Below are 144,179 nucleotides of genomic sequence, written 5' to 3' on the forward strand. Positions count from 1 at the left end.
CAGAGGTGGTGGAACTGAGTTCCACCAAGTTCCCCCTGAAAAAAAAGCCCTGGTTTGAACCACTGCTGCCTGTGTCCTCATGGGCAGATTTGCTTTATATATTTGCCCTTTTGCCCGGGTGACTACAGTCAGAAAGTGATGAGAAAATACAAAATGTAAGTTGTCATCAGAACAGAAGTAGAGAGGATTCTTCAAACTCATCCAGGTAATGATTGTCTAAACCCCTGATGTTTAACATGTGACCTGAGGGTTCCATTTCGCCCTTAGGCTGCATTCACACCTGAGCGTTTTGTATCCTGAAGCTATAAAACGATAGAGGGGAAAAAATACATTATTCTCACGCGAATCGGGCTGATTTTGGCGTTTTTGAACGTTTGTATTCCCATAGAAAATAATGGAAACGTTCGATTCAAGCATCTAGCGCGACAACAAAGGTTTCAACGGGCGTTTTGTCGCTTTAATCTGTTCTGCGAAATAGAACATTCACCCAGGAAGAAGATAAAAAAATCTACAAACATAGCAACAAATGATGAAATAGATGATCATTTTTCCTATTGGCTAAAATAAAAAACGACGAAGTTCAAAAACGTCGGACAACGCTGTATGCAAACGTGTGCGAATACGCGCAACACAACGTGCGACAAAATGACCGAAAACACTACGCTCAGGTGTGAATGCGGCCTTAGGCAGGTATTGTGTGGTAGACATGTGCACAGCAAAAATTTTCGTTTATTTCTGTTTCGTTTCTGTTCGTTTATCGTGATTCGTAACGAGTCGTAATTTCGTAAGACGTTAGTTATCGTATTCGTACTCTTTAGTATTTTCGTAACACTCTTTTTTCCGTTTCCGTTTTTTTCTATTAGTTTATTTTTCGTTGAATCGAGATTCGTATTTTCGTTATATTTTGTATTCTGCCGCGTTCGTATTTTTAAAATGATTTTATTCGTTCCTTCGTTTTTACGTTAGTTTAATTTTTGTTGTTTTGTTATTCGTATTTACATTATATTTTCCATCATGCCGCATTCGTATTTTCGTAACTAAATATATTTTCGTTGCTTTATGATCATTCGTATTTTAGTGTCTAATTTCCTTTGATTGTAAAAACTTACTTTTGTAGATTTTATTGCATTCGTAATTCTGTTAGAATACATTTTACATTTATTCGACACACTACTCGTTGTAATTTTGTAATTCGTACTTTACTGTGATTGACTTGACTGTCTTAGTTAGCACACACACCCTGTCTAGAATGAAGTCTGACGTAGAAGAAAACTAAAATATGTCAGATATTACAAATACAAATATGTCAGATATTACAAATACAAATCTAGAAATTAGATGCACTGCAGTCTAACACAGAAAAAGACACAAGGAGCCAGGAGGTAATGAGAAAGAAGCTCATTGGGGGAAGGAACAAACCTCTTCAGAGGAAAGGGACAGCGCTCAGTGGCTATTGGTCAATGTCCAGAAATATTTCAGTACTAACGAAAGCTAATTTACATTATTTTGTATTTTCGTTGTTTTCATTTCAGTTTTCCGAAGATTCGTAATTTATTTTTCGTTAGTTTTGATTTTCGTTTTTTAGTCTTTGTTCGGCATTTCGTTTTCTTTTCGGTCTTCGAATATTAGTAAGTTTGCATTTTCGTTCATTTTGTTTTTCGTAATTTTTTTTTTTTTTGGGTTCGGTATTTTCGTTGTTTCTATGTTTTCGTTTCTTTCTTCTTTCGTATCTTCGTTGTTTTCCATATTCGTTATTTTGAAAATATCGTTATTCGTTATTAATTGCGCTAAACCATTCGTTCATTCGTATGTTAACGAATCAACTAAAATAACGAAAAATGACGGAAAACGTATTCGTAACTTAAAAAATTGCACATGCCTATTGTGTGGCTCTCAGGGCCCCAGCAGACAGTATCCTGTGTTTTCCTTACCTACTGTAAGTGCCTACTCAAGCCAATAAAGTTTCTTTCACACTGTCTTATATTGTTTCTGTGCCCTACTTCTCTGTTTTTTTATGTATTTTTTTTTTCTTTACACGATCATTTTTCGGCATGAAAAAAAAACGATGTTTTTCAGCATGTCCAAAAAACTAAGTTTTTCCAACCTCATCATTAAAAACGACGTTGCCCACACACCATCGTTTAAAAAAAAATGATGAACAAAGCGCGGTGACGTACAACACGTACGACGTCACTCTAAAGGGGAAGTTCTATTCGCCTTTGGGGCTGCTTTAGCTGATTCCGTGTTAGTGAAAGACGATTCGCGCTTTTCTGTCTGTTACAGCGTGATGAACGTGCTTACTCCATTATGAACGGTAGTTTTACCAGAACGAGCGCTCCCATCTCATAACTTGCTTCTGAGCATGCGCGGGTTTAAAACGTCATTTTAGCCCACACACGATCATTTTTTACAACCTAAAAAAACGACGTTTTTCAGAAGCAGAAAAATGATGTGAAACCCACACACCATCATTTTAAATTTCATGCCGAAAAATGATCGTGTTTACGCGGCATAAGGCTGGCTTCACACTGAAGCGTCAGCCGCGGTGACGGTATAGCCGCGCTATTTGTAGCACGGCTATACCATCGTGTTTACCGCGATATTCGGGCGCTAGCGGTGAGGTTTTAACCCCCGCTAGCGGCCGAAAAAGGGTTAATACCGCCCGCGTTGCGGGGGTATTACCGCGGTATTACAGCGGTATTACCGCGCTTTCCCATTGATTTCAATGGGAAGGCGCGGTATAGGAGCGGTGAACACACCGCTCCTATACCGCGGTAAAGATGCGGCTAGCAGGACTTTTGGAGCGTTCCTGCTAGCGCATCGCTTCAATGTGAAAGCCTTCGGGCTTTCACATTGAAGAGTACAGGGCATGATTTTTCATGCGGTATAGCAGCGCTATTTTTAGCGCTGTACCGCATGAAAAACGTCCCAATGTGAAAGGGGCCTAAGGGTTCTTTTTAAATCGAAGTTCCAGCCTGGGTGAAAAAAATCAAAGTCAGCAGCTACAAATCCTGTAGCTGCTGACTTTTAATATAGGGACACTTACCTGTCCAGGGAGCCCGTGATGTCGGCACCCGAAGCTGAACCCGTCCCTCGGCTCCGGGGTGTAGGTGCCGGAATCCTTTACGAAGGGAAAAAAGGAAGTGAAGCCTTGCGTTTCACAGCCTGTTTCCCTACTGCACATGCTCGAGTCGCAGGTCCCTTTCTGAGGCTCCATTCACACCTAGGCGTTTTGTCGCCTGTAGCGCGACGCTATTGCAGCCTGCAATACGCTGGAGGGGTGATTTAACATTGTCGGCTATGGAGATGGTTCACATCTCCACGCCGAACGCCGAAACGCCGTACGCCTGAAGCTCAAAACAAGCCCCGGACCTTTTTTTCAGGCGGCGTTCGGCATAGCCGAAAATGTTGATCAACCCCCCGGCGTATGTTCGGCTTAAAAAACGCCGCATTATGTCACGGCAAATCGTGGGACAAAACGCCACAATTTGTCGCTGCAAATCGCGGTAAAATACGCCGCGTTCAGGTGTGAATGCAGCCTGAATGGTCCTGTCAACTTCTGTAACACACACAGGTCCTAGAAGGCAACAGGGTGAAGGAGGAGGGCAAAAAAAACCCCAAAAAAACAGCGAATGTGACGTATGTTGCCACAGCGCCGTGGCATGGAAGTCCTGAAGAAAATATAAGATAAAGGTATGAAAAAAAAAACAAAATAAATAAATATCCAAAACGAAGGGGGGTGGGGGGGTCGGTCTGCTTATGTTTTGTAAGGAGATAAATTTTGCCTGGAACTCGACTCTAAGCACTTGCCTACTGCCTAACACACTTATACGTCGGCAGAATGGCACGGGCAGGCAAAGCAACGTACGTTGCTTTGGATCTTCCGCGTAGCGGATATGCGCGCCCGCCGTGGGCTCTGTGACCGTGACCGCGGACTCGATGTCCGCCGGTGTTCCGCGATCGTGTCACGGAGAGGCAGAACAGGGGGATGCCAGTGTAAACAAGGCATTTCCCTGTTCTGCCTAGTGACAGGACACTGATCATCTGCTCCCTCTCATCGGGAGCTGTAATCAATGTTGTGTCACTGGCAGGGCCGTCTTTACCACAGGGCAAATGGGGCAGCTGCCCAGGGCCCTGTCACTGTTGGGGGCCCAAAGCAACCCCCTTTTTTTTTTTTAGGGGTCAATTTTTTTTAGGGGTCAATTTTAAAGGGACAATCTTTTTAGGGGTCCCCAGGGGCCCGGAGGGCCCCAGATGGCAACCCCCTTTTTTTATTTATTTTTAAATAAAAAATTTTTTTTTGTAATATATTTTTATTTTATTTTTTATTAAAGGGCAAATTTTTTTTTTTTAGAGGTCTGGGGGTCCCCAGGGGCCCGTAGTTCCCCAGGGCCCCGGATGACAATCCCCCTTTTTTATATAAAAAAAATATTTTTTTATAAATTTCTTTATATCTTTTATTATATATATATATATATATATATATATATATATATATATATATATATATATATATATATATATATATTATTATTATTATTATTATTATTATTATTATTATTATTAAAGGACCCAGGGCCCCGGATGGCAACCCCCCTTTTTTATAAAAAATTTTTTCATATTATTTTATTTCTTTTTATTTCTTTTTTTTTAATATATATATATATATATATATATATATATATATATATATTTTTTTTTTATTATTATTATTAAAGGGCTCAGAGGTCCCCAGGGCCCCATGTGGCAAACACCCTTTTTTATTTTTTTTATAAATGTTTTATTTTTTATTTTTGTTTATATATATTTTTTTATTATTAAAGGGCCCAGAGGTCTCCAGGGCCCTGGATGGCAACCCCCCCTTTTCTTTTTATAAATGTTTCTTTTTTATATATTTATTTTTTATTAAAGGGCCCAGAGGTCCCGGATGGCAACCCCCCTTTTTTTTGTAATTTATTTTTATAAAAAAAATTGTTAAAGGGCACAGAGGTCCCCAGGGCCCCAGATGGCAACCCCCTTTTTAAAAAAAAATATATATATATTTTTTATTTCTTTTTTTCTTTTTATTAAAGGGCCCAGAGGTCCCCAGATGGCTACACCCCTTTTTTTATATTTTTCTTTATTCCTTTCTTTATTTCTTTTTTTGTAAAGGGCCCCCCGCCCGTTAAGCCCCTGTGCTGCCCACAAATCAGGCTGAAAATCATCAGCGGCACGCAGCCAGTGACAGTACTGCTTCCCTTCCCAGTGCTTTAAAATGTACAGCACCCCTGGCTTCCCTTTAGACGTGCACTTGTATATAAAAGTGAATTAGAATGTGATTTTATAACATCCCCAGTTTGCTCTTCCCGAGGCTGACTTCTTCATGTCCTGCTCCTCAAGGCATGTCACTGTTTGCTAATCTATATTGGAAATAGAAGTTTTCTGTAGAGTGTGCCCAAAGTCTTTATAATATTTGATGATTCACTGCAGGTCTGGTCAGTGTTTTAAAAAGTTCCTCTATTTTACACATGGCATGGCATGGGGTCACAGCACTGTCTGTCCATTCTGCTTTAGCACCATGGGACCCCATGCCATGCCATGTGTAAAATAGAGGAACTCTTTAAATCACAGACCAGACCTGCAGTCCAGGCTGAGTAAGGCCTCAGAGCACATGGCATTACTGTCTGTATCTAACTGCTTGATGGGCTTATTTTGGGCCTGGCTGGTTCACATGTATGTGTTTTGGCGGCCCACATTTGCGCAGGCACAGCAGCCCATTCGTTTGAATGGGCCGCCATGCCTGCGTTTCCTGCAAAGAAAAGCGCATGCCTCATGTAATAGGCTGCGCACACGGCACGTCTATGCCCATCAAGCACTGAAATACAGCACTGTCTGTCCATTCTGCTGTCTGCTGTGACTTATCTGCAGTTCCCGCACTGTCAAACTTGCTGCATTTTTAGACGTTTAGGTCACGCTTTTAAAAACACAGTGCGTTTGTGTGTGCAAGAACTGCAGGTAAGTAGCATGGTGCAAAAGCAGAATGGATTTCAAGGCAACTGTATTTTTAAAATGCTGAATGCACCTTTTTTCTGCAGGAAACAAAGGCATGGCAGCCCATTCAAATCAATGGACTGCTGTACCTGCACAAATGAGGACCGCCCAAAACATACATGTGAACCAGCCAGGCCCAAAATAAGCTGGAGGGGGGCCCAAAAAAAATGTTTGCCCAGGGCCCAAACCATATTAAAGACGGCCCTGGTCACTGGTAGCCCAGCCCCCCCCCCCCACACAGTTAAAAAGATGCAAAGTAACATTGTTTATAAACATTGATCCAATGGGAGATAAAGAGATACGAGGTAAATTTATTACTTTTGTGTCCATTTTGTTTCATCCAACTGCAGATCAAAGATATGAGCTTCCATCTGCAGATGGAAATTAAAGCAAGTTAACCGCTTGTCGACTGCCTCATGCACATATACGTCGGCAGAACCACCCGCCGCAGTCTCCGTGACAGTGCCCATGGGTCCTGCGGACTCGATTTCCGCCGGTGTCCCGCGATCGTGTCACGGAATGGCAGAATGGGGAGATGACTGTGTAAACAAGGCATTTTCCTGTTCTGCCTTGTGACAGGACACTGATCTACTGCTCCTTCTCAACGGGAGCAGTAATCAATGTCGTGTCACTGGTAGCCCAGCCCCCACACAGTTAGAATCTTTCCCTAGGACACAGTTAATCCCTTGATCAACCCCTAGTGGTTAACCCCTTCCCTGCCAGTGTCATTTACACAGTAATCAGTGCATTTTTATAGCTCTGATCGCTGTATAAATGACAATGGTCCCAAAATAGTGTCAAAGGTGTCCGATGTGTCAGCCGCAATATCGCAGTCAATATTGCGCAAACCAATCAAACGCTTATTGCGATTTTTTTTTTTTTTACCAAAAGTATGTAGAAGAATACGTATCGGCCTAAACTGATGAAAACATTTTTTTTTATAGATTTTTGGGGATATTTATTATAGCAAAATGTTTTTGCAAAAGTTTCGCTCTTTTTTTGTTAATAGCGCAAAAAATAAAAACCGCAGAGGTGATCAAATACCACCAAAAGAAAGCTCTATTTGTGGGGAAAAAAGGGCGTCAGTTTTGTTTGGGAGACACGTCGCACGACTGTGCAATTTTCAGTTAAAGTGACGCAGTGCCGAATCGCAAAAAGTGGCCCGGTCTTTGACCAGCAAAATGGTCCGGGTCTTAAGTGGTTAACTGCAAGAAAATGAACATTAGCTATAGTATTAGCATTAGTATTAGCTAGTCCTCTGACACAGAGATGACAGCACTGATGCTAAAATAAGCATGTAAAATGGAAAGGTGTCATTAGAATGTTAAAAGGAGACGAGGGAGAAGGAAAAATATACTATAACCACTTCAGCACCCGGAAGAATTGGCTGCCCAATGACGAGGCCATTTTTCACGATACGGCACTGCGTCGCTTTAACTGACAATTGACTCCCAAACAAAACTAACGTCCTTTTTTCCCCTCAAAAATAGAGCTTTCTTTTTTATCACCTCTACAGTTTTTATTTTTGCGCTATAAACAAAAAAACAGCGACAATTTTGAAAAAAGCAATATTTTTTACTTTTTTCTATAATAAATATCCCCCATATATATATATATATATATATATATATATATATATATAAATCTTTTCCTCAGTTAGGCCGATACGTTTTCTTCTACATATTTTTGGTAAACAAAAATCGTAATAAGCGTTTATTGATTGGTTTGCGCAAAAGTTATAGGCCCAGATTCTCGTAGATGGGCGTAAAACTGCGGTGGCATAACGTATGTCATTTACGTTACGCCGCCGCACTGTATCCTGCCTCTCCACCAGCACTGTATCCTGTCCTCCCTGGTGTCTGGCTCCCTCACTGCTCGCAGAGCCTGCTCCGCGGGCTTCCGACCAGGCGGGGGTCTGAACTGAACGGTGCCCTCCCGCACGGCGCCAGCCCCAAATCCAGACCGCGGCTTCGGCCTAGTCCCAGGCTCCGGTGGCCATCTTTGTACTCCCGGCCTCTCCACCAGCACTGTATCCTGGACTCCCTGGTGTCTGGCTCCCTCACCGCTCACAGATCCTGCTCCACGGGCTTCCGACCAGGCGGGGGTCTGAACGGAATGGTGCCCTCCCGCACGGTGGCAGCCCCAAATCCAGACCGCGCTTCGGCCCAGTCCCGGGCTCTGGCGGCCATCTTGGTACTCCCGGCCTCTCCACCAGCACTGCATCCCTCCTTTCCTGGCTTCTGCACTCTTTCCTGGCTTCTGCCTATGGACACTTCCTGCCAGGGCCGATCCTAGGGTCACAGGCGCCTGGGTGCAGAAATATTTCTGGCGCCCCCACATGGGTGTGGGGTATTTTACTAACTCCTCCCCTTTACAAATGTTTCTATGGCAATGACTCAACCACAGAGATGCTCCCCCACAAAGTCTTCATTACCCCGGGATCCTTACATGATCTCTTAACAATAAACAAAATACAGGAAGAGAAGCAGAGTACTTTATTGGGACCTGGAGGGGGGGCCTCTCTGATGGACACAGAGAGGGATTCTGTTAGAGAGACCCCCAGACACACTACAGACATGATACAGGAGACGGTCAGAGACACACCTATGCTCATAACACTAGTTCTGGACGGACACAAACAAGGAGAGGAGGGAGGGGAGAACTCTGGCACTTCTGCGCCCCCACCTCTGCAGGCACCAGGGTGCAAAGCACCCTGCCTAGGATCGGCCCTGCTTCCTGCATCCTCCAGGTAAGTGGCACAGTGAGGTGGCAATGGGCACAGTAATGTTGCAATGGTCACAATAATGTTGGGCACAGTAATGTTGCAATGGGCACAGTGATGTTGCAATGAGCAAAGTGATGTTGGGTACAGTGATGTTGCAATGGGAACAGTGATGTTGGGCACAGTGATGTTGCAATGGGCACAGTGATGTTGGGCAGTGATGTTGCAATGGGCACAGTGATGTTGGGCACAGTGATATTGCAATGGGCAGTGATGTTGCAATGGGCACAGTGAGGTTGCAATGGGCACAGTGATGTTGCAATGGGCACAGTGATGCTGCAATGTGCACAGTGATGCTGCAATGGGCACAGTGATGTTGCAATGGGCACAGTGATGTTGGGCACAGTTAGGTTGCAATGGGCACAGTAATGTTGCAATGGGCACAGTAATGTTGGGCACAGTGATGTTGCAATGGGCATAGTGATGTTGGGCACAGTGATGCTGCAATGGGCACAGTGATGTTGGGCACAGTGATGTTGCAATGGGCACAGTGATGTTGCAATGGGCACAGTGATGCTGCAATGTACACAGTGATGTTGGGCACAGTAATGTTGCAATGGGCACAGTGATGTTGCAATGGGCACAGTGATGTTGGGCACAGTGAAGTTGCAATGGGCACAGTGATGTTGCAATGGGCACAGTGATGTTGGGCACAGTGATGTTGCAATGGGCACAGTGATGTTGCAATGGGCACAGTGATGTTGCAATGGGCACAGTGATGCTGCAATGGGCACAGTGAGGCGTGCAAATGGGCATTGTTGACCCTCTTTTCCACTTACAGTAGCTGCTGCATTCTCACCCTAGGCTTATACTCGAGTCAATACGTTTTCCCAGTTTTTGTGGTAAAATTAGGTGCCTCGGCTTATACTCGGGTATATACGGTAATTTTCTAGCAAAAAATACAAACTTTAACTTGTAAGTAACAAATGTCAGAGATAGACCTGGTCTACAAGTGGTTAAATGACACACCGTATTCTCCTAAACGTTCTGACACTGCTTGAGCGACCATGCCTATAGAGAGCAGAAATGTAATACATCTCTGGAAGGACAACTCTACAGAGAACACAACAGTTAGTAAAATAATAAACTTGTTTATTAATAAATAAGTAGAAGGCAAATCCTAAACACAGCGGACGGCACGCGACTTTGGATCCATCGCCATTGTCAGTCGCTGTAACAATTGTTTTGGAGGCGGATTTAACGTCTCCACGTCCAGCTTTTGAAAATCGTCATCGCCAATCAGCGCGGACAACACGTCTGCGATCTTCTCCAGGTCAAAGAGCGCGTGGCGCGGCCCCGGGACCATCCGGCCCTCGGCGGGGAGATCGACGGCGTTTGTTTCCAGGACTTTCAATCTGCGATGTGCGATCGTCTTCAGGAAGGTGTAGAATTCTGTATAATCGATCCCTGTGCAAGATTTCATGATGACCTGGGGGAAGGAATGCAAATAAAATCAGTGCTGTAGAAAAGAACCAGAAATATTGCAATTTATAACTTTTTTATATCAGTTTAATAATTTATTTACTTTAAAGGGGTTGTAAAGGATTTTTCCCCCCCCCTAAATATCTTCCTTTACCTTAGTGCAGTCCTCCTTCACTTACCTCATCCTTCCATTTTGCTTTTAAATGTCCTTATTTCTTCTGAGAAATCCTCACTTCCTGTTCTTCTGTCTGTAACTCCACACAGTAATGCGAGGCTTTCTCCCTGGTGTGGAGAAAGCCTCTTGATGGGGTGAGCAGGAGAGTCAGGACGCTCTCTACTTTGCAGATAGAGAAAGGAGCTGTGTGTTAGTGGGCGTCCTGACACTCCTGCTCGACCCCTCCCCCCTCAAGAGGCTTTCTCCACACCAGGGAGAAAGCCTTGCATTACTGTGTGGAGTTACAGACAGAAGAACAGGAAGTGAGGATTTCTCAGAAGAAATAAGGACATTTAACCACTTAAGCCCCGGACCAATATGCTGCTAAATGACCCAAGGGGTTTTTACAATTCGGCACTGCGTCGCTTTAACAGACAATTGCGCGCTCGTGCGACGCGGCTCCCAAACAAAATTGGCGTCCTTTTTTTCCCACACATAGAGCTTTCTTTTGGTGGTATTTGATCACCTCTGTGTTTTTTATTTTTTGCACTATAAACAAAAATAGAGCAACAATTTTGAAAAAAATTCAATATTTTTTACTTTTTGCTATAATAAATATCCCCAAAAACATATATAACATTTTCTTTCCCTCAGTTTAGGCCGATACGTATTCTTCTACCTATTTTTGGTTAAAAAAATCTCAATAAGCGTTTATCGATTGGTTTGCGCAAAATTTATAGCGTTTACAAAATAGGGGATAGTTTTATTATTATTTTTTTTTTACTACTAATGGCGGCGATCAGCGATTTTTTTCGTGACTGCGACATTATGGCGGACACTTCGGACAATTTTGACACATTTTTGGGACCATTGTCATTTTCACAGCAAAAAATGCATTTAAATTGCATTGTTTATTGTGAAAATGACAGTTGCAGTTTGGGAGTTAACCACAAGGGGGCGCTGAAGGAGTTAGGGTTCACCTAGTGTGTGTTTACAACTGTAGGGGGGTGTGGCTGTAGGTCTGATGTCATCGATCGAGTCTCCCTATAAAAGGGATCACTCGATCGATGCAGCTGCCACAGTGAAGCACGGGGAAGCCGTGTTTACATACGGCTCTCCCCATTCTTCAGCTCCGGGGAGCGATCGCGATGGGGCGTCTATAAACGAATAGCCGCGCCGTCGTCCCGGATCGTTCCCCGCGGGAATCCGACCGCCGCATGTAGCGGGGGGGGTCCCGATCGGACCCCCGTCTAGGCAGGGACGTACAGGTACGCCAATGTGCCTGTACGTGCCATTCTGCCGACGTATATCTACATGCGGCGGTCGGGAAGTGGTTAAAAGCGCCCCCAGTAGCCGCTTCGCGAGGTGACGTAGAGCTACGGGCTCTCGCGCAGGGGAGCCGACCTGCCGCCGTATAACTGCGGAGGCTGGTCGGCAAGTAGTTAAGTGGTTAAAGTCCTTGTAAAATCATGTAATCTACACTGTGGAAGGATTATATAATGTCCAGTGTGCGTCTTTATGTCACATTATTACCCCACTTTCGATCTGCCGCCCTGCGGGCTACGGATACCTGACAGTGCCGATCCCAGCCGTCCATGGTGTCCTTCCACTCCGCGATCTCCCGCTGCACCGCTGACAACTCTTTCTGTAGAAAGCGCCACATAACCGCCACATTGCAGCCATTCACCCAGTTGTGGTTGATGGAAATGGTGTCTATCTGGAAGATAGAAAATTTATTATTCTGTAGAAGGATTACAAAGTGCTTTTAACCCCCTTCAATATCGGGCACTTTTACCCCCCTTCCTGCCCAGACCAATTTTCAGCTTTTCAGCGCTGTCACACTTTGAATGACACAACAGTAATAAGTCTGCTGCCGGGGGGACTGGGCATGGATTTCACCACAGTTGTGCGGGGTCCTACGGGAGGCCAAAGAGCGTGGATGACCACCACACTTTGAATGACAAATACGCGGTCATGCTACACTGTACTCATATGACATTTTTATCATTTTTTTCTCACACACATAGAGCTTTCTTTTTGTGGTATTTAAAAGGGGTTGTAAAGGAAGAAATAAAAATGTCCTAAATATCTTCCTTTACCTTAGTGCAGTCCTCCTTCACTTACCTCATCCTTCCATTTTGCTTTTAAATGTCCTTATTTCTTCTGAGAAATCCTCACTTCCTGTTCTTCTGTCTGTAACTCCACACAGTAATGCGAGGCTTTCTCCCTGGTGTGGAGTGTCGTGCTCGCCCCCTCCCTTGGACTACAGGAGAGTCAGGATGCCCACTAACACACAACTCCTTTCTCTATCTGCAACGTAGAGAGCATCCTGACTCTCCTTCTTGGCCCCTCTCCACACCAGGGAGGAAGCGTTGCATTACTGTGTGGAGTTACAGACAGAAGAACAGGAAGTGAGGATTTCTCAGAAGAAATAAGGACATTTAAAATCAAAATGGAAGGATGAGGTAAGTGAAGGAGGACTGCACTAAGGGAAAGGAAGCTAATTAGGGGGAAAACATAAAAATTCTTTACAACCCCTTTAATCACTACTGGGGTTTTTATTTTTTGCTACACAAACAAAAAAAATACAGAAAAACAGTTTTCATAGTTTGTTATACAATTTTGTAAACAGGTACATTTTCTTCTTCACTGATGGGAACTGATGAGGCTGCACTGATGGGAACTGATGAGGCTGCACTGATGGGAACTGATGAGGCTGCGCTGATGAGAACTGATGAGCCTGCACTGATGGGAACTGATGAGCCTGCACTGATGGGAACTGATGAGGCTGCGCTGATGGGCACTGATGAGGCTGCTCTGACTGATGAGGCTGCGCTGATGGGCACTGATGAGGCTGCGCTGATGGGCACTGATGAGGCGGCACTGATGGGAACTGATAGGTGACGCTGATGATGAAGCACTGATGGGCACTAATTGGCAGCACTGGTGGGAACTGAAAGGTGGCACTGGTGGGCACTAATTGGCAGCACTGGTGGGAACTGATAGGTGGCACTGGTGGGCACCAATTGGCAGCACTGGTGGGCACTGATAAGGCGGCAGTGGCTCTCCGCGTATGGGACCGATGTCCTGTTTACACAAGCTGATTACATTTGTTTTTCCTCCTCGCGTGTCAGCGATTACGATCTTCCGTTTACATCACGTGGTAAGGGGTTGGAATCGGCCCCTGACTTCAATCTGTGATCAGCCGAGTCTCATTGAATCTGATTGCAGCGCCTGCTCGGAAGCACCTCCATGGACGCCCTCCCGGCAATGTAAGTCGGCGCTGTAGCTGTCTTTCGGCTATAGCGCAGGCACAAAGAGATTAAAGTGTCGCTGTTGCTATCCTAAAAGTAGTCAATGGCAGCCATCCTGTAAGGCCTTGTACTCACGAGCAGACATGTCCGATGAAACAGGTCCGCGGACCGTTTTCATCGGACATGTCTGCCCGGGGACTTCTGTTCGATGGCTGTACACACCATCGAACAGAAGTCCGCGCGTAAACAATACGCAGGGCGTGTCGCCGCGTCGATGACACGGTGTCGCCGCAACAATGACGCGGCGATGTGGGCGGGCCTGCCTTTTAAATGCTTCCACACATGCGTCGAAGTCATTCGACGCATGCGAGGGATGGCGGGCGGCCGGACATGTACGGTAGGTCTGTACTGACGACCGTACATGTCGGGGGGACAGGTTTCCAGCGGACTGTTTTAAAGCAAGTCCAGGAAACAGTTGTCCGCTGGAAACCTGTCCGATCCGCCCGAAAATGATGCGCTCGTGCCTACACACGGCCAAACATGTCTGCTGAAACTGGTCTGCGGAACCAGTTTCAGCAGACATGTTTGGTCGTGAGTACGGGGCCTAAAAGAACAGGCTGAATACTTACCCGCTGGGCACTGTGGTTCACCCTGCTGTTCCCTATGTCAATACAGAACACAGTAGCGACACGGGCGGTTGGGAGAAAGGAACTAGCGGGGTGGATTTACGTCCATATTTTGCTACCACTCGTTATTGACCCTTGGCTTGTTCCTCAACTGTGCTTCTGTTTGATCCTTACCTGCTTATGTGGCTTGCTCACCTCCTTGTCGGGTAATCCTGAGGACTGCAACCCGGTACCAACACGCGGCAAAATCCATCCCCACCATCAGGAGCTCTGGTGAACACCGGTTAGTACTTAGACTCCTCACCCCGGGAAATTCTGCATCATCCATTAGGGTGACTGGTCCAAATCCTTTGGTGGAGGGGGGATTATGGTGTGGGGTTGTCTTTCAGGGGTTGGGCTTGGCCCCTTAGTTCCAGTGAAGGGAACTCTTAAGGCGTCGGCATACCAAGACATTTTGGACAATATCAGGCTCCCAACTTTGTGGGAACAGTTTGGGGGACGGCCCCTTCCTGTTCCAACATGACTGCCCACCAGTGCACAAAGCAAGGTTCATAAAGACATGGATGAGCGAGTTTGCGGTGGAGGAACTTGACTGGCCTGCACAGAGTCCTGACCTCAGCCCCATAGAACACCTTTGGGATGAATTAGAATGGAGACTGCAAGCTTCTCATCCAACATCAGTGCCTGACCTCAAACATCCCCTAAACCTTGTGGACGGCCTTCCCAGAAGAGTTGAAGCTGTTATAGCTGCAAAGGGCGGGGCCAACTCAATATTGAACCCTACGGACTAAGACTGGGACGCCATTAACCACTTCTGGACCGCCGCATGTACATTTACGTCGGCAGAATGGCATGGACAGGCACATTGGCGTACCTGTACGTCCCTGCCTAGACGTGGGTCTGGGGTCCGATCGGGACCCCCCCGGTACATGCAGCGGTTCCCGTGGCTTCAGGAGCGATCCGGGACGAGGACGCGGCTGAAGAACGGGGAGAGCCGTATGTAAACACGGCTTCCCCGTGCTTCACTGTGGCGGCTGCATCGATCGAGTGATCCCTTTTATAGGGAGACACGATCGATGACGTCATTCCTACAGCCACACCCCCAAACAGTTGTAAACACATACTAGGTGCACCCTAACTCCTACAGCGCCCCCTGTGGTTAACTCCCAAACTGCAACTGTCATTTTCACAATAAACAATGCAATTTAAATGCATTTTTTGCTGTGAAAATGACAATGGTCCCAAAAATGTGTCAAAATTGTCCGAAGCGTCCGCCATAATGTCGCAGTCACGAAAAAAATCACTGATCGCCGCCAATAGTAGTAAAAAAAAATAATAATAATAAAACTATCCCCTATTTTGTAAACGCTATAAATTTTGCGCAAACCAATCGATAAACGCTTATTGCGATTTTTATTACCAAAAATAGGTAGAAGAATACGTATCGGCCTAAACTGAGGAAAAAAAAATGTTATATATGTTTTTGGGGGATATTTATTATAGCAAAAAGTTAAAAATATTGCATTTTTTTCAAAATTGTCGCTCTATTTTTGTTTATAGCGCAAAAAATAAAAACCGCAGAGGTGATCAAATACCACCAAAAGAAAGCTCTATTTGTGGGGAAAAAAGGACGCCAATTTTGTTTGGGAGCCACGTCGCACGACCGCGCAATTGTCAGTTAAAGTGACGCAGTGCAGAATCGCAAAAACTGGCGGGGTCCTTTACCTGCATTTTGGTCCGGGTCTTAAGTGGTTAAAGTTCATGTGCATGTAAAGGCAGGCGTCCCAATACTTTTGGCAATATAATGTCATGTATATGCGTGGGGTGTATGATCTCTATGTGATCCTCCTTCTCTCCGACTTACACAACAAAAAAACAAAAGCACACAGTGATGGTCAACAGCACACATGCCCCTTGCCTTACCACATTGTACACCTGATGATGCCACCCGCTGGGCACAAAGATGATCTCCCCGGCCTCCTGTGTGACCTCGATCGGCGGGCAGCACTTCTGATAATTCGGGAACAGTTTAGGGTCCTGAAGGGCAGGAGATGTCACGTCGTATGGGAGATTTCCATGGCAATCCCTGAGATTTCCCTCCGATCCCGGGGGAAAGAGCAACCACTTCTTCCTCCCGCAGATGTTGGCTGACCAGCTGTAGGAACGGAAGACGTCGGCGTGGAACGGAGTCCTGGAATCAAAGGAGCACATTGTAGCCAAGTCTATTGTTTTCTATCAGTCAGGTCTGATGGGCAGACGGGTAAGGGCCTCATTTATTTATCTTATAGACCCCACATCTCTCCATAAAGAGGACCTGTCACACGCTATTTCTATTACAGGGGATGTTTACATTCCTTGTAATAGGAATAAAAGTGATAGAAACTTTATTTTTTTTTAACCACCTCCATACCGGGCCTATTCTGGCACTTCTCTCCTACATGCAAAAATCACTTTTTTTTTTTGCTAGAAAATCACTCAGAACCTCCAAACACTATGGGCCAGATCCACGTACCTTGGCGCTTCTTTACGTCCGGCGTAGCGTATCTCAGATACATTACGCCGCCGTAACTTACAGCATATTTCCCGTATCCACAAAGAGTTTGCGCCGTAAGTTATGGCGGCGTAGTGTAACTGTGTCGGCGTAAGGGCGCACAATTCAAATGGATGAGATTGGGGCGTGTTTTATGTTAATACGTCTTGACCCGACGTAAATGACGTTTTTTCTGAACGGCGCATGCACCGTCCGTGGGGGTATCCCAGTGCGCATGCTCCTAATCACGTCGCAAATAGTCAATGCTTTCGACGTGAACGTAATTTACGCAAAGCCCTATTCGCGAACGACTTACGCAAACGACGCAAAATTCGACGCTGTCCCGACGTCCATACTTAACATTGGCTATGCCTCATATAGCAGGAGTAACGTTACGCCGGAAAAAGCCTTACGCAAAAAAATCCACCGGGCGCACGTACGTTTCTGAATCGGCGTATCTAGCTCATTTGCATATTCTACACTGAAATCTACGGAAGCGCCACCTAGCGGCCAGCGTAAATATGAATAGGGTAAACTCCTGCGCTGTCTGAAAAGTGAAGGGAAGGGGAACAAACTAAAAATACTGCTGCAAATATAAAAGTCTACCTCGATAGACTAAGGTGAAACAGAAAAAATTAAAATACAATACTTGCGCTGTAAAGTGTGGGACAAGGGGTGTATAATAGGCGGTAACGTTAATGGGTAACTAGTGAAAGTATTATTAGGTGAAAACAATATTATAAGACATATATAGCAATGAAACTAATACAAGGACAGTCCTTAGTAGAAAATCTGCACTCTGAAGAGATCCAAATCCAGTGCAGTCCTGCCGTGTATTGGTGTGCTCCAACCAGAGATAAATCCTAATCTCCAACGGTGCAGGTGTTGTGTAAAGATAAAAATCAAAATAAGAATGCAAAATGTACACTTTAGAAAAAGGAACACGGAGAAAAGTTCTGAAGAAAATGTATATAAGACCCTTGGATCCGTAATGTGGGATAGGATAGTAGAGCCAGCACCAAAGTTACATGCAAACACCTTTGGTGAGCCCAGCTGCTCACCTCAAATTGACCACAGTATGTCCAGGTCAAGCTGGTCTAGATGGTTACAGTCCACAAATAGCACACGTAAATCTCCATCCGATATTTAACATGCAAAAACAGAGTAAAAGGACAAAAAAAAGGCTGATGGTGAAATACCGTCACAAAAAAGATAGGCAATTGGGATCTTGGCGGGTGGGAGTGCACTCACATGTAGGTGAGAGATCTTAGGCTCATATCCACGAGTGCCGCACTCGTCAGTCCCTCTATCTTTCCTCTGCTTCTTTCTACTAGTTGCTGGCTGTTTTGGTCTCCCCAAGACTTCTCAGTATGTAAAGCTGTCTCAGCTGCTGTGGGCTTATGGTAACACCTATCCCTCTCTCATTGGCTCGGGTGGAGCGCTCCGGTGGCGTTGTGATGGGAAAGAAACATACCCATAGTATAGCCCAGTCAGCAATGTAAACAGGTTTTATTAAAAACAAAAAGTTAAAACTCACATGTAAATACAGGAACTCTGCAACAATCCTTACGAGTGGCGAACTCGTATGTCCGTTCGTCAGATGCTGTGGTGTGTCCTGCCTACCAATCCCGACGCGTATCGTCACGATCACGTGACTTCATCAGGGGATATTGTAGGGGACACATAGACAGACATTTATAGTCTGTATTAATGAGCACCCGGCGGCCATTTTGTCGGAGCTCATAGAGAATGACGACGCTGCCTGTGATCTGCTCGCGCTATGCTGTGTAGTGCAAGCCGCGCTTGTGGATAAATCAGAGAACAGGGTTTCAAAATATGTAAAACGTATAAAGAGGCGTCTTATCTAATCAAACCAACAAGGGAATGTCCAGATGGACAAACCAGTGTAGGAAACCTAATATAAGGGAAGATAAAAACCCAGGGGAGGGACTGAGGCTGTAAAAGCGACATATCCTGATACTGTGTGAGGCCATAATACAGATTGCGTATCTGGACAGTGAAAAGATATATAAACATCTATATGGCCCAAGTCTATATTCTATTGGTGTACATGAAGGGATATATAGAGGGATATTGGAGCCGATTGGAAGGGGAGGGGTAGTGGATGGGGCAGGAGAAGGGACGGAAGGGAAGAGATGAAACTGGCATAAAGATATAAGGAGTGGAGATATAAGGAATGTCTCCCTAAGTAAACCATATGTGCCAGATAGCCAGCTTAAGTGAAAGGGTGACCATGGCAATGTCAACTGCAAACATACCCAAGCATGAGGGCGCGTCAAGGGGTGTCAGGCATATCAGTACTATCCTTGTGTGATGTGAGATATATATTCATGTAGTACAAATGCTGCATGAATACGGGTGGTACGGTTACAGTGTGACCCAATCAAACTTATGATATTCTATTCTTTCTCAGACTTGAGAAGGTGACAAGTATAATATAAGAACTACATGTGTAGTCAGCGACTATAGCTCGCAGCGGGGGGCCTATCTAAGGGGGCCTGGTGTCGTGATGGGAAAGTAAAAGGGAGGAGGGCATGTGAAAAAAGGGAACTCATGTGTCAGTGAGTGAAATAGCAATACATATCAGGGATGGGGCAACATTCACTGGTTATGTGATAATGATGACTCAATTTCATGGGCCAGTGTTAAAACAGATTTTATGGTATGATTTTTGAAATAAATTAAAATTAGGTTTTAAAAACATGGAAACTGTAAGAGGAACAGTGTCAGGTACCAGGAGAAAAAGACCGTATCGAAAAATGGGGCATGATGTACCGCAACATATGACGTACAGCCAAATGCCATCTATAGCATATACATATACAGTAAGAGGGACCATCTGCAACGTGAAACTAAAAGTCACTAAGAAAACAGTTGAGGTCAAATTCTATGTTTAAACCCTTAGGTGTAAAAGTGTCCATGGAAAATATGTACTTTGACTCGATTTGGCTCAGTGTTCTGACTTTATGGCCGCCACGCCAAGGCCTGGAGTAGGGCACTATCCCCCAAAACTTTAAGTGTTTAGGATCTTTCTGATGTACTTCGGCGAAATGGCGGGATACACTGTGTTTTAGAAAACCGCTTTCAATATTTTTAACGTGCTCCTTAATGCGAATTTTCAAGAGCCTTTTGGTGCGCCCAATGTACTGGAGGCCGCAGCTGCACTCCAGACAGTAGACTGCACCTTCAGTATGGCACCCAATGAATTCTTTGACCTCATATTGAGTCCCATTACTGTTGGACTGGAACTTGGTTACTTTCAGATTGGGTGTACGGGTATGAGTGCATGAATAGCATCTTTTACAGGGGTAAAACCCTTTTCCCGTGAAGAAGGAGAATGCTTTTTTAGGGGGGTCAATCACATTTTTGACAAGTTGGTCGCGCAAAGTGGGCGCACGTGTGTATATAAACCTAGGTTTACTAGGCAGTATCTCCTTTAAACCCGGATCTGATTTTAGAATATGCCAGTGGCGTAGAATGATCTTCTCTATTTTTTTATGCTGTACATTGAACTCTAAGATAATAGGAACCTGGTCTTTCCTGCTAGCAGGCCTGCGGGTTTCGAGAAGTTGACTTCTTTGTAACTCAGTTACTTCTCTTATTTTGTCTTGGATGAATGTTCCTTCATATCCCTTCTCTATAAACCTATCGCCTATTTTGTTGGCCTGGGTCTGAAATTCTTCAGTGGTCGTGCAGTTCCGCCTTAACCGTACCAGCTGCCATGGTCACCCTTTCACTTAAGCTGGCTATCTGGCACATATGGTTTACTTAGGGAGACATTCCTTATATCTCCACTCCTTATATCTTTATGCCAGTTTCATCTCTTCCCTTCCGTCCCTTCTCCTGCCCCATCCACTACCCCTCCCCTTCCAATCGGCTCCAATATCCCTCTATATATCCCTTCATGTACACCAATAGAATATAGACTTGGGCCATATAGATGTTTATATATCTTTTCACTGTCCAGATACGCAATCTGTATTATGGCCTCACACAGTATCAGGATATGTCGCTTTTACAGCCTCAGTCCCTCCCCTGGGTTTTTATCTTCCCTTATATTAGGTTTCCTACACTGGTTTGTCCATCTGGACATTCCCTTGTTGGTTTGATTAGATAAGACGCCTCTTTATACGTTTTACATATTTTGAAACCCTGTTCTCTGATTTATCCACAAGCGCGGCTTGCACTACACAGCATAGCGCGAGCAGATCACAGGCAGCGTCGTCATTCTCTATGAGCTCCGACAAAATGGCCGCCGGGTGCTCATTAATACAGACTATAAATGTCTGTCTATGTGTCCCCTACAATATCCCCTGATGAAGTCACGTGATCGTGACGATACGCGTCGGGATTGGTAGGCAGGACACACCACAGCATCTGACGAACGGACATACGAGTTCGCCACTCGTAAGGATTGTTGCAGAGTTCCTGTATTTACATGTGAGTTTTAACTTTTTGTTTTTAATAAAACCTGTTTACATTGCTGACTGGGCTATACTATGGGTATGTTTCTTTCCCATCACAACGCCACCGGAGCGCTCCACCCGAGCCAATGAGAGAGGGATAGGTGTTACCATAAGCCCACAGCAGCTGAGACAGCTTTACATACTGAGAAGTCTTGGGGAGACCAAAACAGCCAGCAACTAGTAGAAAGAAGCAGAGGAAAGATAGAGGGACTGACGAGTGCGGCACTCGTGGATATGAGCCTAAGATCTCTCACCTACATGTGAGTGCACTCCCACCCGCCAAGATCCCAATTGCCTATCTTTTTTGTGACGGTATTTCACCATCAGCCTTTTTTTTGTCCTTTTACTCTGTTTTTGCATGTTAAATATCGGATGGAGATTTACGTGTGCTATTTGTGGACTGTAACCATCTAGACCAGCTTGACCTGGACATACTGTGGTCAATTTGAGGTGAGCAGCTGGGCTCACCAAAGGTGTTTGCATGTAACTTTGGTGCTGGCTCTACTATCCTATCCCACATTACGGATCCAAGGGTCTTATATACATTTTCTTCAGAACTTTTCTCCGTGTTCCTTTTTCTAAAGTGTACATTTTGCATTCTTATTTTGATTTTTATCTTTACACAACACCTGCACCGTTGGAGATTAGGATTTATCTCTGGTTGGAGCACACCAATACACGGCAGGACTGCACTGGATTTGGATCTCTTCAGAGTGCAGATTTTCTACTAAGGACTGTCCTTGTATTAGTTTCATTGCTATATATGTCTTATAATATTGTTTTCACCTAATAATACTTTCACTAGTTACCCATTAACGTTACCGCCTATTATACACCCCTTGTCCCACACTTTACAGCGCAAGTATTGTATTTTAATTTTTTCTGTTTCACCTTAGTCTATCGAGGTAGACTTTTATATTTGCAGCAGTATTTTTAGTTTGTTCCCCTTCCCTTCACTTTTCAGACAGCGCAGGAGTTTACCCTATTTATACTTTATTCACCTTGTTTTATCACTCCAGCAGCAGTCATGGATCTCTTCACTTTTGTTGAACAGCGAGAAGTCGATTTAGACCTTGTGTTCAACGATGAAGACCCCCCCCCCAAAGACGCTAGCAATGTCCAACACCTGATACGTAAATTAGGACATGGTCTGGAAAAGAAGATCAATACTTGGTGGGACATCACCACCTTTGACCGGTACATTAAAGCCAACATTGTGCCTAGACGTCTCAGGTGGGATGTACCCCCCAACGATGGTCTATGTGACCAGGAGTCAATTGACGAATGGTTTAGGTTCTTTAACCTTAAAGGGATGGAGCTTCTACATCTTTTATTGAAGAGGAAGCAAAAGAAGCTTCGCAAGATTGATGCTACACTAGCCACTTTGAAAACACAACTAGATACACATAAAGACACGGCAGAATTTACACGATTAACTACCCAATTAAACAAAGATCTAGTGATCAAGGATACGGAAGTCAAATTGAGAAAAAGTAAAAAATACACCAGAGATATTACTGATTACAAGAATGATGTAGTCTTTAAGTGGCAAAACAAGGCAAAACCACTGGAACCCGCGGATCCCAGTTCCACCTTTTCTACACCGGAAAGGGGAGCCCCACCTCAAATAAGGACACAGGCGAACCCTATTCCACCACTTTTGGGAATAGATCATAGAGATAGGAGAGAAGAAAGATCAAGGGATGACCACCCAAGAAACCAATATGGTGACGAAAGGAATGGATACCCAAGAAACATCTCCCCTCGCACCCCTTGGAGGCAACCACAACCGAATGGATATACACCACAACAAGGCTGGAAAAAACCCAAAAGGAAAAATAAAAACAAGAAACCATATAACAATTGGAACAAAACAAATCCAGGAGTAGGGGACGACAGAGAACCACCTTATGCACCCTACTACCAAACTAGAAGTCCTGCGCATCCTAGTGGATACTATAACAACAGAGAACACAGAGGGGACTATCAACATGGAGATCAGCCATATAGGAGAACTCCAAATACTGATTTGTATTATAGGCACGAACCACCACCTCAAATGAGGCCTAGGGAAAGAAGCCCGATATATACCAACAACTATTACGCCCCCTTAAGAGATTTGCGTGATACCCATAGAGATGGAAGACGAGATCTAGATCTTCGTCAAGAACAAGGATATAATTATCCGCCGTCTTTTTTAGATCGAGGAACAGTATATCACCCTCCAAGGAAACAGGAAGAATCGAAACAAAAAAGTCCCACAAGGAAAGAGGCTGCAGAGCAGGGAAGAGAAAACAGAAGAAGAGACTAATAGGGGAAGGGATCTTCAACCTCACTGACACACCACTTACAGCTGAAGAAATTGCAGTACTGGACAAAGGCTTGAAGTATGCACCAGTGAGGAATTTGGATAAATTCCAAACTTACATCGGCATACAAAAATATGTTCGTAAATTAAACATAAAAAAGTATATGCTAGAGAAACCCTTTGTGACCCAGACTTGCGATAATCAACAAGTGGTGCATAGTCATTTGAGGAATAGGTCTACCTTTAACCCCAAATTAAAAGATGGGAAACATATTGAGGTCTTTAAACAAATGGTAACTGAAGAAATTAAGAACCTGAATCTTAAAAAAGTGGAAGAACCTATCTCCATAAAAACTGGCATTAGCAGACTCACAAAAAGAAAAAATCTCGTAATAAGACCTTCGGATAAGGGAGGAGGGATCGTCATCCAAACAACTGAACAATATCATACTGGGATGATGAAATTATTAGAGGATTCCGATACATACAGTGTACTATCAAAAAATCCCATTTATAAATGGAAAAAGGAGCTAGAACAGGTAGTCCAACTAGGCACTAGGAAGAATATCCTAGACAAAAGGGAGGCGAAATATCTTGTCCCAGAAGCCTGTAGGACCCCTATTATTTACGCACTGCCCAAAATACACAAGGATCCACTAAACCCACCTTTCCGCCCGATAGTGAACGGGATTGAATCTATTACTGCCAGACTTGGCCAATATATTGATCGATACCTTCAATCGGCCGTGCAGAAAACTCGCGCGTATTTGAAAGATACAAAAGAGATGCTGAGACTCTTGGATAGTACAGATATTGATGGACCACTTCTGATGGCGACAGCAGACGTATCCTCTTTGTATACGATCATCCCCCACCATCTGGCATGTGATGCTACAAAGTGGGGCCTCCGTAAATATACTAAGCTCCCATGCCTCCAGAGGAAATATTTGATTAAGTGTCTGGACTTCTGTCTGAAACACAGTTACTTTTGGTACGGGAACAAGTATTACTCACAACGAACTGGGGTTGCTATGGGGGCTAAGTTCGCACCTAGTGTAGCAGGACTTTTCATGTCCAAATGGGAAGAAGAGGCCGTCTTTCATGACTCTCCACCAGATCTTCTATTGTACAAGAGGTACATAGACGATATTTTCGTTCTATGGAAAGGCGATTGCCAGTCGCTCATATCGTTTTTTGAGAAACTAAACGATAACTATGTTAATATTGTGTTGACTTGGCAAATCGAAGAGAAGACGATACCATTCTTAGACTTGGAAATCAGCCGGACGAATAATACGTTTAGCACAAGAACATTTTTCAAAAACGTAGACCGTAATAGCTACCTCCCCATCACCAGCTGCCACCACAAGAACTGGTTGTTTAACATACCCAAAGGGCAGCTGGTACGGTTAAGGCGGAACTGCACGACCACTGAAGAATTTCAGACCCAGGCCAACAAAATAGGCGATAGGTTTATAGAGAAGGGATATGAAGGAACATTCATCCAAGACAAAATAAGAGAAGTAACTGAGTTACAAAGAAGTCAACTTCTCGAAACCCGCAGGCCTGCTAGCAGGAAAGACCAGGTTCCTATTATCTTAGAGTTCAATGTACAGCATAAAAAAATAGAGAAGATCATTCTACGCCACTGGCATATTCTAAAATCAGATCCGGGTTTAAAGGAGATACTGCCTAGTAAACCTAGGTTTATATACACACGTGCGCCCACTTTGCGCGACCAACTTGTCAAAAATGTGATTGACCCCCCTAAAAAAGCATTCTCCTTCTTCACGGGAAAAGGGTTTTACCCCTGTAAAAGATGCTATTCATGCACTCATACCCGTACACCCAATCTGAAAGTAACCAAGTTCCAGTCCAACAGTAATGGGACTCAATATGAGGTCAAAGAATTCATTGGGTGCCATACTGAAGGTGCAGTCTACTGTCTGGAGTGCAGCTGCGGCCTCCAGTACATTGGGCGCACCAAAAGGCTCTTGAAAATTCGCATTAAGGAGCACGTTAAAAATATTGAAAGCGGTTTTCTAAAACACAGTGTATCCCGCCATTTCGCCGAAGTACATCAGAAAGATCCTAAACACTTAAAGTTTTGGGGGATAGTGCCCTACTCCAGGCCTTGGCGTGGCGGCCATAAAGTCAGAACACTGAGCCAAATCGAGTCAAAGTACATATTTTCCGGCATATACCGAGCGCAGTACACTCGTGTATAGTCGGGCAGTCTCGGCTCCTCTCGCACTCATGTCCTGGACGTACAGGACGTGAGCGCGAGAGTAGCCGAGCCTGCCCGACTATACACGAGTGTACTGCGCTCGGTATATGCCGGCGCAGTATTCAAACTCGGCGCGGGAAAGCGGGAAACGAGCAGGGAGGACGCCGCAGAAGGACGCCGGACCCGACGAAGAGGACACCCGAAGCCGCAGACGGACGCCGGACCCGACGAGGCCGCCGATGGACGCCGCGCAAGACACCAAAACTGTAAGTACAAAAAATCTTTTTTCCACAGGAATGCGGGTCCACTTTAGGGGTGCGCGCTATACGCCGGAGCGCGCAATACCCCGATAAATACGGTATATATAATTTGATCACTTTTATTTCTATTACAAGGAATGTAAACATCCCTTGTAATAGGAATATGGCATGACAGGTCCTCTTTACAGTGAGATATGGGGGGGGGGGGGGGCACATCTCACCACTAGGCTAGGAAGCCTGAAATAATAATAATAATAAAATAAAAAAAAAACGATCCTGGCTACCCAGCTGAACCAGCGCAGTTTTTCTGAATGCAGAGGCCGGGGCGTGACGTCATAACATCGCGCCCGGCCTCCGAACGATCATAGAGACTCCGGCGGTCCGCCGAAAATCTCTACGGTAGGTAGCCGGGGCTGGCGGATCCGTTCTCCGACTCACCGATCACACAGGTGAGTTGGTAGAAGCACCGGAGGGCGGCGGGAGGGGGAGGGGATGTCCCCTCTCGCCGCCCGTAAGATCAATCAAGCGGTGGAACGGAGAGATAAAGCGGTGAGATGCTAAGGTAAACAAGCATCTCCCCGCTCTGCCCAGTGACAGGACAGTGGCCACAGCTTCCTGTAATCGGAAGCGGTGATCACTGTCTTGTCACACGTAGCCCATCCCCCCTACAGTAAGAAACACTCACTAAGGCAAACTTAACCCCTACAGCGCCATCTAGTGTTTAACCCCTTCACTGCCAGTGTCATTTTCACAGTAATCAGTGCATTTTTATAGCACTGTTCGCTGTATAAATGACAATGGTCCTATAAATGTGTCAAAAGGGTCTGATGTGTCCGCCATAAAGTTGCATTCATGATGAAAATCGCAAATCGCCATTGCTAGTAAAAAAAAAAAAAGATGAATAAAAAGGCCATAAAACTATCCCCTATTTTGTAAACGCTATAACTTTTGCGCAAACCAATCAATAAACGCTTATTGCGATTTTTTTTTACCAAAAATATGTAGAAGAATACGTACCTAAACTGAGGAAAAAAAAACGTTTTTTTATATATTTTTGGGGGATATTTATTATAGCAAAAAGTAAAAAATATTGAATTTTTTCTTTAAATTGTCGCTCAATTTTTGTTTATAGCGCAAAAAAAAAACCGCAGAGGTGATCAAATACCACCAATTTTGACCCATTTTTGGGACCATTGTCATTTTCACAGCGAAAAATGCATTTAAATTGCATTGTTTATTGTGAAAATGACAGTTGCAGTTTGGGAGTTAACCACAGGGGGCGCTGAAGGAGTTATGTTTCACCTAGTGTGTGTTTACAACTGTAGGGGGGTGTGGCTGTAGGTCTGATGTCATCGATCGAGTCGTGTTTACATACCGCTCTCCCCGTTCTTCAGCTCCGGGGAGCGATCGCGAGGGGGCGGCTAGAAACGAATAGCCGCGCCCTCATCCCGGATCGCTCCCACGCGATTTCCGACCGCCGCATGTACCGGGGGGGTCCCGATCGGACCCCCGACCCACGGAAATGCAGGGACGTACATGTACGCCCATATGCCTGTACGTGCCATTCTGTGGACGTATATGTACATGCGACGGTCGTTAAGTGGTTAAAGCGACGCAGTGCCGTATCGCAAAAAAAATGGTCCGGTCATTTAGCAACAAAATGGTCCGGGGCTGAAGTGGTTAACACTGTGAGCCTCATTCCACTCATTTGATCCTTCTGCTGCTCGTATTTCATAAGACATCGCTCCTAGATCAAGGCAAAGTTGTAAAGATAAAATGTCGCTCGTCTTGCAAAACGCTCGTTCACCACGTTACCCTCAAAACCAGGGGATTGCTGCAGTCCCAAAACGATAAACGATATCCGTACCATGAACCAGCTGGACCCATATAGACAAAACGATAATCGTCCACAGCAATGGCGTCCCAGTATTCATTCAGCCAATCCGATGAGAAATATTCTGGTGTTTTATACGCATCGTAATCTGGATACTCTCTGGAAGAAGGAAGAAGTGATCTTTAATTATGAATCAGAATCTGGTGCAGCTGTGCATGGTAGCCAATCAGCTTCTAACTTCAGCCTATTCAATTAACCGCTTCAGCCCCGGAAGATTTTAACCCCCTTCCTGACCAGAGCACACATGTAGCCCCATTTCTCCTCTACAAGTGTGCAAAGTGTTTTAGACTGGAGGATTTATGGCTGTGGAGCACCGATTTTTCAAAGCCGGGCACCCCTTCTATAGACTCCCATATTAAACGTCAGTCTAGTCATGGGCACAGTGGGGCATGGGCACAGTGGGGCATGGACACAGTGGGGCATGGACACAGTGGGGCATGGGCACAGTGAGGCATGGGCACAGTGAGGCATGGGCACAGTGAGGCATGGGCACAGTGAGGCATGCAGATGGACACCCTAGGCTTATACTCGAGTCAATACGTTTTCCCATTTTTTTGTGGTAAAATTAGGTGCATCGGCTTATATTTGGGTCGGCTTACACTCGAGTATATACGGTTGGGTAGATTCACGTAGGGGCGCCTAAAATTAGGACGGCCTAGCCTACTCTTTTTAGGCTACACCGCCGTAAATTAGTTAGGCTAGTAGTGATTCTCAAACCACTTACCTTCAAATTTTCGGCGGCTTAGCCTAAAACGAGCGGGCGTAAGCGCGCCTAATTCAAATGACTGGGAGGGGGGCGTGAAGTATTGAAATGAGGCTTGACCTCACGTTTTTTGACGTTTTTTACACTGCGCATGCGCCGGGCGACTACATTTCCCAGTGCTAAGTAGGCCGTACAGGCCTATTGATTTCAATGCGTACGTAAACGACGTAAATCCCGATTCGCGGACGACTTGCGCAAATGACGTAAAAAATTCGAACCTCGCGGCGGGAACGGCGGCCATACTTAACATTGTTATTCCACCTCATAGGTGGACTAACTTTAGGCGGCCTATCGCTTACGGAAACGATGTAACTCGACAGTGTAGGCCCGGCGTACGCTCGTAAATCGTCGGGAATCGGCGTATCCCCTCATTTACATAATCTAGGCCGGCCGCAATGGAAGCGCCATCTAGCGGCCAAAAGAAACATTGCAACCTAAGATAGAATGGCGCAAGCCAGCCTATCTTAGCTTTGTTTAAGTGTATCTCTGTTAGAGAATACACTTAAACATAGGCCAGCTTAGATAAGCCGGCCTAACTCTTTGTGAATCTACCTAGGTATGCGTATTGCATTTTTTTTTTAACAAAAATATGTAGAAGAATACATATCGGCCTAAACTGAGGAAGAAAAGGGGGGATATTTATTATAGCAAAAAGTAAAAAATATTGTTTTTTTTTTTTTCAAAACTGTTGTTTTCAATTTAATTTGGGAGCCACGCCGCACAATTGTCAGTTAAAGTGACGCAAAAAATAGGATTTTTGTCCAAGGACGGACACAGCTCCTTAAATCTTGACATTCGGGTTATGTTCCTATTCATAGGAGAGGCTGCCTACAGTCAAGGTTATAAAGGAAGCTGTGTCCGTCTATGGACGAAAGAGAAAATGGCCCGGTCATTTAGGGGGAAAATCTTCCGGTCTGTAAGTGGTTAAGCTTTAACAAAAACAACAAACAAAAAAAAAACTGGAAGCTGATTGGCTACCATGCACAAGCTGCACCAGATTTTGCACTCTCCAGTTTTAGTAATCTCCCCCACGATATAGAATTAGTGCATTACCTCTGCATGTGCCAGTCTTTCAGGTACAGGCAGCCCTTGGTAGACTGGTAGGCATGGTCCCTGTGCTCCCTCCAGTATTCGATGTATTCCCGGAGAGGGATCTGCTCCTTGGGGTTGGCGTTGTACTCCTTTAAATCACATTTAGCAACAGGAACAGCGGCATCTCCTGAAACAGATTAAAACAGGACCAGTGAAGTAAAACGGGAGCATGACAAGCGGATCTTCTCCGCCACAACAATGTTGCCAAGTGACCAGTGGCGGCCCGTCCATAGGGGGCGCCGTCCCCCCTCCTGTAGTCACAAAAAAAACGGGCCCTTTAAGACTTTTTTTTTCTCGTTACAATATCGTTTTTACTAATACTAACTGCAGCGCAGCCCCCTCTGGCTCTCGCAAATAACATACATTCATTGCATGAATATATGTTATTGTTGCCAGCTGCCGCTGGTCTATTCAGATGGCCGGACCTTGGGCGCCGCCTACCTGAATAACGTCAGCTGGTTGGCTGTGCGGAAGTGCCTATCAGAGCCAGCGGCTCTAATAGGCTTTCAGAGTACAGCCCTCGTCTCCCGGATGTCTTATCCTCGGAACGTACGGGGGGTGCGTTCCTTGGATAAGACTGACGGCCGTCTCAGCCAATCAGGTTCACCGGTTCTGGTTATCGGTAACCTGATTGGCTAGAGCGTCATCGAGGGCGGGAGAAGACATCGAGGGACGTGGAAGCAGAAAGGTAAGTGCATTTTACAGGGCACAGCGGCGACAATGGGCACAGAGGCGACAAAGGGCACAGAGGCATCAATGGGTACAGTGGCGACAAAGGGCACAGAGGCATCAATGGGTACAGTGGCGACAAAGGGCACAGTGGCATGCACAGTGGCAACAATGGGCACAGTGGCAACAATTAAAGGGCACAGTGACATGCACAGTGGCATCAATGGGCACAGTGGTGACAAAGGGCACAGTGACATGCACAGTGGCAACAATTGAGGGGCACAGTGGCTGCGTTTGATGGCATGGAACAGTGGTGACAATTGATGGCACAGTGGCTGCGTTTGATGGCATGGCACAGTGACTGCATTTGATGGCATGGAACAGTGGTGACAATTGATTGCACAGTGGCTGCGTTTGATGGCATGGCAGTGACTGCATTTGATGGCATGGAACAGTGGTGACAATTGATGGCACAGTGACTGCGTTTGATGGCATGGCACAGTGACTGCGTTTTCTGGCATGGCACAGTGACTGCGTTTAATGGCATGGCACAGTGGCTGCGTTTGATGGGCACAGTGGTGACAATTGATGGCACAGTGGCTGCATTTGATGGGCACAGTGAGGCTGCAATTTCTTTTTTTCGTTTGCAAAACAATTTTGTTTGGGAGCCACGTCGCACGACCGCGCAATTGTCAGTTAAAGCGACGCAGTGCTGAATCGCAAAAAGGGGTCAGGTCCTTTACCTGCATAATGGTCCGGGGCTTAAGCGGTTAAAGTCAGCAGCTACTAATACTGTACCTGCTGACTTTTTAGGACATGCGATGTGTCCCAGGAAGCTCATGAGCAGGCAGGACAGGTGATGTGTCCCAGGAAGCTCATGGGCAGGCAGGACATGCAATGTGTCCCAGGAAGCTCATGGGCAGGCAGGACATGTGATGTGTCCCAGGAAGCTCATGGGCAGGCAGGACATGCGATGTGTCCCAGGAAGCTCATGGGCAGGCAGGACATGTGATGTGTCCCAGGAAGCTCATGGGCAGGCAGGACGTGCGATGTGTCCCAGGAAGCTCATGGGCAGGCAGGACGTGCGATGTGTCCCAGGAAGCTCATGGGCAGGCAGGACATGCGATGTGTCCCAGGAAGCTCATGGGCAGGCAGGACATGCGATGTGTCCCAGGAAGCTCATGGGCAGGCAGGACATGCGATGTGTCCCAGGAAGCTCATGGGCAGGCAGGACATGCGATGTGTCCCAGGAAGCTCATGGGCAGGCAGGACATGCGATGTGTCCCAGGAAGCTCATGGGCAGGCAGGACATGTGATGTGTCCCAAGAAGCCCATGGGCAGGCAGGACGTGCGATGTGTCCCAGGAAGCTCATGGGCAGGCAGGACGTGCAATGTGTCCCAGGAAGCTCATGGGCAGGCAGGACATGCGATGTGTCCCAGGAAGCTCATGGGCAGGCAGGACGTGCGATGTGTCCCAGGAAGCTCATGGGCAGGCAGGACGTGCGATGTGTCCCAGGAAGCTCATGGGCAGGCAGGACGTGCGATGTGTCCCAGGAAGCTCATGGGCAGGCAGGACATGCGATGTGTCCCAGGAAGCTCATGGGCAGGCAGGACATGCGATGTGTCCCAGGAAGCTCATGGGCAGGCAGGACATGTGATGTGTCCCAAGAAGCCCATGGGCAGGCAGGACATGCGATGTGTCCCAGGAAGCTCATGGGCAGGCAGGACATGTGATGTGTACCAGGAAGCTCATGGGCAGGCGGGACATGTGATGTGTCCCAGGAAGCTCATGGGCAGGCAGGACATGTGATGTGTCCCAGGAAGCTCATAGGCAGGCAGGACATGCGATGTGTCCCAGGAAGCTCATGGGCAGGCAGGACATGTGATGTGTCCCAGGAAGCTCATTGGCAGGCAGGACATGTGATGTGTCCCAGGAAGCTCATGGGCAGGCAGGACATGCGATATGTCCCAGGAAGCTCATGGGCAGGGAGAGGGAGGCAATTCTCGGTAGGGATTGGGGGAAGTGGGAGCAGACACTGACAAAAATCAATACTCGTTTCTTTCTACACCAAAATCTTTGGGTAAAATAAAATACCGAAATTCTGCAGCAGATGATCCCAGTTGGGCTGGTTGTCGGCGCTGACCCAGAATTTGCGGATTCCCCAGGATCTGGTGAACTTGGAGGAGAAGAGACACGGCACGTTCCCGATCATGTACTTATGGAAGAACTCGTGATAGCTGAAGGTTTCCGGGTCTTCGATGAAGTCGATGTGATTCCGGACTTCGTATAGAACATCTGATGGTTCCGGCGGCTTTTCATCCATGAGATCTCTAGATTTGGGGGTCACATCATCTCATCTGAGAACCTTCACTGGTCCTGTAAATACACATTACACAACAATCGGTCATAGAGCAGCAAATAGGAGGATGGAACCACCAAAATAAACAGGAACCTTCTCCAATCCATGCTCGGGGTCGTCATTATCAAAGCACATGAAATAAGAACTCTCTGTAGTGCGCGACAGCAAGAGTAAGTTCCTTGTCCCCCTAGTGATTCTGCAGCATGGCGGCAATTCACCACCCCAAAGGAAAAAAAAAACATTGCACTTCAAAAGAAAATTCAAATGTTAGTAACTTTATTTATCAGTTCAACAGGGAGGGTCATAGGACAAGCCCATGCTGGAGGTTGAGAGTTCTATCTTAGGTCAGCACCTGCTCTCTCATTGGTTGGACCAGCATGGTGTTACTCCACCTCTGCTCTCCAAGATGGGGTTCATGCTGTCACCCTACCTCTGCTCCCCTTGGTTGGACCAGCATGCTGTCACTCCACCTCTGATGCCATTGGTTGGACCAGCATGCTGTCACTCCCCCTCTGCTCCCATTGGTTGGACCAGCATGCTGTCACTCTACCTCTGCTTCCCTTGGTTGGACCAGCATGCTGTCTCTCCCCCTCTGCTCCCATTGGTTGGACCAGCATGCTGTCACTCCACCTCTGATCCCATTGGTTGGACCAGCATGCTGTCACTCCACCTCTGCTCCCATTGGTTAGACCAGCATGCTGTCACTCCACCTCTGCTCCCATTGGTTGGACCAGCATGCTGTCACTCCACCTCTGCTCCCATTGGTTAGACCAGCATGCTGTCACTCCACCTCTGCTCCCATTGGTTGGACCAGCATACCGTCACTCCACCTCTGATCCCATTGGTTGGACCAGCATGCTGTCACTCTACCTCTGCTCCTATTGGTTAGACCAGCATGCTGTCACTCCACCTCTGCTCCTATTGGTTGGACCAGTATGCTGTCACTCCACCTCTGCTCCCATTGGTTGGACCAGCATGCTGTCACTCCACCTCTGATCCCATTGGTTGGACCAGTATGCTGTCACTCCACCTCTGCTCCCATTGGTTGGACCAGCATGCTGTCACTCCACCTCTGATCCCATTGGTTGGACCAGTATGCTGTCACTCCACCTCTGCTCCCATTGGTTGGACCAGCATGCTGTCACTCCACCTCTGATCCCATTGGTTGGACCAGCATGCTGTCACTCCACCTCTGATCCCATTGGTTGGACCAGCATGCTGTCACTCCACCTCTGCTCCCATTGGTTGGACCAGCATGCTGCCACTCCACCTCTGCTATCGTTGGTTGGACCAGCATGCCGTCACTCCACCTCTGCTATCGTTGGTTGGACCAGCATGCCGTCACTCCACCTCTGCTATCGTTGGTTGGACCAGCATGCCGTCACTCCACCTCTGCTCCCATTGGTTGGACTAGCATGTGGTAACTTCACCTCCGCTATCATTGGTTGGACCAGCATGCTGCCACTCTACCTCTGCTCCCATTGGTTGGACCAGCATGCTGTCACTCCACCTCTTCTTCCATTAGTTGGACCAGCATGCTGTCACTCTACCTCTGCTCCCATTGGTTGGACCAGCATGCCGTCACTCCACCTCTGCTATCGTTGGTTGGACCAGCATGGTGTCACTCCACCTCTGCTCCCATTGGTTGGACTAGCATGCGGTAACTTCACCTCCGCTATCATGGGTTGGACCAGCATGCTGTCACTCTACCTCTGCTCCCATTGGTTGGACCAGCATGCCGTCACTCCACCTCTGCTATCGTTGGTTGGACCAGCATGGTGTCACTCCACCTCTGCTCCCATTGGTTGGACTAGCATGCGGTAACTTCACCTCCGCTATCATTGGTTGGACCAGCATGCTGTCACTCCCCCTCTGATGCCATTGGTTGGACCATCATGCTGTCACTCTACCTCTGATCCAATTGGTTGGACCAGCATGCTGTCACTCCACCTCTGCTCTCATTGGTTGGACTTGCATGCAGTAACTTCACCTCCACTATCATTGGTTGGACCAGCATCCTGTCACTCCGCCTCTGCTCCCATTGGTTGGACCAGCATGCTGTCACTCTACCTCTGATCCAATTGGTTGGACCAGCATGCTGTTACTCCACCTCTGCTTCCCTTGGTTGGACCAGCATGCTGTCACTCCCCCTCTGCTCCCATTGGTTGGACCAGCATGCCGCCAAAATCGTTGCGCAAACACCGTATGACATAAAAAGTTGCAATGGCCGCCATTTTATTCCCTAGGGTCTCTGCCAATATATATATAATGTTTTGGGTAATTTTCTAGAAAAAATAAAATAATGATTTTTTACATGTAGGAGAGAAGTGCCGAAATTGGACCGGGTGAGAAATAGTTGAAAAAAGTTGCGCCTGCCCTATATTTTTGTATGTTCCCTTTGTGTGTTTGTGGGTCCATTGAAATGAACGCGATGTCAGATACGCAATGTAAACCCAAAATCCCAACTCTGTGCTGGAATTAAAATTGAAAAAAATAAAAGTATTTTGTATAGTGTGGGGAAGATTTAGACCTCTGTCAGGTTTTTACCTCTGTCTATTCCCATAGAGAGCTCTGACATCACTTCCTGTCAGTACAGGAAGTGATGGAAATCACCCCAGAGGGGACAGAAACACCCATTTAGAACAACAGTTTTTGCATTGCTGTCCCGTCACGGCGACAACTGGTACGGGTGTCCCCAGGACAGGAAGCAAGGGGAAATCTATCCAACAGTGTCACAGGCAGAAAAAAAAATACTATTTTCCTCCCCCCATCCATAACTAAAGAGAAAACATTTCTAGTTTTGCAATAGCATGCAGAATGTACACTGATAACACTGGCAAGGCCGGGATATCCCCCTCCCCCTATAATACAGGCCTCTTTATGGAGAGGGATCTGTGATAGGAATCCCCCCCCACTCCCATCCTCTGTAAAGGTGGACCCCCCAAGAGCTCAAAATACCCCCCTTTTATGCTTACCCGGAACCAATGCGACCGTCTTATGTTTCAGGACGGACAGTGTTTCCGGGTGCACACGGCGCGGTCAGCTGACCCGCAAGATGACGTCAATGGGACTGTGCGACCTGTCAGAATTCGTAACGGAAGTGACGTTCGTCGCGGCCATCTTGGTACACCCTGACCCGGTCAAAACAATAACAAAAGCAACCGGGAGAAGCTGGTGAGTGGTGGGGGAAGCTCCGGTGATTGATGGAGAGGGGAGGGGGTTTGACAGCTACTCAGGGAACTACAAATACCAGCCAGGATGACAGGAAGCTGAGGATGGCTGCACCTGTGTGAGAAGCAACTGCTGGCAGCTGTGAGATCTATAGAGAGAACGCAGAGACCCCATTCACACCTAGAGATTCGATACGCGTGTTTTTTTTTTTTTATGTTTATCGCACTCGCCAGCGCTTACCGCGAACGAGCGCAGAAAATGTGTAAAAAAAAAAAAGGGAAGTCGCGTTGCCTTTAAGGCTGCGTTTGCACCTGTGCTTTTCCCAAACGCGCATCAAAAACACAGAAATGTGCGCTTTGGAATCACGCCGCAATCCCGGGGTGCGCTCGCAGGGCCCATTAACTGTTAATGGCCCCCCTTGCGCGGGTAGCAAACACGCTTTGCCGTGGTACAGGCGCACTAAAAATGTGCACGGAGGAAACGCCCGACGCTCTGCGACCAGAAAGGTTCTGGAGCGTAGAAACGCGTAAAAAAAACATGAATGGGAACGCGTGTTCCCGGTACGCTCAGGTGTGAGCGGGGCCTCGGGCCGCCTTCAGGAACAAGCGCTCCCCACTCGTGATTTTGGTTGAGCGATTTGCATGCGATTTTGCGCGTCGCATAGTAGCCAGTTCATTCACTTGCCCTGTGTGCGTTTTGTTGCCTGAACAGAACCTCCTCCCTTTTCAGGCGGCAAGTGTCAATGCGATATTTAACCACTTGCCGCCCGCCAATGACAGATTGACGTCGGCAAAGTGTTTGTAGAATCCTGAGTGGACGTCATATGACGTCCTCAGGATTCTGAGCCGCTGCGCGCCCCCGGGGGCGCGCGTCGCGGCGATCGTTGTTGCGGGGTGTCAGTCTGACACCCCGCAACACCGATCAAGGTAAAGAGTCTCTCACTGAGACTCTTTACCACGTGATCAGCCGCGTCCAATCACGGCTGATCACGATGTAAACAGGAAAAGCCGGTAATCGGCTTTTCCTCACTCGCGTCTGTCAGACGCGAGTAGAGGAGAGCCGATCGGCTGCTCCTGTGACAGGGGGGGGCTTGTGCTGATCGATTATCAGCACAGCCCCCCCGAGGATGCCCACTGGACCACCAGGGATGCCCACTGGACCACCAGGGATTATAAAAATAAAGATATGCCACCCTAGACCACCAGGGATGAGGACACAAAAATGAATGCCAATCAGTGCCTACAATGGGCATCACTGATTGGCAGGCATTGTTTGGCACTGATTGGCATCCATTAGTAAAACACATACAATAGTGCCTATCAGTGCCCATCCGTGCCGCCTATCAGTGCCCATCCGTGCCGCCTATCAGTGCCTATCCGTGCCCAGCCGTGCCGCCTATCTGTGCCCATCTGTGCCACCTATCCATGCCCATCCGTGCCGCCTATCCAAGCCCATCCATGCTGCATATTAGTGCCCATCAATGCCACCACATCAGTGCCACCTCATCGGTGCCCATCAGTGCCACCTTATCAGTGCCCGTCAGTGCAGTACCATCAGTGCTCATCAGTGAAGGAGAAAACGTACTTATTTACAATGTTTTATAATAGAAACAAAAAAAAAAGTTAATTTTTCTAAATTTTCAGTCATTTTTTTTTTTTTTTGCAAAAAATAAAAACCGCAGAGGTTATAAAATACCACCAAAAGAAAGCTCTATTTGTGGGTACAAAATGATAAAAATTTAGTTTGGGTACAGCGTAGCACGACCGCGCAATTGTCATTCAAAGTGCAACAGCGCTGAAAGCTAAAAATTGGTCTGGGCGGGAAGGTGTATAAGTGCCCCCCGGTATGGAAGTGGTTAAAGGCACGGCAATCACTGCAGAATCGCAGGGTGTACCAAGATGGCCGCGACAAAACGTCACTTCCGTGACGAAATCTGACGGGTCGCCTAATCTGACGGAACATCAGTTTTCTAAAAACAAACTTATGAAAAATCTTGACCGCGTCACTACCGGTTTGGCTGTTTGCGGGGGGCCTTATTGCGCCTGCGCGACCTCACCGCTGCTTTATCGCGCATGCGCCGATGGAATTTCAGGTCCAGAAAAAATGATAGACCCGAGCGGGTGGGCGGCGTGACGGTTTTGTTTTTAACTCGTCATCGGCAGCACCGCGTCCAGCTCCGGTCCCTAGGCTGTTCTATCTACTAACCCGTACTGAAGGAAAGTGGGAGGGGGAGATAGAGGGGGGCGGGGCTCCTCTCCAAGCGCCACTCTATCTCCCCCTCCCACTTTCCTTCAGTACGGGTTAGTAGAAAGAACAGCTTGGGGCGGGGCTGGACGCAGTGCTGCCGATGATGAGTTTAAACAAACCGTCGCGCCGCCCACCCGCTCGGGTCTGTAATTTTTCTGGACCCCGTAAATTGCGTCCGCGCATGCGCGATAAAGCAGCGCTGATGTCGCTCATGCGTGGTAAAGCCTGCTGTTTTGTGACTGGATGTTGGAGGAGAAGTCCTGGCTTGCAGTCTCCACTCTAATTCATTCCAAAGGTGTTCTATCGGGTGGAGGTCAGGACTCTGTGCGGGCCAGCTAAGTTCCTCCACCTTAAACTCGCTCATCCATGTCTTTATGGACCTTGCTTTGTGCTCTGGTGGGCAGTCATGTGGGAACAGGAAGGGGCCGTCCCCCAAACTCCTCCCACAAAGTTGGGAGCATGAAATTGTCCAAAATGTCTTGGTATGCTGAGGCCTTAAGAGTTCCCTTCACTGGAACTAAGGGGCCAAGCCAACCCCTGAAAAACAACCCCACATTGTGTTCATTTTTTTTTTTTTTTGCTCTATTGAGCACAGGGGGGCACTCCCTGGTGGTCCAGTGTTGACATCCGAGGGGGGGCTGTGCTGGTAAACAATCAGCGTAACCCCCCCCCCCCCCGTCAGAAGAGCCGCTGATCGGTTCTCCTCGTGTCTCTCAGACGCGAGTGAGGAAGAGCCATCAACGGCTCTTCCTGTTTACATCGCGATCAGCCGTGATTGGACATGGCTGATCACATGGTAAAGAGCCTCCGCCAGATGCAGGGTGTCAGACTGACACCCCGCACCACCGATCGCCGCGCTACGTGCCCCCACGGGCGCGCTCCGGCATGAAATCCTGCAGGACGTCAATAGACATCCAGTCAGGATTACACAACCACTTTCCGGACGCCTATTGACCGGGCGGGAAGTGGTTAAAGTTCATGTGCGTGTAAAGGCAGGCGTCCCAATACTATCAATCCTTCCCAGAGCCTGACCTAACATAACATGTCTCGGATTTCATGTCTCGGATTTCATGTCTCGGATTGCATGTCTCGGATTTCATGTCTCGGATTGTATGTCTCGGGTTTCATGTCTCGGATTGTATGTCTCGGATTGTATGTCTCGGATTGTATGTCTCGGATTGTATGTCTCGGATTTCATGTCTCGGATTGTATGTCTCGGGTTTCATGTCTCGGATTGTATGTCTCGGATTGTATGTCTCGGATTGTATGTCTCGGATTTCATGTCTCGGATTGTATGTCTCGTATTGTATGTCTCGTATTGTATGTCTCGGATTGCATGTCTCGTATTTCATGTCTCGGATTTAATGTCTCGGATTGTATGTCTCGGATTGTATGTCTCGGATTGTATGTCTCGGATTGTATGTCTCGGATTTCATGTCTCGGATTGTATGTCTCGTATTGTATGTCTCGGGTTTCATGTCTCGTATTGTATGCTCGGATTTCATGTCTCAGATTTAATGTCTCGGATTGTATGTCTCGGATTGTATGTCTCGGATTGTATGTCTCGGATTGTATGTCTCGGATTGTATGTCTCGGATTTCTTGTCTCGGATTGTATGTCTCGGATTGTATGTCTCGGATTGTATGTCTCGGATTGTATGTCTCGGATTGTATGTCTCGGATTTCATGTGTCGGATTTCATGTGTCGGATTGTATGTCTCGGATTTAATGTCTCGGATTTAATGTCTCGGATTTAATGTCTCGGATTGCATGTCTCGGATTGTATGTCTCGGATTGTATGTCTCGGATTTCATGTGTCGGATTTCATGTGTCGGATTGTATGTCTCGGATTGTATGTCTCGGATTTAATGTCTCGGATTTAATGTCTCGGATTGCATGTCTCGGATTGCATGTCTCGGATTGCATGTCTCGGATTGTATGTCTCGGGTTTCATGTCTCGGATTTCATGTCTCGGATTGTATGTCTCTGATTTCATGTGTCGGATTGTATGTCTCGGATTGTATGTCTCGGATTGTATGTCTCGGATTGCATGTCTCGGATTTAATGTCTCGGATTGCATGTCTCGGATTGCATGTCTCGGATTGTATGTCTCGGGTTTCATGTCTCGGGTTTCATGTCTCGGATTTCATGTCTCGGATTGTATGTCTCGGATTGTATGTCTCGGATTGCATGTCTCGGATTGCATGTCTCGGATTGCATGTCTCGGATTGCATGTCTCGGATTGCATGTCTCGGATTGCATGTCTCGGATTGCATGTCTCGGATTTCATGTCTCGGATTGTATGTCTCGGATTTCATGTCTCGGATTTCATGTCTCGGATTTCATGTCTCGGATTTCATGTCTCGGATTTCATGTCTTGGATTTCATGTCTCGGATTTCATGTCTCGGATTGTATGTCTCTGATTTCATGTGTCGGATTGTATGTGTCGGATTGTATGTCTCGGATTGTATGTCTCGGATTTCATGTCTCTGATTGCATGTCTCGGATTTCATGTCTCGGATTTCATGTCTCGGATTGTAATGTCTCGGATTTCATGTCTCGGATTTCATGTCTCGGATTGTATGTCTCGGATTGTATGTCTCGGATTGCATGTCTCGGATTTAATGTCTCGGATTGCATGTCTCGGATTGCATGTCTCGGATTGTATGTCTCGGGTTTCATGTCTCGGGTTTCATGTCTCGGATTTCATGTCTCGGATTGTATGTCTCGGATTGCATGTCTCGGATTGCATGTCTCGGATTGTATGTCTCGGATTTCATGTGTCGGATTTCATGTGTCGGATTTCATGTGTCGGATTGTATGTCTCGGATTGCATGTCTCGGATTGCATGTCTCGGATTGTATGTCTCGGATTTCATGTCTCGGATTTCATGTCTCGGATTATTAGAGCTCATCTGTGGGATTTCCTGGAAGGTCCCCTCCCCCGGGTCCCTCTACACCGATGAATAGAGAAGTCCCCGTCCAGTCCTGGCCTTGTTCGTACTACCTGAACATGGAGCGGCGATGGGTCCCTGGCCGCCTCTCGCTGACCCCCACCCACCTGCGGTTCAGGGAGGACGGCGCAGAGACCTCCTTAGTGGACTTCCACCTGTCCAGCGTGGGCGAGATGAAGAAAGAGTCCTCCAGTTACATCTTCAGCTCCATCACCGTGCTGGAGAAGGACAACGCCAAGCACTGGTTCAGCTCCCTGCAGCCAAACCGCAGCGCCGTCTTCAACGTCCTGGAACATTTCTGGAGGGAGCAGCTGTTGTCCCCGCGGGGGGAACGGGGCGAGGCCAAAACCTCCAAAGGGAAGGAACTCATTAACATTGTCACCGGGTCCCAGAAGAGGCTGGAGGACACCACCAGGGTGCTTCACCACCAGGGGGAGCAGTTTGACAACGTCGTGAAGGACTTGAATAAAATAGAAGCAGACATGGCCACTGCCAACAGGTGAGCGGGAAATATTCAACTATGAAGCAATGCTGGCTTTCTTCTGTGATTGGACACAAGTGGGGGGTTTGTGAGCAGGTCCCGGCCAATCAACACAGGGGGGGAAAATCTCTCTGTTTCGTATCCCTGCTGTGCATAGACATAGGCCCAGATTCAAGAAGCAATTGCGCCTGTGTAACCATAGGTTACACGGCGCAATTGCTTACTTGCTCCGGCGTTACGAATGCTCCTGATTCAGGAACATCGCAACGCCGACTGCGGCCTAAAATCTGCGCGGCATAAGGCTCTTATGCCACGCAAATCTTAGGCTGCATTCTAGCGATGCCCGCTAGGGGGCGCTCCCATTGTGATCTGCGTATAGTATGCAAATTTCATACTAACACCGATTCACAACGTTGCGCGAGCCCTGCGTACGCAAATTACGTAGTTTGCGTACGTCGGGTTTCGCGTAACGTTACACATCCTAATAGCAGGGCGCAGCCAATGCTATAGGATACCCGTCGTTCCCGCGTCGCGACGTTCGAATTTTACGTCGTTTGCGTAAGTGAATCGTGAATGGCGCTGGACGCCGTTCACTTTGGAGCAAATGACGTCCTTGCGACGTCGTTTGCCGCAATGCACGTCGGGAAAGTTTCCCGACGGAGCATGCGCTGTACGCTCGGCGCGGGAGCGCGCCTAATTAAAATGATTCCCACCCCCGGCGGGATCATTTACATCGCGCGCGCTCACGCCGGGCAATTTTGCCGGCGCGCCCTCGCAATTTACGGAGCTACTGCTCTGTGAATCGAGGGCAGCGCAAAATATTTGCGTGGGCGCAGGGCAAAATCGTTGCCCTGTGCCTGTGCAAATAAAGCGCAAATCTACTTGAATCTGGGCCATTGATTTTCAAAACAATGGGATAAAGCAGGGCTCGACAAATCCCGGGCGCCAGGTCGCCATGGCGACTAGAAATAGGGTCCTGGCGACTTGGCTTGGAAGGGGGGGGGGGCAAAAAAAAAATTTTTTTTGTGAGCTGGCGCCATCTGGTGGTGGCCGTTGGTATTACAAGTTAAGCATAACAAGTTAAACAGCAATTCTAATGTAATTTTTCACTATTTTCACTGCCATCTTCTTCCCTCTAATTAGAACCCCCAAACATTATATATATTTTTTATCCTAACACCCTAGAGAATAAAATGGCGATCGTTGCAATACTTTCTGTCACGCCGTATTTGCGCAGCGGTCTTACAAGCGCACTTTTTTGGGGGAAAAATTTACACTTTTTTTAATTAAAAAATAAGACAACAGTAAAGTTATCCCCATTTTTTTTAATATTATGAAAGATAATGTTACGCCGAGTAAATCGATACCCAACACGTCACGCTTCAAAATTGCGTCCGCTCGTGGAATGGCGACAAACTTTTACCCTTTAAAATCTCCATAGGTGACGTTTAAAAAAATTCTACAGGTTGCATGTTTTGAGTTACAGAGGAGATCTGGGGCTGGAATTATTGCTCTCGCTCTACCAATCGCGGCGATACCTCACATGTGTGGTTTGAACACCGTTTACATATGCGGGCGCTGCTCACGTATGTGTTCGCTTCTGCGCGCAAGCTCGACGGGGCGCGTTTTCTGGCTCCTAACTTTTTTAGCTGGCTCCTAGATTCCAAGCAAATTTGTCAACCCCTGGGATAAAGGAATATTCCTGAACTTTGTTTTATCTCATGAGTAGGGACAGGGGTTGACAAGTTTGCCTTGGAATCTAGGAGCCAGCTAAAAAAAGTTAGGAGCCAGAAAACGCGCCCCGTCCCGCCGAGCTCTCGCGCGCAGAAGCGAACACATACGTGAGCAGCGCCCGCATATGTAAACGGTGCTCAAACCACAAATGTGAGGTATCGCCGCGATCGTTAGAGTGAGAGCAATAATTCTATCCCTAGACCTCCTCTGTAACTCAAAACATGCAACCTGTAGAATTTTTTTAAACGTCGCCTATGGAGATTTCAAAGGGTAAAAGTTTGTCGGCATTCCACGAGCGGACGCAATTTTGAATCGTGACATGTTGGGTATCAATTTACTCGGTGTAACATTATCTTTCACAATATAAAAAAAAAATTGGGATAACTTTACTGTTGTCTTATTTTTTAATTAAAAAACGTGTATTTTTTCCCAAAAAAAAGTGCGCTTGTAAGACCGCTGCGCAAATACGGCGTGACAGAAAGTATTGCAACGATCGCCATTTTATTCTCTAGGGTGTTAGGATAAAAAAATGTATATAATGTGTGGGGGTTCTAATTAGAGGGAAGGAGATGGCAGTGAAAACAGTAAAAAAAAAACACACATTAGTTTTACTTGTAATGGCAACGGCCACCACCAGTTGGCGCCAGGTCACAGAAGGCAGCTTGGGCCTTCACAAGGCTGCAAAGCCGCGGCCTAAATTACCGGCCGTTGCGTGCCCGCCGCGATCCACGGTGGGGGCGCACGGAGACACAGCATCCTGTGCCTCCGTGCGCCCCCACCTCCCCGCAATCGTGGCAGGCCCGCGACCGCCGGCAATTGAGGCCGCGGCGGCCGCAAAGCCGCGGCCTCAATTACCGGCAGGCGCCAGGTCACAATTTCTTGTCGCAATTGCGACCTGGCGCCCGGATTTTGTCGAGGCCTGTATTTTTATATATATATATATATATATATATATATATATATATATAATATATAAGAGAGAGAGAGAGATACGGCGTTGCATGACCGCACAATTGTGCAGTTAAAGTAGGGTAGTGCTAAATAGCAAAAAATGGCCTGGTCATGAAGGGAGTAAAACCTTCTGGGGCTGAAGTGGTTAAAGTGGTTGTAACCCAGATATTTATAGATAGGGCACACCAGCAGCGATTTATTTTAAAGATCAAATGCTTAAAATATGACGCCATACATTTTTATTATTTCTTAGGTCATGTGATCATGGAGGGAACATTAGAGACCCCACTTAGATTCAGGAGGGTCCATCAGAGCTCCCCACCTCTTAGATCCAGTAGGCTCCACAAGAGTCCCCCATTAGATCCAGGAGAAGCTCTCCTTATATCCAGGGTCCCCAAGAGAGCCCTTTATATCCAGGAGGCCCCATAGGAGCCCACCCTTTATATGCAGTAGGCCCCAAGAGAGGCCGCCCTTTGAGCCAGGAGGCCCCTCCCGATGAGAGACCACCCTTAAATCCAGCAGGCTCCCTCCATAAGAGCCTGCCCCTATATCCAGGTGGCCCCCATGAGAGCCTGCCCTTAGATCCAGGAGGCCCCCCAAGAGAGCCCGCCATTATATACAGGAGGCCACATGAGAGCCTACCCTTATATGCAGGTTGCCCCCTATTATTTTTATTATTATTATACAGAATTTATATAGCGCAGTTTGCGCAGCACTTTACAACATGAGGGCAGACTGTACACTTACAATACAAATCAATACAGGAGGGATCAGAGAGCACTGCTCATTACAGCTTACAATTTAGAAGGGGGGGGGGGGGGTCAAGTGGAACAAAAGGTAATAACTGTGGGGGATGAGCTGATGGAGAAAATGAAAATACAGTTGTTAGGTGTGGGTGGGATAGGCTTCTCTGAAGAGAAGGGTTTTCAGAGAACGTCTAAAAGTTAATAGAGTAGGAGATAATCAGAAAAGTCCTGAAGGCGAGCAAAGGAGGAGGTGACAAGGGAGCTAAAGAGCAGGAGGTCTTGCTCTTATATTCAAGAGGCCCCCCCATGAGTGCCCAGGAAGACCCATGTGAACCCACCCTTATATTGAGGAAGACCCACGAGAGCCTGCCCTTGTGTTGAGGCAGACCCATTAGAGCCCACCATTATATCCAGGAAGACCCATGAGAGCCCGCCCGTATATTGAGGAAGACCCATGAGAGCCCGCCCTTATATTGAGGAAGACCTACGAGAGCCTGCCCTTATATTGAGAATGACCCATGAGAGCCTGCCCTTATATTGAGGAAGACCCATGAGAGCCTGCCCTTATATTGAGGAAGACCCACGAGAGCCCGTCCTTATTATTGAGGAAGACCCACGAGAGCCCGCCCTTCTTATTGAGGAAGACCCACGAGAGCCCGCCCTTCTTATTGAGGAAGACCCACGAGAGCCCGCCCTTCTTATTGAGGAAGACCCACGAGAGCCCACCCTTATTATTGAGGAAGACCCACGAGAGCCCGCCCTTATATTGAGAATGACCCATGAGAGCCCGCCCTTATATTGAGGAAGACCCATGAGAGCATGCCCTTATATTGAGGAAGACCCACGAGAGCCCGCCCCTTATTATTGAGGATGACCCATGAGAGCACGGCCTTATATTGAGACCCATGAGAGCCCGCCCCTTATTATTGAGGATGACCCATAAGAGCACGGCCTTATATTGAGGAAGACCCACGAGAACCCACCCTTATATTGAGGAAGACCCATGAGAGCCTGCCCTTGTGTTGAGGCAGACCCATTGGAGCCCACCATTATATCCAGGAAGACCCACGAGAACCCAACCTTATATTGAGGAAGACCCATGAGAGCCTGCCCTTGTGTTGAGGAAGACCCATGAGAGCCTGCCCTTGTGTTGAGGCAGACCCATTAGAGCCCACCATTATATCCAGGAAGACCCATGAGAGCCCGCCCTTATATTGAGGAAGACCCATGGGAGCCTGCCCTTATATTGAGGAAGACCCACGAGAGCCTGCCCTTATATTGAGAATGACCCATGAGAGCCTGCCCTTATATTGAGGAAGACCCATGAGAGCCTGCCCTTATATTGAGGAAGACCCACGAGAGCCCGCCCTTCTTATTGAGGAAGACCCACGAGAGCCCGCCCTTCTTATTGAGGAAGACCCACGAGAGCCCGCCCTTCTTATTGAGGAAGACCCACGAGAGCCCGCCCTTCTTATTGAGGAAGACCCACGAGAGCCCGCCCTTCTTATTGAGGAAGACCCACGAGAGCCCGCCCTTCTTATTGAGGAAGACCCACGAGAGCCCACCCTTATTATTGAGGAAGACCAACAAGAGCCCGCCCTTATATTGAGAATGACCCATGAGAGCCCGCCCTTATATTGAGGAAGACCCATGAGAGCCCGCCCTTATATTGAGGAAGACCCACGAGAGCCCGCCCCTTATTATTGAGGATGACCCATGAGAGCACGGCCTTATATTGAGACCCATGAGAGCCTGCCCCTTATTATTGAGGATGACCCATGAGAGCGCGGCCTTATATTGAGACCCATGAGAGAAAGCCCTTTTATCCAGTAGGCCCCGTGAGAGCCCGCCCTTAGATACCAGAGGTCCCGTGAGAGCCCCCTTTATATCCAGATTCCCCCCCTCTTTACATTCAAGAGAGCCTATAAGGGGGACTGTGGGAGGGTCATGGCTGGCTGACTGGCAGTGGAAGTGTCTCCATATTGCAAAACACAGACCACTGCCAGTGGTACCCAGACAGTTGTTGAGGGCCGGATAAAATTTTGTAGCGGGTCAGATGTAGCCTGGGGGCCATAATTTGGAGACCTCTGATTTAGGGGAACAAGACAAGCATTTCTAATTACCCAATCTTCCACCCCAGCTGCTCAGTCATGTAGTACTGTGAGCCCAACCTGCGTGATGATGCGCCCCCTAGGGGACGTGTAACCAACAGACTGGGCACCCAGGAAATGGGAATTTCCATTTCCAGGTCATTCTGCCCTGAAGAGTACCAATGGCACTTGGTGGAGGAGGAAGCCAGCGACTGCAATGGAGCATAAAGAGGGCAAGTAGAACTTTATTTGTTTTACCTATGGGGTGAAAGAGAGAGAAAAAATAAAAATAAACTTAGAGCTCCTCTTTAACTGATTTTTTTTCCCCCTTTTGAAGTCGTTTTTCTCTATCGGACAGAAAAAGAAAGGTCTGAATATTGCTGACACTGCAGGAATCTCGTTCAGAGAAATCCTGCTGTTCTAAAGGTGTCTGATGACTGCAGACACATCCATAGCTATTCAGTGTTAGAGGACATACATAATTCATTACCATCCTTTACCATTTCAGTGCCCGTGTGACTATATCCCCCGTCATTCCTCACATCTCCGCCACCATCTCTCACCACTCCGCCGCATCCCTCACCTCTCCGCCGCCATCCCTTACCACTCCGCCGCCATCCCTCACCTCTCCTCCGCCATCCCTCACCTCTCCACCCCCATCCCTCACCTCTCCGCCGCCATCCCTTACCACTCCGCCGCCATCCCTCACCTCTCCTCCGCCATCCCTCACCTCTCCACCCCCATCCCTCACCTCTCCGCCGCCATCCCTCACCTCTCCACCGCCATCCCTCACATCTCCGCCGCCATCCCTCACCTCTTCCCCGCCATCCCTCACCTCTCCGCCGCCATCCCTCACCTCTCCGCCGCCATCCCTCACCTCTCCGCCGCCATCCCTCACTTCTCCACCGCCATCCCTCACCTCTCCACCGCCATCCCTCACATCTCCGCCGCCATCCCTCACCTCTTCCCCGCCATCCCTCACCTCTCCGCCGCCATCCCTCACCTCTCCGCCGCCATCCCTCACCTCTCCGCCGCCATCCCTCACCTCTCCACCGCCATCCCTCACATCTCCGCCGCCATCCCTCACCTCTTCCCCGCCATCCCTCACCTCTCCGCCGCCATCCCTCACCTCTCCGCCGCCATCCCTCACCTCTCCGCCGCCATCCCTCACTTCTTCTCCGCCATCCCTCACCTCTTCGCCGCCATCCCTCACATCTCCGCTGCCATCCCTGACCTCTCTGCCGCCATCCCTCACCACTCCGCCTCCATCCCTCACCTCTCCTCTCCGCCACCCCTTACCTCTGCTCTCCGCCATCCCTCACCTCTGCTCTCCGCCATCCCTCACCTCTCCGCCGCCATCCCTCACATCTCCGCCGCCATCCCTCACCTCTTCCCCGCCATCCCTCACCTCTCCGCCGCCATCCCTCACCTCTCCGCCGCCATCCCTCACTTCTTCCCCGCCATCCCTCACCTCTTCGCCGCCATCCCTCACATCTCCGCCGCCATCCCTGACCTCTCTGCCGCCATCCCTCACCACTCCGCCTCCATCTCTCACCTCTCCTCTCCGCCATCCCTCACCTCTCCGCCGCCATCCCTCACCTCTCCTCTCCGCCATCCCTCACCTCTCCTCTCCGCCATCCCTCACCTCTCCGCCGCCATCCCTCACCACTCCGCCGCCATCCCTCACCTCTCCGCCGCCATCCCTCACCACTCCGCCGCCATCCCTGACCTCTCTGCCGCCATCCCTCACCACTCTGCCTCCATCTCTCACCTCTCCTCTCCGCCATCCCTCACCTCTCCGCCGCCATCCCTCACCTCTCCTCTCCGCCATCCCTCACCTCTCCTCTCCGCCATTCCCTCACCTCTCCGCCGCCATCCCTCACCTCTCCGCCGCCATCCCTCACCACTCCGCCGCCATCCCTCACCTCTCCGCCGCCATCCCTCACCTCTCCGCCGCCATCCCTCACCACTCTGCCGCCATCCCTCACCTCTCCGCCGCCATCCCTCACTTCTCCGCCGCCATCCCTCACCACTCCGCCGCCATCCCTCACCACTCCGCCGCCATCCCTCACCTCTCCGCCGCCATCCCTAACCACTCCGCCGCCATCCCTAACCACTCCGCCGCCATCACTCACATCACCGCCGCCATCCCTTACCTCTCCGCCGCCATCCCTCACCTCTCCTCTCCGCCATCCCTCACCTCTCCGCCGCCATCCCTCACCTCTCCTCTCCGCCATCCCTAACCTCTCCTCTCCGCCATCCCTAACCTCTCCGCACATCCGTCCAGGGCGACTGCGAGGTTAAATTTAGGAAGAAAAAAAAAGTTTGGACCAAACCCGCCTTTCATTAACACCGGCCAGCTGCTGCTTTACAAGTGAGGAAGGAATTAAAAGCTGGGTCAATATTTTCTCTGGAGACTCTCCAGTGGCATTAAAGGAGATCGCGGGGAGAGCGCGGGGAGAGCGGGCAAAGAACCTGAGCTGTGAAAGCAATTCAGTCCTGATTTCACTGGAGATATGTGGATGAGGCTGTCAGACGGGGTGTGCTGGGATCACGGGAAGATCGCCTCTTCTCTGTCTGTCTGTTATGATAATCGGAGCGCAAGAAAATCTCCCGACAATCAGGCCTGCTAGAGGCCAAGGGGACTTCAATTCAAACCTGTTTAATCAAAGCAGTCGCACACCTCAGTATTTTAATAAAAATGTATGGGTGTGTGTGTGTGTGTATATATATATATATATATATATATATATATATATATATATATATATATATATATATATACACACACACACACACACAATATCCCACAGAAGTGAGTACACCCCTTACATTTTTGTAAACATTTTCTTGTATCTTTTCATGTGACAACACTGAAGAAATCACACTTTGCTACAATGTTGTGTAGTGAGTGTACAGCTTGTATAACAGTGTGAAATTGCTGTCCCCTCAAAATAACTCAACACACAGCCATTAATGTCTAAACCGCTGGCAACAAAAGTGTGTACACCCCTAAGTGAAAATGTCCAAATTGGGCCCAATTAGCCATTTTCCCTCCCCCGGTGTCATGTGACTTGTTAGTGTTACAAGGTCTCAGGTGTGAATGGGGAGCAGGCGTGTTAAATTTGGTGTTATCGTTCTCACTCTCTCATACTGGTCACTGTCTCTCCTGAGATCCAGGAGGGCCTGTCACAGTCTCTACTTGGATCCAGGAGGGCCCTTTGGAGTTCCCCCTATATATTCAGGAGGGCCCATCACAGTTCCTCCTTAGATCCAGAAGTGCTCATCACAGTCCCTCCTTAGATCTAGGAATTCCCATCACAGTCCCTGCCTAGATCCAGGGGTGTCCATCACAGTGCCTCCTTAGATCTAAGAGTACCCATCACAGTCTCAACTTTGAGACAAGAAGGCCCATCAAAGTCTTCCCTTAGATTCAGGAGGGCCCATCAAAGTACCTCTTTATATCCAGGGGGCCCATCAGAGTCTCTCCTTAGGTCCAGGAGGGCCCATCACAGTCTATACTTAGATCCAGGAGGGCCCATCAGAGTCCCTGTTTAGATCTAAAAGGGCCCATCAGAGTGCCTCTTTTAGATCTAGAAGGGCCCATAAGAGTACCCCCTTAGATGCAGAAGGGTTTATCAGAGTCCCCCTTCTTAGGTCCAGGTGGGCCATCATAATCCTCCTTGATATCCAGGAGGGTTCATCAGGAGCCTCCGTTAGATCCAGGAAGACCCATCTGATTCCCCCCTTAGATCCTTCCTTACATCCAGTAGGGCCCATCAGAATCCTTTTTTAGATCCAGGAGGGTTTATCAGCCACCCCCCCTTAGATCCAGAAGGGTCGATCAGAAGCCTGCCTTAGACCCAGGAAGGCCCATCTGATTCCCCCCTTAGATCCAGAAGGGCCCATTAAGGGAGCTGTTGGAGGGTCATGGCTGGCTGGCAGTGGATGTTGCAGTCTCCATATTGGGAAACACAGATCACTTCCAGGGAGCCGGGCTGGATGTGGCCTGCAGACATAGGGCCAGATTCTCAAAAGAGATACGACGGCGTATCTCCAGATACGCCGTCGTATCTCTGAGTTATGCCGTCGTATCTATGCGCCTGATTCTTAGAATCAGTTACGCAAAGATTTCCCTTATATCCGACAGGCGTAAGTCTCTTACGCCGTCGGATCGTAACTGCATATTTACGCTGGCCGCTAGGGGCGTGTACGCTGATTTACGCATCGAAAATACGCTAGATATGCGAATTCACGAACGTACGCCTGGCCGACACAGTACAGTTACGCCGTTTACGTTAGGCTTTTCCCGGCGTAAAGTTACCCCTGCTATATGGTGGCGTAAGTGCGGCGTACCAATGTTAAGTATGGCCGTCGTTCCCGCGACGAATTTTTAATATTTTACATCGTTTGCGTAACTCGTCTGTGAATGGGGCTGGACATAATTTACGTTCACGTTGAAAGCAATACGTCCTTGCGGCGTATTAGGAGCAATGCACACTGGGAGATTTCCACGGACGGCGCATGCGCCGTTCGTGAAAAACGTCAATCACGTCGGGTCACAGAACATTAACATAAAACACGCCCCCCCTGTCCCACATTTGAATTAGGCGGGCTTACGCCGGCCGATTTACGCTACGCCGCCGCAACTTACGGAGCAAGTGCTTTGAGAATACAGCACTTGCCCGTCTAAGTTGCGGAGGCGTAACGTAAATCGAATACATTACGCCCGCACAAAGATACGCGGATGTACGAGAATCTGGCCCATAATTTGGAGACCCCTCTCTATTAAAATGCTCTTCAGGTATTGTATGAATGTTTTACACCCCCCACAAAGATAAAACAATAGAATGTAATTGAAACCTAAGGCCCCGTTCACACATAGGCGTATATACGCCTGTAGTGTGAACGCCGCTGCCGCCCCGACACGCCAGAGGGATGCTTTAGCATTGCCCTCTATGGAGATGGTTCACATCTCTACGCCGGACGCCTGACGCCTGCCGCCTGAAAAAAGGTCCCGGACCTTTTTTTCAGGCGTCTTTCGGCGTTCGGCTAGGAGATGTGAACCATCTCCATAGAGGGGGTCACAGGCTGCATTCACAATCGCAGCATTTTGTCGCCGCGAATCGCGGTACAAAACGCCGATATTTGCCGCCGCAATTCGCGGGACAAAACGCCGCGATTCAGTGCGCTATAGTGTGAATGCAGCCTAAGGTGAATATGTGATGCAGCTTTTTATAAATAAATATTATACAGTGATATTGTTTTTTATTATTCCTTTATATGGCAGAATGTTATCAGTCCTGGAAGCTCCAGTTTGGTGGCCATTTAGCGGCAATCCATTGAAGAGATTCACCAGCACCGCATCCAAGGAAACGTCTGCCAGCGACCGACCCCACGGGAAGGAGGGCGTCATCGTGATCATACCCATCGTTTTCTCCCATCATCCCGATCCCAGCCTGAAGCCAGGAAAACTGACCGTTCTCTTGTCTGCGCTGGAGATCGCCGACTGTCACTTCCGTCTCCTTCATAGATACGAGCGTCAGGATGTGGACGACATCAGAGCCATCACGGGACACGAGATTGCCATCCGCCAGAGGTTTATCGGCAAACCGGACATCACATACAGGGTTATATCTGCCAGACTACCGGACGTCTTGCCTCTGTTAGAACTGCAGTACGGGAAGAAGATGGAGTTCCTGGAGGAGGCCGCCATGTTCAGCGAAAAATGGAGGAGTTCTCCAAGCGACCAAGGCAGCCCGGGATGGCAGACAGGTAGGACACTTCATTCGCTTTGTTTTTCTTATTTAAATCTTGTAAAGCATCTTAAAGCGGAATCAAATCCATCGATGTAACAGTTAACCACTTAAGGACCGCCTCCTGCACATATACGTCAGCAGAATGGCACGGCTGGGCACATGCACGTACCTGTACGTCCTCTTTAAGTGCCCAGCCGTGGGTCGTGGGTGCGCAACCCGGTCCGAAGCTCAGTGACCGCGGGACCCGAACGCCGCTGGAGTCCCGCGATCGGTCCCCGGAGCTGAAGAACGAGGAGAGGTGTGTGTAAACACAGCTTCCCCGTTCTTCACTGTGGCGCTGTCATTGATCGTGCGTTCCCTGTTATAGGGAAACACGATCAATGATGTCACACCTACAGCCACAACCCCCTACAGTTAGAAACACATATGAGGTCACACATAACCCCTTCAGCGCCCCCTTGTGGTTAACTCCCAAATTGCAATTGTCATTTTCACAGTAATCAGTGCATTTTAAATGCATTTTTTGCTGTGAAAATGACAATGGTCCCAAAAATGTGTCAATAATGTCCGATGTGTCCGCCATAATGTCGCAAAACGAAAAAAATAGCTGATCGCCGCTATTAGTAGTATAACAAATTAGTTTTTTTTTATAAAAATGCAATAAAACTATCCCCTATTTTGTAAACGCTATAAATTTTGCGCAAACCAATCGATAAACGCTTATTGCGATTTTTTTTTTTCTACCAAAAATATGTAGAAGATTATGTATCGCTCTAAACTGAGAACATTTTTTTTTTATATATATATTTTTGGGGGATATTTATTATAGCAAAAAGTTAAAAATATTGAATTTTTTTCAAGATTGTCGCTCCTATTTTTGTTTATAGCGCAAAAAAATAAAAACAGCAGAGGTGATCAAATACCCCCAAAAGAAAGCTCTATTTGTGGGGGAAAAAAAGGACGCCAATTTTGTTTGGGAGCCACTTCGCACGACCGCGCAATTGTCGGTTAAAGCGACGCAGTGCCGAATCGCAAAAACTGTCCGGGTCCTTTTACCTGCCTAAAGGTCCGGGTCTTAAGTGGTTAAAAAATTACATTTCCGGCACGTTCCGGGAATGTAACTGCCACATTGGTTGTGCTCTCAACCAAACTGTCAAACTATCCAATGCCTGGTGTCATAACTGATCACATGTGCAGCACCCTGGCAGTTGCAGATCAAACAGATGCCAAGATGGCAGCTTCCTTGGCTGAAAACGATAGGAGGGTTTACTTCCACTTTAAAGGGAAACTAAAGTTTTTGAAGGAGATGTATGGCCAAAGCTATTTTGGCCCTACTTTTCCTGGGGATCACAGGAGTGCACTTCGTTCTACACTGCTGTCACCCGTATTCAGCTGACAGCAGGCCAAAGCTGACAGCTGATGTCACTCATGACTAAGCTCTGGGGGCGGAGCGAAACACCTTGGGGCGTGGCCTGGCAGGAGCCCAGGCAGAGATTGCCTCCCTCAATATCATTGGATTCCATGGACGTGCGGCATTAGGGGGTCTCTCCTTTCTTTCCCTTCAGCGATCACAGGAGCTGGGATGAGCTCTATCCCTCGCTGGCACTCCCGCAACAGATGCAGAGTTTCTTGTGCTATTCCCCATGATGACCGAGCCTAAGATTCACACCAATCTTTCGTGGTGTCACTCAGCAGGTTCAAGGCTCTGGAGCCATCCTGACTTTAATGTCGGGATCCACCCAGATGCCCGGACCGGCAGCTGGCTCAGCCTCTCAGCTATCTGCTGAGAGCTTGAACCAGCCCCTCCTCAGCCCAGGGCTCCAGTGAGTGCTTAGAGGGGCAGAGCAGAGAGCTGCTGACTGACAGTCACTGCTCTTGTAACGGTCACCATGGAAGACCTTAGAAGCAGACGTAATTAGCACAATGGACACAGAATGCAATCACAGCAAGCCCCAACTACAGCCAGGGGGACTTAATTAGCATCTCAACAGTCTATGTTAAGCATTGAAGGAGACGCTCTCTCGTACTGACCTGTTGTGGACAGAATTAACCAAACTGTAATATTCCAAGATCCTGCAATACATGAATTATCATTAATGTCCCATCTCATGTAATCCGAGATATCAGTTCTCAGTCAACCTATGTCCAAAAGGGACATAGGATGACCCTAGACCCAAGAGTCATTGGTGAAGCTGGCACAGGAGTACCCCGCACCCTTCAAAAGTTTCTGGGTGTCACGGGCCATTCCGTTACAGCTCTTTTCACCGGGAACTGAGCGATCAGCGGTGTTTGATTGCTCAGTTCTTGGTGTATAGGCGTCAGGGAACAGATGCAGCATCAGATCGATGATGGAGAGTATGATTTGTTACATTTTTTTTCCATACCCCACGCTTCTCTTTTAAAGTGACCCTGTCACCACCGGGTCTCTACTTCTTACAAGGCAGCCTGTGATAGAAAAGGTGGGCCGTCGATGGTCTATATACCTTTCTCGTGAATTGGAAAGTCACCACTTCACTGCTGCTACTCAACGCTTCTGGGAATATCTGCCGTGTGCATTAGAAGCTGCAGCAAGTCAGATAGAGCCCCGCCCCCTTCCCTGGCGCTAGGATGTCCAACATCATTGCATTTCAGTTCTTTCAATCGTGAAGGCTTGCCATCCCTTATTTAAATCATTTATTTTTCTGTTTATTTTTTTATAATTTATTATCTTTTTACACTTTTTTTTGTTGAAAATGTTGTTTTCAACTTTATTGCTAATACAAGGGGTTAACAAGCCCTCTATGTAATAGCATGGGCAGGTGACAGATGCATTATATGGAGACATCAAGGGTCTATTAGACCCCCTAGGGGTTGATTTACTAAAACTGGAGGGTACAAAATCTGGTGCAGTTCTGCATAGAAACCGATCAGCTTCCGGGTTTTATTGTCAAAGCTTTATTGAACAATCTGACGTTAGAAGCTGATCGGTTTCTATGCAGAGCTGCACCAGATTTTGTACCCTCCAGTTTTAGCAAATCAATAAAATAGAGTGATCCTTCTGGCCATGGTGGATGGGTGTGAGATCTGCGGTTTGTTTAACCCTTTCACGCCGAGCGTACGCATATATGCGTCCTCGGCTTTCAGGGGTTGTACCGGGATGATGCCTGCAGCCGCAGGCATCATCCCGGTACCGTTGTTTAGAGCCGGCGATCGGCTTTCCAAACATAACAACCGATGCGGCTAAAAGCCGCTCGGTTGTTATGCCGGAGGAGCGGGAGGGGACATCCCCCCCCTCCCGCCGCCTCTCGCCGCTCTGACCGGGCCTCCCGTCCCACCGGGAGACCCGATCCACGATCCGGCGCCTCCAGCGTCTCGGCGCGCTCTGAAACAAAGCCGTAAACGGCTTTGATTCAGTGTGCGCATTGAAACCACGGAAGCGGCGTCATGACGTCACTTCCGGGTTTCTCGGCTGCCAATGGCGCCGGATTTAAAAAAGTACACAGTATTCAGAATCGCCGTTTTCGGCGATCTGAATACTTTGAAGTGCAAAGGAGGGCTCGGGGGTCTTTTAGACCCCCGATCCCTCCATAAAGAGTACCTGTCACGACCTATTGCTGTCACAAGGGATGTTTACATTCCTTGTGACAGCAATAAAAGTGATCAAAATGTAAAAAAAAAAAAAAAAAAAATGTAATATTAGAAAAAATAAATAAATAAATAAGAAAACAAAAAAAAAAATTTTTAAAGCGCCCCCCTCCCCGCGAGCTTGCGCAGCAAAGAAAGCGCATACGGAAGTCGCGCCCGCATATGAAAACGGTGTTCAAATAACACATGTGAGGTATCGCCGCGATCGTAAGAGCGAGAGCAATAATTATAGCACTAGGCCTACTCTGTAACTCTAACCTGGTAACCGTAAAAAAAGTTTAAAGCGTCGCCTATGGAGATTTTTAGTTACCGTAGTTTGTCGCCATTCCACGAGTGCGTGCAATTATAAAGCGTGTCATGCTTGGTATCTATTTACTCGGCATAACATCATCTTTCACATTATGCAAAAAAATTGGGCTAATTTTACTTTTTCATTTTTTTAAAATTCATGAAAGTAAATTTTTCCCAAAAAGTTGTGTTTAAAACACCGCCGCACAAATACCGTATGACATAAAATATTGCAACAATCGCCATTTTATTCTCTAGATTCTCTGCTAAAAATATATATATAATGTTTGGGGGTTCTAAGTAATTTTCTAGCCAAAAATATGGATTTTAACTTGTAAACACCAAATGTCATACATAGGCATAGGCATGAAAGGGTTAATGTTGCTGGAGAGTTGCTGCCAGTGCAGGGGGCACACTGGGTTGGGGGGGAGGGGAGGAATTGCCCCCCCCCCCCTTCTGGGCTGCTCTAATGCCCAGTAAAAATTCTGCAGCGCTTCCGCCGCAGACATGCCTAAAACCTTCCTGGTAAAGAGGAGAAAAAAGTCCCCTCTAGCACCCTACCGAGTGTGGAATGAGGATGAGGACAAAGCACAGGCTGCCCCCACCATGTCTGAGCAGAAGCCAGCTCCGTGCCCCACCAGAGGCTCTGGTCCCCCCGGTCAGCCCCAACCAAGCTGCCCCAGCTTCCCCCTGCTTGCCAGTTCAGGAACCCAGACCAACCCGTTGAGCAGAGAGTACCTAAAGCTTCTGCCTGGGATGTGGGGTCTGGAGGAGGCAAGGGAGAGTGGGAGGGGGCCTGAATCTTTGCACCATGGGCCTCCTGAGTTGTATTTGCCCCATGGGCCAAAAATTTGCCAGTCAGCCCCTGCGCTAGTGGCATAGTCACTAGTCGAACCCAATGGCGGCTGGTGCTCAACATTTTTGGGGGAGCGCAAACAAACGAAAAATTCGGCAAAATGCTGAAAAAAAAACATCAAATGCAGCCTGACTGTGCCCCATGAAATGCAGCCTGACTGTGCCCCATGAAATGCAGCCTGACTGTGCCCCATGAAATGCAGCCTGACTGTGCCCCCAGGAAATGCAGCCTCACTGTGCCCCCAGGAAATGCAGCCTGACTGTGCCCCCATGAAATGCAGCCTGACTGTGCCCCCATGAAATGCAGCCTGACTGTGCCCCATGAAGTGCAGCCTGACTGTGCCCCATCAGATGCAGCCTGACTGTGCCCCGTGAAATGCAGCCTGACTGTGCCCCATGAAATGCAGCCTGACTGTGCCCCGTGAAATGCAGCCTGACTGTGCCCCCAGGAAATGCAGGCTGACTGTGCCCCCAGGAAATGCAGCCTGACTGTGCCCCCAGGAAATGCAGCCTGACTGTGCCCCCAGGAAATGCAGGCTGACTGTGCCCCCAGGAAATGCAGGCTGACTGTGCCCCCATGAAATGCAGGCTGACTGTGCCCCCATGAAATGCAGGCTGACTGTGCCCCCATGAAATGCAGGCTGACTGTGCCCCCATGAAATGCAGCCTCACTGTGCCCCCATGAAATGCAGCCTCACTGTGCCCCATGAAATGCAGCCTGACTGTGCCCCATGAAATGCAGCCTGACTGTGCCCCATGAAATGCAGGCTGACTGTGCCCCCATGAAATGCAGGCTGACTGTGCCCCCATGAAATGCAGGCTGACTGTGCCCCCATGAAATGCAGGCTGACTGTGCCCCCATGAAATGCAGGCTGACTGTGCCCCCATGAAATGCAGGCTGACTGTGCCCCCATGAAATGCGGCCTGACTGTGCCCCCATGAAGTGCGGCCTGACTGTGCCCCCATGAAGTGCGGCCTGACTGTGCCCCGTGAAGTGCGGCCTGACTGTGCCCCGTGAAGTGCGGCCTGACTGTGCCCCGTGAAGTGCGGCCTGACTGTGCCCCGTGAAGTGCGGCCTGACTGTGCCCCGTGAAGTGCGGCCTGACTGTGCCCCGTGAAGTGCGGCCTGACTGTGCCCCGTGAAGTGCGGCCTGACTGTGCCCCGTGAAGTGCGGCCTGACTGTGCCCCGTGAAGTGCGGCCTGACTGTGCCCCGTGAAGTGCAGCCTGACTGTGCCCCGTGAAGTGCAGCCGGACTGTGCCCCATGAAATGCAGCCACTGTGCCCCATCAGATGTAGCCACTATGCCCATGAAATGCAGCCACTGTCTGATCAAATGCAGCCGCTATGCCCATCAAATGCAGCCACGTGACCAGTGTCCTAAAAGGGGCCGGACACATGAATAGGGTGTGGCCACGGCGTCTGTAGAAAGATTCATGCGATGCATGAATCTATCCATTACTCATATAGGGGGTGGCGTGATAGAGGGGGCAGCACCCGTGTGCCCTGAATGGACGGGTCGCCACTGGTCCATATGCTCGAATGATAACTCCACTTTCATAGGGGAAAAAAAAATCAACCCCCTAATATCTCCCGTGCCTTCCAGTGCTGAAAGGTGGCACGGATAGTCACTGATGGTCACGGATAGGTGGGCACTGATTGTCACTGATAGGTGGCACGGATGGGCACTGATGGGTGGCATTGCTGGGTATCACTGATTTTATTGGTCACATTATGGTTCCAGTTAGTGCCCATTTGTGGGCACTGATTGGCATTTACTGGACATATATTGGCACATGTGGGTGGCCATGGGGGACGTACCTGGCCATACACATGTTAGGGGCTTCCCTGGTGGTCCAGTGCAGGCATCCGAGGGGGGGGGGGGGGGCTGCGCTGATAAAAAATCAGCACAGACCCTCCCCCTGTCAGGAGAGCATCCGATTGGCTTTCCTCTACTTGCGTCTGTCAGACTCGAGTGAGGACGGCTCTTCCTGTTTAGAGGGGGCAGCGCCGTGTGCCCTTAATGGACGGGTCGCCACTGGTCCATATGCTCGAATGATAACTCCACTTTCATAGGGAGAAAAAAAAATTAACCCCCTAATATCTCCCGTGCCTTCCAGTGCTGCTACTCAAGCACCGATCTTGCTTGGTTAGCTTCTTCCCTGTCTACAGTAGCCGAGGAATGTCGGCTCTAAAACTGGAAAAGGAACAATCATGGTCGATGTGCCATGCTCTCCTTCTCTACCTGTCTGTCCCTGGAGGAACAGGAGAGCCCGGCAACCACTGTGGGGAGTGGCAGGAGGCAGTGCTGGGGGGTGGCGCCCTTCTCACTACTTAACCACTTCCCACCCGGCCACTGCACCTATATACGGCCAGGGTGGGCGCTTCCTCCTTATGAGTGGACATTCAGGAACGCCCCTCAGAAGGAGGGGGATCACGTGCGTGCCCACGCAGCGGCACGATCCCGATGCGCTCGTGCGATCCGGACACGGATCGGCAGGAGGGCTCTGTGATTGGCCCTCCTAATCACATGACGGCTGTGTCCAATCAAGTCAATTATGTTTTAAAATGGCCTAAGGATGCAAAGTGGTCAGCGTGTTGAATCTTATCAGGATCGTTTCAGAACGCATCTTGCGTTTTAAATCGCAGCCATGTTAATGTTATAATCGGCGTTTACTGTGCGGTGGAATAAAGTTTTATTTTATTTCTACAGTCCGCCAATCCATCTCAGCCCCCCCTCCCCCGCCTGGTATATGGCAGCTCAGTCTCCCCCCCGCCTGGTATATGGCAGCTCAGTCTCCCCCCCCGCCTGGTATATGGCAGCTCAGTCTCCCCCCCCCGCCTGGTATATGGCAGCTCAGTCTCCCCCCCCCCCCGCCTGGTATATGGCAGCTCAGTCTCCCCCGCCTGGTATATGGCAGCTCAGTCTCCCCCCGCCTGGTATATGGCAGCTCAGTCTCCCCCCGCCTGGTATATGGCAGCTCAGTCTCCCCCCCCCGCCTGGTATATGGCAGCTCGGTCTCCCCCCCCCCCCGCCTGGTATATGGCAGCTCAGTCTCCCCCCGCCTGGTATATGGCAGCTCAGTCTCCCCCCGCCTGGTATATGGCAGCTCAGTCCCCCCCCGCCTGGTATATGGCAGCTCAGTCTCCCCCCCCCCGCCTGGTATATGGCAGCTCAGTCTCCCCCCCCCCCCCGCCTGGTATATGGCAGCTCAGTCTCCCCCCGCCTGGTATATGGCAGCTCAGTCTCCCCCCGCCTGGTATATGGCAGCTCAGTCTCCCCCGCCTGGTATATGGCAGCTCTGTCTCCCCCCCCCCGCCTGGTATATGGCAGCTCAGTCTCCCCCCCCCCCCGCCTGGTATATGGCAGCTCAGTCTCCCCCCGCCTGGTATATGGCAGCTCAGTCTCCCCCCGCCTGGTATATGGCAGCTCAGTCTCCCCCCGCCTGTATATGGCAGCTCAGTCTCCCCCCCCCCCGCCTGGTATATGGCAGCTCAGTCTCCCCCCCCCCCCGCCTGGTATATGGCAGCTCAGTCTCCCCCCCCCCGGTATATGGCAGCTCAGTCTCCCCCCGCCTGGTATATGGCAGCTCAGTCTCCCCCCGCCTGGTATATGGCAGCTCAGTCTCCCCCCCCCCCGCCTGGTATATGGCAGCTCAGTCTCCCCCCCCCCCCCGCCTGGTATATGGCAGCTCAGTCTCCCCCCCGCCTGGTATATGGCAGCTCAGTCTCCCCCCGCCTGGTATATGGCAGCTCAGTCTCCCCCCGCCTGGTATATGGCAGCTCAGTCTCCCCCCCCCCCCGCCTGGTATATGGCAGCTCAGTCTCCCCCCGCCTGGTATATGGCAGCTCAGTCTCCCCCCGCCTGGTATATGGCAGCTCAGTCTCCCCCCGCCTGGTATATGGCAGCTCAGTCTCCCCCCGCCTGGTATATGGCAGCTCAGTCTCCCCCCCCCCCGCCTGGTATATGGCAGCTCAGTCTCCCCCCCCCCCCCCGCCTGGTATATGGCAGCTCTGTCTCCCCCCCTCCCCCGCCTGGTATATGGCAGCTCAGTCCCCCCCCCCCCCCGCCTGGTATATGGCAGCTCTGACTCCCCCCCCCCCCCCCCCCGCCTGGTATATGGCAGCTCAGCCTCTCCCCCCCCCCCCCGGGATATGGCAGCTCAGTCTCCCCCCCCCCCCCGCCTGGTATATGGCAGTCTCCCCTCCACCGGTGTGAGAATGTGATAATATAACCCGGATGCAGCTGCTGCTAATCCCGGGATTAATGGCGGGAATTCTGTCCAGGGAGCGATGCCGTCACGGCTCCCCGTTCTATATTTATCCCCCGTCTGCTGGCGTCGCGCCGTTCTGGGTCATCGCAGAGATTGGAGGACCAGACGCAGGACCTTGATTGCGACAAAAGTCCTTCTTGCGTGTTTCTATCGGCTTCCTACCAATACCTGGAGAGTGTCGATCCACGTGAGCCGTCCACAACCGTCACTGGGGGTAGAAGGGAGCATTTCCTTTCTTTAACCCCTTCAATACCAGCACTGTCGCAATTTGAATGACAATTACGCGGTCCCACAACGCTGTACCCAAACCCAAGTTTTTTTTATAATTTCTTTTGGTGGTATTCGATCATCTCTGCGTTTTTTTTTATTTTTTGCGCAGCGAATAAAAAAAGACCGAAAATTTTGAAAAAAAGTTTTTCTTTGTTTCTGTTACTTATTTACAAAAAAAAAGTTTTCTTTTTCAATGACGGGCACTGATGGGCACTCACTGATGGGCACTCATAGGCGGGAATGATGGGTACTTATGGGTGGCACTGATAGGTGGCACGGATAGTCACTGATGGTCACGGATAGGTGGGCACTGATGGACACTGATAGGTGGCACTGATGGACACTGATTGGTGGCATTGCTGGGTATCACTGATTTTATTGGTCCCATTATGGTTCCAGTCAGTGCCCATTTGTGGGCACTGATTGGCATATACTGGACATATATTGGCACATGTGGGTGGCCATGGGGGACGTACCTGGCCATCCACATGTTAGGGTCTTCCTGGGTGGTCCTGGCGGCTTCCCTGGTGGTCCAGTGTGGGCATCCGAGGGGGGACTGCGCTGATAAAAAAAATCAGCGCAGACCCCCCCCCCCCTGTCAGGAGAGCAGCTCGATCGGCTTTCCTCTACTTGCGTCTGTCAGACTCGAGTGAGGGCGGCTCTTCCTGTTTACATCGTGATCAACCATGATTGGACGCAGCTGATCATGTGGTAAAGAGCCTCTGTCTGTAGCGGTGTGTCAGACTGACACACCGCACCACTGATCGCCACAATGCACGCCCCCACGGGCACACGGTGGCTGTTATCCTGCTGGACGTCATATGACGCCCAGTCAGGATAACGGAACCATCACCCGGCCGTCATTCTGCTATAGGCCGGATCCCCGTTCTGCCAGTTCCTAGCGATTAGGAACAGCGATCTTTCTCTCCTCCTCCAGTCAGCCCAGCCCCAATACAGTCAGAAACGCCTCCCTAGGGAACACACTTAACCCCTTGATTTTCCCTGCCAGTGACATTTACACAGTAATCAGTGCATTTTTATAGAACTGATTGCTGTATAAATGTCACTGGTCCCAAAAATGTGTCAAAAAGGTCCAATGTGTCCGCCATAATGATGCAGTACCGATAAAAATCGCTAATCGCCGCCATTGCTAGTAAAAAAAAAAAATATTAATAAAAATGCTATAAAACTATCCCCTATTTTGTAGACGCTATAAATTTTGCGCAAACCAATCGATAAACGCTTATTGCGATTTTTTTTTTTTTTTTTTTTACCAAAAATAGGTAGAAGAATACGTATCGGCCTAAACTGAGGAAAAAAAAGTTTTTTTTAAATTTATTTTTGGGGGATATTTATTATAGCAAAAAGTAAAGAATATTGAATTTTTTTCAAAATTGTCGCTCTCTTTTTGTTTAAAGCGCAAAAAATAAAAACCGCAGAGGTGATCAAATACCACCAAAAGAAAGCTCTATTTGTGGGGAAAAAAGGACGCCAATTTTGTTTGGGAGCCACGTCTCACGACCGCGCAATTGTCAGTTAAAGCGACGCAGCGCCGAATCGCAAAAAGTGTTTTTGTTTTTCCTGTTGCCCGGAGTGGAGCTTTAAAGTTTAGCGCACTTTTTCCTATAACCGCAGCTCTATGTAATGCTCCGGAGTTTGTGAACTTTTTACTTGGCGCTCCAAAAAAGTTGACGAAGCTCGGTGCGATTGTCTGCCGGCGGCGTCCGGGGGCCAAGGGCGATTGTCGACATTCACAAGGAGCCTGTTCAGCTTCCTCCGACAATTCATCCTCTCCCCGTTCATCTGACTCAGTGTGTTGATATTGCTGACACCCAGGCCCCCACCTGCACTTTTATTGTTATAGTTGGACGCCGCGCCGCGTGGAAATCCTGACTGTTCCGAGCCCCACCTCAGTGCAGGCAACGGCCTAGAATCCCCATTGTAGCCCTGCCTTTCCTATCTCGGCCACTAGATGGAGACAACGCACCAAAAACCTAGTTTATACCACATACGGTGCCTTGAAAAAGTATTCACACCCCTTTGAAATTTTCCACATTTTCTCATGTTACAACCAAAAAATGTAAATGTATTTTATTGGGATTTTGTGTGATAGACACAAAGTGTCACATAATTGTGAAGTGGAAGGAAAAGTATAAATGGTTTTCAATTTTTTTTTTACAAATAAATATGTGAAAAGTGTGGGGGGTACATTTGTATGGCTCCCCCCGGAGTCAATACTTTGTAGAACCCCCTTTCTCTACAAGTCTTTTTGGGGGTGTCTCTACCAGCTTTGCACATCTAGAGAGGGACATTTCTGCCCATTCTTCTTCTTTGTAAAATATCTCAAGCTCTGTCAGATTGGATGGAGAGCGTCTGTGATCAGCAATTTTCAAGTCTTGCCACAGATTCTCAATGTGATTTAGGTCTGGACTGTGACTGGGCCATTCTAACACATGAATATGCTTTGATCTAAACCATTCCATTGTAGCTCTGGCTGTATGTTTAGGGTCGTTGTCCTGCTGGAAGGTGAACCTCCCCCCAGTCTCAAGTCTTTTGCCGACTCTAACAGGTTTTCGTCTAAGATTGCCCTGTATTTGTCTCCATCCATCTTCCCATCAACTCTGACCAGCTTCCCTGTCCCTGCTAAAGAAAAGCATCCCCACCACATGATGCTGCCACCACCATGTTTCACGGTGGGGATGGTGTGTTCAGGGTGATGTCTAGTGTTAGTTTTCTGCCACACATAGCATTTTGCTTTTAGGCCAAAAAGTTCAGTTTTGGTGTCATGTGACCAGAGCACCTTCTTCCACATGTTTGCTGTGTCCCCTCCCCCACATGGCTTCTCATAAACTGCAATCAGGACTTCTTATGTCTTTCTCTCTCCAATGTCTTTCTTCTTGTCACTCTTCCATAAAGGGCAGATTTGTGGAGAGACCACTAATAGTTGTCCTGTGGACAGATTCTCCCCCCTGAGCTGTGGATCTCTGCAGCTCCTCCAGAGTTACCATGGGCCTCTTGGCTGCTTCTCTGATGAATGCTCTCCTTGCCCGGCCCGGTCAGTTTAGGTGGACGGCCATGTCTTGGTAGGTTTGCAGTTGTGCCATACTCCTTTCCATTTTCGTATCATGGATTGAACAGAAGCTCCGTGAGATCTTCAAAGCTTGGGAGATCATTTTTTACAACCCGGAAAAAACGACATTAAAAATGATAGCATTTTTCATTTTCGAAAAAAAATTCTGTCCATTTTTTAGAACCCGAAAAATGCTCTGAAGCCCACACACGATCGTTTTTAATGACATAAAAAAAAAACTTCATTTTTTAGAACCCGAAAAATGATCGGCATCAGTCTAACCTTATCGATTACTCCGACACTAAACTCGCAGTGGATTTTTGAGTACAAGTCACACCACGCACTAACATTATTATTTATCAGAGAAGCTCCATCTTTATCTTTAGGAAACCCGCTCCTGAGCATTAGTTGGACCCTACCTAGGGTGAGATGATGTCATCAGTCTGCTGCAGGCAGGAGGAAGCATTTCCTCATTCTCCCTTCCCAGTAGTTACATTGCAATACATTTAGCTGAATATTTCTATTACCATGACCTACCACTAGAACAACCTAAAACAAATCCCTCTGCTCCTGATGCTTGCAGTGATCACACATACAGGTGCATCTGTGAAACGCGTAGATTTTATGTAGATGTGTTACACACAGTAGAGCTGCACGATTAATCGTAAGAAAATCGTGATCTCGATTCACCCCCCCCTGCGATCTCCAGGCTGGATGACCAGGTCTCTGAAGGGAGGGGATCATGTTGGAATACTACCCTGCGGCTCAGTCTCTGAAGGGAGGGGATCATGCTCTGCTTCAGTATGTCACAGTACACGTCGGCATTCATGGTTCCCTCAATGATCTGCAGCTCCCCAGTGCCGGCAGCACTCATGCAGCCCCAGACCATGACACTCCCCACCACCATGACTGACTGTAGACAAAACACACTTGTCTTTGTCCTCCTCTCCTGGTTGCCGCCACACACGCCTGACACCATCTGACACCAAATATGTTTATCTTGGTAATCCATGTCCTTAATCAGCTTGTCTTCAGTTTGAGGGCTTTCTTGTGCATCATCTTTAGAAGAGGCTTCCTTCTGGGACAACAGCCGTGCAGACCAATTTGATGCAGTGTGCGGCGTATGGTCTGAGCACTGACAGGCTGACCCCTCCCCCACCCCTTTAACCTCTGCAGCAATGCTGACAGCACTCATACGTTTATTTCCCAAAGACAATCTCTGGATATGACGCTGAGCACGTGCACTCAACTTCTTTGGTCGACCATGGTATTGGGTCATAGTTATGGGCCAGTACCGGGAGTTGGTCAAAGTTATGGACCAGCACTGGTAGATGGTCATAGTTATGGGCCAGCACTGGTAGGTGGTCATAGGTTTGGGCCGGTACCGGTAATTGGTCATAGTTATGGGCCTATACTGGTAATGGTTCATAGTTATGGGCCAGTACTGGTAATGGTTCATAGTTATGGACCAGCACTGGTAGATGGTCATAGTTATGGGCCAGTACTGGTAGATGGTCATAGTTATGGGCCAATACTGGTAATGGTTCATAGTTATGGACCAGTACTGGTAGATGGTCATAGTTATGGGTCAGTACTGGTAGATGGTCATAGTTATGGACCAGTACTGGTAGATGGTCATAGTTATGGGCCAGCACTGGTAGATGGTCATAGTTATGGGCCAGTACCGGTAATTGGTCATAGTTATGGGCCAGTACTGGTAATGGGTCATGGTTATGGGCCAGTACTGGTAATGGGTCATAGTTTTTGGGCCAGTACTGGTAATGGGTTAATAGACATGGGCCAGTACTGGTAATGAGTTAATAGATATGGGCCAGTACTGGTAATGGGTCATAGATATGGGCTAGTACTGGTAATGGGTCATAGATATGGGCCAGTACTGGTAATGGGTCATAGATATGGGCCAGTACTGGTAATGGGTTATAGTTTTTTTGGCCAGTACTGGTAATAGGTCATAGTTTTTTTGGCCAGTACTGGTAATGGGTCATAGTTTTTTTGGCCAGTACTGGTAATGGGTCATAATTATGGGCCAGTACTGGTAATGGGTCATAGATATGGACCAGTACTGGTAATGGGTCATATATGTGGACCATTACTGGTAATGGGTCATAGTTATGGGCCAGTACTGGTAATGGGTCATAGTTATGGGCCAGTACTGGTAATGGGTCATAGTTATGGGCCAGTACTGGTAATGGGTCATAGATATGGGCCAGTACTGGTAATGGGTCATAGATATGGGCCAGTACTGGTAATGGGTCATAGATATGGGCCAGTACTGGTAATGGGTCATAGTTTTTTTGGCCAGTACTGGTAATGGGTCATAGTTTTTTTGACCAGTACTGGTAATGGGTCATAGTTTTTTTTGACCAGTACTGGTAATGGGTCATAGTTTTTTTGGCCAGTACTGGTAATGGGTCATAGTTTTTTTGGCCAGTACTGGTAATGGGTCATAGTTTTTTTGGCCAGTACTGGTAATGGGTCATAGATATGGACCAGTACTGGTAATGGGTCATAGTTTTTTTGGCCAGTACTGGTAATGGGTCATAGTTTTTTTGGCCAGTACTGGTAATGGGTCATAGTTTTTTTGGCCAGTACTGGTAATGGGTCATAGATATGGACCAGTACTGGTAATGGGTCATAGATATGGACCACTACTGGTAATGGGTCATAGTTATGGGCCAGTACTGGTAATGGGTCATAGTTATGGGTCAGTACTGGTAATGGGTCATAGATATGGGCCAGTACTGGTAATGGGTCATAGTTTTTTTGGCCAGTACTGGTAATGGGTCATAGATATGGGCCAGTACTGGTAATGGGTCATAGATATGGGCCAGTACTGGTAATGGGTCATAGTTTTCTTGGCCAAAACTGGTAATGGGTCATAGTTTTTTTGGCCAGTACTGGTAATGGGTCATAGTTTTTTTGGCCAGTACTGGTAATGGGTCATAGTTTTTTTGGCCAGTACTGGTAATGGGTCATAGATATGGACCAGTACTGGTAATGGGTCATAGATATGGACCACTACTGGTAATGGGTCATAGTTATGGGCCAGTACTGGTAATGGGTCATAGTTATGGGTCAGTACTGGTAATGGGTCATAGATATGGGCCAGTACTGGTAATGGGTCATAGTTTTTTTGGCCAGTACTGGTAATGGGTCATAGATATGGGCCAGTACTGGTAATGGGTCATAGATATGGGCCAGTACTGGTAATGGGTCATAGTTTTCTTGGCCAAAACTGGTAATGGGTCATAGTTAGGGCCAATATTGAGGCTCTGGAGGAGGAGGGTGGGGTTGGCCACAGAATCGAATTGATGAAAATAGAGGGCTTCTGGGTTCGGGAACTTCTCAGGCACCTTGCAATGGATGGATAAATGGAATCTCTGTGTATAGTGAGATCCTACACTGAGCAGGGAGAGGAGACTCTGCAGAGGATTTGTGATTGATTTTCTATGACGGGAAATCTCAGAGCTCCGTCCACTTTCTCAGCAGCTGAGCTCCTCTCCCCATAATACAGAATGTGCCGATCGTGTTCAGTAATGCAAAGCAGACGGCGGCGGTGACCACAGCCTGGAACATTTCCATCCAGAGTGGGCTGAGAGCAGGTCGGGGCTGCAGGGCGGAGGTGGCCTCCTCAGGAAAGGGTTATCCACCAACATCCCACAGTGATGTCACACACTGCAAAACAACAAAGTGAGCGCACATCATAACAAGGGGCCTGTAACCCCTTCACTCTCCTCTCTACACCCTTCTCTCCCCTCTTCTCATCCTCTCTTTATCTTAATTTTCCTTCCTTCCTGCCTCCTTTCCACCCTTTCTTTCTTTGTTCCTTCTTCTTTTTTTCCTTCCTTCCCATCCCTCTCCTCTCCTTCTGTCTCCTCTCCTTCTGTCTCCTCTCCTTCTGTCTCCTCTCCTTCTGTCTCCTCTCCTTCTGTCTCCTCTCCTGTTCCTCTTTTCTCCTTTCTACTCCTTCCCTCTCCTCTCCTACTCACCTATCCATTCTTCTTCCTTTCTGTTGGATACTCCTCCTCTTCTCTCCCCTACTCCACAGTTTTCCCCTCACCTCTCCTCTCCCCTCTTCTCTTCTCCTCTCCCTTCCATTCTTCTTCCTATCCCCTCCATCTCCCCATCTTTTCTCCTCCTCTACTCTACTCTCCTCTCCTTTCTCTCATTCATTGTTTCTCCTCTCCTCTCACCTTATTGTCTTCTGTCATTTTATTTCAGTCCCCTCTCCTCTTCTGCCCTTTCCTCCCCTTCATACATTTAATCTTCTCCTTTCCTCTCCTCCTTACCTCTTATCTCTCCTTCCTCTTCTTCCATCTCCTCTCCCCTTCCCTCATATCCATTCTTCTTCCTCTCCCCCTCCATCTCCCCATCTCTTCTTTTTTCTTAGCCTCTCCTCTCATCTATTCTTTCTTCCTTCTCTCCCTCCATCTCTCCTTCTTTTCTCTTCCTCCTATCCCCTCCTCTCATTTTTCCTCCCATCTCCACTTCCCTCCCCTTCCTTCCTTCCCCTCCTCTCCTCTCCTCTCCTCTCCTCTCCTCTCCTCTCCTCTCCCCTCCCCTCCCCTCCCCTCCCCTCTCTCCTCCCCTCTCCTCTCCTCCCCTCTCCACTCACCTCCACTTCCCTCCCCTCATCTCCTCTCCACTTCCCTCCCCTTCCTTTCCCTCCTCTCCACTCCCCTCATCACCCCTCTCCACTCCCCTCCCCTTCCTTCCTTCCCCTCCTCTCCACCCCACTCCTCCCCTCCCCTCCCGTCTCCACTCCCCTCCCCTCTCCACTCCACTCTCCTCTCCACTCCTCCCCTCTCCTCTCCACTCCACTTCCCTCCCCTCTCCTCTCCACTTCCCTCCCCTTCCTTCCCCTCCACTCTCCTCTCCACTTCCCCCCTCCACTCTTCACTTCCCTCTCCTTCCTTCCCCTCTTCTCCACTCCCCCACATGTGAGGCTGTATTTCCATAGGTAACGCCCACATGTGAAGCTGTATTTGCATAGGTAACGCCCACATGTGAGGCTGTATTTGCATAGGTAACGCCCACATGTGATTCAGGCCTTCTGAGCCTGTAAAGAACTGAATACAAGGGACGGGCCAGGGACAGTCAGACTGGAGAGAAGAGAGCTAGATAAAGCTGGATGTACTCTAGGAAAGGGGGCGGGGCTCTATCTGACTGGCTGCAGTTTTTAATGCACATGGTGAGAAGCTCACAGTGTGCGGTGAAATCAGAGGAAGACATTTCAGTCCAGGAGAGGAGTCGGTACTCCTGTGCAAGACTAAAGGATTGGCTGAAGGTCGGATTCAATTCTTATTACCCAACTTCAGAGCAATGTCCGGTCACACTGACTGATCGCCAGCACGCCCCCCCGCCCCCCGCTAGGGTTATTAATTAGCCGCAGGGAATTTTCCTTTGTTTTTAATTAGTAGGCAGCTGACAGCACCTTCCGCAAACATTAACCAGCCTGGTGTCCGCCCAGCGCTCCGTTCCCCCGAATATCACACCGGCGCGGGCCGTAACCCGGGGCTAATGTGTTATTCGTCCTTGTCATCCACCGAGAACTCGCTGATTGATGCGCCGCGGCCGCTAAGACGGCCTCTTTGTAGCTCAGCTCTGATCCGAGAGCCGCCGTCACCCTTCTCCCAAAAAGTGAGGGTTGGGAACCATTTGTTACACAAGTGTAAGTCACCGAGCGCTTTATACAGCGGGGGAGGGGATAATGATTTGTTACTCTGCAGATTGTGTAAGTTGCCCCCTTACATAGAAATGAAGGGCCAGATCCACAGAGAGAGTACGCCGGCGTATCTACTGATACGCCGGCGTACTTTCAAATTTCCCGCGTCGTATCTTTGGTTTGAATCCTCAAACCAAGATACGACGGCTTCTGGGTTCGATCCGACAGGCGTACGGCTTCATACGCCTTCGGATCGTAGGTGCAATACTTCGGCGTCCGCTGGGTGGCGTTCTCGTAGTTTTCCGCGTCGGGTATGCAAATTAGCTATTTCCGACGATCCACAAACGTACGAGCGGGCGTCGCATTCTCTTACGTCGTCTCTAGTCGGCTTTTCCCGGCGTATAGTTAGACTTGCCATGTTAAGTATGGCTGTCGTTCCCGCGTTTCATTTGAATTTTTTTTTTGCGTAAGTCGTCCGTGAATCGGGATGGACGTAATTCACGTCTATGTTAAAAAAAAATGACGTCCTAGCGACGTCATTTAGCGCAATGCACGGCGGGAAATTTCGGGACGGCACATGCACAGTTCATTCGGCGCGGGGACGCGCTTCACTTAAATGAAACATGCCCCCTAATCGCCGATTTGAATTCCGCCGCCAGAGATAGACTACGCCGCCGTAACTTACGGCGCGAAATCTTTAAGGATTTGATTTACGCTGCGCGGGTGCAGATCTCTGTGGATCTGCCCCGAAGAGTCTATAATTGTTATCATCGGTGTATTTTATATGATGGAGACAGAATATCAACAAAAAATCCAGAAAAAACACACAGGAAACAAATGTTATAAATGGAGTTGCAGTTCGGTGAGTAAAATAAGTATTTGATCCCCTTAGTAGTTGGTGGAGAAACCCTCGTTGTTGGGAAGCACAGAGGTCAGACGTTCCTTGTAGTAGGTGATCAGGTCTCCACACATCTCAGGAGGGATTTTGGTCTCCACTCTTCTTTACAGATCTTCTCTAAATCCTTAAAGGGTTACTATAGGAAAAAAAAATGTTTTCTTTAACCACTTAAGGACCGCCTCCTGCAGATATACGTCGGCAGAATGGCACGGCTGGGCACAATCACGTAAGGGTACGTCCCCTTTAAGTGCCCAGCCGTGGGTCGCGCGCCCGCGACCCAGTCCGAAGCTGAGGGACCCGCAGACCCGATTGCCGCCAGAGTCCCCGCGATCGGTCCCCGGAGCTGAAGGACGGGGAGAGGTGAGTGTAAACACACCTTCCCCGTTCTTCACTGTGGCAGCTTCATTGATCGTGTGTTCCCTGATATAGGGAAACACACGATCAGTGACGTCACAAGTCCAGCCCCGCCCCGCCCCCTACAGTTAGAAACACATATGAGATCACACATAACCCCTACAGCGCCCTCTAGCGGTTAACTCCTAAACTGCAATTGTCATTTTCACAGTAAACAATGCATTTTTATAGCACTTTTCACTGTGAAAATGACAATGGTCCCAAAAATGTGTCAAAAGTGTCCGAAGTGTCCGCCATAATGTCGCAGTCACGAAAAAAAAACCGCTGATCGCCGCCATTAGTAGTAAAAAAAAAAATTATTAATAAAAATGCCATAAAACTATCCTCTATTTTGAAAACGCTATAAATTTTGCGCAAACCAATCGATAAACGCTTATTGCGATTTTTTTTTTTTACCAAAAATAGGTATAAGAATACGTATCGGCCTAAACTGAGGGAAAAAAAAGTTGTTTATATCTTTTTTTGGGGATATTTATTATAGCAAAAAGTAAAAAATATTGCATTTTTTTTTCAAAAATTGTCGCTCTTATTTTTGTTTATAGCGCATTCCACTGCCCCCCCACATTACAATCCAATTATGGATTATTTTTTTCATGCTGTACATACCTTAGTACAGCATATTCACCCGTGCATCCGGGTTGCGAGTCCCGCGGGAGTGGGCGTTCCTCACATGCTGGTGATTGACATTTTGCCCAAAAACGAGCTCCCCCCCGTCGCGTAAGCCGCGTCACGATTGGCGAAAGGAGCAGAACGGCGATGCGCATGCGCAGTATAGCGCCGACTCGCCGTTCGGCTCCTTTCGCCAACCGTGACGCGGCTTACACGACGGGGGGGAGCTCGTTTTTGGGCAAAACGTCAATCACCGGCATGTTAGGAACGCCCACTCCCGCGGGACTCGCAACCCGGATGCACGGGTGAATATGCTGTACTAAGGTATGTACAGCATGAAAAAAATAATAATAGCCTTAATCGTGATGGAATGTGGGGGGGCAGTGGAATAAGTAAATGTAGTTTTTAGGGTGAACCACCCCTTTAAGTGGTTAAAATAACAAACATGTTATACTTACCTCCACTGTGCAGTTCGTTTTGCACAGAGTGGCCCCCGATCCACGTCTTCTGGGGTCCCTCGGCGGCTGTCTCTGGTCCTCCCCACAAGAACTCACCACAGTCATGCGAGAGCGCTCGCATGGTGGTCAGTAATTGCAGGCGCGCTCCCGTGATACAGCGAGCAGCCATAGCCGCTCACTGTATCACTCGGCCCCGCCCCTCGGCGCGCCGCGTCACTGGATGTGATTGACGGCAGCGCCAGCCAATGACCTATCATAGTGACCTATCATTGGTATCAGTGGGAGGAATAGTGACCCATCATTGGTGTCAGTGGGAGGAATTATGCCCCATGATTAATGTCAGTGGGAGGAATAGTGACCCATCATTGGTGTCAGTGGGAGGAATAGTGTCCCATCATTGGTGTCAGTGGGAGGAATAGTGACCTATCATTGGTGTCAGTGGGAGGAATTATGCCCCATGATTAATGTCAGTGGGAGGAATAGTGCTCCAAGGGCCAGATAAAGGCAAGAATGGGCGGCATCCTGGCCCCAAGGCCACAGTTTGGAGACCACTGATTTTAGATGTTCATTGGCAAGCTTCAGACGGGCTGTACGTGTGTCTTCCTGAGGAGGACCTTGCGGGGGCTGCAGGATTTCAATTCATGGCGGTGTATTGTATTACTAATGGTTTGGTGACTGTGGTCCCAACTGCCTTGGAGATCATTCACAAGCTCCTCCCATGTAGTTTTGGGCGGATCCCTCACTTTTCTCATGACCATCCTCACCCCATGAAAGTGAAACCTTGCTTTGAGTTCCAGACCACGGAGGACGATTGATGGTTATTTTTTTACTCACTCAGCTGTGTGTGCAGTTTGAACTTCAGCTATCCAGCTCTCGCCTAAAAAACCTTTGCCCGCAGCTCGCCGCGATCCTGGAAAAGGCCGCGGAGTAGGCCGAAGCCGCGGCCTCGCATAAAAAACTTTTGCCCGCAGCTCGCCGCGATCCTGGGAAAAGGCCACGGCTTCGGCCTAGTCCGCAATGTCCGTCTTCGCAGCCTTTTCCCAGGATCGCGGCAAGCTGCGGGCAGGGTTTTTTAGCCGAGGCTGCGGCTTCGGCCTAGTTCGCGGAGCGCCGGTCCTATGGAAAAAAAAAAATCGAAAAAAATAGATTTGGTCAAAATTTTAATCGATTTGACCTCCCAACTCGATTCAAGATTCAAATCGATTTTTTTCCCCAGCCTTAGCTGTCTCAGCCTCCTGGAATATTCCACAATACATATCCCAGGAGGCTGCAGACTCCCGACAATCATCCTCAGAGGCCGGCTGCCTCAACCTACAAGAGGCAACAGGCTTCCGATGACTGAGAAGGACCAAGATGGCGACTAGAGGTCGGCCGATATTTGTGCCGTTTTGACCGATATTTAACATGGCCACTAGCGGTGCCGCGGCTTCCGAGCTAGGCCGAAGCCGCGGCCTTTCCTGATGCTGTGACTGCGGTGACAATCTGCGGATTGCCGCCGCGGTCACAGCATCAGGAAAGGCCACGGCTTCGCTCCGGAGCCGCAGCCATCTTGGTACACCCAGCGCGGCGGCCCTCCTCTCTGTTTACACCCACAGAGGAGGAGGGGCCGCACTCGTGGGACAGACACCGCTCTCTGGTGTCTGTACTACAGGGGGGGGGTCTGTACTGAGGAGGGGGAGGGTGTCTATACTGGAGGGAGAGGGGGTCTGTACTGAGCGTGGTGTCACAATTTTTTTTTGCACCAGTGCCATCTGCCAGTGCCAATTAGTGCCACCTGCCAGTGCCAATACCAGTGCCACCATCCAGTGCCAATTAGTGCCACCTTCTATCCAGTGCCAATACCAGTGCCACCATCCAGTGCCAATTAGTGCCACCTTCTATCCAGTGCCAATACCAGTGCCACCATCCAGTGCCAATACCAGTGTCACCATCCAGTGCCACCTGCCAGTGCCATCCAGTGCCAATACCAGTGTCACCATCCAGTGCCACCTGCCAGTGCCATCCAGTGCCAACTAAAGCCATCAGTGCCACCTTCCAATGCCAACCAGTGCCATCTGCCAGTGCTAACTATTACCATCCAGTGCCAATTAGTGCCACCTGCCAGTCAGTGCCACTTGCCAGTGTCACCTGTTAGTGCCACCTGCCACATGCCAATCGGTGCCAACCAGTGCCATCTGCCAATCAGTGCCACCTGCCAGTGTCAATTAGTGCCACCTGCCAATCGGTGCCATCTGCTAGTACCATCTTTCAGTGCCATCCAGTGCAACCTGCCAGTGCCAATAAGTGCCACCTGCCAATCAGTGCCTTCTGCCAGTGCCGTCTTTCAGTGCCAATTAGTGGCATCCAGTGCCACGAGCCAGTGCCACCAAAAAAAATAAAAAAATCGGCCTAAAATATCGGCCGCAAAAATCGGCATCATGTATCGGCCGCCCCGATTTCTAAATATCGGCATCGGCCAGAGAAAAACCCATTTCAGTCGACCTCTAATGGCGACGCAGCACATATGACGGCTTCCCGGGAATGTAGGTCCGCGCTGTGGCCGTCATTCAGCTATCTCGCGGATGCCAGGAGGTTAATGCATTCTATGCAGTAAGGTGAAAAACCAGCTGCCCCCCAGATGCCCCCTTTTACTGACCTGAACCTGATCATTCCAGCAACGAGCATGAGCCCGCTTTCTCGGGTCCTCATTGGCTTTTGCTGCTGTCAATCAAATCCAGTGACGGGGGGCAGGGTCAATAGACGCAGCAGCAGCAGGACTCGGGAGCGCCCCCGCACTGTTCGTGGGGGCACCCAATGAAGAGGAGGGGCCAGGAGCACATCAGGGGGACCCCAAAAAAGGAGGATCGTGCCGCTCTGTGCTAAACCCTTGCACATAGCAGGTAAGTATAACATGTTTGTTATTTAAAAAACAAAACTAAAAAAATAACCTTTACAATCACTTGAAATAAACGGGACACTATTAGGTATGGTAAACTGTGGTGCATTATTCATCTTGTACACCAGATGGCGACAAGTGACCGTTCTATATTCCTCTCTTTCAGATTCCTGGCTGCTGGATACGATAGTGAGATCGGGGCCCACTGCAGGAGAACAGGCAGGGGCCGTCATCCAGGATCAGGAAGTCTCGGAGTCGGAAGCCCAGGAGCTCCGAAAGGTAACAATTGCTGTAATGGGCAGATCTGCCCAAGTATTCCCACAGTAACGTCCACATTGCAGGCCGTCTCATTTGCGTCTTTCGGGACGCAGTGACCGCCGCGGATCGCCACCAACACAGATGGTTTGTGCCGCCGCTGGTCCCAATATGACCGCAGTGCCGGTGTGTGTCCCCCAACGCAGACGGTGTGGACCCGCAGAGGTGTCAAATTGGGAGAAGCTGTGTGCGTGCAGCCGCTGCGTTCCAATAGATATGAATGAGACCTGTGTGTCACATGTGGGCGAAGACGGGCATTCACAGGGGTGTACAGAAGTATGCCAATGTGAGCGAGTCCTTAAGTGAACATTTTACTGTTGCTAAACCCTACAAAAAAAAAAGGGGGGTGGGGTTTGCTCTTGTTAAAACCCAACTCCGGGCAAAAAAAAAAATCCAAACTAGTGGGACTGTGCTTACACTGCACAGGTCAACTACTCATTTTATCCAGGAGAGACTAGAAAGACTAGTAAGCATATACTCACCTAATCCTCCACTCCGCCGGCAAACGACACTCCCCCACGATCCAGCGAGGGACTGTTCCTGATGTCCTCACATCCAGAGCAGGCTTGATGTCATCAGGAACAGTCCACCAAGACCGCAGGGGGGCTATGGGTGTGATGATGTCTGGGACAGTCCACTGCTCAAGGCCGCAGGGGGGCTATGTGTGTGATGATGTCCAGGACAGTCCACAGTACAAGACGGCAGGGGGGCTATGGGTGTGATGATGTCTGGGACAGTCCACTGCACAAGGCCCCAGGGGGGGCTATGGGTGTGATGATTTACGGGACAGTCCACTGCACAAGCCCGCAGGGGTGCTATGGGTGTGATGATTTCGGGACAGTAAACTGCACAAGGCCGCAGGGAGGCGGCTATGGGCGTGATGATGTCCGGGACAATCCACTGCACAAGGCTGCAGGGGGGCTATGGGCGTGATGATGTCCGGGACAGTCCACTGCACAAGGCCGCAGGGGGGATATGGGTGTGATGATGTCTGGGACAGTCCACTGCACAAGCCCGCAGAGGGGCTATGGGTGTGATGATTACGGGATAGTCCACTGCACAAGGCCGCGGGGGGGATATGGGTGTGATGATTTCGGGACAGTAAACTGCACAAGGCCGCAGGGAGGCGGCTATGGGCGTGATGATGTCCGGGACAATCCACTGCACAAGGCTGCAGGGGGGCTATGGGCGTGATGATGTCCGGGACAGTCCACTGCACAAGGCCGCAGGGGGGATATGGGTGTGATGATGTCTGGGACAGTCCACTGCACAAGCCCGCAGAGGGGCTATGGGTGTGATGATTACGGGATAGTCCACTGCACAAGGCCGCGGGGGGGATATGGGTGTGATGATTTCTGGGACAGTCCACAGCACAAACCTGCAGGGGGTCTATTGGTGTGATGATTTACAGGACAGTCCACTGCATAAAGCCGCAGAGGGGCTATGGGCGTGATGATGTTTGGAACAGTCCACTGCACAAGGCCCCAGGGGGGCTATGGGTGTTATGATTTACAGGACAGTCCACTGCATAAAGCTGCAGGGGGGATATGGGTGTGATGATTACGGGACAGTCCACTGCATAAAGCTGCCCCTGATAAAAAGTGTACACACCCTGGAATGTTTGGCCTTGGTACAGACACAGAAGGCGGCGCAAACACGGGTTGAAATGGCAATTAAAAGGTTAATTTCCCACATTTGTGGCTTTTTAAATCACAATTAGTGTCTGTGTATAAACAGTCAGTGGGGTAGATTCAGGTACTGCTGCGCACTTCTTACGGAGGCGCAGCGTTACGTTTTTACGCTACGCCTCGGTAAATTACTTGCGCTACGCTTGATTCAGGAAGCAGTAGCTCTGTAATTTGCGGAGGCGCTCCGTAAAAATGGCCGGCGTAAGCGCGCGTAATTTAAATGATCCCGTAGGGGGCGTGGATCATTTAAATTAGGCGCGTTCCGGCGCCGAACGTAGTGCGCATGCTCCGTCGGGAAACTTTCCCGACGTGCATTGCGGCAAATGACGTCGCAAGGACGTCATTTGCTTTAACGTGAACGTAAATGCCGTCCAGCGCCATTCACGATTCACTTACGCAAACGACGTAATTTTCAAACATCGCGACGCGGGAACGATGGGTATACTTAGCATTGGCTGCCCCTGCTAATAGCAGGAGCAGCCTTACACGGAACCCGACGAACGCAAACGACGTAAACTGCGTACGCAGGGCTCGCGTAGGGTTGTGAATCGGCGTGAGTATGCAATTTGCATACTCTACGCTGACCACTACGGGAACGCCACCTAGCGGCCATTGTAAGAATGCAGCCTACGATATGACGGCATAAGAGCCTTATGCCAGTCATATCTTAGGCTGCAGTCGGCGTAACGAGCTTTCTGAATTCAGAAAAGTCGTTACGCCGGCGCAACTAAGCAATTGCGCTACGTAACTATGGATACGCAGACGCAATTGCTTACTGAATCCACCCCAATGAGTCTGTTCGCTCTCACAAGGACAGGCTAGATTCTAAGCCATGAGGAGGCAGAAAAGAACAGTCAAAAGACCTGCGTAACAAGGTAATGAAACTTTACAAAGATGGAAAAGGATATAAAAATATACCCAAAGCCTCGAATATGGCAGTCAGTAAATTGTGGCTTCCGCATGACGTCATCGCAGCACCAGCCACTCATACATGCCGGAGTCTGCGAACCCGGAAGGAAGAAGGGTGAAGGTGGGAGCCCTGCCAGCGGTGAAAACTCGCCACTGGAAGGGCATTGTTATAAGGTAAGTTTCACATAATTTGCTAGTATGCGATGCATACTAGCACATTATAACTTTGCCTTGCAGGTTAAAAAAAAAAATCATTGGTTTACTACCGCTTTAAATACTAACCTGAGACTACTCGCGATCCAGCGCTGTGCATCTTCTGCAGCTCCTCTATCCTCTTCCTCGCCTCACTAGTCCAGGGCTCTCAAACTGGTGGCCCTCCAGCTTTTGCGAAACTACAAGTCCCATGAGGCATTGCAAGGCTGACAGTTACCAGCATGACTCCCACAGGCAGAGGCATGATGGGACTTGTAGTTTCACAACAGCTGAAGGGCCTCCAGTTTGGGACCCCTACACTAGAAGCTGGCTCCCGTTTGCGGTCAGTCAAAACCAGTAAGGAGAATGTTTGTGGGCGGTGCCACGCCGCAATGTGTATATCAGTGGACACACACAGCCTGGCTCAGGGGTAACTTTACGCCGGAAAAAGCCTTACGTAAACGGCGTATCTGAACTGCGACAGCCGGGCATACGTTCGTGAATAGGCGTATCTAGCTGATTTACATATTCTAGGCGTAAATCGGCATACACGCCCCTAGCGGCCAGCGTAAATATGAAGTTAAGATACGGCGGCGTAGGAGACTTACGCTGGTCGTATCTTAACCGCTTAACGACCGCCACATGTATATGTACCTCCACAGAATGGCACATACAGGTATATGGGCGTACATGTACGTCCCCGCCTTTCCGCGGGTCGGGGGTCCGATCGGGACGCACAAGTGCCCCTGTAGGTTGCTATGGGGCCATTTGGAGAAGAGGAGGAGCCAAGAGTGCAGGCGGGACCCAGAAGAGGAGGTTCTGTCCAAAACCATTACACAAATCATACAAATATAACATGTTTGTTATCTATAAGGGCACAGTGGTTATGTGGTTAGCACTTCCGCCTAGCAACAAAAAGGGTCGCTTGTTCGAAATCCCAACCATGACACCATCTGCATGGAGTTTGCATGTCCTCCCTGTGCCTGCGTAGGTTTCCTCTCACATGCCAAAGACATGTTGGTCGGTTAATAGCATCCTGTCTAATACGGCCCTAGTATGTGTATGAATGTTGGGGACCTTAGATTGTAAGCTCCTTGAGGGCAGGGACCGATGTGAATGTACTGTATGGGGTAGACTCAGGTAGGGAGCGCGTATTTGTGTGCGGGCGTAACGTATCCTATTTACGCTACGCCTCCGCAACTTTGACAGGCAAGTGCCGTATTCAAAAAGCACTTTCTCCGTAAGTTGCGGCGGCGTAGCGTAAATAGGCCAGCGTAAGCCCGCCTAATTCAAATGTGGAAGATGTGGGCGTGTTTTATGTAAATTTATTGTGACCCCACGTAAATGACGCTTTTTCCGAACGGCGCATGCGCTGTCCGTGAAAGTATCCCAGTGTGCATGCTCCAAATTAACCCGCAAAAAGCCAATGCTTTCTACGTAAATGACGCACAGCCCTATTCGCGAACGACTTACGCAAACGACGTAATCGACGGAAAATTCGATGCTGGCCCGACGTCCATACTTAACATTGGCTGCGCCTCATATAGCAGGGGTAACTTTACGCCGGAAAAAGCCTTACGTAAATGGCGTCTCTGTACTGCGACGGCCGGGCGTACGTTCGTGAATAGGCGTATCTAGCTGATTTACATATTCTAGGCGTAAATCGGCGTACACGCCCCTAGCGGCCAGCGTAAATATGCAGTTAAGATACGACGGCGTAGGAGACTTACGCTGGTCATATCTTACCGCTTAACGACCGCCGCATGTATATGTACGTCCACAGAATGGCACGTACAGGCAGATGGGTGTACATGTACGCCCCCGCCTTTCCGCGGGTCGGGGGTCCGGTGGCTGCCGGTCCTTTAGCCAAGGATCCCCGCTGCGCATGCGCCGCTGCAATCAGCGGCGCATTGCGGGGGGAATATCTCCTAAACCGTACAGGTTTAGGAGATATTCTTTATACCTACAGGTAAGCCTTATTATAGGCTTACCTGTAGGTAAAAGTTATAAAAACAAGTTTACAACCACTTTAATTACCGGCCGCCGCGGCCCGACACGATCGCGCGGTGGGGGCGCACAGAGACACAAGATGCGACCTGGCGCCCGGGGTTCGTCGAACCCTGTCCTGCTACAGCCGTGATGCAAAGCGCCATGTCATGTGTACACTTCTGCCCTCTGCAGCTAAAGGGGGTAGCGGCTGAGGGGGTTGCAAACGTGCAGCTGAACTGGGGTCCGCCCCCCCCCCCCCGTTACAGTACCCTTCCCCCTTTATATTGTAAAGAGCTGTGCTAAATAAATTCTGTATATTGTTAATAATAATTTCAGTTCCCCTCTCCTGTACTCCTTAACCCTTCTGTACCATAATGCTGAAATGTTTTAGTATCGTACAAGATCTGTAATCGCCAACTTTGGCGCCGTTTGACGCCATGTTTGTTTAACTATCTTCTGCGTACATTCTTAAAAAAAACGACAGATTAAAAAAATAATAATAATTTAAGTTAGTCGTGCAATAAAAAAAACAGAGGATGTCAGGGGGGGAACATCCATTTTCACAGTAGAGGAGGAGGGGGGGGGAGATAAATGGTTCGGCCTGTGCAGCGTGTTTCCCCATCTCCATCAGGAATGACATTAATAATGTAGAAGCATTTTCTGGTTTCATGGCTTTCCCCTCCGCTGCTGGTAAAAGACTCGGGATTCCAAAAAAGTGGCGCATTTGTGGGTGTATCCGGGAAAGAGCGTAACCACATTGGTTATTAAGCGGTTGGCAGCGCTGACAGTTTGTGTATTTGTGGACGGGGGCACTTTCCTCTCGGCAAGAAAGCTTGGCGCGGATCCGTACGTCTCTCGGAACCGCACGTATCTGTCATTCAGCGGCTCGGATCGCCACAGGGCCTCGCAAAAAAAGGCATCGCAGCCTCAGGATAAGATCGTCGGAACTCGCTTCATCCAACGGGAGCGCGCTTCATGGTGTTAAAGCAGAACCCCCCGGGCACAGAAACTTTCATTTAAATGGGTTGGGATTGGTCAGTTACAACAAAGTATATAAATGTACTCTGAACCCAGCTATTGAATTGTAAAAAAAATAGCAGTGACATCATCACTGTGCTGTGCATAGCCTGTGCAGAGAGAAGAGCTGTGGGAGGGGCCCATCAGGCTCCACCCACTACAGGCAAACACAGGAGGGGGTGGAAACACGACCGATCACCCTTCACAAGAAGAGCAGAGTTGTAGGAGAGGCCACCCACTACTTCAGTAGGGGGCAAAGACAAGACCAGCCACCTGCAGAAAACTACAGAGGGGGCGGAGATGAGACGGGTCCTCCTGCACAAGGAGAGAGAGCAGACTTGTTGGAGAGCCCACTTAGGCACCACCCACTACTACAGGAGGGGGCGGAGACAAGACCAGCCACCTGCAGAAGACTACAGAGAGGGCGGAGAGGAGACGGGTCCTCCTGCACAAGGAGAGAGAGCAGAGTTGTTGGAGAGCCCATGTAGGCCCCACCCACTACTACAGGAGGGGGCAGAGACAAGACCAGCCACCTGCAGAAAACTACAGAGGGGGCAGAGACGAGACGGGTCCTCCTGCACAAGGAGAGAGAGCAGAGTTGTTGGAGAGCCCACGTAGGCCCCACCCACTACTACAGTAGGGGGCAGAGACAAGACCAGCCACCTGCAGAAAACTACAGAGGGGGCGGAGACGAGACGGGTCCTCCTGCACAAGGAGAGAGAGCAGAGTTGTTGGAGAGCCCACGTAGGCCCCACCCACTACTACAGGAGGGGGCAAAGACAAGACCAGCCACCTGCAGAAAGCTACAGAGGGGGTGGAGACGAGACTGGTCCTCCTGCACAAGGAGAGAGAGCAGAGTTGTTGGAGAGCCCACGTAGGCCCCACCCACTACTACAGGAGGGGGCAAAGACAAGACCAGCCACCTGCAGAAAACTACAGAGGGGGCGGAGACGAGACGGGTCCTCCTGCACAAGGAGAGAGAGCAGAGTTGTTGGAGAGCCCACGTAGGCCCCACCCACTACTACAGGAGGGGGCAAAGACAAGACCAGCCACCTGCAGAAAGCTACAGAGGGGGTGGAGACGAGACTGGTCCTCCTGCACAAGGAGAGAGTGCAGAGTTGTTGGAGAGCCCACGTAGGCCCCACCCACTACAGGAGGGGGTGGAGACAAGACCAGCGACCTGCACTAGGAGAGAGAGAGCACAGTTGTAGGAGAGTTCAAGTAGGCTCCACCCACTACAACAGGAGGGGGCGAAGACAAGATCAGTCCCCCTGCATAAGGCGAGAGCAGAGTTGTAGGAGAGTTCAAGTAGGCTCCACCCACTACAACAGAAGCGGACGGAGACAAGATCAGTCACCTGCACAAGGAGAGAGCAGAGTTGTAGGAGAGTCCAAGTAGGCTCCACCCACTACAACAGGAGGGGGCGGAGACAAGACCGGTCCCCCTGCACAAGGAAAGGGAGCAGAGTTCTAGGAGAGTTCAAATAAGCTCCACCCACTACAACCGAAGCGGACGGAGACAAGATCAGTCACCTGCACAAGGAGTCGCACACAAAGTTCTGCGTTCACAAAAACACAGGGAACAGTGATCTGCCTATTTCTTCTCACTGAAAAACAGAGAGAAAAAAAAAAAACATCCAGATATTAAAGTAAAAACAAGACATATTACACTTGTTAGGCACACACACCCCTAGATGTTAAACCCTTCCCAGCCATTGTCATTAGTACAGTGACAGTGCTTAGTGTTACCAGTAATTAAACAACTCCAGCTGGTTTAACGACCAGCTGTCATTGCTGAAGCAAGAGCGCAGGAGGGCCGAAGCCGCCTGGAAAAGAAGCTCGTCCGAGGAAAACCATGCCATCTACAAGGCAATAACAAATAAATACCATAAAGAAATTTTCAAAGCCCAAAAAAAAATCACTTTTCAAATGTCATCACCAATGCCCTAAACCGCCCCCGAGAACTCTTCAAGCTTGTCACCCAGGCCATGAATCCAGTCTGTCTTGAAGCCCCCAACACACATAGTCAAGAATTCTGCAATGAATTGTCGGACTATTTTATCAATAAAATTGAGGGAATCCGACAAAGCATTCAGCAAAATAGCACCCCCTCTAACCCCCCCCCCTCAACTATTCCCCCAATACCCACACAATTTCACCGCAATCAACAAAGTTCACTCTCAAACCCATCTCCATCGATACCACTAACAATATCATCGGCACTCTGCGAAATAGCACAGCGCCCAATGATATCTGTAACGGTCACCACCGTTTACGACCTTCCATCCACGACAACAGCTCATCTCACACAGACAGACCAGCAGGCGTCCCATTTTCCCAGAATCAAGACGAGACACGCAGCTCTGTACTTGTTCCAAATGTAATACTACTTTAATGGTTTCTTCTCAGTCTTATATATAGTACTAGGCATTAAAGCAACAATGAGATCTCCACCCTCCTAATCACACACTAAGGCTAATTACTTAACATTCCTTAATCAACAGCATAACAAAACACCTTCACCCACTCCGTCTCTGCATACAGCTTGACACCTCTGAGCATCAATAGGTTGTAGACAGTGTTATCACACGTAAGCAGTATTTAGTATGCATAATTAGAGTTCTGGGAGCAGACCTGGGATTAACACCTGTCCGTTACAACACCTTTACACAAGGACAATGGAATGTCTTCCAAGCCCTGATGCAATTAGCATGTCACTAGAAATGAGTCACTATTGACTGGTTGGGCCAACATCTTGCAATCTCTCAAGATCCTGCAATATGAACTATTATTGATGTCCTATCTCATGTAATACATGAATTATGATTCCCTTGCCACCCCATGCCCAAAAGGCACAGGGTGGACTCAGACCCAAGAGTTATCAGTGACGCTGACACAGGAGTATCCCCCATCCTCACAAAGTCTCTGGATGTCCCGGGTCATTCCGTTACAATATCATCCCCACCAAACTGCTGAAGGAATGTGCTGATATTCTGGCTCCTCCTATCACGCAGCTTATAAACCAATCCTTCAGGGAAGGCACATTTGAAACAGGGCATAATCCAACCGATCTTAAAGAAACCCACCCTCGACCCCAAAGACCCAACTCGCCGTCGCCCCATAACAGGCCTAAACGTCCTCTCCAAGGTAATGGAGAAAGTTGTGGTACAACAGCTGCAACAGCATCTAGATACCCATAATCTACTCGATCCACTCCAATCGGGTTTCCGTCCTGGATACGGGACGGAAACAGCACTACTTAAAATATGGGATGACGCTCTCGAGGCCGCAGATGAAGGAGAATCTTGTCTTCTAGTACTGTTGGACCTAAGCGCAGCTTTCGACACGGTAAATCACAAACTATTACTGACTCGGCTAGCAGAAGTAGCCAGAGTCGCAGAAGGTGATCTATTCTGGTTCTCCTCTTTTCTGGAAAACCGATCACAAATAGTGAAACTGGGACCTTTCACTTCTGAAAAACGCACCGTGTCATGCGGAGTCCCTCAAGGATCCCCTCTGTCGCCGGTACTGTTCAACATCTATCTCCGCCCTCTCTTTGAAATCATCAGTAGCCAAAATCTACTCTATCACTCCTATGCAGATGTCACACAACTGTATTTTCGCATCTGCAACAAAAGGGATCATCATCTCAGTCTAGAGACAGGCCTCTCTTTGATAGAAAACTGGATGACTAAGAGTTATCTTAAACTCAACAGCTCCAAAACAGAACTTCTCCTGTTTCACGCCAGTCGGAAGAACCAACCTGCAACAACCTGGACACCCCCACCCATTTTGGGCCAAATCATCACCCCTAACACCAAAGTCAAAAGTCTTGGGGTCATCTTCGACACCAACATGACAATGGACGCACAAATAGGGTCAGTAGTCAGCGGATCTCACCATCTGCTGCGCCTACTACGCAGACTTATTCCATTTATCCCCAAAGAAGACATAGCAGTCGTGGTGGGAACAATTGTGAACTCCAGACTGGATTATGCAAATGCCCTTTACCTTGGACTCCCAAAGTACCAAATCACTCGTCTGCAAGTCGTTCAGAACACGGCCGCCAGACTGGTGACCGGGATAAAACCCTGGGAATCAATCTCAGCTTCTCTAAGAACCCTCCATTGGTTGCCAGTGAAAGACAGAATTGCTTTTAAAGCACTCTGTCTGACGCATAAGTGCATCCATGGGAAGGCTCCACAATATCTATGCGAAAAAATAAAAACTTACAATCGCAATCGCGTTCTGCGATCCACCGACCAAAATCTGCTCCAGATACCCAAAGTCAGATACAAATCCAAAGGGGAAAGAAGATTTGCGTTCCAAGGCCCCAGACTATGGAACGCTTTACCAACCAGCATTCGGTTGGAGGAGAACCACTTGGCCTTCAGAAGAAAGATCAAAACTCATCTCTTTTGATCTCAAAGGAGAAAGGAACATCGAGCGCCCAGAGGCGATTTAGTTTGCATGTGCTGCGCTATATAAGTTTCTCACTCACTCACTGTGTCAGTGGTATGAATAGTGCCCCATCATTGGTGTCAGTGACTTTTGGTGGTAAAGGGGTTAATCTGGTAATTTCCACATTTGTATAAATAAGTAATTTGAAGAAGAAAAAAAAACATGCTGGTTCCTCCAGAATGAATTTGGTGACAAAGCTCAGTCAATCTTCAGATATTGATCTTTATTGGAAGGTGGTGATGTGAGTATTACAGCCGATTGTAGAAATAACAAAACGCAGAACACGTCATTCTTCCGATCAAATATCCCAACCCTCAGCGGTGGATCGGGGGCCCCCGGGGGCTTCTCTTTTGTTATTGATACAGAGCCCCCATCGGTGTCTGAGGTCTCCGAGCCGACAGCTCATTTGGGGGGGTGACATGGTACGTGGAGGTGTCGGAGAAGCCCTGACAATATTTGGACTGCGATGTGGTTTGGGGGGGTTCAGGGGGGGGTGATATTTATGAGCCGCGGCGGGACATTTTATACCCGACATTAACAAGTTGTTCCTCCGTCAGATCCAATAGCGGGAATGCCATTACATAACAGAAATTGGAAATAATAAAGCGATAATGTTGAAAAATGCGTAACCGGCGGACTGACCGCGCAAACCTGAAATAATAGTAAGCGACCCGCCCCCCCCCCCCCCCCCCCCCCGGCTGTAATTCAGAGATTTATGAGCTGAGAGTAATAAATGCCCAGATTAATAATGTTACAAAAAGAAACGCGGATGGAGAAGTTAACCGAATATTTACAATGTATCCGCCAACCTGATTCTTGGATGGATCATTAATCAGCCTTCAATATCTTAGGAACCTGCTATTTTTTTGGGGGGGGGGGGAGGGGGGGGTGTATGTTGTGCCTCGTGTGTTTTCAGTCTTGGAACTTCCTATGAAGGAATTGGCTTTCATGGATTGAAGATTCCACTTGAATATTTTCAGCTTAGAGTTATAGCGCATATTGAACTGCAATCAATATCGCAAAACAATAAATAAAATAATAATAATTAAGCGTGTGTTCGCACCACATTGCATGCTCGCCCCACCCCTTCCACATTGGCCTACTGGCTGTTGGCTCTCGCTGCTGTCTCAGCCAATGAGAAGGAAGAGTCCCCAGAGAGTTGAGGCTCTCGCGCACATTGCTAGGTCATGATGGGGCTAAGGTTAGTATTGAGGGAGCTGCTGTACAGATACAGTAGAGCTGCTGGCTCTGGCACTGTGTGTCTATAATGCACATGGAGTGAGGCTAGCCCCCCCCCCCCCCCGTGCTCCATCGTCGCTGAGATTGACAGCAGCGGGAGAAGTGGCGGAATTATTAGGGTCGCACTTTGCGACTGGGCCGTGGAGTTCCGCCACTTGAAGGGGGGGGACCCGTCTGCCAGTGTGAGGGGTCCTCCCCCCTCCCTGCCCCTGTGAGGGGCCAACCTGTCCATTCTTGCTGTGCTACTGAGGCCTGCCTGTCTGTTCGTTCCGCCGTGGGGGGAGGGGCTTTCGTCCGTTGACCACTCAGGGGAGAGAAGGCAGAGCTGAGACTCTGAACCGCCCACCTATTCAGAGAGAATGTAGAGAGGAGGGGGGGGGGGGCGGACACTGAAAAAAATAAATTCAGCTGACACCAATCGAGTGAAGGGGGAGGTGCTCTCCCCTCTGCGACTGGGAGGAGTTCCCATGAGGCAAAGGCATCCCTTGAGGCACAATGGAATTTTGTGGGGGAATAGATTGATTGATTGACCTAAGTGACAAATTGCAATCGATCCCAACCTCCACCACCTCTGCCTCTTACTGATCCCAGCCCACCACCTCCGCAAATCTCATCCTTACTACCCCCCATCACCTCTATAACAGAGGTGAGGTGTTGGGGGGGGGGGGGTAGCGATGAGAGCGATGCTGTGGTGGTGGGGTGAGATCAGCAAGAGGCAGAGGTGGTGGTGGTGGGAGAGGATGGCACCACTGATGCCATCCCCCCTGATGCCATCAGCCTCAACACCACTGCTGCCACCCCCCTCAACACCACTCTGCCCACCCCCCCTCAACACCACTGCTGCCACCCCCCTCAACACCACTCTGCCCACCTCCCCTCAACACCACCGCTGCCACCCCCCTCAACACAAGCACTACCACCCGCTCAATACCACCGCTGTCACCCCCCTCAACACCACCCCCTCTCAATCTCAACACCACCGCTTCCACCCCCCTCAACACCACCCCCCATCAACACCACTTCTGCCACCCCCTCCTCAACACCACTTCTGCCACCCCCTCCTCAACACCACCGCTGCCACCCCCCTCAATACCACTGCTGCCACCCCCTCTCAACACCACCCCTGCCACCTCCTCTCAACACCACCCCCCATCAACACCTCTGCTGCCACCCCCATCAACACCACTTCTGCCACCCCCTCCTCAACACCACCGCTGCCACCCCCCTCAATACCACTGCTGCCACCCCCTCTCAACACCACCCCTGCCACCCCATCCTCAACACCACCGCTGCCACCCCCCTCAATACCACTGCTGCCACCCCCTCTCAACATCACCCCTGCCACCTCCTCTCAACACCACCCACCACTGCTGCCACCCCCTCAATACCACCGCTGCCTCCCCCTTCAACACCACCGCTGCCACTGATGCCACTGCGGCTACTGATCCTACCCCCCCTCACCTTCACCGCTGCCAATGACCCCATTTCTCCCTCCCCACCAGCACTGCCACTGATCCCATGCCTCCTCCCCGCCTCTGAGCGGGAGCCAATGTCTCAGCCAATGAGGAGGGAGAGACCCTTCAGCCTTTAGATCCACTGTAAATAAGAGACGGAATACTTACCTCTCCAGCTACACAAGCTATTCAGTGATACTTTGTTGCAGAGGATTAAAGTCTGCTGAGAAAAGAATCCTTTCAGGAGTGTTGATCTTTGTGGTCCCTCCACACTTTGCGACCAGAAATCACCCATCATCCTTTGCGGATTGCCACAGTGGTTTCCCCTAAAATGACATCCATTCGCCACCGTAGTGACTGCGATGACTTCAATCATCCTTTAGTTGGTCTTTGCAGTTGCTGCATCTATCAGGACGTCAATGGAGAAGTGGACGGCTGCAGCTGTCATCGAATGATTGATGCGATCCACCATCAACTGCGGGCCGGTTTTGGTCATGCGGCGTAGGTGACCCCCAAATCGCCCGGCGGTGACCTGTGTTGTTTTGGCCCACGAGGCCGTCCAGAAGCAGACGTTCCTCTCGAGTGTTAATCCTCTCGCACATCTGCTGAGGGGACATTACTTAGTGGTTTGTGCGTCCCTCGGCTAGACAGCCTGTCATCATCCCAGGTTCAGAAATAGCCGGCCGACCATTTGTTTAAGGCTTGGCCAGACTTCAGAGCCCAGCGCGTCCTTCTGGAAATCTGCTTGCGCCCTCTGTTTTGTGTTTATTCCAGGCAGAAAATGCGGCAAGAATTGCAACCAGAGAACTCGGGCCGCGTCATTAGGCTGCAAAGAGTGACCTAAAAAGCCCGCCGCTGACGAAAGTGAGCCCAAAGCATTACTTAAAGGGGAAATCCATGTCCTCCTTACGTTTTCCTACCTCATCTGCTGAGTTAACTTTAAAAAAAACGTGCTCACCCAACCAGGGAATACAGGGTTTTTGTCTGTAATCCAATGCTCCACCACACGTTGGGTCCCGCAATGCCATCTTCTTTTCCTACTTCATCAGGGGGCCAGCTTCCTCTTCCTGAAAGCTCCCTGATGACATGTCGCTGCATGCGCAGTGCGCAGGATACAGCGCATGTGCAGAATTTTGGGCACATGTGCAGTGTGGCTTTTTAATGCTCAAAGCCTCCCAGGGTGTGTGTTGTTCTTATCTCTCTTATCTTATGCGGGTTGCTGGGACAACATACCGTATATACTCGAGTATAAGCCGAGTTTTTCAGCACATTTTTTGATGCTGAAAAAGCCCCCCTCGGCTTATACTGGAGTCTCCCGCTGTTCATGCAGTCTTTAACTGGCCTTCCACTGTAACAAAGCCCCGCCGCCTCCTTGTCCGTGATAGACGGAACACTGATACAATGCTGGGATCAGTGTTTAGTGTTCCGTCTATCACAGAAGAGGAGGAGGCGGGGCTTTGTTACAGTGGACGGCCGCCAAATGCAGTTAAGACTGCATGAACAGCGGGAGACTCCAGTATAAGCCGAGCTTGATCGTTCAGATGGTCCCCAGTCATCTCTATGACCCTCGGAGGCCCGGACACAACAGTATGATGTCACGTCCGAGCCAAAACATCAGCATGACGGCAAGGGAATTAGCATTCCAAAGAAAGAGTTCAGCCTCTATGATCCTTTTATGAAAGGGTACCTTAAAGTCCCAAACGCACCTCTGCAAGGAGCTGGAGGTTGGTCCCACCTCCTCTCACAGCTGTCAGTTGAGGTCACCCATCATATCTGTAAACCAATTGATAGAGAAAAAGCTGGGGCCGAGCATTAACTTCCAAGTCAAGGTAGGTACCTGCACTTTAGAGGGACCCGGTAGACAATTATACGCCTTCAACCTTGTTGGAAATAATTTGGCTAACACCCTTTTCTGTTCCACCATGACTGTAACCCCCCCTGTGTACAAAGCCAGCTCCATAAAGACATGGTGTGACCAGTTTGGTGTGGGGGAACTGAAGTGTCCTACACAAAGCCCTGACCTCAACTCTACTGAACTCTTCGGGATGAATTGGAATGCCGATGGTTAGCCAGGTCTTCTCATCCAATATCAGTACCTGACCTCACAAATGGGCACAAATTCCCACAGACATCCTCCAAATCTTGTGGAAATCTTCCCAGAAGAGTGGGGGATGTTATAGCCACAAAAGGGGGCAACCCCATATTATTGGCCATGGTGGTAGAATAGGAAGTCCAACAAGCTCATATACAGGAGGTGTAATGGCTAGGTGTCCAAAGACTTGTGACCACATATTGTATAAATATTACTCTTTCACCAAAAGTGATATTTCTACAAGAAAAAAAATAAACATTTTGGCCCAGATTCACAGAGAGTTGGGCGCACATTGCGCCGCCTTAACGCAAAGCCGTACGCCCCGCCGGCGTAGCGCAGAGAGGCAAGCATTGAATTCAGCAAGCCAGTGCTCCCCACACTGCGCCAGGGTGGCGTGGGATTCGAAGGTGTAAGCCGGCGTAGGTGGAAGTGGGAGTGACCCATGCAAACCCATGCAAATGAGGCGTGACCCCATGCAAATGATGGGCCGAGCGCCAGACAGATACGTATCACGAACTGCGCATGCGTCGTGACGTGGACGCATCCCCCTGCGCATGCTCACAACTAGGGTTGTCCCGATACTGATACTAGTATCGGTATCGAGACCAATTCCGAGTATTTGCGCGAGTACTCGTACTCCCGCAAATACCCCCGATACCCAAATAGAATACTCCATACGCCCCCCCCAGCCGCCGTCACGCTGCATTCCCGCTGCCGTTCGCCGCATCCCCGCTACCGCAGACTGTGTAACACGCGCCGGAAACATTACAGCTTTGAATAGCTGTAATGATTCGCGCCGCGCATAGACACTCCCCCTTGCTCGGGTGAACTGTCCAATCCCTAGCGAGGGGGAGTGTCTATACGCAGCGCGGCGCCAATCATTACAGCTATTCTAAGCTGTAATGTTCCCGGCGCGTATTACACAGTCGGCGGTAGCGGGGATGCAGGTAAGCGGGATATAGGGGGGAGACATGGCTGCATAATGGGGGGAGACATGGCTGCATAATGGGGGGAGACATGGCTGGATAATGGGGGGAGACATGGCTGGATAATGGGGGGAGACATGGCTGGATAATGGGGGGAGACATGGCTGGATAATGGGGGGAGACATGGCTGGATATGGGGGGGACATGGCTGCATCTGTGGGGGGACATGGCTGCATTTGGGGACACATTTAAAAAAAGTATCGGTATTCGGTATCGGCGAGTACTTGAAAAAAAGTATCGGTACTTGTACTCGGTCCTAAAAAAGTGGTATCGGAACAACCCTACTCACAACCACGTTGGAACAACTGCCTAAACTATGCCAGATCACTGCGTACGGCGTGAACGTAACCTACGCCTAGCCAGACACACGTCCAACGTAAATTACGCCGGCTTGTGTTCCCTGATGCAGACCTTTGCCTGTCTGCTGCTGGGTTGCACCTCCTTTTATGGGGAATAACTTTACGCCGGACGTACAACTTGCGCGCACCTCTCGTAGCCTGCATCGGGCGCACGCAGGTTCGTGAATCGCCGTATTTTCCTCATTTGCATGTTTAATAGGCTAATCAATGGGAGCGGCACCAAGCACCCAGCCTAAATGTGCGCCCACCCTACGCCGGCGTAAGCAAGCTACGTCGGCGGGGTGTAGCCTGGTTTTAGGCGCATATCTGTTTGTGGGTCTGGCGCACAGATACGACGGCGCACATTTGCACTTAAGTCGGTGTATCTTGTTATACGTCGGCGTAAGTGCTTTGTGAATCTGGGCCTATAACTTTTCTGTAGATAAAGCATAGACTGTTACCCTCGCCTTTCCTTTTATATAGGCCAATTTCTGGTAACTGCTTGCCGACCAGCGCACGATGATATGCGTCGGCAGAATGGCACGGACAGGCAGAAGGACGTATATATACGTCTCCTTTAAGAAGCAGCATTATGGACACGCGCCAGCTGCGAGCTTCGTGAGCCCAACTGTGGGTCCCGTGGACTCGATGTCCGTGGGGATACCCGCGATCGTCTCACGGAGAGGAAGAACGGGGAGATGTCAGTGTAAACACAACATCTCCCTGTTCTGCCTAGTGACACTGTCACTGATCGTGTTCCCTGTCATCGGGAACGGTCATCAGTGAGCCACGCCCCCTAACATTTAGAAGCACTCCTCAGGGCACACTTAACCCCTTCAGTGCCCCCTACAGGTTAACCCCTTCCCTGCCAGTGTAATTTTTACAGTAACAGTACATTTTTATAGCACTGATCGCTGTAAAAATGACAATGGTCCCAAAATGGTGTCAAAAGTGTCCGATGTGTCCGCCATAATGTCGCAGTCACGATAAAAATCGCTGATCGCCGCCATAACTAGTAAAACAAAAATTATTAATAAAAATGCCATAAAACTATCCCCTATTTTGTAGACGCTATTAGCCAGATTCAGAGAGAGTTACGCCAGCGTATCAGTAGATACGTCGTCGTAACTCTGAATCTGCGCCATCGTAAATTTAAGTGTATTCTCAAATTGAGATACACTTAAATCTAGCTAAGATACGACCACGGGCGCCGTCGTATCTTAGCTGTCTATTTAGGCTGGCCGCTAGAGGCGTGTACACTGATTTACGCCTAGAATGCGTAAATCAGCGAGATACGCCTATTCACGAACGTACGCTTGCCTGTCGCAGTAAAGATACGCCGTTTACGTAAGGCGTTTTCAGGCCTAAAGATATTCCACTAAAAAGATGGCACAGCCAATGTTAAGTATGGACGTCGGAACCGCGTTGAATTTTAAAAATTTTACGTCGTTTGCGTAAGTCGTCCGTGAATGGGGCTGGGCGTAATTTACGTTCACGCCGAAACCAATAAGTCTTTGCGGCGTAATTTGGAGCATGCGCACTGGGATATGTCCACGGACGGCGCATGTGCCGTTCGTTAAAAACGTCAATCACGTCGGGTCACGACTGATTAGCATAAAACACGCCCACCTCTTCACAATTTGAATTAGGCGCACTTAGGCCGGCACATTTACGCTACGCCGCCGTAACATAGGACGCAAGTGCTTTGTGAATACATCACTTGCCTCTCTAACTTACGGCGGTGTAGCGTATATGAGATACGCTACGCCTGCCTAACGTTGGGCACGGATATCTGAATCCAGCTATATAACTTTTGCGCAAACCAATCAATAAACGCTTATTGCGATTTTTTTTTTTTTTTACCAAAAATATGTAGAATACGTATTGACCTAAACTGAGGAATTTTTTTTTTATATATATATATATATTTTTTGGGGATATTTATTATTTAAAAAAAGAAAAAATATTGTTTTTTTTTTTCAAAATTGTCACTCTTTTTTTGTTTATAGCGCAAAAAATAAAAACCGCAGAGGTGATCAAATACCACCAAAAGAAAGCTCTATTTGTGGGAAAAAAAGGACGCCAATTGTGTTTGGGAGCCACGTCGCACGATCGCGCAATTGTCTGTTAAAGCGACGCAGTGCCCGAATCGCAAAACCTGGCCTGGCCCTTTAGCTGCATTTTGGTCCGGGGCTTAAGTGGTTAAAGCGGCGCAGTGCTGAATCGTAAAAAGGGTCCCGGTCCTTTAGCTTGCATAATGATCCGGGGCTTAAGTGGTTAATATAGACCAATGTCTGGTAAAATGTGGACAGAAGTTTGATTTTTTTTTTTTTGAGGGAACCAGTTTTGAACTTAAAAATACAGACTTTTTTTTTGCCACACTTACTTTGGCGCTGTTATCTAACGTGATGTAATTAATATTACGTATGGCATCTGAGTCCTTATCGGTGAGCTAATCAATTTACTTCTTACGACTCAGATGACAGGTTGACTTTACGTTTCTGCGTGTTCTTATCCTTGATCAAAGGCCGCGGTTTTTATATCAAGTTGTGTTAATCACCCAGAAGGTCGGACCCACAGGTAGAGAGCGAGCCGGTGTCACCGCGGCTTCAGCGGGGATAAAAGTCTCCTTCCACAAGCCGCGCTCTTATCTGATTAATATCTATAATGAGGCCCGTATCTCCCCGACTGGGTGCCAGACACGCTCATATCGTAGCGATTGGCTCTTTCTGGGCCCCCGCACTTGTGGCCTTGATCCTAGTACTTTGTTTTGTTGATGGTGTTCATTTGTAGAGGTGAACAAACAAAGCGGCCACCTGCACAGGTAAACCCTGACCATGTACACCTTTCTCCCCGTCTGTATCGAAACTCAGAGGGGTTCACTTACTAACACTGGGGAGTGAAAAACCTGGTGCAGCTGTGCATAGAAAGTGTCTTCCAGGGTTTTTTTTGCCAAAGCCTAACTGCTTTTCTTTGCCGCCTATCAATTGCCACCAATCAGTGCCCATTAGTGATGCCAGTCAGTGCTGTCTTTGAAATTGCCCCAGCCCCTGTTCAAATCCAATCTGGGGACAGACTTGGTCCGGGGACAGTGTCCTCAATCTGGGGACTGTCCCCGGAAACCGGGGATGTCTGGTCACCCTACTCTAAATCGCTGCATAAACTGTTGGCGCTATATAAATAGTGAATAATAATGAAATATTAACCACTTCCGGACCGCCGCATGTACATATACGTCGGCAGAATGGCACGGACAGGCACATTGGTGTACCTGTACGTCCCTGCCTAGACGTGGGTCGGGGGTCCAATCGGGACCCCCCCCCCCGGGAACCTTGCGGTGGTTCCCGTGGCTGTCCGAGCGATCCGGGACGACGGCGCGGCTATTCGTTTCTAGCCGCCCCCTCGCGATCGCTCCCCGGAGCTGAAGAACGAGGAGAGCCGTATGTAAACACGGCTTCCCCGTGCTTCACTGTGGCGGCTGCATCGATCGTGTGATCCCTTTTATAGGGAGACTCGATCGATGACGTCAGTCCTACAGCCACACCCCCCTACAGTTGTAAACACACACTAGGTGAACCCTAACCCCTACAGCGCCCCCTGTGGTTAACTCCCAAACTGCAATTGTCATTTTCACAATAAACAATGCAATTTAAATGCATTTTTTGCTGTGAAAATGACAATGGTCCCAAAAATGTGTCAAAATTGTCCGAAGTGTCCGCCATAATGTCGCAGTCACGAAAAAAATCGCTGATCGCGGCCATTGGTAGTAAAAAAAAATTAAAATTATAAAAATGCAATAAAACTATCCCCTATTTTGTAAACGCTATAGATTTTGCGCAAACCAATCGATAAACGCTTATTGCGATTTTTTTTTTACCAAAAATAGGTAGAAGAATACGTATCGGCCTAAACTGAGGAAAAAAAATAATGGGGTAGATTCAGGTAGCAATTACGCCTGCGTATCCATAGATACGCAGCATAATTGCTCAGTAGCGCCGGCGTATCGACTTTTCTGATTCAGAAAGCTAGATACGCCGGCTTAAGCCTAAGATACGAATGGCATAAGTCTCTTATGCCTTCGTATCTTAGGCTGCGTTCTTGCGGTGGCCGCTAGATGGCGCTCCGGTAGTTTTCAGCGTAGAGTATGCAAATTGCATACTTACGCTGATTCACAAACGTACGCGCACCCGCCGTTCGAGTTTTACGTTGTTAGTGTACGAAACTTCTGTCGTAAAGCTGCTCCTGCTATTAGGAGGCGCAGCCAATGCTAAGTATGGACGTCGTTCCCGCGTCGCGTTTTTCGAAATTTGCGTTGTTTGCGTAAGTGGATCGTGAATGGCGCTGGACGCCATTTACGTTCCCGTCTAAGCAAATGACGTCCTTGCGACGTCATTTACCGCAATGCACGTCGAGAAAGCTTCCCGACGGAGCATGCGCACTACGTTCGGCGCGGGAACGCGCCTAATTTAAATGATCCACGCCCCCTACGGGATCATTTAAATTACGCGCGCTTACGCCGGCCTTTTTTACAAAACGCCTCTGCAAATTACGGAGCAAATGCTTTGTGAATGAAGCGTAGCGCAAGTAATTTACGGAGGCGTAGCGTAAAAACGAAACGCTGCGCCACCGCAACAGTGCGCGCCCCTACCTGAATCTACCCCAATGTTTTTTATATATTTTTGGGGGATATTTATTATAGAAAAAAGTAAAAAATGTTGCATTTTTTTCAAAACTGTCGCTCTATTTTTGTTTATAGCGCAAAAAATAAAAACCGCAGAGGTGATCAAATACCACCAAAAGAAAGCTCTATTTGTGGGGAAAAAAGGACGCCAATTTTGTTTGGGAGCCACGTCGCACGACCGCGCAATTGTCTGTTAAAGCGACGCAGTACCGATTCACAAAAACTGGCCAGGTCCTTTAGCTGCCTAAAGGTCCGGGGCTTAAGTGGTTAAGGAATCAGGCAGGAGAGGGTTTAGCCATCAAGACAGCAAACCGAAGAAGATGGGTGCCAGAATGAGACCCTTAGCACCTCTAACGAGTCCACTAAAATACGAAAAGTTCATCCCTGACTGGAGCCCAGCTTTACACATATCTTGTATCTGTGCCGGTACAGCCGTTATGAGCCAACTGTGAGTTTATGGAAGTCGATTTACTCTAACGAGCCGTTTTATAAATCCCTCTGAAGAGCTATAATCCTCGGCTCTTCCATTTTATATACAGTAGACATAAACATTTATGACCTATGAGGAGAGGATTACCCCGGGGCTGAGCTCTGTGTTTGTATCCAGTGTACACACTGCTGATCCGGGACATTAATAACTCTGAAAGAGAGATAACTGACACTCACAAATTATCTTATAAACTCTGCCTCGTACTGTAAACGGGGAAATCCCCAGCTCCGTTCCGCCTTCGCCTATCTCCCTCCCTTCCTAACCTCATCTGCTGCCGGGAGAGGAGCAAGGCCTTATCACTAGAGCTTTCCTTCCGCTGTCTCTGTGATACAAAGCAGGAATGGTGAGAGTGAGGGACATAGGAGGACCGATTGGTGGTTCTTGGCAACTATGTCAAAACACTTATTAATTCACTTACAAATCATAGTTTTCTGCCCCTTGGCCAACCGTACATCCAGAACAGCCGGTGTATAGCACAGATACAGCCTAATAATGTACTCTCTTTTTTTTTTTGTTCCAATAGTTTTTATTATTTATCCAAAACAGCATACAGTACATTATACCGTATATACTCGAGTATAAGCCGACCCGAATATGGGCCGAGGCACCTAATTTTACCACAAAAAACTGGGAAAACATATTGACTCGAGTATAATGCCGCGTACACACCATCACTTTATGTGATGAAAAAAAACGACACTTTCTGTGAAGTAAAAAATGACGTTTTTGAAAGTTCAATTTTCAAAGACGAAGTTGCCTACACACCATTGTTTTCTCACAATGTTCTAGCAAAGTGAGGTTACGTTCCACCACGTTTTACCATTGAAGCTCGCTTCATAAGTAGCTTCTGGGCATGCGTGGATGAAAAAACGTCTTAGAAAACGACGTTTTTTTGCTACACACGGTCAATTTCTGTGAAGTAAAAAGTGCACTTTTGAAAAACGACACATAAAATTGAAGCATGCTTCAATTTTTTTTGGTCGTTTTTTACAAGACCTAAAACGATGTTTTCCCCCACACACGGTCCATTAAAGTGACGTTTTTAAAAACGTCATTTTTTTTCATCACATAAAGTGATGGTGTGTACGCGGCATAAGCCTAGGGTGTCCATCTGCATGCCTCACTGTGTCCATGTCCATGCCTCACTGTGCCCAAGTCTCACTGTGCCCAAGCCTCACTGTGTTCATGTCTCACTGTGTCTGTGCCTCACTGTACCTCACTGTGCCCATGCCTCACTTTGCCTCACTGGGCTAGATTCACATAGATTAGCAGATCTTTAGATCCGCGTAATCTATGTGATTTACGATCCGCCGGTGCAATTTAGCGAGGCCAGTGCAGTATTCACAAAGCACTTACCTCGAAAATTGCACCGTCGGATCGTAACTCCCCCGGCGGAATTCAAATTCCGCGGCTAGGGGGAGTGTACAATTTAAATCAGGCGCGTTCCCGCGCCGATTTAACTGTGCATGCGCCGCCGGCGAAATTACCCAGTGCGCATGCTCCAAATGACGTCGCTAGGACGTCATTGTTTTCGGCGGCAACGTCAATTGCAGCCATCCGTATTCCAGACCGACTTACGCAAGCGACGTAAAAATTTAAAACTCTGCGCGGGAACGACGGCCATACTTAACATTAGCTACCCCTCATATAGCAGGGGTAACTATCCGCCGGAAAAGGCCGAACGCAAACGACATAAAAAAAAAGCGACGGGCAGGCGTACGTTTCTGAATCGGCGGTTCTCCTCATTTGCATATCCGTCACGTAAAAGAGCGAGGCGACACCTAGCGGCCGGCGGTAGATTTCAGCCTTTGATCCGACTGGTGTAAGGCACTTACACCAGTCGGCTCTAAGGGAGATCTATGCGGAACTGATTCTTATGAATCAGTCACATAGATCCGACCGTCGGATCTCAGAGATACGATGGCGGATCAGGAGATCCGCCGTCGTATCTCTTTGTAAATCTGGCCCACTGTGTCCATGTGCATGTCTCACCGTGCCTCCCTGTGCCTCACTTTGCCTCCCTGTGCCTGACTTTGCCTCCCTGTGCCTCACTTTGCCTCACTGTGTCCATGTGCATGTCTCACCGTGCCTCACTGTACCTCACTTTGCCTCACTGTATCCATGAGCGTGCCTCACTGTGCCCATGCCTCACTGTGCCCATGCCTCATTGTGCCCATGACTAGACTAACAATTAACATGGGAGTCTATGGAAGTGGTGCCCAGCTTTGAAAAAACGGTGTTATCCCGCCGTAGGTCCGCCGGATAACAGACTTTGCACACTTGTAGAGGAGAAATGGGGCTACATGTGTGGCAAGTCCAGGGGACCTACGACCGGCTGGTACCAGGTCCCCAAAGTCACCGGAGAAATGAGCGCTTAACATGGGATTCTATGGAAGGGGTGCCCGGCTTTGAAAAATCGGTGCTCCCCGGCCAACAAACTTTGCACACTTGTAGAGTGCCGTGTGTGCCAAGTTTGGGGTCCAGGGGACATACGGCCGTCCGGAACCGGGTCCCCAAAGTTCGGGAGATCAGGTGCAAAAAGGTGACTCAAGTATAAGCCGAGGGGGGCATTTTCAGCACAAAAAAATGTACTGAAAAACTTGGCTTATACTCGAGTATATACAGTACTCAAATATTCATCAGAAGATTGTTGAAACAGGAATGCAATATACACCGTGCTCGGTGGCTCTTATCACATACGTAATAACAAAACCTATTAAGAAGGGTTTTATTGTGGCCAGAGAGGCTACCTTGTCTCCTGGTAGCATCCTTCAAACCAAATAGTCCCCCCTCCCTCTATCATTATGGTGTAGCCGAACCATCGCCTAAAAAATGATGGAGCGGAGAAACCAAAAACAATACTAAAACCCAAAATGAAACCCCCCAAAAAAAGGGGGGAGGGAGAAAAAAAAAAAAGTGAGGAATTAGATAGAGTAAAACAGAGTGGGATGGGCCCTCCGGGTCCCGGCCTCTCAGCACAAACAACCCGGCTCTCAGGGAGCTTGGAGATAAGCAATCCAGGGTTTCCAGACCCTCTAAAACAGGGGTCTCAAACTCAAATTACCTGAGGGCCACAAGACAAGTTTTCATATGCCATGGGGGGCCGCATGCAAACTTTCAAACTTCAAAAACAACAGTACTGGTGTCAGCGAACACATTATTAACCCCCAGCACTGGTGTCAGCGAGCGCATTATTACCACCAGCACTGGTGTAACTCAGGGGTTGACAAATTTGCTTGGAATCTAGGAGCCAGCTAAAAAAGTTAGGAGCCAAAAAACGCACCCCGTCCCGACGAGCTTGCACGCAGAAGCGAACACATACGTGAGCAGCGCCTGCATATGTAAACGGAGTTCAAACCACACATGTGAGGTATCGCTGCGATTGGTAGAGTGAGAGCAATAATTCTAGCTCCTCTGTAACTTAAAACATGCAACCTGTAGATTTTTTTAAACGTCGCCTATGAAGATTTTAAAGGGTAAAAAAGTTTGTCGGCATTGCACAAGCGGACACAATTTTGAAGCGTGACATGTTGGGTATCAAATTACTCGGCGTAACATTATCTTTCATAATATTAAAAAAAAATGGGGATAACTTTACTGTTGTCTTATTTTTTAATTAAAAAAAGTGTAATTTTTTCCCAAAAAAGTGCGCTTGTAAGACCGCTGCGCAAATACGGCGTAACAGAAAGTATTGCAACGATCGCTATTTTATTCTCTAGGGTGTTAGGATAAAAAAAATATATAATGTTTGGGGGTTCTAATTAGAGGGAAGAAGATGGCAGTGAAAATAGTGTAAAATTACATTAGAATTGCTGTTTAACTTGTAATGCTTAACTTGTAATACCAACGGCCACCACCAGATGGCGCTAGCTCACATCTGGTGGTAATAACTTGTAATACCAACGGCTCACCACCAGATGACGCCAGCTCAAAAAAAAAAAAAAATTTTTTTTGCTCCCCTCACTTCCACCCTGCCTGCGGGCCATTTATAACTGGTCCGCGGGCCGCAAATGGCCCGCGGGCCGGTACTTTGAGACCACTGCTCTAAAACCTAGCTTGCCTATCTTGTCTTATACTGGCCAGTTTTCCGTTGATCATAATGCAGGACACCTTGTTGTTTCACCAAGGTAACGTTGATTACAAGTGATTTCCACGTTGGACCTTCGGGCAAGACCACCAGACATGATACACATCTCCCTTCTGTCCGCACCCTCTTAAACAGAGGGGTAAATTGCCGGGGTATAGCTTAGCTAGCCTTGTTGGGACAAGGTACCAACGCGCTATCACCTTATAGTTTGCCTTTACCAATGAGGTGTTGAGTATGCCTTTGTGTGCCATAGTTGACCCTTTTGTCCACACCTCTTCTACCACTATTTCCCCCAGGTCCGATTCCCAAGCCGTTTATAATTTTAGTCTTTTTTTTTTCCAAATGGTGTACAGCTGTTCTTGGTCTGTAGCTCAACATCAGTTTAGTGCATGGAAACCATAGCTTGTATGGAGTACAGCTTGGGGAATAATGAGAAGGTATGACCCAACAGGGTATATTGAGGTGGGCCAGTTGGAACCAAACCCTGTTAAACAACTTTGCATCCGACCCAACGGGGTGAGATAGTTATTTGTGTTCATAAGAAGGATTGCCTACAAAGAACAACCCCCCTATGAGCTTGCTTGGGAACAGGCCTTGGGCAGAAGCTACTCTGAGGAAGAGCGGACTCAGCCTATAACTTGACACATTCGCTCTTTCTGTCCAAGCATTATCAAGAGAAAAAGTACAAAATCTCATCCAGGTGGTATAGATGCCGCACCACTTTGAAGGGTATAATTCCATCATCCTTCTGATTCTTGGTGGAGATGCCATGTCTGGTAGAGCTGTGTAAAATATCAACTAATCAGGAAGAAGAGTCGGCGTATAGTACAAATACAGCTTGATACTATAGCTGTTTAAGGCTTGTTGTTCAACACCAGTGCAGTGCATGGAAACATTGGCTTGTATGTATGGAGTAGGGTGTACAGCCTGAGAAGGTATGACCCAACAGGTTATGATCAGGTGGTCCAGTTGGAATCAGCACCCACTGAACGACTTTGCTTATAACCCAACAGAGTGACATGGGCAATGTATTTGGCTTTCCCATTCTCCTGTACTAATATGTTGTAGAGCAAGCCAGGATGAGCTTGGATGCTGACAGTCCCCAATAGTGAGGATCACCAGATAGAATGTGAGCAAGCAGGGATAAGCTTTTTGTATGCCAGCAGTGCGGATCACCTGATAGTAAGCGAGCAGGGGTGAGCTTCTTACACTCGCCAGCACGTGAGAATCACAGAATAAATAGTGAGCAAGCAGGGATGAGCTTTTTGGATGCTGGCATTCGCCATCAGTGAGGATCTCTGGATAGATAGTGAGCAACCTGGCATAGGCTTCCTGGATGCTGGTACTCGCCATCAGTGAGGATCTCTGGATAGATAGTGAGCAACCTGGCATAAGCTTCCTGGATGCTGGTACTCGCCATCAGTGAGGATCTCTGGATAGATAGTGAGCAACCTGGGATAAGCTTCCTGGATGCTGGTACTCGCCATCAGTGAGGATCTCTGGATAGATAGTGAGCAACCTGGGATAAGCTTCCTGGATGCTGGTACTCGCCATCAGTGAGGATCTCTGGATAGATAGTGAGCAACCTGGTATAAGCTTCCTGGATGCTGGTACTCGCCATCAGTGAGGATCTCTGGATAGATAGTGAGCAACCTGGCATAAGCTTCCTGGATGCTGGTACTCGCCATCAGTGAGGATCTCTGGATAGATAGTGAGCAACCTGGGATAAGCTTCCTGGATGCTGGTACTCGCCATCAGTGAGGACATTAGGATAAATAGTGAGCAGGCCGGGATGAGCTTCTTGAATGCTGGCACTCCCCAGCAGTGACGGTCACTGGATAGATAGTGAGCAAGGAGGGATGAGCTTCTTGGATGCTGGCACTGGCCAGCAGTAAGGATCACCGGATAGTCAGCAGGCCGGGGGTGAGCTTCTTGGATGCTGGCACTGGCCAGCAGTGAGGATCACTGAATCGATAGTACTATTAGCAGCACAGGTTTTAGTTAAAGGGGTTGCAAAGGTTTGTGTTTTTCCACCTTAAAGTGGAGGTTCACACACATTCTTAACCTAATGTTATCCACAATTATGCCTTAATTACCGTATTGTAGCTGTATATTGTGGCACTTCCTGTCTTCTACTCCCGCGGGAGTAGGCGTGCCTATTGCCTTTCTCCCGGCGCCGCACTGTCTCCTGGGAGCTAAGTGTCAGGCTTCCCAGGAGAACGTGGTTTGTTTGACATCACAACGGGCCGGTAACCTTTAACGACCGTTGCGATGGCAACCCTGATGTTTACGGTGCTGCTCGCAGTAAAGACCGAGCTCCGCGGGATCGAGTGGTGTATGCTGCTCCCAGTGTTCACTGCATCAAGGAAATGAGTGCTTGTGGGCTTCACAGTGCCCACAAGCAAAATGGAAACGTCCTTCTTCGTTTTATATAAGTTATTCTTTATATATGAAATAATCGGACAGCGGATGCGTAAAGACACCAAAACAGTGAGTATTCTTTAAGAACAGAAAAAAAGAAATGAATGATGACAAAAAAAAAAAACGATTGGCTGTGGAACATCCGCTTTAATAGATCCTATGCATTAAGGTGAAAAAACACCTGGCAATCAAGGCCACCCCCCCCCCCCCCTCCCCCGTTTTACTTACCCGAGCCCGTTCACCTGCTCGACTCGTCCCCGGCGTCCTCTTCTCCACCGAGTCTCGGCATTGATTGCATAGATTGATAGCAGTGCAGCCATTGGCTCCCGCTGCTTTCAATCAAATCCAATGACGTGGCAGCCGGGGGGGGGGGGGCGGGACCGAGTCATACACTCAGCGTCTATGGACGACAACTGTATGACATGGGAGCGTGCCCGCGAGGTAACCCCCTCGGGAGAGAGCTTCCCAGAGGGGGTTAGCTATTGCAGGGAGGAGCCGAGAGAGCCGCCGTGGGACCCCAGAGGAGGACAATCGGGGCTACTCTGTGCAAAACGTACTGAACAGTGGAGGTAAGTATGATATGTTTGTTATTTTTATTTATTTTTTAACAGGCAACTTCTCTTTATCTGCTCTGTACTGTCCTCATTTGGTCATAACTGGTAATGCAGAAATCATATGTATTTTTAAAGCGCCAACAATTTACACAGAGCTTTACAAATCATTTCCTGCACTCAAAGAGCTTGCAATCTAAGGTACCTATCCTACATGCAGAAAGGAGCAAATTAACCTAGCAGAGCATTGGAGTACCTGGAGGAAACCCACACAAGCACAGCAAGACTATGCAAGCTTCATGCAGGTTGTGTCCTAACTGGGATATGAACAGAGGACCCACTGCCGCCGGGTAGAAGTGCTAACCGCTAAGCCACACAAGTTCTCAGATTGTACTGCCTGGTGTAGTTTGGGCACTGACTGCCAGATCTATCTACCTATGTAGCCATTGGCCCCTCTGTCCGCGGCTCCTCGACCCTGCTCTTGGATTGGTCATCTCTTGATTCTTTTTTTTTTTTTATTTTCTTTTTTTATAAATTCTTTATTTTATATCTTTTTCACTCTTAGTTTCTCCTTCTACAAACATATATAGCTTACTTTAACTGTTACACAATTTAACACTTTTTTAGAAATTTTCTCGTTAATCGTTGTTCCTCTTAGGCTGCATTCACACCTTTGCGTAGGTGATTTGCGGCGACATAAAATAGGCGTTTTTTCCCGCGATTTGCGGCGACAAAACGCGTCGTTTTTAGCTGGAGGGGTGATTTTAACATTGTCAGCTATGCCCGAACGCCGAAGCCGCCCGAAAAAAAGGGTCCGGGACTTGTTTTGAGCTTCAGGCGTTTCGGCGTTCGGCGTGGAGATGTGAACCATCTCCATAGCCGACAATGTAAAATCACCCCTCCAGCGTATTGCAGGCTGTAATAGCGGCGGGCGTCTGGCGTGAAAACGCCTAGGTGTGAATGCAGCCTTAGCGAGATCTCAAAAATCTACCTTCATATCCACTGTATGTAGCTATATCATAATGTTCTCCCTGTTCCCCAGATCCACCCTTACTTCTAAATCCCTACCCTCCCCCACCCCCGTCTCTATCCCTTCCCAACAAAAAAAAAAAACACAAATTTCCCCCGGCGTCACCCCCTCCTCTCCCCCCATCTCCCCCCTCTATTTTTTTTTTTTTTAACCTTTAGTACCACTTTAAGTTCATACAATGTTTATTATTTTAATAATAAAAAAAAAGTAACCTTTAGGCCCCGTTCACACCTAGGCGTATATACGCCTGTAGTGTGAACGCCGCTGCCGCCCCGACACGCCAGAGGGATGCTTTAGCATTGCCCTCTATGGAGATGGTTCACATCTCCATGCCGAACGCCTGCCGCCTGAAAAAAAGTCCCGGACCTTTTTTTCAGGCGTCTTTCGGCGTTCGGCTAGGAGATGTGAACCACCTCCATAGAGGGGGTCACAGGCTGCATTCACAATCGCGGCGTTTTGTCGCCGCGAATCACGGTACAAAACGCCGTTATTTGCCGCTGCAATTCGCGGGACAAAACGCCGCGATTCAGTACGCTATAGTGTGAATGCAGCCTAAATACGGGTTTAATGTATTTCTCTTCGGGTATTTCTATTAGAAAATAAAATGTTGCCTGTGTTTTTCAGATCCTGATGAAGCTGAAGAGCATTGCCCTGGACGCAGAGGACGAGTTGGAGCGTCAGGACGAAGCCCTCGAGGAGATCACGTCTTCTGTGGACAGATCCGTTTTCAGCATCGACAAACAGACTCGCAGGATGAGAAAGCTCCTGTAGCACGAGACCCGTCAGAATAAACCGGAGGAAAGGACTGACTGCCTCAGCCGACCACACTAAGGTGTCATACTCCTAGCACAGGGATATGTTCTGACGGGCGGCATTGGGTTGGCAGGTCCACATCTCCTCACTTGCCGTTTTTGGGAGTCCTCTAATTACCATAAGCCGTTTGCAAATGATAGCATGACGCTACCGATGTTTACATGCACCAACAATGCAAAATACCCCTCATATTTACCGCGTGCAAACGTGGCAAGATGCCGGGAATGCGGAATGCCTGCAGCCATGCCTGTGAATTCCTGTACAAGGTTCTGCTTTGCGTTCATTTGTATTCATGTACTTTAGGTACTGTGCCTTTTCATGTGAAAACCTGAAGAATATCATGGTACCCTCCCCCCCATGTATTTCAAAAACAAAACGGACATTTGCTAAGGCTGAACTCCAGTATGGGTTAAAAATCAAACCGTATCTAAAGTCATCTTTTTTTCTGCATTTGCAAAGCGCTGATCGGATTGGATGCTGATTGGATGTTGGTTTCTCAGCAGGCGTGTTTAACTGAAGCCGGTGGTGAGCTTCTGTCGGACAGGAAGCTGTACACACGGGCCGCATATCAGCCGGTTTCTACTGTACCGGCTGATATTCGGCCACTGTCTACCCGCCGTTAATCCTTCTGTTTGTGGTCTGGTCTTGTCACATCACAGGTCCTCTTCTTCCTCCTGTGGTTGGTACAGTGGAACCTTGGATTACGAGCATAATGCGTTCAAGGAGTATCCAAAGCACTCGCATAGCAAAGCGAGTTTCCCCATAGAAGTCAATGGAAACTAAAATAATTGGTTCCACATTGACTTCTATGGCATGTAATACCGCATATGGCCAGAAGTGGGGGGGGGGGCGCAGCGCAGGAGAGCCTTGGAAATACAGTGGACCCTCGGTTACGAGCAGTGTCATCTTAAGAGCATTATAGGCCCCCGGGCAATACAGTGCACTGGGGCCCTGTCTACACAAACACGCACGAGAATTTACTGACAAAAATCATAAAATTTACTGGCAGAACCACATTTTTTTCTGCCACTGCAAAAAAAGTACCTAAAATTACAGTTTTCAGTGCCGAACAATGCAAATGTCAGTATTTAAACTATAAACATATACAGTAGCTAGTGCTATTAGCAATGTGTTTAAGTTAAACAAAAGTAAAAAAAAAAAATGTCTTCATTGACATGAAGGTCAGGTTACTATAACCCAGCCAGCACAGAGTTTCCTCTTACATCAGAGTCTGCAGGATTCCCCCTTACAGTGAAAGGGAACTCTTATGTAAAGGGGAACACTGCAGATCATGATCTAAGGGGGGAACTTTGATGTGGAGGGGGGCTCTGGTGACCAGAGACCACCTTATATCAGAGTCCACTGCTTTCTCTTTCCCACTTACATCAGGGTCCGCAGACTGAGTTCCCCCTTGCATTGTAAGGGGGAATCCTGCAGACTCTGATGTAAAGGGGAACTCTGATGTGGGGGGCACTCTGGTGACCAGAGACCACCTTCCGTAGAGTAAATACACTAAGGTAAGGGGGGTCACTAATATAGGAGGGGGAACCTTTATATCAGTGCCCCCATACATTTTTGCATTCACTCCCCCCTTACATCAGCAACCCCCCGCACTCGTGGAGGATCCGATCTTCTCTGTGATTTCCGCGAACTGGGCATGGGCAGTTCTAACCTGTCACTCTCCACAAATTTTTACTGGGGTTGCTGGGCAGCCGGTGGGGCCCCCCAGGCAAGCGGGGGCCCCGGGCAACTTCCCAGCGTGCCCAATGGAGAAGATGGCCCTGGTTACGAGTATAATCCGTTCCAGGAGAACGCTTGTAATCCAAAGCACTCGCATAGCAAAGCGAGTTTCCCCATAGAAGTCAATGGAAACAAAAATAATTTGTTCCACGTTGACTTCTATGGTATGCAATACCGCATATGGCCAGAAGTGGGGGGGGGGGGCGCAGGAGAGCCTCGGAAATACAGTGGAACCTCTGATTACGAGCATAATCCGTTCCAGGAGAATGCTTGTAATCCAAAGCACTCGCATAGCAAAACGAGTTTCCCCATAGAAGTCAATGGAAACAAAAATAATTTGTTCCACATTGGCATGCAATACCGCATATGGCCAGAGGTGGGGGGGGGGGGGGGCCAGAGAGACTTGGACATACTCAGAAACCATTCGGCTGCATTCAGAAAGGCATAGGATGCATTAAAGGGGTTGTAAAGGTACATTATTTTTTTCCCTAAAAAGCTTCCTTTACCTTAGTGCAGTCCTCCTTCACTTACCTCATCCTTCCATTTTTGCTTTTAAGTCCTTATTTCTTCTGAGAAATCCTCACTTCCTGTTCTTCTGTCTGTAACTCCACACAGTAATGCGAGGCTTTCTCCCTGGTGTGGAGTGTCGTGCTCGCCCCCTCCCTTGGACTACAGGAGAGTCAGGACGCTCTCTACGTTGCAGATAGAGAAAGGAGCTGTGTGTTAGTGGGCGTCCTGACTTTCCTGTAGTCCAAGGGAGGGGGGCGAGCACGACACTCCACACCAGGGAGAAAGCCTCGCATTACTGTGTGGAGTTACAGACAGAAGAACAGGAAGTGAGGATTTCTCAGAAGAAATAAGGACATTTAAAAGCAAAATGGAAGGATGAGGTAAGTGAAGGAGGACTGCACTAAGGTAAAGGAAGACATTTAGGGAAAAAAATGTTTCGTTTAAACCCCTTTAGGGTGAAAAAACACAAAGGTTTGCAACCCCTGAATCAGTCACAGATTTTTTTCAGTGAAACTTTTTCGCTTACAAGTAAAAATCATTGGCCCAGATTCAGTAAGCAATTGCGCCTGCGTAACCATAGTTACGCAGCGCAATTGCTGACTTGCGCCGGCGTAACGAGTTCTCCTGATTCAGAGAACTCGTTACGCCGACTGCAGCCTAAAATCTGCGTGGCATAAGGCTCTTATGCCACGCAGATTTTAGGCTGCATTCTTGCGTTGACCGCTAGGGGGCGCTCCCATTGTGGTCAGCGTATAGTATGCAAATTGCATACTTACGCCGATTCACAATGTTGCGCGGTCCCTGCGTACGCAAGTTACGGAGTTTCCGTACGGCGTCTTTAGCGTAAGGCTGCCCCTTCCAATAGTAGGGGCAGCCAATGCTAAAGTATACCCGCCGTTCCCGCGTCGTGAAATTTGAATTTCACGCCGTTTGCCTAAGTGATACGTGAAAGGCGCTGGACGCCATTCACGTTCACTTTGAAGCAAATGACGTCCTTGCAACGTCATTTGCCGCAATGCACGTCGGGAAAGTTTCCCGACGGCGCATGCGCTTTACGATCGGCGCGGGAACGCGCCTAATTTAAATGATTCCCGCCCCCGGCGGGATCATTTACATTGCGCGCGCTTACGCCGGGCAATTTTGCCGGCGCGCCCTCGCAATTTACGGAGCTACTGCTCCGTGAATCGAGGGCAGCGCAAAATATTTGCGGGGGCGCAGGGCAAAATCGTTGCCCTGCGCCTCCGCAAATAGAGCGCAGATCTCTTTGAATCCGGGCCAGTGTTTCCGAACAGCTCCGGCACCCCCCCCTGCACCTCTGGCCAAATTTAGTACTGCACATCGCAGAGGCTTGAATCCTGCTCTTGTTGCGAGACAACACGCGAAAACCGAGTCAGGATTTTTTTTTTAAATCGCATTCCGAGGTTCCACTGTAGTTCTGAATGGTGAACGGGTGTTAGAGGGCATGCTGGTCTCATGCCACCCACAAGAACAACAATGCAGGAATGCGGTGAGTCCGCTGGGGACAGCGGCGGAGGTAGAGTAATACAGAGAGGCAATTCATTTCTATAAAAAAAAAATGTTCATAAGTCTAAACTTATTTGACACGTGACAATCTCGCTGATGCCTTTCAGCTTATCTTGCCCTAATCATAGCTATCATTAAGGCCTTGTAGCCTGAAACGCGTCAGCAGAAGTTGAATTTTAAGCCGTTTTAATGAATGAATGTTTTTAGGAACCTGCAACTGAGTGCCAGTATTTTCTTACACTGTCCTGTGTATGCTGCCCTATGGCACGGGCACAGCACCCTTTATTGAGTTTTTGCATTCTGCTACCCATCCTGGGCACACATTTGGGCACACAGGGTGCTCTATGTGAAGGGAGAGGAAGAAGACAGCAGTGGGCCTCACAGGAAACTCTTTTTAAGAAGATCTGTCACTTTCTCCACATAGAGATTGAGCGATTGGTGGAGATTGAGCGATTGGTGGAGATTGAGCGATTGATGGTGATTGACCCATTGGTGGAGATTGATGGAGATTGAGCGATTGATGGTGATTGAGCGATTGATGGAGATTGAGCGATTGATGGTGATTGACCCATTGGTGGAGACTGAGCGATTGATGGTGATTGACCCATTGGTGGAGATTGATGGAGATTGAGCGATTGGTGGAGATTGAGCGATTGGTGGAGATTGGTGGAGATTGAGCGATTGGTGGAGACTGACCCATTGATGGAGATTGACCCATTGGTGGAGATTGAGCGATTGATGGAGATTGAGCGATTGATGGAGATTGAGCCATTGGTGGAGATTGAGCGATTGATGGAGATTGAGCGATTGATGGAGATTGAGCGATTGGTGGAGATTGAGCGATTGGTGGAGATTGAGCGATTGGTGGAGATTGAGCGATTGATGGAGATTGAGCGATTGGTGGAGATTGAGCGATTGGTGGAGATTGAGCGATTGGTGGAGATTGAGCGATTGGTGGAGATTGAGCGATTGGTGGAGATTGAGCGATTGGTGGAGATTGAGCGATTGGTGGAGATTGACCGATTGATGGAGATTGACCGATTGATGGAGATTGACCGATTGATGGAGATTGACCGATTAAATATGCACTGTCACTGTACTAATGACACTATTAGGGAAAGGGGATCAAAGGGTTAAATGTGATCCTTTCTAACTGTGTGGGGGGCGGTGCTTTATATGTGGGAAGACAGAGATCCGTATTCCTGCTTAGCAGAAACACGGGATCTCCGTCTTCCCTTATCAAAGAACGGCGACCTGCCATGTTTACATGGCCGTTGTTCTGGCTGACATCGGGTCCACTAGACCCGCCGATTGGCTCCCGCTGTGTCCAATCGCAACAGGTACGCGTCCACACCCCCCGGACTCGGAAGTTCAGAATGACGTACCCGTAGCGCATGTTAGCGCCCTGCAGCGCATGTTAGCGGGGCGATCAGCAAACGAGAAATGTTGCCGTTGTGGAATTTTATAATTATTTATTTCTTTTTGCCCGGGGTTATTTTGAAAAGTTACTTTGTATAAAATGAATATGGAAGCCGGTTGTCTATATTATAAAATGTAACATAATAATAATAAAGGAAACGGCGAGCCGATCCCAAGGATTACTTTGTCTCCAGGATATTTCCACGCCGTCGTTGTCGGATTCGGAGGACCGGACATTCCTGTTATACCGACAATTCAGTGAGAGCGTTTTTATTTATTTCTACGTTTTGTTAATAGGCGTCTATATATATATATATATGTATACTGTGTGTATATTTTGTGTTATTTGATTTATTGTATACACTTTACAACAAAATAAATCCTATAATCCTCCAGTTCCCATCGCTATATTCTTCTTTTCTGCACCGCCCACAAAGGTGTCAGAACATTTCTATAGACATTCCGGTGTTCTGTCGAGAAATGCCCTCCAGTGTTCATTTAGTCGACTAAATGAATACTATTTTAGTCAAAGGGGTTGTAAAGTAAAAAAATGTTCCCCCTAAACATCTTCCTTTACCTCAGTGCAGTCCTCCTTCACTTACCTCATCCTTCCATTTTGATTTTAAATGTCCTTATTTCTTCTGAGAAATCCTCACTTCCTGTTCTTCTGTCTGTAACTCCACACAGTAATGCGAGGCTTTCTCCCTGGTGTGGAGTGTCGTGCTCGCCCCCTCCCTTGGATTACAGGAGAGTCAGGACTGTCTCTACGTTGCAGATAGAGAAAGGAGCTGTGTGTTAGAGGGTGTCCTGACTTCTTCTGTAGTCCAAGGGAGGGGGCGAGCACGACACTCCACACCAGGGAGAAAGCCTTGCATTACTGTGTGGAGTTACAGGCAGAAGAGTTACAGACACAATCCCTGGTGCCGACGCGAGTGCCCGGCGGGCGCGACCACCACCGGGCACCCGCGATCGCTCGTTACAGAGCGGGGACCGGGAGCTGTGTGTGCTCTCACGTGAAATGGTATCGCTCATCGAGAGATACCTCCTACGATGTGCATCTGCACCCTGGTCACGTCACTCCAGCTGATGCGGCTCCGTCCTGCGCATGCGCCGGCACTATTCGATGTTGGGGGGGGGGCACTTCTCGACAGAACACCGGCATTCATAGACAAAACAAATAATGGGCGATTATGTTTTATGATTTTTTTTTTTTTTTCTCCAGCCATCTCTTCAGTCTTGCACAGTTGCAGTTGTAGCGGCTCCTCTCCTCAGGGAAGCCATCACACATTTTGTGTCCCCTTACACAGCTTTAAGCAGGGCCCTCCCTAGAGCAGAGAACCGGAAGGGGGGGCATCTCCTCTCTCAGACGAAAAAAAAAAAAGGGGGGCGTCCAAAACAAACAAAGTCAAGTCTTCTCTTCTCTCTCCTGCCACAAATTGCTAAAGTCAGATGAAAAAAAAAAAAACGTGGGGGGGGGGATCCCTGTCGCGAGTTGCTAAAAGTGGCGGGAGTGTCTGACGAAAAAGAAAAATGTAAAAAAAAACGGAAGGGGGGCGAGTTTCTAAAGGTGGGGGGGTCAGACGAAAAAAAATAAAATTAAAAGGGGGGGGGGGGTCATACAAAACAAACGAACAAAGTCAAGTCAAGTGTTCTCTTCTCTCTCCTGCCACAAGTCGCTAAAGTCAGACGGGAAAAAAGAAGGGTGGGGGCCTGTCGCGAGTTGCTAAAGGTGGGGGGGGGACAGATGAATTTTTTTTACAAATTTAAAAAAAAATTTATGTAGAAAAAAACAGGGGGGGGGGGTGAGTTTCTAAAGGTGGGGGGTCAGACGAAAAAATAAATTGATAAAATAAAAAAAAAAATTAATTAAAAAAATATATAAAAAAAAAAAACGGAGGGGCAGGGCCCCTGCCGCGAGTTTCTAAAGGTGGGGGGGGGAATTCAGACGAAAATAAATAAATACAAAAAAGGGGGGGGCCTCCAAAACAAGCGAACATAACAAAGTCAAGACTTCTCTTCTCTCTCCTGCCACAAGTTGCTAAAGTCAGATGGGAAAAAAATGTGGGGGGATCGCTTTCGCGAGTTGCTAAAAGTGGGGGGGGGGGGTGTCAGACGAAAATGTTGAATATTTAAAAAGAAATCATAAATGTAAAAAAAAAAAACGGAGGGGGGACGAGTTTCTAAAGGTGGGGGGGTCAGACGAAAAAAAATAAAATAAAAAAAGGGGGGGGGGGTCATCAAAAACAAACGAACAAAGTCAAGTCTTCTCTTCTCTCTCCTGCTAGAGTCGCTAAAGTCAGACGGAAAAAAAAGAATGGTGGGGGGGATCCATGTCGCGAGCTTGCTGGAGGGGGTGGGGGGGGGGATGAATTTTTTTTACCAATTAAAAAAAAAAAGTAGAAAAAAGCAGGGGGGGGGGAAGTTTCTAAAGGTGGGGGGTCAGATGAAAAAATAAAATTAAAAAAAAATTTAATAAAAAAATAAAATATTAAAAAACGCGAGTTTCTAAAGGTGGGGGGTGGGGGGTCAGACGAAAATAAATAAATGAATGGGGGGGGCCTCCAAAACAAGCGAACATATCAAAGTCAAGTCTTCTCTTCTCTCTCCTGCCTCAAGTTGCTAAAGTCAGATGAAAAAAAAAACGTGGGGGGGGGGGGGGTATCCCTGTCGCGAGTTGCTGAAAGTGGGGAGGGGTCAGACGAAATTTTTTAATTTTTACATTTTTTTTATAAATGTAAAAATAAAAAACGGAGGGGGGGGGGCGAGTTTCTAAAGGGGGGGTCATCCAAAACAAACAAACAAAGTCAAGTCAAGTGTTCTCTTCTCTCTCCTGCCACAAGTCGCTAAAGTCAGACGTAAAAAAAGAAGGGTGGGGGGGGGATCCCTGTCGCAAGTTTCTAAAGGTGGGGGGGGGGAACAAATTAAATTTAAAAAAATGTAATTAAAAAAAAAACGGACAGGCGGCCCCCTGCCGCGAGATTCCAAAGGTGGGAGGGTCAGACGAAAAAAAAAAAAAAAGGGGGGGGGGGTGTCCAGGCCCCTGGGGATTTTCGAGCCCCTTGCAGGTGTAATGCCTGTACCCCCCTGATGGCGGCCCTGCCTCTCCTGGACTGAAACGGCCTCCTCTGATTTCACCGCACACTGTGAGCTTCTCACTCTTTTTTAAACCAATTAGCGTGTACAGAGGGGCCGTATTTGAAATTGTATTGGGGGGGACACTTTATAGGTAAGCAAGTAGTGAGCAAGAGTTGACGTTGCGCCCTTTCACAGCCGGCGTTTTTTTCCTGACCCGAGGACGGCGCCTTTCTCCGAACTCTGTCTGCTCTCCGTCATCCCAATAGAAGAATTCGGCGTTCTCCGGGGGTTGTTGGAAGAAGCGGAGCTTGGCTGGAGGACTGGCGCGGGAGCCTGGCTGTGATCAAACCGCTGAATACGTTTACAGTAAAGAGATTCCTTGGCACAAACGGCGACCGCCTCTTCCCACCAACCACCTTATCTCTGACATCACAGCGACAAGAGCCCCGCCGAGGAGGAATGAACCACGTGCGCCACAGATGAGAAACATATGAGACTCCTCAGTGCGGGAGGATGGGGGAGGAGGAGGAGGACCGACGAGACTTCCATGGGAAGATGGAGGGCGGAAATATAACTAAAGGAAAGCAGCTTTCCACCTCTGCCTCTTCTACATCTCAGATTTACTTTAACCACTTCAGCCCCGGAAAGAATTGGCTGCCCAATGACCAGGGCCACTTTTTGCAATTCGGCACTGCGTCGCTTTAACTGACAATTGCGCGGTCTTGCGACGTTGCATCCAAACAAAATTGGCATCCTTTTTTCCCCACAAATGGAGCTTTATTTTGGTGGTATTTGGTCACCTCTGCGTTTTTATTTTTTGCGCTATAAACAAAAAAATAGAGCGACAATTTTGAAAAAAAACCCAATATTTTTTACTTTTTGCTATAATAAATATCCCCCAAAAATATATAAAAAACTGCTTTTTTTCCTCAGTTTAGGCCGATACGTATTCTTCATACTACATCTTTTTGGTAAACAAAAATCGCAATAAGCGTTTATTGATTGGTTTGCGCAAAAGTTCTGGTCCCGGATTCACAACGGAGTTACGACGGCGTATCTCCGGATATGCCGTCGTAACTCTGAGTTGCGGCTTCGTATCTATGCGACTGATTCATAGAATCAGTTACGCATAGATTTCCCTAAGATCCGACCGGCGTAAGTGTCTTACACCGTCGTATCTTAGGCTGCATATTTACGCTGGCCACTAGGTGGCGCTTCTGTAGATTTATGCGAGGAATATGCAAATTAGGTAGATACGCCGATTCAGAAACGTACGTCCGCCCGGCGCATTTTTTTATGTCGTTTACGTTAGGCTTTTTCCGGCGTAAGGTTGCCCCTGCTATATGAGGCGTATCCTATGTTAAGTATGGACGTCGGGCCAGCGTCAAATTTTACGTTGTTTGCGTAAGTCGTTCGCGAATAGGGCTGTACGTAAGTTACGTTCCCGTCTAAAGCATTGACGATTTGCAGCGTAATTTCGAGCATGCGCACTGGGATTCTTTCACGAACGGTGCATGCGCCGTTCAGGAAAAACGTCATTTACGTCGGGTCAAGACGTATTAACATAAAACACGCCCCCATCTCATCCATTTGAATTGCGCGCCCTTACGCCGACACAGTTACACTACGCCGCCGTAACTTACGGCGCAAGTTCTTTCAGGATACGGAAAATACGCTGAAAGTTACGGCGGCGTAGTGCATCTGAGATACGCTACGCCGGACGGAAAAATGCACGGAGGTACGTGGATCTGGCCCATAGCGTCTAAAAAATAGGGGATGGTCTTATGGCGTTTTTATTAATTTTTTTTATTTATTTTTTACTAGTAATGGCGGTGATTTGCGTTTTTTATCATGACTGCGACATTATGGCGGACACTTTTGACACTATTTTTGGAACCATTGTCATTTATACAGCGACCAGCGCTATAAAAATGCACTGATTACTGCGTAAATGACACTGGCAGGGAAGGGGGTTAACCACTAAGGGGCGCTGAAGGGGTTAAGTTTGTCCTAGGGAGTGATTCTGACTGTTAGGGGGAGGAGCTACTAGTGACACCTCACTGATCACTGTTTTCAATCGCAGGGAACAGTAGATCCCTGACGTGTCACTAGGCAGAACATGGGAAATGCCTTGTTTACAAAGGCATCCCCCTGTTCTGCCTTTGCCGAACTCAATCGCGGGCCGCCCGGGAACATCAATTTCCCAGGACCCACGGGTGCACTCACGAGGTGCGCACGCTCGCTGGGCGGGAAAAAATTTAAAGGGACGTGCAGGTACGCCCATTTGCCTGCCCGTGCCATTGTGTCAACGTATATCGTCGTTTGGCGGGTTGGCAAGTGGGTAACCACTTAGCGCCGAGCGTAAGCAGATATGCGGCCTCGGCTTTCAGGGGTTATACTAGGATGATGGTATGCAGCTGCAGGCATCATCCCGGTACCATATTTTAGAGCAGGCGATCGGCTCTCCAGGGATAACAACCGATGCGGCTAAAAGCCGTTCAGTTGTTATCCCGAAGGAGCGGGAGGGGACATCCCCCCTGCCGCTGCCTTCCGCCGCTCTTACCGGGCCTCCCGTCCCACCGGGAGACCCGATCCGCGATCCGGCACGGGACAGACTGGCACAAAGGTGGAAACGGCTTCAATCCAGTCTCCTGCATGTAAACACGAAAGCGACGTCACGACGAAAAAATACACTTTAACCATTTGCCTATTTAGGCATTTTCACCCCCTTCCTGCCCAGGCCAGCTTTCAGCGCTGTCACACTTTGAATGACAATTGCGCGGTCATGTGACACTGTACTCATAGGAAATTTTTATAGTTTTTTTCACACAAATAGAGCTTTCTTTTGGTGGTATTTAAAGCGGAGGTTCACATAAAAAGTGAACCTCCGCTTTTTGGAGCCCTCCCCCCTCCGGAGTCACATTTGGCACCTTTCAGGGGGGAGGGGGGCGCAGATACCTGTATAAGACAGGTATTTGCACCACTTTCCCTGTCTGACTCCCGCGGGAGTCCTGCCCCTTCACGTCACCCCCTCCCCCCGCTGTCTTCTGGGAAACACTGTTCCCAGGGGAGAGCGGGGACAAGTGACGGCGCGCCGCGATACTCGCGCAAATGTGCAGTAGGGAACCGGGCAGTGGAGCCGCAGGGCTTCACTTTCTGATTCCCTGACCGAGGATGGCGGCAGAAGCAGCCGAGGACCGAGTGATTGCTCAGCTTCGTCTGCTGACATCGCGGGTGCCCTGGACAGGTAAGTGTCCATTTTTTAAAAGTCAGCAGCTGCCGTATTTGTAGCTGCTGGCTTTTAAAAAAAAAAATCGGGTGGACCTCCACTTTAATCACTGATGTTTGTTTTTTCCCCCAAAAAATAAATAACATTTTTTCTTTGTTTCTGTCAGTAAATTTAGTAAAAAAGGAATTTTTCTCCTTTACTGATGTGTGCTGATGAGGCGGCACTGATTAGGAGGCACTAATATGCCGCACCAATGGGCAATGATAGGCGGCACAGATGGGAACTGATAGGTGGCACTGATTAGGAGGCACTAATATGCGGCACCGGTGGGCAATGATAGGCGGCACTGGTGGGCAATGATAGACGGTATCAATTGGGGCACGGATGGGAACTGATAGGCGGCACTGATTAGGAGGCACTAATATGCCGCACCAATGGGCAATGATAGGCGGCACTGGTGGGCAATGATAGACGATACCAATTGGGGCACAGATGGGCACTGATAGGCGGCACGGATGGAAACTGATAGGTGGCACTGATGGGCACTGATTAGGAGGCACTAATATGCCGCACTGGTGGGCAATGATAGGCGGCACTGGTGGGCAATGATAGGCGGCACTGGTGGGCAATGATAGACGGTACCAATTGGGGCACAGATGGGCACTGATAGGTGGCACGGATGGGAACTGATAGGTGGCACTGATGGGCACTGATTAGGAGGCACTAATATGCCGCACCAATGGGCAATGATAGGCGGCACTGGTGGGCAATGATAGGCGGCACTGGTGGGCAATGATAGACGGTACCAATTGGGGCACAGATGGGCACTGATAGGCGGCACAGATGGGAACTTATAGGTGGCACTGATTAGGAGGCACTAATATGCCGCACTGATAGGTGGCACTGGTGGGCAATGATAGGTGGTACCAATAGGGGCACAGATGGGCACTGATGGGAACTGATAGGTGGCACTGATGGGCACTGATTAGGAGGCACTAATATGCCGCACTGATGGGTGGCACTGGTGGGCAATGATAGGCGGTACCAATAGGGGCACAGATGGGCACTGATAGGTGGCACTGCTTAGGAGGCACTAATATGCCGCACTGATAGGTGGGCAATGATAGGCAGCACCAATAGGGGGCACAGATGGGCATTAATGGGAACTGATAGGTGGCACTGATGGGCAATGATAGGCAGCACAGATAGGCGGCACTGATGGGTAGTACTGATGGGCAGCATTCCCGAGCAGACACCGATAGGCACTGAAAGGCAGTATTGACTGGTGTCACTGGGCACTGCAAGGGGCTGTACTGTAATTAGGGCACTGATGATCAGTACATGTCTACCCTGCAGGGAGATGCCGCTGATTGGCTCTCCTCGCCACACGCTCTGTCAGTGTGATTGGACACAGCCGTTCTAATGGGTAAAGAGCCGCCTCATCAGCACAGTGCTGACTCCAGAGGATAAGCATGTCTGCTCAGTGGATGTCCTCTGATATCACCTTCCCTGACCCTCCTGTGTGTTCCTTCGGAGAAATGTCCCAACTCCCAGCCCACCTGAGCAGCACCTGAAAAATTCCCGTCCTTGACCCTTCCAGCCACGCCGGCTGATGAATGGGTCCATGCTGGGAAAATCCTGTTCGCTTTGTGTTTTTGGTGTTTTTCTAAGGAAATTAAATTCTTCCATTGTATCAAGTTAACTCCGGTAAGACGCATTTTGGCCCAGCCGTCCGAACTTTCCCCATAATCCCACCGACCTCCCCTACGCGCCAAAGGTATCGGAGCGGTCCAAGCGCGCACAGGCCCGTGCAGGGACAGCGGGTGATTTATGGCGTCGGGCGGTATGAGAACGGAGCGAGGTGCCAGCGAGGATCGGCCCCCGAACAGGTGGAAGCAATTTGTCTTAAGAAGCTAAAACAGAACTGGAGATGGAAGAGAAATTTGCAGGTCGTTGTAATAAAGTGCATGGAAATGTAAGTCAAATAAAAACCGAAACACATCTGATATTATATTATATTGGGGTAGATTCAGGTAGTGCCGCACACTTTTTACGGAGGCGCTGCGTTACGTTTTTACGCTACGCCTCCGTAAATTACTTGCGCTACGCTTGATTTAGGAAGCAGTAGCTCCGTAATTTGCGGAGGCGCTCCATAAAAATGGCCGGCGTAAGCGCGCGTAATTTAAATGATCCCGTAGGGGGCGTGGATCATTTAAATTAGGCGCGTTCCCGCGCCGAACGTAGTGCGCATGCTCCGTCGGGAAACTTTCCCGACGTGCATTGCGGCAAATGACGTCGCAAGGACGTCATTTGCTTCAAAGTGAACGTAAATGGCGTCCAGCGCCATTCACGATTCACTTACGCAAACGACGTAAAATGTACAATTCGCGACGCGGGAACGGCGGGTATACTTAGCATTGGCTGCCCCTGCTAATAGCATGGGCAGCCTTACGCGTAACCCGACGAATGTAAACGACGTAAACTGCGTACGTAGGGCGCGCGTACGGTTGTGAATCGGCGTTAGTATGCAATTTGCATACTCTACGCTGACCACTACGGGAACGCCACCTAGCGGCCAGCGTAAGAATGCAGCCTACGATACGACGGCATAAGAGCCTTATGCCAGTCATATCTTAGGCTGCAGTCGGCGTATCGAGCTCTCTGAATCAGGAGCAGTCGATACGCCGGCGCAACTAAGCAATTGCGCTGCGTAACTATGGTTACGCAGACGCAATTACTTTTTTGAATCTACCCCATTATCTTATTATATTATCTTATTTAGATAGCTATTCATCCAGCGAAACTACATGTACATTTGTTCTGTGCAAATTAAATGCTACTAGGCTTATTAGAAGTTCAATTACAAGGAATCAGGAAAATATCACCACTAGATGGAGCTAATGAGGAAATAAATACTAACCGTTTTTACTATGATCACCAGTGCCATCTATTGGCCATATTGTAGTATTTTCCTGATTCATGCTATTCTTATGAATAAAGAACATCTGACTTGGAAAGAAAATAACCTTAGTAACATTTTTTTTCAGCATTCACACAGAACAAGTGGACATGTGGTCCTGCAGCATGAACAGCTCTATAACAGGGGTGTCAAACTCAATTCTATCATGGGCTGCATCAGCAGCATGGTTGCCCTCAAAGGGCTGGCTGTATCTGGGGTGCGCTATGTATAGAGTGCAGGGTTCAAGGTTGCGCTATGTACAGAGTTCAGGAGCGTGTTGTGTACAGAGTGCAGAGTTCAGGGGTGCGCTATGTACAGAGTAAAGGGTTCAGAGGTAGCTATGTACAAAGTGCAGAGTTCATGGGTGCGATATGTACAGTATGCAGCGTTCAGGGGTTCGCTATATACAGAGCGCAGAGTTCAGGGGTGTGCTATGGGTTCCGTTACACCCGCCATCAAAAAAGGTCCCGTCGAATGTGCCCGTCGTCAAAAAGGTTCCGTCGAATGTGCCCGTCGTCAAAAAGGTTCCGTCGAATGTGCCCGCCGTCGAAAAGTGGGATTTTCGTAACTCAGGGACTCCCTGTAGAGAGAAGAATGTCTCCAATGGTGGTTTCTGAAGCATAGACAGAGCCAGATTGAAATCCCAAGGAATCAATGGGGGTAGGAGAGTGGAAGGGGGGGAGCTACTTGGGAGACCCCCTGTGCCATTGTAGGATTGGTCGCATGTCTGACCACGCTGGGGCTGGGAGATAGACTCATAGCCCAAACCGTGTACAAAGAATGGATGGAAATTTCCTTTTGGTGAACTGGAGAGGAACAGAGGGCCAGAAGTACAATGTCCTGGTTGAGATGAAAGGAAAAAGCTACTTTGAGCAGGAAGGACGTTTCGGGTCTCAACACCACCTTGTCCTCATGCAAACCAAAAAGAGTTCTTTACAAGAGAAGGTTGCTAGCTCAGACTCTTGACTTGCAGAGGTGATAGATACTAGAAACGGTGGTGGTGCGTCCATAGAGGGCGTACGGGCGCTGCCCCCTCTCTCCTGGCACCGCTCTATCACCATAGATAGATTCATGCATTGCATGAATCTATCTATGGTCGCCGCTGCAACCCCCTATTCAGGTGCCCGGCCCCTTGTCGGGCACCTGAATTACAGCAGCGGGGTATTTTTTAGAAGCACCTGATTAGAGCCTTGGGCTCTAATAGGCGTCCACAATGGTGAACAGCGGGCGCCATGTTGGGCGTTCTCTGTTCACTCAGCTGTGTGTTAGGAAAACGAATGAATCGCTTTCCTAACATTGAACCGCCTCTCAGCCAATAAGGTGTTCTGGTCTGTGTTACCTGTCACCTGATTGGCTGAAGCGACAGGCGCTGTGCTTGTGCTTGGACGCCGCCTATCAGGCGTCCAATCATAACAGAGGATGGGAACTGAGGGCGGGAGAAGAGTTCAAATCGCGTGGAGGACATCGCCGTGACCCGTTTGCCCCACGGAGATAGGGTAAGTGCCGAGCGGGGGATGCACACTGAAAGCAGTTGATGGGCACAGCAGTGGCAGGTGATGGGCACAGTAACGGCAGGTGATGGGCACACTGGCAGCATTTGATGGGCACAAAGTGTAACAGTTCCTTCCCTTCCACTACAATCACTTCTTGTAGTTCTTCAGCCCACTGAGCTCCCAGTCTCTCTCTCACTAGAGCCGCTGATTCACTGCCACTGAATCTCTTGAACTCCTCCAATCCTCACTGTAGTATCTTCCTCAAGAGTCACCCCCGCCTCTCTGCTGGGTCCCTAGCTTGGCACCCAAGATACTTCTCAAGCTTCACCCCCTCTGGCCTGCTCAGTCCTTGGCTTGACACACAAAGCTGCTCTGCAAGTGTCACCTCCGCTGGCTGGGTCCCTGACGTAATACCCACTGATTCCTGATTCTTCACCGTGCCCGGTTGGTGAGAAAACTGGTACAGTGGAACCTTGGATTACGAGGATAATCCATTCCAGGAGAGTGCTCGTAATCCAAAGCACTCGCATATCAAAGCGAGTTTTCCCATAGAAGTCAATGGAAACGAAAATAATTTGTTCCGCATTGACTTCAATGGCATCCAATACCGCATGTGGCCAGAGGTGAGGAGGGCGCAGGAGAGCCTCGTAAATACTCGGGGACAGCTCGGCTGATCTCGGAAACCCTTGCGAACTGAGTATTTACGAACAGCTCCAATCGCCTCTGCTCGGCTCCGGTGCCCCCACGCCTCTGGCCAAATGCGGTACTGCACGCCAAATGAGCTTGAATTCTGCTCATTTTGCGAGACAACACTTGCAAACTGAGTCGGAATTTGAAAAAAAAAAAAGTTGCTCATTATTCAAAATACCCGTTAACCGCCTTACTCATAAACCGAGGTTCCACTGTACTTGCTTCAGCTAATCACGGTGGTCCCTGGTAATAAGGTGGTTGGTCCCTTAGTGATGACAGCTTCCCTTCTACCTCCGACCACAACAGGTCCTCCGGCCGGCAGAACCGTCACTTCTGGTTGGACTGCAAGCCGCAATCTCGACCCTGCGCTGCTCTCTTGCTTCTGGATAGGCCCCTCAGACAGCCTGGCAGCCAGATGTGCCCGGGATAGGCCCAAACTCCGGCCTAGCAGCCTGGGCAGTACAACACATGTCCACCCAGACAGCCGTCCAGGTGGCACAGAACATAGATCACCTGACTCCATCCGAATATATAGGTTCTCCCAGCAGACCAAGGGATTTAAGAAAACTCATTGGTTGGGATACCCCATATACCCATAATCTGACCTTGCATTGCCCTTGTCTTATCCAATGCCTGGCAGGTAAATTTAGGAGAAACCCTGCCTAAAGACCAGGGTGCTACATCCACACATACCGTATATACTCGAGTATAAGACGACCCGAATATAAGCCGAGGCACCTAATTTTACCACAAAAAACTGGGAAAACGTATTGACTCGAGTATAAGCCTAGGGTGTCCATCTGCATGCCTCACTGTGTCCATGTGCATGCCTCACTGTGTCCATGTGCATGCCTCACTGTGTCCATGCCTCACTGTGTCCGTGCCTCACTGTGTCCAGGGCCGGATTCCTGACAAGGCCACCGAGGCCAGGCCTTGGGGCGGCAGTGAGTGCAGGGGCGGCGCCGGTTGTAACACACAGCGGGAGACTGCTGTGTCAGGGAGCTCACTGTGAAAAGTTTGGGCGCGCTGTGATAAAAGTCCCGCCCTCCTCCTAGACCAGCTCGTGTGGTAGAGGCAGCGTTCTGTCTATCACACAAGCTGGTCTAGGAGGAGGGCGGGACTTTTATCACAGCGCGCCCAAACGTTTTACAGTGAGCTCCGTGACACAGCAGGAGATGCCCGATGTGCGTAATGCACACACTGACTGGTGAGGCTACATTGTTTGGCTGCAATGATGGTGAGGGGGGCTGTAATGATGGTGAGGGGGACTGCAATGAGGGCACAGTAAGGCAGCAATGATGGTGAGGGGGGCTGTAATGATGGTGAGGGGGACTGCAATGAGGGCACAGTAAGGCAGCAATGATGGTGAGGGGGGCTGTAATGATGGTGAGGGGGACTGCAATGAGGGCACAGTAAGGCGGCAGTGATGGTGAGGCTGCAATGAGGGCACAGTAAGGCTGCAATGATGGACACGGGTTGGGAGACTTTCAGGGGTTTTTTGGGGGGGGTAGCATTGAAGGACCCGGCCTTGGGGCGGCATTGAAGGACCCGGCCTTGGGGCGGCAAAGGGAGTAAATCCGGGCCTGACTGTGTCCGTGACTAGACTGACGTTTAACATGGGAGTCTATGGAAGGGGTGTCCGGCTTTGAAAAATCGGTGCTCCCCTGCCGTAGGTCCCACAGACGAAAAACTTTGCACACTTGTAGAGGAGAAATGGGGCTACGTGTGTGCCAAGTTCCAAATTACCATTTAACATGGCAGTCTATGGAAGGTCCCCGGCTTCCCGGCCGTAGGTCCCCCGGACAACAACCTTTTCACACTTGTAGAGGAAGATGTGTGCCAAGTTTGGGGTCCAGGGGACCTATGACCAACTGGTACCGGGTCCCCAAAGTCCAGAAAATTAGGTGCAAAAAGGTGACTGGAGTATAAGCCAAGGGGGGCATTTTCAGCACAAAAAAATGTGCGGAAAAACTCGGCTTATACTCGAGTATATACGGTAAGCCTCGATGAAGGGAGATTTGTGCCCCCAAAATGTGTCGGACGTATCCTCTGACCTCTCCTTGTGATCAATACATTTTACTGGATTTATCCTTTGATTTGTGGTGCTTCATTGGTGCTAAAAAGACATCTAAATGGTTGATTTTCTAAAAACACATAAAAGAGGTATTTTACACCTGTAATAATAATTAAGTGTTTATTACACACGTTCTGAAAAAGTCATTTTTGTTGGGACAAAGTTACGAATCCGCTTTCGGGGGGGGGAAAAAAAGCAGCAGGATAGTCCAACAACAACGGCGGTGTGGTGGAAGCAGCGGAAGGTTTGGTGTATATTTTTATTGTACGATAATATTATTTATACCACATTTATGTGCATGCTCCACCGGAACATTATCACTTGCCGTCCAATTTGTAGGCATTTATTACTATGGTTCTTTATTTTGGAAGCCGCGAGATTTAATTCCACAGCTTCCAAAAGCGTGCCTGACACGGGCTGGACTGAGACTTTCGTCTCTACCGCTGCGGGCCTCCCGGAAAATGGCAAAGTCTCCAACATCCTCCCAAGCTATACAGTACCAAGAAACCAACCGAGTCCCCCGGATTATCTTTCCCGGAATCTCCTCGTGTCCCAGAGTGGTTTTCTCTTCGTTTCGATGAAATCTCCGCCCCTCATATATTTATTTTTATTTTTTATAATTAAACTTTATTCATTTTTTTCTTTACATATAACATTTAACATGCCTTGACACTAAGGGCCAGATCCACAGAAGAATTATGCCGGCGTATCTATTGATACGCTGCGTAATTTCAAAGTTCCCGCGTCGTATCTTTGTTTTGAATCTGACAAAACAAGATACGACTGCATCTGGGCTCGATCCGACAGGCGTACGTCTTAGTACGCCGTCGGATCTTAGGTGCATAGGTGGCGTTTCCGTCGAATTCCACAGCGAGTATGCAAATTAGCTAGATACGGCGATCCACAAACGTACGTCCGGCTGGCGCATTTTTTTACGTCGTTTGCGTTCGGCTTTTTCCGGCGTATAGTTACCTCTGCTATTATGAGGCGTACTTAATGTTTAGTGTGGCCGTCGTTCCCGCGTCAAATTTTTGAATTTTTTACGTCGTTTGCGTAAGTAGTTTGCGAATAGGGATTTGCGTAGAATGACGTCACTGTCGTAAGCATTGGCTTGTTGCGGTTTAATTTCGAGCATGCGCACTGGGATACCCCCACGGACGTTCAAAAAAAACGTCGGGTCACGACATATTTACATAAAACACGCCCCCATCACATCGATTTGAATTGCGTGCCCTTACGCCGCCAAAGATACACTACGCCGCCGTAACTTACGGCGCGCATTCTTTGAGGATTAAAAAAAAAAAGTAAGTTACGGCGGCGTAGTGTATCTTAGATACGCTGCGCCCGACGGAAATATGCGCCAGGGTACGTGGATCTGGCCCTTAAAAGGCAGCTTGATACTACCTTCCTTTACTATATGGTGGTTTTCGATCCTCCCCAAAAAAAAAAAAATTTATATAATATATATTAATGTATATATTTTAGTTTTTTTAGCCTACCCAATCTTTTTATACATTGGATTTTTTTCAGGATGGATAGAGATTTTTATTTGGTAGCCAATTGGGATCCATATATTTGTATTTCTATGGTTTCTTTTACAAGGAATAAATAGTAAAATATAGGAATAAATAAATAAATAAAAAATAGATTATTTTTTTTTATTGGGAATTAATAGTTAAAAAAATAATAATATAAAAATGCACTTTCCTGTAAACTTTAGCAAAGCTCCATTTACATAATTTGCGCATCCTCCAAATATTTACTGCTAAATATAATAAGAGAAGTCTGCTAATTTAATTTTGAAGGAAATTTTGATACGTGTAATTCTATTTTTTTTTTAATTGGGAATTAAGACTAAAAAAAAAAAATAATAGAAAAATGCAATTTCCTTTAAACTTTAGCAAATCTCCATTTACATAATTTGCGCATTCTCCAAATATTTACTGCTAAATATAATAAGCGAAGTCTGCTAATTTAATTTGGAAGCAAATTTTGATGCATGTAATTCTATTTTTTTTTTAATTGGGAATTAATAGTAAAAAAAATAATAATAATATAAAAATGCATTTTCCTGTAAACTTTAGCAAAGCCCCATTTACATAATTTGCGCATCCTCCAAAAATGTACTGCTATAATAAGCGAAGTCTGCTAATTTAATTTGGAGGCAAATTTTGATACATGTAATTCTATATTCCTGTTTTTTTTTTTTTTGTAGAATAAATAGCAACAAAAAAAATTGAAATATTTTCCTGTAACTTTTAACAATGCAGCATTCAAGTAATTTGCACACCCCCCAAATATTTACTGAATAATATAAGAAGCAAAGTGCTGTATTTACAACTTTACGCACTTCCTACTATTTTCCACAAAATTATAACAAAGTCTGCTAATTTAATTTGGAGGCAAATTTTGATACATGTAATTCTAATTTTCTTTTTTTTTTTTATTGGGAATAAATAGTAAAAAATAAAGAAATTGAAAAATGCATTTTCCTGTAACTTTTAGCAATGCACCATTTACGTAATTTTGCGCATTCCCACAGATATTTACTGCTAAATATAATAAGCAATGTCTGTTAATTTCTTTTGGAGGCTAATTTATATATATATATATATATATTTCCTTGTTTTTTTTTTGAGAATAAATATTGAATAAATAGTAAAAAAAAAATATAGAAAAATAAATTTTCCTGTAACTTTTAGCAATGCACCATTCCCGTAATTTTGCGCATTCCCACACACATTTACTGCTAAATATAATAAGCTAAGTCTGTTGATTTCCTTTGGAGGCAAATGTGTGTATATATATATATATATATATATATATATATATATATATTGCCTAAAAAATATTGCCTAAAAAAAAAAACATGAAAAATGCATTTTCCAGTAACTTTTATCATGTAATTTGCGCATCTTCCAAATATTTACTGCTAAATATAAAAGGCAAAGTCTACTGATTTCATTTGGATGCAAAATTTCTATACATATTTTTTGTTTCTATTTCCTTCGTTTTTTTGGGGGAATAAATAGTAAATATAATTTTGTAAAGTGCTGTGCAAACTGTTGGCACTACATCAATCTTGTATAATAATAATAATAATAATGAAAATTAAAAAAATGCATTTTCCTGTAAGCTTTTCCCCAACACAGCTTTTATGTCATTGGCACAACCCCCCAAACATGTACCACAAATTATAACCGGCAAATATTGCTGAAAAAAATAATATAAGATCCGTGTGACCTTCATGTAAAGTAGCAGAATTGTAAAGCTCAGTGACTTCTTCCCCTTTCATGTCAACGTTACATCACACATGTTACAATCAGCATCTTGCGGCATGAAAATAACTTAGAACAAAATAGTGGTAGTTGCAATATTTTAGGTTGCACAATATTTGTATATTTTAGTGCACACAAAAATGTATGGTTGTGTAAACAGATACAAATCATGTCAAGTCTCTCCCCCTCCCCTCTCGCTCTCTTTCTCTCCCCCTCTATACTCTCTCCCCCTCTCTTCTATCTCTCGTCTCTCATGCTTCTCTATCGCCCTCTCTTCTCTCTCTCCCCCTCTCTTCTCTCTCTCCCCCTCTCTTCTCTCTCTCCCCCTCTCTTCTCTCTCTCCCCCTCTCCCTCTCTATCCCCCTCTCCCTCTCTATCCCCCCTCTCTCTTCTCTCTCCCCTCTCTCTCCCTCTCTCTTCTCTCTCCCCCTCTCTCTTCTCTCTCTCCCCCTCTCCCTCTCTCTCTCCCCCTCTCCCTCTCTTTCTCTCTCTTTTCTTTATCTCTTCACCCCTCTCTTTCTCTCCCCTCTCTCTTCTCTCTCTCCCTCCTCTTTCTCTTCTCTCTCCCTTTTCCCACCTCTCTCTCCCCACTCCCCCATCTCTTCTCTCTCTCTTGCTTCTCTCCCTCCCTCTCTTCTCTCTCTCCCCCTCTTGCCCTCTTTCTCTCTCTTGCTTAACTTCTCTCTTTCTCTCTCCCCCTCTCTTCTCTCTCTCCCCCTCGCTTCTCTTCCCCTCTCTCTCTCTTCTCTCTCCCTTTCTCCCACCTCTCTCTCCCCATTCCCCCCTCTCTCTATCCCCTCTCCCCATCTCTTCTCTCATGCTTCTCTCCCTCCCTCTCTTTTCTATCTTTTCCTCTCTTGCCCTCTTTCTCTCTCTCTCTCTTCATCTCTCTCTTTCTCTCTCTCTCCACCCTTTCTTCTCTCTCTCCCCCTCTCTCTTCTCTTTATCTCTTCACCCCTCTCTCTTCTCTCTCCTCCCTATTTCTCTTCTCTCTCCCTTTTCCCCACCTCTCTCTCCCCATTCCCCCCCCTCTCTCTCTCTATCCCCTGTCCCCCACCTCTTTCTCTCTCTCCTCCCTCTTTCTCTTCTCTCTCCCTTTTTCCCACCTCTCTCTCCCCATCCCCCCTCTCTCTCTATCCCCTCTCCCCACCTCGTCTCTCTCTCTCTCTCTCTCTCTCTCTCTCTCTCTCCTGCTTCTCTCCCTCCCCTCTCTTCTCTCTCTCCCCCCTCTCTTCTCTCTCCCCCTCTTTCTCGCTCTTCTCTTTATCTCTTCACCCCTCTCTTTCTCTCCCCCTCTTTCTCTTCTCTCTCTCCCTCCTCTTTCTCTTCTCTCTCCCTTTCTCCCACCTCTCTCTCCCCACTTCCTCTTTCTCTCTATCCCCTCTCTCTCTCTCTCTTCTCTCCCTTCCTCCCCCTCTCTTTTGTCTCTCTCCCCCTCTTGCCCTCTTTCTCTCTCTCTCTCTCTTCACCCCTCACGTTGTCTCTCTTCTCTCTCTCTCCCTCCTCTCCCCCTCTCCTTTCTCCCTCCCCCTCTCATTTCTCTCTCCCCCTCTTGCCCTTTTTCTCTCTCTCTTTACCCCTCTATTTCTCTCTCCCCTCTCTCTATACCTTTTACTCTCTCTCCCTCCTCTCTCTTCTCTATCTCCTCCCCCTTTTTCTCTCTCTCTTCCCCTCTCTCTCTCCCTTCTCTCCCTAACAGATTGTACGGATCAGTATGACCTCCAAAATGCCTACAATGCAGGAAAAATCTCTCTCTCTCTGTGGTTATGACTAAGGCCTTATAGGCTGAAACGCGTCAACCTTTCCTATTTGCGTTTGTCTACTGTGGCTTGTCAATAAATACGCCAATTGTCTAAGAGCAACGACCAGAGTGCGGATCATCTTTTCCTCATCTCTCTCTCTCTCTGTAGTTATGACTAAGGCCTTATAGGCTGAAACGCGTTAACCTTATAAAAATAGTGGGCCAGATTCACATAGAGATACGACGGTGTATCTCCTGATACACCGTCGTATCTCTGATTTCCGTCGGTCGTATCTATGCGCCTGATTCATAGAATCAGTTACGCATAGATATGCCTAAGATCCGACAGGTATAATTGTGTTACACCGTTGGATCTTAACTGCAATTAAAAAATGGCCACTGGGGGCGATCTCGCTGATTTTTCTGGCGAGGATATGTAAATCAGCGAGATACGCCAATTCACGAACGTACGCGGGCCCGACGCAGTCACTTTACGTCGTTTACGTAAGCGTTTTCCCGGCGTATACTTACCCCTGCTTCTATGAGGCGCAGCCAATGTTAAGTATAGCCGTCGTTCCCGCGTCAATTTATTTTTTTACGTCGTTTGCGTACGTCGATTCACAAAAGCGCTGGACGCGAGTTACGCTCACGCCGAAACCAATGACGTCCTAGCGACGTCATTGGGAGCAATGCACGCCAGGAAAATTTGCAGACGGCGCATGCGCATTTAAATCGGCACGGGGACGCGCCTGATTTAAATACTACACTCCCCCTAGCCGCGGAATTTGAATTCCGCCGGGGGATTTACGATCCTTTGCTGCAAGTTTGGAGGTCAGTGTTTTGTGAATTACCCACTTGCCTCTAAAACTTGCGGCGGCGGATCTTAAATCAGATAGATCACGCGGATCTAAAGATCTGCTGATCTATCTGAATCTGGCCCTATATATTTAAATGTATTTATTTTTAAAAAGGGGGGTTGCCATCTGGGGCCCTGGGGACCTCTGGGCCCTTTAATAAAATACACATATATATATATATATATATATATATATATATATATATATATATACACACACACAAATTTTTTTTTTTTTTAGAAAAATAAATTACAAAAAAAGGGGGTTTGCTGACCGGGACCTCTGGGCCCTTTAATAATAATAATAATAATAATAATAATAATAATAAAATATAATATATATATGTATATCTATCTATATATATATATCTATATATATATATATATATATATATCTATATATATATCTATATATATATATATATATATATATATGAAATAAAAAAAAATATATTTTTTTATAAAAAAGGGGGGTTGTCATCTAGGGCCCTGGGGATCTCCGGACCCCTAAAAAAAATTGGTCCTTTAATAAAAAATAAAATAAAAATATATTAAAAAAAATATATATATTTTTATAAAAAAAAAAAAAAAAAAAAAAAAAGGGGGGTTGCCATCTGGGGCCCTGTGGGCCTCTGGGCCCCTTACAGGTGTACTGCCTGTACCCCCCTGATGGCGGCCCTGGATCCGGCTCCGTACATTCTCCCACGCCGGCTGATGATTGTTACTCTGACAGTAGCGTGTGATTTCCGTGTCCCCGGGATGAAGGAGGAGAGCGCGGTGGAATGCGGAGTGCTGCGGTGATCCTGCGCAGAGTTTGTCGGTTGTTTTGTCTGTGTTTATGGATGTAGCCAGGGACACCCCGGATTAAATTCATGTGTGCGCAGCATGGTCAGCCCTCCGGGGGGAGGGATAGGATTTAATTTACTCGGGATGACGAGCTTCAATATACCTTCTGTATAATGGGACATGAAATTCACAGCACATGTCACACACCCCTCCCCCCCTCCCTGGAGGAAGGAAAATATATAAAGTATGACTCTGCCCAAAACTGATACAAAATCTGAAGAATAATCTACCTGTATATTGCATCTCCTTCCCAAAATCTGGAAGAAAATTTAAATTTTTTAAAACATTACAGCATATTATTAATATTATTATATTTATATCATTTATTTTCTATTCATAATATATTTTTTAAACATTACAGCATCAGCATTACAGTAAAAAGTAGAGCATCAAAAGGCATAGTCCCCTCCCCCATGTTGCTGTAGTCCAGCATCTGGCTACATAAATTCTGTATTATTTTATATTATTGCTGTATTTTATATTATATATACATATACATATACACACACACAGTTGTGCTCAAAAGTTTGCATACCCTGCATCTGGCTATATATATTTTGTATTATTTTAAGCTATATAATTATTTTATAACATTTTCTATAATATATACCAGTGGCGGTTCGTCCATAGAGGGCGCTGGAGCGCCGCCCCCTCTGGCTCTCACCGCCACTGGCCCGGATTCACGTAGAATCGCGTATTTTTGTGCGGGCGTAACGTATCCTTTTTACGTTACGCCTCCGCAACTTTGACAGGCAAGTGCCGTATTCTCAAACCAAAGTTGCGGCGGCGTAGCGTAAATAGGCCGGCGTGTGTTATGTAAATTTAATGTGACCCCACGTAAATGGCGCATGCGCCGTCCGTGAAAGTACCCCAGTGCGCATGCTCCAAATTAACCCGCAAGAAGCCAATGCTTTCGATGTGAACGTAAATGACGCACAGCCCTATTCGCGAACGGCTTACGCAAACGACGTAAAACTTGAAAAATTAGACGCGGGAACGACGTCCATACTTAACATTGTTACGCCTCATCTACGCCTCATATAGCAGGGGTAGCTTTGCGCCACGAAAAGCCTAACTTAAACGGCGTATCTGTAATGCGACGGCCGGGCGTACGTTCGTGAATTGGCGTATCTAGCTGATTTACATATTTCTAGGCGTAAATCAGCGTACACGCCCCTAGCGGCCAGCGTAAATATGCATTTAAGATACGACGGCGTAGGAGACTTACGCTGGTTGTATCTTATACAAATTCTGGCGTATCTGATTCTTTGAATCAGGCGCCAAGATACGACGGCTCAGACTCTCAGAGATACGCCGTCGTATCTCCTACGAGAATCTGGGTCACTGAGTCTAATAACATAGATTCATGCATTGCACGAATCTATGTTATTGTCACCGCTGCCGCTGTTCTATTCAGATGGCCGGACATGAGGCGCCGACCATCTGAATAACGGAAGCTGGTTGGCTGTGTGAAAGTACCTATCAGAGCCAGCGGCTCCGATAGGCTTTCCGAGTACAGCCCTCGGGTCCCCGGAAGCTTATACAAGGAACGCACGGGGTGTGCGTTCCTTGAATAAGACTGACAGGTGTCTCAGCCAATCAGGTTGGCCGGTTCTGGCTACCGGTAACCTGATTCGATGAAGCGTCATCGAGGGCGGGAGAAGACATTGAGGCGAGGGTCGAGGACGTTGATGGCTGACTCCAGTAGTGGTAAGTGCCGGGCGGGGGGGGGGAAAGGGGCACAGCGGCGACGAAGGGCACAGTGGTGACAATTAAAGGGCACAGTGGTGACAATTGATGTTCGCACAGTGGTAACAATTGATGTGGGCACAGTGGTAACAATTTATGTGGGCACAGTGGTAACAATTGATGGCATGACACAGTGGCTGCGTTTGATGGCACAGTGGTGACAATTGATGGGCACAGTGGTGACAATTGATGGGCACAGTGGTGACAATTGATGGCACAGTGGCTGCGTTTGATGGCACAGTGGAGACAATTGATGGCACGGTGGCTGCGTTTGGCATGGCACAGTGGAGACAATTGATGGCACAGTGGCTGCATTTGGCATGGCACAGTGGAGACAATTAATGGCACAGTGGCTGCGTTTGATGGCATGGCACAGTGGTGACAATTGATGGGCACAGTGGTGATACAGTAAATGATGGCACAGTGGCTGCGTTGCATGAAACAGTGGCTTCATTTGAAGGCATGGCACAGTGGCGACAATTGATGGCACAGTGGCCACAATTGATGGCATGGCACAGTGGCGTCAATTGATGGCATGGCACACTGACTGCATTTGATGGGCACAGTGGCTGCATTTGATGGGCACAGTGAGGCTGCAACTGTTTTTTTGTTTTGTTTGCGCCCCCCAAAAATTTTGAGCACCAGCTGCCACTGATATATACACATACTGTATGTGTGTATAGTATATGTGTGAAGGCTGGCCGCAGGCTAGCCTGGATTTGTAGGAGGAGTCAGAGGGCTATTTATCCCTCCTCCCCTCTCATCTCCTGTGTCAGGTGAGCAATCAGTCTCAGCAGATCTGTCTCTCTGTTGGAGCTGTGCATTGTCCTCCATGTTCCTGCTCTTCTCCACTGATTTCTTACCCTACGCTAAGGTCAACCTGATTCAACCAGAAGAAATTTCCCTCTCGCTGGCTCCCAGTTTGAGACCTTATCGCTATACAGGAACCAGGGAGTGGAGGAATAGCTGCAGGGAGCCATTGTCATTCTGGCCAGGTTGTCAGTATCAAGCATGCATGATCTCCTTAACACGAGATCCATCGTTTTGGTAAGCGGCAGTGTTTTGCAATGGTGGAGGATTTTCTTTTTCTCAATCTGAGAACATCGCTATCCCAGAGGTGTACTGCATGTCTTCACGGATGTTATCATTGGATAGATCTTCTCAGAAAAAACACTTACCGTATTTATCGGCGTATACCGCGCACTTTTTTCCCCTTAAAATAAGGGGAAAATCGTGGGTGGGCGATACACGCCGATCCCCGCGCTGTGTTTGAACGCCGCCGCCGACATATACCGAGCGCAGTACACATTTGGGGTACACTCGGCCAGGCTTGGCTCCCCTCGCGGTCACGCCCTGTGTGGCACAGGAACAGCGCGGGAGAAACAGGGAGGACACCACCAAGACCGCAGACGGACGACAAGGCCGCCGATGGACGACAATGGACGCCGGGCAAGACACCGACGTGGGGCATTCAAACTGTAAGTTTTTTATTTTTTCCCTGAAATTTCCCTTCTAGGTTGGGGGTGCGCACTATACGGCGATGCGCGCTTTACCCTGATAAATACGGTATTTATTTTTGCACATTGATTCTCATTTTGTATCCTAACATTTTTTTTCTCACGTGTGTTATGAAACCCATCTGATTTTATTTTTAGTGGATTTCTCCTTTTAATATTGACACTTTATTTAGTGACAGTAGACGTTACCATTTTGTGTTGCACTTTTTTTATATTGTGTAATATCATTTTTTTTCTGGTTTTGTGTTCACTATCATTCAGAATATTATTTTATTTAACAGTTCATGTCAGAGCACAAACTAAGCCATGAAATCCAAGGAATTATCTGTAGACCTCAGAGACAGGATTGTATGGAGGCACAGATCTGGGGAAGGGTACAGAAACATTTCTGCAGCATTGAAGGTCCCAATGAGCACAGTGTCCTCCATCATCTGTAAATGAAAGAAGTTTGGAACCACCAGGACTCCTCCTAGAGCGGGCCGCCTGGCCAAACTGAGCGATCGGGGGAGAAGGGCCAAGAACCCGATGGTCACTCTGACAGAGCTCTAGCATTATTCTGTGGAGAGAAAAGAACCTTTCAGAAGAACAACCGTTTCTGTAGCACTCCACCAATCAGGCCTGTATGGGGGAGTGGCCAGACGGAAGCCACTCCTCAGTAAGAGGCACATGACAGACCACCTGGAGTTTGCCAAAAGGATTCTCAGACCATGAGAAACAAAATTTTCTGGTCTGATGGAAAAAAGATTGAACTCTTTGGCCTGAATGGCAAGTGTCATGTCTAGAGGAAACCAGGCACCACTCATCACCTGTCCAATACCATCCCTTCTGTGAAGCATGGTGGTGGCAGCATCATGTTGTGGGGATGGTTTCCAGTGGCAGGAACTCTGGACCTCAGACCCTGGACTCTGGACCTCAGACTGGGGCAAAGGTTCATCTTCCAACAGGACAATGACCCTAAGCACACAGCCAAGATAACAAATGTAGCGCTAACCCCGGAGGAGCCGCTGATTTGTTGTTGGGATCGGCGTATTAAGTTACCTTAGTGTTGTCTAGGGGTGTAGTTGGAGAACAGAGTATTGAGCGAATGTCCAGACAAGGAATAGAGGTTTTCCAATGCTTTATTTCCAGGCCAACACGGCCAACATCAACATCAAATGGGAAGGAAAGGTTGATGAAGAAAGAGGGAGAACTTTGCAGTATCAGGCCTGGATAAGAACCGAGCAATCCTGCTCTCAGTAGTACCAAATTACAGATCGTCGCCACTCTAGCCAGAGTGGGTGAAGTGCCCCCGGACAGATCTCTGTCACAAGCCTGGCAGCCAAAGTGTCACTTTAGATTGCTGGGAGGAACAGATCTCTCTCACAGACCTGGCTCTAGGGCCTCTGCCACAGGCCTATTACTTGAATGAGCTAAATGGACAAATTGAGCGAATCCTCCCAGTAGGTTTTAGCACCTGTCAGCATTCCGGTCACCAGATCCCCGATTGGTTCGTTCAAGCCCTGTTGGACAACCTGCCTCCGGGTTCTCCTCAAGCCGACCCCCCAATCGAACGGCATCCAGCCTGGGATCCTTTCAATAGAACTGGGGACCCAGTAAGTCACTGGCGCCCCTCTCAGCAACATAGAGCTCCACGTAGCATTTGACCCCGGCCTGGAAGGCCATCACCGGGGTCCGTTGGATGCGCGCACCCTAAAGGTGGATGCCGCACCTGGAACCCGCGGTAAGAAGAATAAAGATGGCATCTGCCACAGATATACTCTCCCCCAGCATGCCCCGCGAGGGAAAACTCCTCTAATTGGCTGTTGGGGAAAATTGCTCTGCCAGAACCCCTCTAGCGCCACCTGTCGCCCAGGGGTGGAAACAACACCCCTGGAGCGCAGGCTGACCTACAGGAGATTTCTGGAATGACAGCAGCCCAAATTTGACAAATTGTGAATGGGAGCAAGAATAACTCTCCCATTCCCCACTAACTTTAGCGTAGTGCCCATACTGGAAGTAAGGGGGCGCTACACAAAGGAGTGGCTACGGGACAACTCTGTGAATGTCCTTGAGTGGCCCAGCCAGAGCCCAGACTTGAAACTGATTGAACATCTCTGGAGAGTTCTGAAGATTAGGGCTGTTACTGATTACAATTTTCATGTTCGATTAACTGTTTTTTTTTTTTTTAAACGATTAATCTACTAATTTCGATTAATTATAACCATAATGTCCACACATCTCCCCCATAATGTCCACACATCTGCCCCGTAATGTCCACACATCTGCCCCCGCAATGTCCACACATCTCCCCCGCAATGTCCACACATTTGCCCCGTAATGTCCACACATTTGCCCCGTAATGTCCACACATCTCCCCCGCAATGTCCACACATTTGCCCCGTAATGTCCACACATTTGCCCCGTAATGTCCACACATCTCCCCGTAATGTCCACACATCTCCCCGTAATGTCCACATCTCCCCGTAATGTCCACACATCTTCCCCGTAATGTCCACACATCTCCCCTGTAATGTCCACACATCTCCCCCGTATTGTCCACACATTTCCCCCGTAATGTCCACACATCTCTCCCGTAATGTCCACACATCTCCCCCGTAATGTCCACACATCTCCCCCGTAATGTCCACACATCTCCCCCGTAATGTCCACACATCTCTCCCGTAATGTCCACACATCTCCCCCGTAATGTCCACACATCTCCCCCAGTAATGTCCACACATCTCCCCCGTAATGTCCACACATCTCCCCCGTAATGTCCACACATCTCCCCCGTAATGTCCACACATCTCCCCCGCAATTTCCACATCTCTCCGTAATTTCCACACATCTGCCCCGTAATTTCCACATCTCCCCCTGTAATGTCCACATCTCCCAGAATAGAAAGTTCACTCACAGCATGCAGCAGATGATGACGTCAGAGCGCCGCTACTAGGCGGCCGCCGGGTGTACCAAGAAGGCCGCGGCTCCGGAGCTAGGCCGAAGCCGCGGCCTTTCCTATGGGCGAGACCGCAGAGCTCAATCCGCGGATCGTACTAGATCAAAATTATTTTGATCGATCAAAGAAATTTGCGATTAATCGAGGAATTAATCGTTAATTTCCGCAGCCCTACTGAAAATGGCTGTGCACCGACGCTCCCCATCCAACCTGATGAAGCGTGAGAGGTTCTGCAAAGAAGAATGGGAGAAACTGCCCAAAAATAGGTGTGCCAAGCTTGTAGCATCATATTCAAAAAGACTTGAGCCAAAGGTGCTTCAAAAAAATATTGAGCAAAAGGCTGTGAATACTTATGTACAATTTTTGTAAAGGCACTGACAGGTCCTCTTTAAAATCCCATAGTCATAATACAGTTACATCATCCTGAAAGCGAAATCAAACTCCTCGGAACTGAAGATGCGGTTAAACACAAATCGGAAACACTTAAAACTTTATTGACGGCTCGCCTGCAAACCACTGAGCCGGGTCCCCGCCGAGAGGAAACGCACAAGCTAAGCAAATATGTGAAGTATGACATGTAAGCGTTACTCGGTATTGTTATCCTACGAAGGGGAAGCGATCTCCATTAGATACACAGATGTGACGCGGGGAACCTGTGTGTGTTCTGTAATGAGACATGTGACAGTTGTAGAACCCCACCCGCCAATGATGAGCTCACATGAGGTGGGACAGTGCTATATAGTATGATCTCCGCTGTGCGGGCTGTCGGGTGTGGCAGCGGGGGGAGCAGTGCGTATTTAGTGACGTCCCCGCTGAAGATGGAAACCACGTGTATGTAATACAGGGGAATGTCAGGGAGACATTGGCCATAAGTCAGGTGCAAGCAGCTGCGGCAACACATCCCACCTGCCGGGACCCTCCCTCTCCATTGAGCCCAGCGATCGTTACAGTTTCCCCAACTGGATTCCATATTGTGGTCAGCGGTGTCCTTGCTATGCACTCCTCTATCATTTTCATTAAACAGAACCGGATTCAAAATAAATGTTTTATATCCAAAGGATAACTATCAGGGCCTTTCAGGTGTATTGGCATGGGTCACTGTGCGTTTCCTTTGTGTGATGTCATATGGCGTTGTGTGTATTCAAAATGCATTGCATTCAGGCTTTTTTCCTGCACTGTGTGTAGAGGTGCAACGGATCAAAAAACTCACGGTTCGGATCGTTCCTCGGATCAGGAGTCACGGATCGGATCATTTTTCGGATCAGCAGAAAAAAAAAAATCTCCCCCACTGTAATATCCACATCTACCCCCCCCCCCCACTGTAATATCCACATCCCCCCAATGCAGTGGCGTCACTCGGTGCAAAAAAATAATAACAATTGTGTCACCTCCCCCCCCTCAGTACAGACCCCCCCCCTCAGTACAGGCACCCCAGAGTAGTGCAGACCTCAGACGGTAACCCCCCCAGTAGTGCAGACCTCAGACGGTAACCCCCCCAGTAGTGCAGACCTCAGATGGTAACCCCCCCAGTAGTGCAGACCTCAGACGGTAACCCCCCCCAGTAGTGCAGACCTCAGACGGTAACCCCCCCCAGTAGTGCAGACCTCAGACGGTAACCCCCCCCCAGTAGTGCAGACCTCAGACGGTAACCCCCTCAGTAGTGCAGACCTCAGACAGTAACCCCCCCAGTAGTGCAGACCTCAGACAGTAACCCCCCCAGTAGTGCAGACCTCAGACGGTAACCCCCCCAGTAGTGCAGACCTCAAACGGTAACCCCCCCAGTAGTGCAGACCTCAAACGGTAACCCCCCCAGTAGTGCAGACCTCAGACGGTAACCCCCACAGTAGTGCAGACCTCAGACAGTAACCCCCCCAGTAGTGCAGACCTCAGACGGTAACCCCCCCAGTAGTGCAGACCTCAAACGGTAACCCCCCCAGTAGTGCAGACCTCAGACGGTAACCCCCCCCCCCCAGTAGTGCAGACCTCAGATGGTAACCCCCCCCCAGTAGTGCAGACCTCAGATGGTAACCCCCCCCAGTAGTGCAGACCTCAGACAGTAACCCCCACAGTAGTGCAGACCTCAGAAAGCGGCGTGTGTTTCCCTCGAGCGCAGGCTCCTCCTCCTCTGTGGGTGTAAACAGAGAGGAGGGCCGCCACCGGGTGTACCAAGATGGCCGCGGCTCCGGAGCTAGTTTTTTTCCTCAGTTTAGGCCGATACCTATTCTTCTACCTATTTTTGGTAAAGAAAATCGCAATAAGCGTTTATCGATTGGTTTGCGCAAAATGTATAACGTTTACAAAATAGGTGATCGTTTTATGGCATATTTATTACCGTATTTATCGGCGTATACCGCGCACTTTTTTCCCCTTAAAATCAGGGGAAAATCGTGGGTGCGCGATATACGCTGATCCCCGCTGTCTCTCCGCTGCAGCCTAGAGCCGAGCCGAGTGTACTGCGCACTCGGCTAGGCTCGGCCACGCTCGGTTTCGCCCGCAGCCACGCGAGAGGAGCCGAGACAAGCTGAACACACAGGAAATCCGGCTCCTCTCGGCTCGCGCCAAAATCCAAAAACGAACACCGGACACGCTCACCTGGATGGAGGCCGCAGACAGACACGCTGGACGGAGACGGACACCTGGATGGAGGCCGCAGACAGACACGCTGGACGGAGACGGACACCTCCAAAGCCGCAGACGGATCCCGAGGAAGGAAGCCACAGATGGACAACCACAAGGCCGCAGACGGACGCCGGACAAGGCCGCCGATGGACGCAGGGCAAAAATGTAAGTTTTCTTTTTTACCTTGCTAAGCTTGGGGTGCGCGTTATACGCCGGGGGGGCGCGGTATACCCCAATAAATACGATAATTATAATAATAATTTTTTTTTTTTTACAACTAATGGCAGCGATCAGCGATTTTTTTTTTTTTGTGACTGCGACATTATGGCGCTACAAAACAGATTATAGCGCACACATGCAAAAATTACATTTATCAACATTATGGCGGACACATCGGACAATTTTGACACAAGCAGGGGGCGGGACTGTGCTCCTCCAGGCATTCCCGGCCAGGACAAGTACTGTCAGTGAGTAAAGCGGTGATGTGGCGGCTTTTTTTGGGGTTTCAGATTGGCCCGGGGGGTGGCTGTGTGTCAGTTTTATTCTGGGACACTGCATTGTCCCAGAATGAAGGTGCCCGGGACAGACCTGCAAAATGCGGGACTGTCCCGGGCAATCCGGGACACGTGGTCACCCTAGGAGGGACCCCCTTGCCACCCTTGGGCCCTATAGCGTCAGCGTGGACTCCTATGTTTAGCTGCAACACCGATTATAACCCATATCCTTCAAAGATCACCATTCATCTTCAGTACAGCTCAGTGTTCGGAGCTCCCATGTTCCCATCGGTGGTAGGAAAAATATTTCAGTTTGTGACTAACTCAGGTTCTCTGGGATCGCAGCAGATCAATGCCAAGGGTGTTTCCCGGGAATGATATCATTGATGGGACTATTGTTATGGATTGTGGAATGCATTTCTGACGGTGTGTTTTTCTTTAACCTCTTCGCTTCCACTGACACACGTCATACAACATCATTAGCTGGGGGTTATATACACAAAATGCGTGAAAATCTGACAAAACCAACATTCGGCTGTCAGCTGAAAGAGATTGGGCAGCAGAGGCGGCTGGTGCTCCAATTTTTTTGGGGGGGGCGCAGACAAACTGAAAAAAAAAAATTGCAGCCACTGTGCCATCAAACGCAGCCACTGCGCCCATCAATTGCCGCTACTGTGCCAATCAATTGCTGCCAGTGTGCCCATAAATTGCTGACACTGTGCCCGTCAACTGCTGCCAGTGTGCCCATCAATTGCTGCCAGTGTGCCCATCAATTTCTGTCAGTGTGCCCATCAATTGGCGCTGCTGTGCCCATCAAATGCTGCCAGTGTGCATCGCCCGCCTGCCTGGCACATACATTGTCTCGTGGGGCAGCAGGTAATGATGGCGGTGTCGTCCATGTTCCTTGATGTCCTCACCCATCCACTCTTCCCATCCTCTGCTATGATTGGACGCCTGATATGATTCTGCCTTACTGACAGTGGATGGTGTCAGTAAGGCAGAGCTTGGTGTCAGTAGGGCAGTGGATGGTGTCAGTAGGGCAGTGGATGGTGTCAGTAAGTCAGAAGTTGGTGTCAGTCGAGCAGTGGAGGGTGTCAGTAGGGCAGTGGATGGTGTCAGTAAGGCAGAGCTTGTGTCAGTAGGGCAGTGGACGGTATCAGTAGGGCAGTGGATGGTGTCAGTAAGGCAGAGCTTGTGTCAGTAGGGCAGTGGACGGTATCAGTAGGGCAGTGGATGGTGTCAGTAAGTCAGAAGTTGGTGTCAGTAGAGCAGTGGATGGTGTCAGTAGGGCAGTGGATGGTGTCAGTAAGGCAGAGCTTGTGTCAGTAAGGCAGAAGTTGGTGTCAGTAGAGCAGTGGATGGTGTCAGTAAGTTAGAGCTTGGTGTCAGTAAAAAATTGGAACTGCCAACATTTTGAACATTTTATTATCCAGAGTACATAAAATGCCCCTGGCAGCAAAAGGGTCGAAAGAAAAAGATTGCGTGTTTTTAGCAAGTGCTTACTTCAAGTTCCTATTGTAACCATAGCATAGGAGTCATTTTTTATTAGATTTTTGGGTACAGCGTTGCATGACCGCGCAATTACCAGTTAAAGTAGCATAGTGCTAAATAGCAAAAAATGCCCTGGTCATGAAGGGAGTAAAACCTTCCGGAGCTTAAGTGGTTAATGAAGAATTGTAAAGTTGCTGAAAAATTCACTTAAAAAAAAAAATTATATTCCCAGAGATAATACTTTGGTGATGGCGGACGATCCCCCAAATGGCTCTCAAGAGAAACATGAGTGAGAGCTTACCATGGTTCCTCAGTTAAGACCACCCTTGTAATGGTCACCATTGTGGGGCTGAGAGGGGAGCAAAGGCACAGTGACCTTTCCATTGGATGCCTTAATAGGTGTAAGAAACCAGTAGGTGATTGGACCCCCACCCAGCAGGAGATGTGTTGACCTTGAAAATCTGAGCTTAAATATCTCCTAGAGGGTGCAGTAAGCCAAAGGTTAGACTACCCAACGGTGTTTACCAGTGGCTGACTGGCAATCTTTGGCCTATGCGGCAAGTACAACACAGGGGTCCATGGTGCAGTAAGTTGGCCCTCGTCAAGTACCAGGTCAGAGGCCGAAGGGCTGAGAGGGCTTCCCTTGCGGCTACGTGCAGAGTGCCCCTGAAGGTGGAAACTTGAAAAACCGAGCTGAAATATCTCCTTGAGGGTGCAGTAAGCCAAAGGGTAGACTACCCAACGGTGTTCACCAGTGGCTGACTGGCAATTTTCTGGCCCATGCGGCAAGTACAACACAGAGGTCCATGGTGCAGCGAGTTGGCCCCTGTTACGTACCTGGTCAGAGGCAGAAGTGCTGCGAGGGCTTCCCTTGCGGC

The 144,179-nt window shown here is 48.5% G+C and overlaps 3 protein-coding genes across 4 annotated transcripts; 2 read left to right on the plus strand and 1 right to left on the minus strand.

Annotated features, from left to right (window-relative positions):
* Positions 1-9,887: 9,887 nt before the first annotated feature.
* On the minus strand, positions 9,888-35,919 carry JMJD4 (jumonji domain containing 4). 2 transcript variants are annotated; one of them, XM_040352180.1, is made up of 7 exons: positions 35,834-35,919; positions 32,594-32,875; positions 29,791-29,956; positions 27,948-28,073; positions 16,192-16,459; positions 11,959-12,105; positions 9,888-10,241 (listed from the first exon to the last, which is right to left on the minus strand). In XM_040352180.1, exons 2-7 carry the CDS (start codon positions 32,820-32,822, stop codon positions 9,933-9,935), a joined length of 1,245 nt encoding a protein of 414 aa, XP_040208114.1. In that variant the 5' UTR covers positions 32,823-32,875; positions 35,834-35,919; the 3' UTR covers positions 9,888-9,932. The 2 variants fall into 2 exon arrangements, with proteins under 2 accessions (XP_040208114.1, XP_040208115.1); XM_040352181.1 differs by lacking the exon at positions 11,959-12,105.
* Positions 35,920-35,962: 43 nt separating this feature from the next.
* On the plus strand, positions 35,963-107,781 carry SNAP47 (synaptosome associated protein 47). The gene is made up of 5 exons (XM_040352182.1): positions 35,963-36,032; positions 41,184-41,728; positions 52,522-53,006; positions 76,477-76,589; positions 106,874-107,781. The coding sequence occupies exons 2-5, from the start codon at positions 41,238-41,240 to the stop codon at positions 107,018-107,020; spliced, it is 1,236 nt and encodes a 411-aa protein (XP_040208116.1). The 5' UTR covers positions 35,963-36,032; positions 41,184-41,237; the 3' UTR covers positions 107,021-107,781.
* Positions 107,782-110,677: 2,896 nt separating this feature from the next.
* LOC120939560 (ovarian abundant message protein-like) lies at positions 110,678-112,652 on the plus strand. Its single transcript, XM_040351971.1, has 2 exons — positions 110,678-111,431; positions 111,542-112,652. The coding sequence occupies exons 1-2, from the start codon at positions 111,339-111,341 to the stop codon at positions 111,971-111,973; spliced, it is 525 nt and encodes a 174-aa protein (XP_040207905.1). The 5' UTR covers positions 110,678-111,338; the 3' UTR covers positions 111,974-112,652.
* Positions 112,653-144,179: the final 31,527 nt, after the last annotated feature.

The sequence above is a fragment of the Rana temporaria genome, chromosome 5, assembly GCF_905171775.1.
Source record: "Rana temporaria chromosome 5, aRanTem1.1, whole genome shotgun sequence".
Taxonomy (NCBI): domain Eukaryota; kingdom Metazoa; phylum Chordata; class Amphibia; order Anura; family Ranidae; genus Rana; species Rana temporaria.

Bases quoted from the DNA above. Each gene is read 5' to 3' on its own strand.
- LOC120939560 (XM_040351971.1), top strand. From the start codon at position 111,339: ATGGAGATTGAGCGATTGATGGTGATTGAGCGATTGATGGAGATTGAG. The intron at 111,432-111,541 runs GTGATTGACCCA...GACCCATTGATG, and splicing joins TGGAGACTGAGCGATTGATG to GAGATTGACCCATTGGTGGA.
- SNAP47 (XM_040352182.1), top strand. From the start codon at position 41,238: ATGAATAGAGAAGTCCCCGTCCAGTCCTGGCCTTGTTCGTACTACCTG. The intron at 53,007-76,476 runs GTAGGACACTTC...CCTCTCTTTCAG, and splicing joins CAGCCCGGGATGGCAGACAG to ATTCCTGGCTGCTGGATACG. The intron at 76,590-106,873 runs GTAACAATTGCT...TGTGTTTTTCAG, and splicing joins AAGCCCAGGAGCTCCGAAAG to ATCCTGATGAAGCTGAAGAG.
- JMJD4 (XM_040352180.1), bottom strand. From the start codon at position 32,822: ATGGATGAAAAGCCGCCGGAACCATCAGATGTTCTATACGAAGTCCGG. The intron at 29,957-32,593 runs GTATTTTATTTT...AATCTGTTTCAG, and splicing joins TCATCTGCTGCAGAATTTCG to GAGATGCCGCTGTTCCTGTT. The intron at 28,074-29,790 runs GTAATGCACTAA...TCCTTCTTCCAG, and splicing joins AAAGACTGGCACATGCAGAG to AGAGTATCCAGATTACGATG.